The sequence below is a fragment of the Amphiprion ocellaris genome, chromosome 2, assembly GCF_022539595.1.
Source record: "Amphiprion ocellaris isolate individual 3 ecotype Okinawa chromosome 2, ASM2253959v1, whole genome shotgun sequence".
In the NCBI taxonomy this organism is placed as follows: Eukaryota; Metazoa; Chordata; class Actinopteri; family Pomacentridae; genus Amphiprion; species Amphiprion ocellaris.
The window spans coordinates 2,029,171-2,173,349 of record NC_072767.1 but is presented as its reverse complement, the minus strand read 5'-3'; the positions used below and the strand labels follow the sequence as shown (position 1 = coordinate 2,173,349).

The window sequence follows — 144,179 nt, the reverse complement described above, 5'->3', positions numbered from 1 at the left end:
CTGTTTTACATGATTTGAATGCTGCATATACAAGTAATACAATCTGTGTGTGTGTGTGTGTGTGTGTGTTTGTAGGTGGGTGGAAAGCATCTGGACATGAGTGCAGAGGTCGTGGCTTAGTGGAGAGCGATGAAGGCCCTCAGCTGGAGACGCAGAAGTCTGAACAGGTCTTAGAGGAGCTGGAGGAGAAGCGTCCTCGCTCCATGAAGATGGCAGCACAGTCCCACACTGTATGTGTCAAAGCTGTTCTCTGCCGTCCAGAAGCCACAGCAGCAAAATGTTTTCCTTTGACTTTTTATGGGAAGTTAGTAGTAGCAGATTTTACTGCACCACTGACATACTGATTATAATAGTAATGGAAGCCTCCTGTGGTCATGTTTGCTATTTGACCAACTTAATATCAGTGGGGCAACCACAACTAATTCTTACAGTACTGTGGCAGACTTAGGCTTTAATTGGAATGACTGATAACTAACCACTTTGTTAATGGAGTTCCCTCTTTGGACGTTTGTTTAACCCCTAAAAAGTCATCTAAGTGTGTCAGAGTTACATATTTAGAAGTTTCTTAAATGAAATGATCTGTTGCGTCTTTGAGAACATGCAGATCCATAAAGTACCCCCTCTACCCTCACTGCAGCTCGAGCACACCAGCTTCCCTTGTAGCTCTGCAAAAACACTGTACAACTACTCTATGCTGCACCATGACAAGCTGTAATATTAGAGTAATGTAGTCATACATGTTTGAACCCATTCTGAAGAAGAATAATGATGTAGAAAGATCCACACTGCAGCCTCTCAGGGTTGGTTCTTTAGGTTTGTTACATATGAAACACTGAAAGTCTGAATCCCTGATTTTAACACAGACATCAGTACACTGCAGTTTCAAAGTGGAAATGCTCAGCCTTTGCACTGACTGCCTATTTTCACCATGATGGGTCCTCTAGCATGTAAAAAAAACATCATATGGGCATGCTACCAATGTAAAAAATATAGTTTTTAGTGAAGGGGGCCTTCATAAACTTAGATACAAGTTGTATTTTAAAACTATTTCTTCAACTTGTTTGCTCACACAATAAACAACAGTTTTTAATAAGTCTCTTATCTCATGCAGCTGAATACAGAAATATTATTTACAGACACAAAAATAACAGACTTCAGACTTTCAGAAAATAGTCTGGCAGAAAACTCCCAAATTAAAGGTGCTCTACAGCAAATTGGCATCCCCAAACTTCCTTACAGTGTTTACAAACTAGTCTGTAGTTGGTGTATCAGAGTCCAGAAAGAAGACCTGTTACAGAAGCTGAACTCAGAAGCAGGTTCACATCAAAGCACCACTATCTTCCCTTCTGATGGTTTTTTTGTAATTTTGTGTAAAGCAACATGCAACTAAAAAAATAATCAGCAGCTTTAATTACTGTAATAATTAATATTTTGCTCATAAAAATGTCGATATATAATTTTTGTGTTCACATCCAATAGAATAAACTCTCTGAGCACCAAGTTAAGGAAATGACCTGGAACATACAGATGCTGGTTTTCACATCTGCTTCGATCTGGAAGGTTTCATAAACATAAATGAATAAAATCTAAAATGTGAAACATAGATTGATGTAAATTGAAATGTTTCTTGGTTTTACGTAGCAAAACTATCCAGACACCATTTATCCTTTCCTGAAATGCGTCATTTTTGTAGTTTTTTTTAATTCTTTTTTTTAGCATTTAACAGTGGCTCTACAAACTGATCGAGAGTTATTCAGACAGAAGAGGAGAAAATGTCGAGACTGTTCTTGAGCTCACTAAACCGACAGACGTCTGGAGGATGTTATGTTCAAAAAATGTGGTAGTAATTCCTACATTTCTGTCCCTTTTTCACCCAATCATCTCCCTCCACCTGTTGTCGTCTCCGTCTGTAACTCATTTGTAGGCCGGTGAGCTTCCCTTGGAGGAGCTGCTGGCTTTGTACGGTTATACAGTATCAGATCCAGAGAAGGAGACCTGTCACATGGCTGCCAGCCTGCCAGACATGACACTGGACAAGGTGTGATACAACTCAAAACATATCTGTGGCTTCATTCATATTTCACATTCCTGTCTGGCTCTTGTTGATCTGATTGCACAATTTCACATCGACTACATCGGATTTGTTGTGTTGAGAATCAGCCTTAAAGTGTAGAATCTAATTAAACACATCTAGTAAATATGATTGACTTAGGAAATGAGAATATTGTATCATGTTCTGCTGACTCCTCTGCTACAGTTTACTACTCTGTTTTGCTTTTCTGGTGTTCAGGATCAGATAACTGAAGATCTGTTCCCTGTGGAGGAGGAAGAGGAATCATCAGCTGATGACATCACCCCCTCAGTAACCTCAAACACCTCAGATCTGCTCCGTCGCCTCCAAGGTGAGACGAACATTAACGCCCGACTGTCTAACATTTAAAATGATGGCAGGTCTGACAGCAAAAGGAAACATAAGAAATGGATGGTCGGTTTAATAATGTACATTCAGATGTTTCTGATGAAAGAAAGGAACATTCCTGGAGCTTTTGTTTTTGTCGATGTTAAATTTGTGGTAGTTTCTTACTTATAGCTAGGAGGAAGTTTCTAATAAAATAGCAAACCAAGTTTTATATTATCAGGAAATGACATGTAAGCTTGGATTTATTTATTTTGAGCATATTGTGTTATGGGATGTTCCTGCATGATTGTGGGGCTGTAGCTGCTTGTCACTCTCCATATGACAGAATTATGTTATATCAAGACATCCGAACATTTCAAAGCTGAAGGAATTTAGATATATTGAAACAACCTTTCCTGGTAGTGATTATATTTGAACTGCTGAGTTCATAAAATATCCTGAAAACCAAACATATGGCTGCTTGTGTGTCCTTTATTTATACAGACTGAACACACGCTTTCTTGGAAGGTAAAAAGAGAAGAGGTGCCTCGTTGTTCTTTGATTTTTTTCTCTTTTCTGTTTGCTGTTTTATATTGAATTTTGTTTTATATTGAGTTAGCTATATTGCAGTGTTATTTTTATTATGTCTACACTAGGCTGAAGTTTCAGAAATCTGAAGAGCATCAGTAAAAAGCAAAGGAACCTCTCCTTCTGGTTCTTACAAATGTCTTTTGGAACGCAAAATAGACGTTAATTAGCTTTTTTACTGAAGCTCTAATGATTATAATGACTTGAGTGACTGAGAATCGATCCAGAAGTTGCAGAAATGTTTATTTCTTTAAAAATTTTATGATTTATTCCGCTTAAAGATGTGACTTCATGACAACATGAAGATTTTTCTTGGCAAAACCTTGACGTACAGTAAGTTTAAACCAACACCTCCCTGATGTTTTGTCTCTTTAAGGTGGAGACAAAGACACATTAGTCAGCTCGTCAGATGAGGACTCTGATGATGCCTCTATTCCCTCCACTGAAGAGCACAAGGTAGCGTAATGACCTGATGTTGAATTTAAACATGTATGTTGCAGTGTGTGTGTTTATGGGAGGAAAAAAAATCATACAAAAATGCAACAACAAAGGACTTATTTGTGAAGCTTTACATTTGATCCAATAAGGAGTAGAAGCCTCAAAATCTGCACACACACTTACTTCTTCTGGCATTGGCATTGAGCATAAATCAAATACTGCAGGATTATCCACCTGAACCCAAACTAACCCCTGTACATGAGACCTGATTTAGACGGAACCACTGTGGTTTTAATAGACTGGCCAAAAAACGCAGTACATAAAAATATTTTCATTTGTGCAAGCTAGAGAAAAGACCAGTAGGGCTAAAAATCGCACCAATTCCAAAACCAAAGTGGCTTTGTTGTTTAAACCTGACATCTGCTTCTGGTCAGCCCTTTGGGTTTTCAAGGTAGCAGGTCTGTCACACCATGCAGCACAGGTTTTTAATAAAGTTTCAGCTTTTATCAGCATTTATGATAAACTATGTCTCTTGATTTGGTTCTCAGGAGATCATGGTTGGCTCCATGTATCAGGCAAAAATCCCTCCAATCAGCCCATACACCCACCAGGAGAGAGGTAAGCAAATAAAAAAGTTAATGTCAGTGGTATAAAAAAAGTGTTTAAACTGTTCTTTTATGAAGATTACATCTAAGATGTTGTGTAAACCTCATATAAAATCCTTCAAGCACCACATGATTGCAGTGGAGTAAAACCCCTCTGCAGAATCTGAAAATTCCTTTGACCCTCACTGATAATATTAGCAAAATACAGCCTTTATTTACCATCACCATCTCCCGTTTTAGCTAATTCTAGTCTCTCTTCTCCTCTTTCTGCAGCCTACAGCAGTGAAGACCAGTTGCTGTGGACGCCGGGGGTTCTGCCAATGGAGGAAGTGGAGGAGTTCTTGCTGAATGTACAGACGACGCGAGGCCAAGAGGGGGCAGTATTCACACAAGGGGCCACTGTCCAAGACAACGAACAGGTAGCGTGACATCGCATCTCAGAAAACATTGTCAGCTACATTCAGTGTGTTCAAACTGTAGTCCCATGTATAAACTGCCCATCTTCAGTGCTGAAGTACTCTTGAGCGATGTGCTAAATGACCCAAGAAAATGAGTAATGTGTAGTTTTAACCATTGACTTGTGGTAAAATATGTTGAATGCGTTTGTGTATATTTTTAAAGAAACTGATAATTGAATGAATAGAGGTCTGTTTGTATGGAAAGCTTTGCACTTATCTTTTAAACCATGTCCAAGTCATCTGAAGACTCTTGACAGCGCATCTTCCACTGGTCTTATTCTCCAGATTCGGACCAAAACGGCTGCATATGCGAGCTTTTTTATGTTAAACTGTGCGAGTTAAAATGACGAAAAGTTTTGGTGCTTCAGCCTTAGCCATTGTGGTTGAAAGTAATACCTTTTCTTCTTAAGTAGCTGTTCCAAAGATAGAACGATCTGTAGTGGATTATTTTGAAAAAAAACAAAATGAGGAGAGAACGGAGGAGGCTGGTGGAGAGGGAGAGGTCCTGACTCAGACACACCTGAGGATAAGAAGGCAGGTGCAGGCAGAGAGATTATGACTAAATCAGTGAAGAAGACGACAAAGTAGCCCACTGCATTCAATCACGATGACTGACACACTGCTACAGCTGCAAAATTAAATGAATATTAACAACGATCGTAATTTTGGCTTCTGACAGTTAAATGAACGTGATTTACTGTGATAACGACATTTAACATGTACTCCACACGTAGAAAAGGCCACAAACCAAGTAGCTAACATCATTCAGTTGTAAATCTGACATTAGAACACCTTATTTTGCTTTTTTCCCAAATAATTTTTGGTCACACACCTGTCTGAGCGAACTACAGCTGCTTGGTAGCATCTACTCTAGCCCGGATGTGAGACGTTTAGGGAACATCGGTAAATCGTAGTGTCTATCACTAAGCAGATGCTGCAGATGTTTATCAAGTGGGGAGCTTAGCTTCTGCTCAGTTTATAGGAGCCATATCAGACAATCTCTGAGAAAAACAACTGTGGCTAAATAAACATATTTTCAGATTTGAATAATTTATAAATATCAGGTTTCAAATCTGTGACAATCTTTACATTAATGCAAAACTATGTTATGCAGAGGCACAATTCAGCAGCAGGGAAGGTTTTAGATTAACAGTTGTGGTGATGCTGTACCAAAATAAGGATGGGAGGGGCAACCAAATGTATTACTGGTAGCATCTGTGCAACCAGTCAGAAAGTTAGTTTGAATCCCGGAATTACATCAACTACGTTTGTCAGTAGTCAGGAGTTCCTCTTCTTTTAACTCGGTTTAAACAAAAAGACCACTCTGTGACAGTATTTTTTATTTTTACCTTTTTTCCTTGTCCTTTTGTCTTGACTTTTAGGCACTGTATGAACTAGTGAAATGCAACTTCAATGCAGAAGAGGCACTGAGGCGATTTCGTTTCAATGTCAAAGTGTTCAGTGGTAAGAACAGACCTTTTGTCTTGTTTTTCTCAACCTCACAGCACTTGAATTGTACTTCATTTGTGCTTAATTACACTTGTGATAGCGACTGACAACATGCAGTTTTTCAGTAAAAAGAAACTCATTGTAATCACGTTACTTGGAAATATTGCAGTTGGAGGGAAATTCACAAAATAGTTTTTTTAAGGTGCTGTCCAGGTGTTTGAACTGCAGGAAGTAGAAAAATGGAATGAACTGTCCCACTAGTTTAAAGATAACAACTTCCTCATGAAGTCACATGTTTGAGAAATTCTTTGTATTTGATTTGCATTTGCAGGACACCACGTCTTTAAAAATCAAACTATAGATATGGGTGTAATCTGAGTGCGTAAAGACAATCTAGCTGTGAGAACTGTGCAGCACAGCGATGCCACGTGTGAAAACTTATATTTCAGAACTGTGAAAACATTTTCCAGTTGATTATTCAACAAAGATGACTATTTTTTTTACCCTTTCCACCTAACACAAGCTGCTGAGTTCAGCACCGCAGAGGATGAACAGTTCATTGATGTGACCTTTTGACCTTTTATTCAGCTGTGAGCCTCCAGTTTAAGTCCAGCCCTGTGGCTAAAGTTACCGTTGTGCTGGAAATGACTATGAAATGAGCACAACATGGAAACAAGAGTGTTATTTCTCTGATTTACGTGTCGTTTTGCATTTTGCATGTAGTTGACATCTGTGTAGCCAATCGTGGCATGAATTAAAATCAACATTTAGCATTTCAATCCTGCTGTTGCTGTCTGCTGTCTTTAGAAGAGCTTTGTTCCTGGAGCGAAGAGGAGTGCAGGAACTTTGAACACGGCTATCGAGTTTACGGGAAAAACTTCCACCTCATTCAGGCTAATAAGGTGAGCGCTCCGGAGATGAGATATTGAAATGCTGTGAAGTTTTCGTAGCTCAACGCAAAACCAACTTTTCCCTTCTCCTCAGGTACGAACGCGGTCTGTGGGCGAGTGTGTGGAGTATTACTACGTGTGGAAGAAGTCCGACCGGCACGTGTACTTTACCCAACAGGCCACCAGGCTGAGCCGCAAGAAGTACAGCCTGCAGTCAGGGAGCATGTGAGTACTGCTGGGACTAGAGCGTAAAGACCAACAATTAGTCCGGCTAAATGTGAACATTTACAGTCTGAACTGAAACATACATGACTGCCTTGTGTTAAAAGCCCTGCAGTGAGTGCTGATGTGGTGTGTCAAGGGTAATTTTACTCGCTAGCTAAGGAATATTTCTGACCTTTTCATGTTATCGAACACCGTGTACTCGTCACATACTGCTGTAATTCTGCTATTCGTGCTTTAGTCGCTATGGGGGTTATTCCATCTAAGATCATCAGGGGCCCTTTTGCTCAACCATCTCTGATTTGCTTGAAACTCTTTTTTTATCCTAAACTTTGCATTTAAAATTGTCTGTTTTTGCTTGGTATATCAAATACTTTCAGAGAATTTTCTTTTTGTTATGCTTTTTCACACATTAAAAGTTGAGGCTGTTTCAACAGCGATATCTCAGGAACTACTTAAGATAAAAAAAAAAAAAACTGAAATTTTCATTGTTATTTCTCACTGCAGTATTGGACAAGTAGATCAAGCAGTCTCTGATTATGGGATATGAGAGTTGAAATATGCAAAAAAAAAAAGAAGCTGTTGTGAAAGTCTCATCTTTGAGCACATAATAGCAGAAAATGCAGAAATAAATCAGAACTCTGGTTTACTTTGATCAGGCTGCCTAGTGGTATTTTTGTGGTGCAGCTTGTCAGTCCTGCTCAATCAGTAAAGAATTTATATGAAAATTACTTTAAAAAAAATTTGTGATCAAATATTTCATATTGAAAAATAATCTATATGATTCATTCTGTCTTATTGTGACATGCAGCTACACATAGTTTAGAAAATATCACTAGTGCACATCTGCGTTTTTTTTTTTTGTTATTGTTCAAAGATGGGTCTGTTCATGGCAGCTTCACTGTTTTCATTTTTCAACTCTTCCATAGTCAGAGATTTTTTAATCTACTTCTACTACTCCAATATTGCAGACTCTAAATCAGTGACATGATGAGAAATAACAGTGACATTTTTGGGCTTTCATCTTTCAGAGTTCCTGAGATATTGTCTTTCAAACGTAGCTTTAAATTTCAGTGTGTGAAAAGACGTACAGAAAGTGAGTTGATGGGCAATTATAGAAAGTGTTACATATATGAACAAAAATTTTGCAAATATGTCCGTAGTTCATAGTTCCAAAATTTTAGGTAAATCAGACATGGTTGAGGAGAAACTGTTCTGAATATTTAATGATCTACAATGGAATGACCCTATGGAGAGTGAAACAGAAGACATTTTACATTTTGAGTCATCTACAACTAATTTAAAATGTCTTCTTATTTTATATACTGCCACAGGACTCTGCTTCTTTTCTTTTTCATGTATTTGCGCTGTGAATGTCTCATTAAATCTATTCTGAGAATCTCTTTTGGAAGCACCAGGCTTTTTTAATGTGTTTGCTTCTTCATTTCCATAAGTTGTAGGTTCACACAACAAAAGCTATCATAATATTAGTCTGCTGTGAATCAAACAAATCTTTCTTCAACTCCTTTTCTGCACTGCTTTCTGAATTGAACTGGTTTTGGAAACTTTTGTGAAGCGGTGCCTTGAAACTAGAATTCATGTTTATATTTGTGTGGTCGATGCTCCTCTGTTGGTGACCTTTAAAGTGTTGCTTCTAAAATAAAGTTGTGTTGCTGCTTTGGTTCAAGAAATGGTCCCTGTAAATCTTTGTGTTCTGTAAATTGCCATTTCACAGCTTCCAGTGGCCTCAGGGTTTATTGTGCTGACAGTGTTTGTGTTGTGTGTTGCAGGGAGGACGGTGACCAGGACGGGGAAGCTGGAGACCTGGAGGGAAGCAACAGCTCCTCAGGGCTGTTGTCTCACACCTCTATGGGCACTGGGCAGCTGGAGTCCACATTACCTCCACAGTCGAACCTGGATCTGGACAAACAAGGTTAGAATTTAGAGGGAGTGCCGGGTGGCTGGTGACTCAGAATCAGGAAATAAATCACTCTGCTCAGTTTAAACTGACTTTGTGCCACATGAAATTTACAAGCAAGAAAGAGTAAAGCAGAAGCACAGCTATATACTGCCCTAAAATATTATTCCGATGACCTCATGTTCAAAGCAACGACAGAAGAGCTTGGAAAAGAAGCACATGTACAGTAATGGCTTAGAAAATATCCACCCATTTCATTAGTGTTTCATTTAAACTGGAGGCTGGCCACAGAACACGTAACTCTACAATTTGGCAAATGCATCATATACTGAAAAACGCAAACACTCAGTATGACGGAAAATTGAGTTTGGTTTCCAAAAATGCTGAAGACTCTGTATTTTACCCATCTGTCTGTATGTACACCACTCACATACCACATCAGACATATTTCCAAACCACATACTGCTCTGTCAGCCATGTTATACATGCAGTTTCATGGATTTTAATTTTTGTTGAATTTCCTCTTTGACTACATAGTTTGGACTTTTTCTTTGGACATCACATATTCATTATCTTTTGTTGTAAAGCATTTTCATGTCTCCCCTCCTTTGTTTTCCCCCATGTTTTCTTGCTTTTTGTCTTTTTGTGTTGTTGTGTTTGTATGCATGGCTGTCCTCTGTGTGTGTGTGTTTGTGTGTGTGTGTTTGTGTGCATGCTGTGCATGTTGACGTGGTGCTCCAGAAGAGGAGGGTCGCCCCAGGCGCAGACGAACTCCCCGCTTTCTCTTAAAGCCATGACTTCGGTCCACACAGGCCACAGAAAGCAGGCTGGGCCTGCAGGTAAAGAAAATAGGATGAGTAGAAGGAAACAAAATATGCTCACTGGGAATAAATCTCATTAACGTATCTGTGGTAGATAATCAAACCCTAATTAGAGCTGAAAGGAGCAGACTAATGTAAAAAGCCTCCTCTGGCTGTGTAGTAATTGCTCCATTCATTTACAAACAATGTCAGATATCTTAAGTTATTTAAAAATGAATTAAAACCTTGCCCTCGTTGCTCTGTTTGAAAAGCATTTTTTAAATACAATGCATTTGATATTTACCATTATAATTGTTCAAAGTGTAGCTCTGCTGAATCCAAATGAAATTCAAAATCAATATAAAACATATTTACTCTTAAATATAAAGTCAGCGTATCTAATCTGAGACGTTTTGGTCATTTTAGTGAATATCTCTTTGTGGTCAAATAGCTGGCTGTTCTGTGCACAGAAAAAGTTAGGTGGTCCTATCATCAATCTTTCTCCAGAATCACAGACTTTACCTGTAACTGTAGTTTACAGTTAGAAGCACTTGTATTTTCTAAGAATGAGTTGATTTGTTTCAGTGTCCGTGGTACAGATCAACAGCCTGTCAATAGCTACGAGATGTGGTTAATTTACAACACAAATCGGCCAAATATATTATAATGATAAAAGTTAAGTATCTTCTTTGTAGTTGACAAGAATAGAGAACTACAGCACTGATGCAAGTACAAGAGTTCTAATATCCCTGTGCTGTGGATGTCAGAGGAACTTTAATACATCACTGGACTGTGTCAGTTCATGTCATCCATGGAAGAACATCTGCACTCTCTGGATCAGGCATTTGATTCACTGTCATTTCATTGTGATGACAGGGAATGGATGATTTCTGCCAGGAATATGTACACTCTCCAAATTTAATCATTAACAGTTGATACTTACAGAATAAGAGCATTATTAGAACTTGAAATGAAGCTGTAATATAACATGACGACAGTTACTCCTGTCACTCTGAATTCTTTTCCATCCCTGCAGATGGTGAGCTGGTGATGGGTCTGTCAGAGCTGTGCGGTGATGACTGTCCTCAGCAGCTGTTTGGATGTCCCTTCTCCCTCCCGCCCATCCATGACCTGAGGGATTCTGGCTCCGACAGTTGTTGTCCTTCAGCTCCGGTCCAGCTCCAGTCTCAGCCGTCTGCTCAGGCCTCCCAGTGGAGCTCTCCGTCCCACCATGATGACCACGGCCTCCCAAACCCCTGCTTCTACCAGCTGCACATGCGCGGTGGACCTTTTGTCTCCGAGGGCCCTGACTGCGGAACAGCAGGGGGCGAGGCTGGCGCCCCCCATCGGCTGCAAGTGGAATTCAGCCTTCCGTCCGCCTCGCCTCCTTCATCTGCTGTCCTTCCGTCACACTTCCAGGCATTTGGCAGCCTGCTGCATCCCTCCCCCGTCCAGCATCCCCGCTCGCTCACACAGTGAGGAGGACATGGAAATATGTCAACTGAGTGGTACTCTTTGTGATTCGCCCTGTGTAGGGATCTTCCATTGGTCTTTACACCAGGGTTAAAGAAACCAGAACAAAAAGTGCATTTACCAAACTTTTTTTTTTTTTTGGGAAATTGATGGACCTACTACCTGCGTTGAGGGAGTTTCACATCCGTCTGACTCCTGTTTTTAAACTGAGACACTTGAACCCTCTGTCCGTTGTGGAATGACGAGTGTGTTAATCACTATTTTCAGGCATTGATTTTGTGTATATTAACAGTTTATCACCACAGGGCGATTCTGTTCATTGGTTCCAATGAATACATACTTGTGAAAGCACAGAACAGGTGATGAGAGCTGCTGTCCATGTTTATCTACTTAAACACATGGAGGATTGACAACGTTAACCACTGCTGCTTTGTTTTCTTATTTATCAGGATGGAAAAGTTTGACCTGCTGCTCAGATTTTTCCCAAATTCTGACCACAAGAGCCAGTTTCTTTACGTTCTTCATATCGAATCAGCACTTTCACCGCTGCAGCCATTTCAGATCTGACAGTTCCTCACATGACGTTGATGCAGAAGCTCAAAATCTGTCCACTCAAACAACATAGAATAGTTTTTTGAAACGTCAACTTCAGATCTACTCTTCTGAGTCTTTAACTGGCTCTTCTGTTTTTATTATTTTTTTGATTCTGCCTCTTTCTCTTTGCGTGATTTTAGATTTTTGCCCCAAAAGTCTACCTTTCTCAAGAGTTTAGTGGAGACCTGAAACTAAAGAACATATTCTAATTTCAATGTGACGTGGTTTACATTATTGATTTGTTTTTGTGGAAATTTTTATCCTGGTTCTTCCCCGAAAATCTGTAGAGCGATTTCTAAAGGTGCAGTGCTTTTGTCATGATTTATGAACACCATTACTACTCTGATGAATCATTAGTACCATGAGAAGACTGGAACGGACTTAAAATACGATGCAGAAATGTAAAATGAACACGCTAAGTTTCTCAGGTTCTGCAAATTCAATGATATCCAAAACCCTGAATTAGCAGTGAGAGTCTGAACACGCGTTGTGGTTATAACATTAAAGCTTGATGGTCTGATGGTGATGACAGATGCTGTGGTCCAAAGATCTTTCTAACATGGAAGTTCAGGCATCTTATGTTTGCCTTTTATGATTTAGTGGAACACGCTGGCTTCTATAAAAAAAAAAAGCAGGTGCACGAAATAAGTTTGTTGAGAAACATCTGGATATTTTGTCAGACCAGATAATGTTCCAGATGTGAGAGGATTCTGTGTTTTATTCAGATAATGAAGTAGACCTCCTCTTGCAACAAGCCCTGCAGAGCTGGTTTGCTTTTCGAGAACCAAAACTGAATTTAAACAGCCTCAACAAAACATTAAAGTGACGTCCAGTAGAGTGAAGATCGAAGTGAACTCACACTGGTGTTCAAAGAAAGTGCATCACTTGTTAAAACTGTAACTATCATCCAGATAACCTCAGTATACAGCAATATTTCTTCCAGCTTGCATCAGTTAAGATTGACTCTGCAGCTGTGGAAGAGTTGCAGTCACTCCTTGCTTGTGTCCGAATGGCGCCTTTTCTTTTTGTTTTCCATTAAAAATGATGAACTGAAGCAACTTGAGGGCCATAAAGCAGTGTTTACCAAAACTGTTATATAAAGGTTGTAAATTTTGCAATATTTTGAGATCACCTGTCTAATGTTAGTTAGCTTCGCCTTAACTATGAATAAATATTTTTTGTGTATATTTCTATTTGTGCTGCTAGTCATTAATGTAACATACCATTATGAAAGAAGGGTTAGAAATGTGAAATTCCTCTGTGATTCACTTTCTTTTGACAACAGTGTAGATAGAATAGTCATTTTTCTAGACTCAGCCTGGGACAGATGGTGACTATCAGTGAATATCATTGGATTATTTATTATTATGTAACACCTGAAATAACACATCGGTCATTTCAGTAAATCCTGTATTGATTTGTGCATTTCTTCATATTTGATTGTCAGTGAATTTTAGCCCATCTCTAAAAGTTTCACAGAAGGAAACGATTTAGCCCGACTTGCTTCCTTCCATCTGTCCTTGTTTGCTTCTCGTCTGTCTGTAAATGTGCTGCTCCTACTGTGATCCCTATTTAAAGCCGAGTCGCTTTCAGATCAGCGTTTGTTTTGTCTTTGACTGTTTACATGCGGCGGGTTCAGGACGAGACAACGAAGGCAGAAAAAAGGAGAAGAATCACTGCCTTTTGGTTAATTCTTTATTTTTACTTTGATTTTTTAGCATTTTATATATATTGTACCGCTTCTGTTCTGTTGGTTTCTAATTATTATATTTTGTAAAAAAGACAAATTGAACAGTGGAAATGTTCAAATGTATCGCTGCTGTATTAGTTACTTCGGTGACTGATGCAGCTTGTTGAGCAGTGAGGACGATCACATGTTTTAATGTAATGAGTGAAATTGTGAAATGTTGATCTACAGTAAAGGTTAAACTGGGAGAAACTGAATTACAAAAGACGTGTGCCTCAGTTGCTCTTGTGTACACTGATCTAGAGGAGCTTCTCATCTTAACCTGCAGTGCCCAATGCTTAGAAAAACCTGTTTGACAATGTATTTAGTTAATACTTGTCACTGAAGTCAGAAGTTTTTCTATGATGGAATCCCCAAAATGAGTCTTTGTCCCAAGAAAACAATCATGCATCTTGGTTCCTTTGTGGATTTATTATAGGTCTTCTGGAAATATGACAAAATCTGCTGGGTCAAAATGTACATAAGCAATTCTAATATTTGGTTAAATTTCCTTTGTTCATTTTCACCTCCACTGGGGGCTTTTGGTAGCTGTTAACCCTTTAAAGGGCACTCATTGAAACACTTTGAAATTCAAAATTTCAACCCTGGAGTGTCATTGGAGGACATAAGACTTTTTTCTACTTTTGTGACATTCCTCAAAATTTGTAATTTTTATGTTGAAATTCAATGTCAGTGAAGTTATCATATCTGGTTCCTTGCACGTTAGTTGTAAAACAACATTCCAAGAAATGTATTTATCATCACTTAGCACAACTACTCAATCGTAAATGTGTGAATTTCATCAACTAACTGTGGTTAGTTTTGGCGTTTCGACCGCAAATATGGAAGAGGACCGAGCCGCAAAACTGTCTTTTTCCAACTTCGGAGAAAAAAGAAAGTTTGATACGTTCCAAGCCTCTGCTGATTGGTCAAATGCCACGATGTAGTGTGATGACTGGGTGAAAACCACGTTTCTCAACCTCACTGAGAGGCGGGAGCAACGCCATGTTTAATATGTGCGGAAGTTACCAAATATGATCACTTGGTAGACGAAGGGCTACCAAGCTTCTGGTCGTATCTTTGACCCTCGTCATGACAGAGTTGGTGCAGTTGAAGTCAATTTGTTGTGTTTCTGTCACTGACCTGTTTCTTCATCACAGTCTACAGGTTCCTGATGAGTCAGGACTTCGGGAAGACCTTAATTCTAGACTGATTTAACCATTTCTTTGTCACTATTGATGTGTGTTTGGGATCATTGTCTTGTTGGAACATTCAACTCCATCCAAGATCCAACCTTCTGGCTGATGATTTTAGGTTTTCCTGAAGAATGTGGAGGTTATCCTCCTCCTTCATTGTTCAATTTGCTTTGTATAAAGCTCCAGATTTATTGGCACCAAAACAACCCCAGAGCATAATACTGCCACCACCATGCCTGGCTGTATGTTTGGTGTTCTTGGGTTTAAAGGCCTCACTTTCTCTCCGCCAAACATATTTCCGCTCGTTGAGGCCAAAAAGCTCAATTTCTGTTTTATCTGACCACAGAACTTCCCTCCATAAGGGCTTTTCTTTGTCCATATGATCAGCAGCAAACTTCAGTTGAGCCTTAAGGTTCTGCTTCTAGAGGAAGAACTTCCTTCTTGCATTGCAGCTTCTCAGTTCATGTTGCTGTAAAACAGTGTGTGCAGCTTATCATTCATTAAGACCTGCTTTTTGCTGATTCTTGATTGACTCTTGACCATCCTGACTAACTTTCTCTCAGCAGCAGGTGATACTTTGTCTTTGTGTCCTCCTGATTCTTCCTAAAAACCTCTATATCTTTGTGATGACCAGTTTCAGTTTTAGATCTTGGCGGTGGCGACATTTATGGAAAATGATGACATTCTAGCTCATTCTGGCTGTAGGACAGGTATAAGGGCTAGGACTTGGACTTGGGTTCAGTTTAGAGTCAGTTTTGGTGTTGTGGTTGTAGCCCAGTATTGTGTATATATTCATATTATTCATATTTTGGGAGCCAAGCTTTCTTTTGAGGACAAAACAACGAATCGCTAGAGCTGAATTGTTTCATTTTAGGGAAAACGCCTTTGGTTTTAAGGCTACAAGGAGGGTGACAATCAGACAAGTAGCAGCTGCAGTTAACACAGTGTAATGTGATGTAAATTTAACTGTGTGTTCATGTGTGTCAGATTTTGCATGACCCTAAAGGACTAAAGGCTTTTATTTCACTATCAGAGCTCTGATGTCTCCCCTCAGGCAGACTGTCATTTCTTCTGATTCCTGCTTCCTCTTGACATGATGAACAGAAGCCCGAATCCTTGAATCCTTTCAACTGCAGGTAATTCACCTCAGCTTCAGAGTGAACAGGAACTTCTTGACCCAGGTGGCACTTTACATCCACTTTTCCTGCAACAGATAAAGGCAGTTTGTTAAATATGCTAGTCTTATGTTCAGTCATTTTTAAAAATTTTTTATTTTCCTTACCTACACAGTCAAAAAAATCCAGTAAAAAACACAGCAAGAGTGCCAGATAAAATATGTTAAAAAACAGTGGAAGACTGTAATGTTAAAAGAATGAAAAAAAATATGTGAAGATATATAATCAAATCAAATCAAGCTTTATTGTCATTTAGCTGTACATACAACAGTAGTGCAGCTAAGATTAGAGAGCGTTTCTCCACGATCCAATTTAAAGCAATTAAACAAACTTAACAGTAGGAAAAAAACTAGGAAAATAGAAAATAAAGAACACACACACACACACACACACACATCCCTAAGACGTTGTTCCACAAAACTGGCATTTTGAATTGTTTTTAAGTGTCCATATCAACAGCCTATGATGTAAAGTGGAATAACAAATAATTGAAATACTGAAACTAAAACTAAAAATGCTCAAATTAGATTAAGCTCCAGATGTGTGTGCATATCCAGATCAGCAGTTCAGTATTCTGACAGCTTGTGGAATGAAGCTGTTGATCAGTCTGGGGGTTTTGTCTTTAATACTCCGGAGACATTTGCCTGATGGCAGCAGTTCAAAGAGTTTATGGAGAGGGTGTGAGGAGTCCCTGACAATGTTCCATGCCCTGCTCCTGCAGCGGCTCTGGAAGAGTTCTTGGACAGAGGAGAGGGAAACTCCGTTGACCCTCTGAGCTCCCCTGACTATCCTCTGCAGGGCTTTTCTGTCTGACATACTGCAGCTGGAGAACCATGTTGAGATGCAGGATGTCGGGACGCTCTGACCACATCTCTGTAGAAAATCCTGAGGATGCTGGTGGGGAGAGAGGCTTGTTTCAGCTTCCTCAGGAAATGCAGTCTCTGCTGAAGATCATTGAGGTGTTCTTATTCCAGCTTAGGTCCTGTGAGATCTGCACTCTGAGGAACTTGATGTTCTCCACTCTCTTCACTGTACAGCTGCTGATGCTGAGGGGAGCATGCTCAGGTCATGACCTCTGAAAGTCGATGATCATCTTTGTTTTGTCCTCGTTGAGCAGCAGGTTGTTCTCTCTGCACCAGCCCTCTAGGTGTTTAACTTTGTCCCTGTGCATTGATTCCTCATTTCCACGAATGAGTCCCACCACTGTGGGGTCATCTGTGAACTGGATGATCTGTATATAATAATATACAACATCTGTGAAATAATTAAATTTCTAGCAGATTTACCTACAGTAAAGCAGTCACATCATAACGGAACAAATTACTATTTGTAAAAATGCTTTCTGATGTTGACATTATGTAAACTTTGGTCTATTTTTCCTTACAGTCAACATTTAAATCTGTACTTTTTTCTATGATTTTATTAGATACTACCTCTGAATTTAAGGGGGGATTAGCTCAAATGGTAGAGTGCTCGCTTAGCATATTAAGCTTATTAAGCAATTTCCCCTAGGGGATCAATAAATAGATTCTGATTTGCTAAAATAATATCTGTAACAGTCGTTAATATGCATGCATTTTATTTCAAATACTAGCATATACAGTATCTGTGAAATGATTATATTTTAATTATATTTTTACTGATTTAAAAGTAATTTTATGTTCAAACATTGTAGAAGACTAAATAACCATTTAAAAAATATATATATATATACACATTATGTACAATTTTGCCCTGTTTTTAGGGTTAAGAAGCAAAATAATGTTTTTTGTGTGTTTGATTTTACTTCTTATTTTCTGTAATTTAACAAAACAGGAACAAGCTATAAAATAACAGTAAATTGTTCAAAAGAATTACAGTTAAAAACTGTTTAAAACACTTTTTACAGTGTAGATGATTACAAAAGTGTCATAAATTACATAGCAACATAATTTGAATATGAATTTATGTGCTGAGAAAATACAAGCCTACTATCCTGTGTGAGGCACATTTGTGGATGTTACTGAAATAATTTGTCTCCTCTCGACCTCCTGCAGAGTTCCTCTCAGTCGTGAATCAGTCCAGCTGTGTCTTCATCGGATTTACTTCAGGTAAGAACTCCCTCCACTCTGATGTATCAGATCTATCACCCACAATAAGAGGAAGACGTTGTGCGACTGCAGGGTTGTGTTAATGCTGAAACGATGGGGAAGGTTTTTGCTTGTACCTCTACAAAAGCAACAAAATACCTGCAGAGATCTCATCTAAGGTTGTGTTTCAACAAAGCCAACGCTCCTTAGGCACGTATTGGCAACTTATCACAGTTCTGGAAGTTGCAGTTTGGTAACTGAGAAATGACACTTTCATTTTCAGTGTTTAATAAATGTGTCAGACAGCCCAGCGTGAGGTTTTAACAAGCTGCAGAGCGTTCACATTAACTGTGACTGTGCTCATTCATGTCATCAGCCTCAGTCAATATTAGGCTTAACAGGATTCATGCAGGAGTTTTGTAGTATTTTCTGATCTTAACTGTACACTGATGAGACAAACCACTATGAAGAAATGTAATTACAAGTCATTGGTCTGTCAGGTAATTTTCATAGTATATTGTTCGTTTAAAATGAAAGATTTGCAAGAAAAGGGTGAAAATCTGGCAGCTAGGGTCCCAGCTAAAAAAAAACATGATAAAAACAATGGAATACTGCAATGTTTTATGAATGTAAAAACAGTAATAACTGTAAAAAGAACAACAAATGTCATTAAAACAATATTTTCAGATGATTTAAACACAATAAAGCAGCGTACTTTTATGGTCACACAATTCATTTATTTATTTTGATCTGGACAATATTCACAGTTTTGGCCATTTTTATTTTATTATTCATTTTTTGGGTTTGTTTTTAACAGTAAACATGCAAATTAATAAAGAAAAATCTTTTTTTAATTAAAAGAAAAAACATGATTAGCATCTATATATTGTCACATAACAGTTTAACGAATTAGCTATATACAGTTTTCACTCCTTCATATGCATAATTCATTCACATAATTCAATATCTGTTAAATTCAAAAACATTTTTCTGACTTAAACACAGTACAAAAAGTTTAATTTTACATTCAATTGTAAAAATAAAATGAATCAACTTTTTTTTTTTTTTTTTTTAAGAAATAGCAATTTTTGATTTGGACGTTATTAACAGTTTTGGCCATTTTTGTCAAGATATAACATTTAACTTAATACCCTTTTCTTTGACTTTAATAGATTTTATCCACAATGTAATAGAACTCAGAAAATGAGTAAAGTAAAAGTAAATGGTAAACAAAAGTTAAGTTAAATTAATGAAATCAACATTTTCCAGATGTTTAGAGACTATATCTATATTATGCCTTTTAGAGACACATTACAGTACATCAGTGTGAGAGTCCTTTAGTGCAGTAAGAACATTAAACAATTTTCCTAAGTTCAAACCTTTTATCTGTTGATAGATTCAAGACAATACTTAATTTTTACCGTCAGTCAGTTTTTTACTCTTTATCGATGAAATACAGTTTGGTATTTAACTGCACTGTAGGATTCAAAGTTGTTGTTTTTTTAAATTTAATTTTCCTTTACTTATTTCTGAGACAATATTAGATAAATCCTCATCGGCATCACAGTTATCTTCACCATCAGCAGGTTCAGAGACTCAGACTGCTAATATGCAGTTTAATTAGAAAATCCTAGCTGTGTACATGTAGATGAGGATGTTCTCAGTTTAATCACACCCTGATACTAACTGCTATGTAATTCTAGACATTTAATTTGACACTGTGCACAAATGGGAGCTCTCCAGTATATTATTCTGTGTCTGTCCACTGACCAGCCACACTGAAGCGTTTGGGAGGAAATATTCTGCCTTCAGGCTCTATGCAAGCAAAGGAGAGGGACCTGAGTGCTCATTTACCCTCCTGTAGTTTCCTTCTGGCTTTCTCTACCTTGTGAACTTTGCTGTGTTGTAGATCACAGTCTGCAACACCTGCACAATGTTTGATTCAGAATTTGTTTATAATAATAATAAATAAAATATATTACATTAAATTCCAGGGTTGTGGAAATTAGCTTTATCATTATATTCAGAAAACACAAAATCCTTTGCTGGGTCGTTTATATTGTATACAGTATGGAGAAAGACAGAATTCATCCAGATTCTGGAAGGAGAGGCAGAAATGCAACAGCTTTTATAGTAAACAGACACTCAGAAATTGCATTTCATCGGTCGGTATACATAGATGTAAATGTAACCCTGATGTCAGTTTCATATAAGAACCAACAAGTCCTTCTTTCCTAAAACCAAAACCCCTTCAGGAGTGTAAACATCTCTTTTCTGGTTGGCCTCAAACTTTTTGTCCCTTAGGCAATTCTTCAACTATTATGCTGAGGTACCAGAAAGTTACTCTAGTAACAGAAATAGTTCCAGTTATACATGTACATGAAATGAACACGTAGATAACAAGTGATAAAATAAGAGCTCATGAGTCACTTTACTTTCACACCAGATTTCTCAGCTTTTGTTAAAGTTTCCCAAATGATTTTACAAGTTCCTCAGCACACGTGTTGTTTTTGCTGTATTGTGAGCTGCTAATTAGGCTAGTTGGAGTGAAAAGGTATTAAAAATGTTCCACCACACTTTTAATGACAAGAACAACTGAGGGGGTTAGAAGCAGAGTGGTCTAACCCACAAGAAATCCAAAATGACTTTTATATCATTTCTGTAATATTGTATGGTCTAGATTTTAGTGGCAAAGTGGTCTACACCTACAACCCAAATACAGCATTACAGTGGCGCTTTGGATGTTAGACCATTCTTGAAAACGCAAAACTTTGAACCTGTTTTTCTCAAAATCTACAGGCAATGGTTTAGACCACTCTGCTTCCAAACCCTTCAACTGTAAGGAAATGTCCAATACGACCAAATTCCTCTGGGTTGACTTCACTTCTCACTGAGTCTGTGGGTTAAATTTGCATTAAACTCACATATGCATGTAGACTGAAGCACGTTTATTTATGTATATTGGACAAAATGTGACTCTTTTAGCAAACTTGCCATTAAATGCACCAAGATAAATCCATCACACTGCTCCGTCCGTTAGAGTAATTTCACAGAGTACAGAAACAAGCAGCTCACCCTCCGTCTGCTTCCAAGCTTTTGATGCTGGTAACAACATTTATTTGTGCGTCTTATCCGTGATAATGGCTTCTCTCTCCCTCGCTGTGCTTGTTTCGACTTGTTTCATCTCACCATGGGATGAATCCCACTGTGCATTTAGAACTCCTGCAAGGCAGAAAACCAGGATTATGTAAGACACCTAAAGTTTCACTTCAGTGTTTACGGTGAGCTGAAAAGATTCCTAGTGAAGGAAAATAATAACAATAAATGACTGCACAGAAGATGCAGAAGATCAAGTTGCTTTTATTCCGACACTTAATTAATGTTATTCTGACCTGTATTCCCAGCTTAAATAGAGTTTCTTATATGCAGCAGCATTTATTACTGTTGCTGAACTTCCTACAAACAGCTTATTCTTAAAATCTCCTCCCTGACTCTTGTTTTAGTCCTGATTGATCTGAAAACAGTCAATAATGATTATGGACTGCCCACAGAATGTGATTAACAATGAAGAAATCTGTTTTAGCTGTGCAAACTGTTATGGCACAAGTGATCAAGTGTTGCAGTGAAATTAGTAAGTTTATATATTGGTTAATACATGGATGGATGAGTAGATTTTCTATGTAAATATTTTAATGTCTTGTTACTCCTCAGAGCCAGACGGTGGAGGGTTTTCCTGGCAAATAAATCAAGCAGCTGCAGTATAAAAACTCACTAAAGATGAACCAGACACTTTATCTACAAAGCTTCCTTCCCTCACACCATTTACTCAATAAACAAGCAGGTGTATGCGTGTGTGTGTGTATGCGTGTGTGTGTGTGTGTGTGTGTGTGTGTGTGTGTGTGTGTGTGTGTGTGTGTGTGTGTGTGTGCGTGTGTGTGTGTGTGTGTGTGTGTCTGTCTGTCTGTCTGTCTGTGTGTGTGTGTGTGTGTGTGTGTGTGTGTGTGTGTGTGTGTGTGTGTGTGTGTGTGTGTGTGTGTGTGTGTGTGTGTGTGTGTGTGTGTGTGTCTGATTTGTCAGAAATATAAACACTTTTAACAGGATTCCCTTCTTCTTTTCCCCCTCTGTCTTCTTCTTAACTGGTTCCTCTCGGGTCAACACATAACAAATATTTTACATCAGCATGAAAGTGTAACTTCCATATGTGAAGGACATCAAAGACTCTAAATTACCAGTCCCATGATGGTCATTTTAGACTACACAAGTCATAACTGAACATTAATTTCCATAAAACTGCACATAAACCTAGTTAATTTGAAGTTTCCTGTCAACAACCTAAAGTCAAAAGGGAGAAGTTGAAATTATGTCATCTGAAAAATGTTTATTTTTCAAATGAAAACTAGACTCAGTGCCTGCTTTTGTGGCTAGAATGTGCAGTTATATTGTATTTTTTATAGCACCAAGATCAAATTGTTGAAGTCGTTTCCTCTAGGAATCTATGATTTGTTCAGCAGTCTTTCTGCCTTTAACCTTGGCAGCTACAACGCCTTCCTTGTGCCATCTGGATTTAGCCAGTGCCTGCTAGTGCCTTGAACTGGTAACCTCCTCATTTAGGATAATTATCAGTCTGCTTCCTTGTAACCAGGTGGATCTGGTGCTGCACTTTCCTGGTAGATAAAACCTCAGTTTGTATAATCACTGACTGCTGGCTACCCTGCCAGACTAGCGGGACAGTTTGTTCTATTTTTTATCTACTGTGGTCACATTTTTTTAAAAAAAAGTTATGAGATTTTTGCTCCATTTGTCCATGAGGAGTCCTGATATGTTCATCTTCTGCTGATACCAACGACTGTCACACTGACCCACTTGTTGTTGATTATGAGGATAAATTCAAATAACTAATAATGCTGCATCAAAAAATACAGACAGCTCATTGATTTCTACTTCTGTGTTTCATAGCAGAGTCCTTCTGCAGAGCTGCAGCATGAGAATTCAGGTTAATGCAGCCAAAAAGTTGACATTTCCTCAACTTTCACTGCATCACAGTTCAAAATCATGTAGCAAAACACCATGAGATTAATGCAAGCACATGTACAAGATAAAATGCTTTGTGGCATGTTCTTCATAGGATTGAACTGAATTTCCTGTTTCCTTCAGAAGCAGTGAAGCAGAGGAGAAAATAGTTTCTGCTATGATTTATTTCCAGGGTTGTAAATTGCTGCCTCAGCAGAAAGTCGTCCAGTATCTTGTCTGATAAGATTTCAAACAGGACATCCTGGTTTATGTCTTTTCACAGGTATCCTGTAGCAACATGCCTACACCAACATATCCCCTTTTTGCTTATTTGTTGAGGGGCTTTCATGAAACTTTAGAATTTTTACAATATATTTACATGCCCAGTCTGGTGTTTGAGGTTATGGGTGCACATTGTGTCAACCACAGAACTATGAAGGTGTCAGAGATGGGAACAAACTTAGGTATAAAATGTTTCATTAGCAAGCAACACTGGCAGAGGGGAACAACGAACTCTACAGTTTTAGATTTTAACTTCTGCACTTTATATGTCAACAGCCTGAAAACATGCTAGAAAACTGCAACTCAATTAAACTTTAAGATTTGGAAGAAGTGACAGTTTTGTGGAAATTAGCCGCTGGTCCACTGGCATGTGACTTGACCAAATTCTTGTAAAAACATTTTCTATTATTATTTGTATTTTTTAAAAGAACTGCAAGGTTAAATAATCGGGCCTCTTTGATTTATTTACACAGAACCATGATGCTCATGGGAGAGTAAAGGAAGCGAGGTGGTCAGTAGGAGTTTTCCTTTTCTGTTTACAGAAGCTGACAAAACCTGAAACTTAGTGCTATTTTTTATAAGTTTACTTCTATTTTTTCTATTTTCAAGATGTATATCAGGTTGCAATTCAACAACAACATCAACAACAAAAAAAAAAGGCATACACTGTATGATATTATTCCCACGCTATGGAAAATTGTAATTTCTAGATTATTCATTTGGGTGAAGCAGTTTTTAACTCAGACTCACATTAAGAAAGGAGGTAATGGATTTGCAGCCCTATGATGAGTGGAACTTTTGTGTGGTTTTGCTAATTCTGGTGTCTCTTCGCTATTTGAAACTGAAGCAGTTAAGTGGAATGTATTTATTGACAAACAAATGGGATCATATACTTATCAGGTGAAAATGATCTGACTCTGGTTAGTTTATTTGTTGCATCATTTGCGTCTTTCTTCTCAATCAGCTTTTATGAATCCCCCTTTGTTCTCCCACCTTCTCTTTGGGTTTCTCTAGTTGCTGTGTGGCTCTCCGGTCCCCTCTAGTGGCTCCAGGGTTCAGGTGATGCAGCCGTGAAGGTTTCCTGTGTGGGAGTCAGAAAGGAAACAACTCTGTGAGCGTGTTTAATTGGAGGTTTTATTTGCCATTATATTGGACTGTCTGTTGTACCTCATGCAGAGACTCTAATCCTGTCATACTTTTTTGCTTCACAGGATTAATTGAAATGTGAAAGACTTATTAGATATCCTATGCATAAGGCAGTATGGTATGAAAAGTCTTTGAAGCATATTAGTTCAAAGTTCCTTTCAAACACACTGGAAGGTAAATGTTTTGCATTCAAGTCTCTGCTTATTCAGTATCTAACAAATTTCAGTGCGTGTTAGACTAGCCGATAACTGTATATACGATTTTTTTTTTTTTTTTTTTTAAGATGTGGTGCATTTTGGTGCCGGGGAAGCACACGCAAACGCAACATTTGACTGGTCTATGTGGAGTCTGTGAGATATCAGATCTACATGAACATCATAGCTCAGAGTGGAAGGACGGGAGTGAACTGAGGTGAGCTGATGCGCCGGTTCAGTACTTCCCCACCAGTAATGTAGTACTAAATGAACACCTGCTAACGAAAGTGTTAAGTCTCTTGAAGAAAGGCAGCATTCAGCAGCTTTGACAACATCCATCCATCCATTATCTGTACATTGCTTAATCCTCATTAGGGTTGCAGGGGGCTGGAGTCTATCCCAGCTGACTGAGGGTGAAGGCAGGGGACACCTGGACAGGTAACAGTCTATCACAGGGCTACACACAGAGACAAACAATCACAGTCACATTCACACCTACAAGCAATTTAAAGTCTCCAGTTAACCTCACCATATTTTTGGACTGTGGGAGGAAGCTGGAGAACCTGGAGAAAACCAACAAATAAACAGGGTGTCAACCGGGATCTTCTAACTGCAAGGCAAAAGTGCTAAGCACCACTGTGCAGCCGGCTTTTACAACATGTAGCAAGGAAAACTGTATGTGTACTTGCACAGGTAACAGGCACCTGCAAAAACTCAACTTTCAGCTTTTGTCTTCAGGAAAAAAATAAATGCATCTTGCATAATTTTCAAAGTCTCTCTTGCTTAAGTCAGTGGGTTTTTATTTTTAGTATTCTATCTTATACTATTACCTTACAATGCAATAAGGTCAACTTATATACCTTATGTACATTAATTAATAACCAAAACAATACAGAAATCCAAACACAAAATCATGTGAAAACAGTATTTTTTTAAATTTATTGATCACCAGACCTCTATAAGGATGACTTTACTGTAAATATACAGTAGTGAAATACATGAATTCATAAAACAAGTTTTATGTTATATTATGTTTATTATGTCCACCTCAGCTCTGAGAACTGTCCAGTGTATGTATTAATCACTGAACAAGAGTAATTGAGCATTTGGCTCTCACCTACGTGTCTTTATTAAATGACTAAATCTTGTAGTTCCTCACTGCCTTGAGATATTCCTAGAAAAATAAACAAATCAAGTTGATCCACTGAGTGAATGAAAGAGCCAGTAACATGACACTGTACATATCACACAAAATACATTCCTCACAGTTCAATTGGAGCCGTAATGGCTTTAATTCAGCATTGATTCTCGAAGGTCTTTAAAACGTATATGTGAACTACAGAAGATGAGAGGAGAGACTTGAATTTAGACTTAAGGCCACATTAGCGAATGTTTTTATTACATAAGGGTTACATGGCAAAACTAGGAGTGTAGGTGGAGTCCAGTGCAGCAGGAAAAGTCTTTATGTGACGTAAGTGTAACTGATCTTTTATCTCATCAGGCCTCCTGCTCTTCAGACCAGCTTTCACTGACTGATTAGGAACTGAGCTGCAATCTGGGAGAGCAGCTGAACAAGGTTTCAGATATTCTTACTATTCACTCTGTAACTCTTATTACAAGATCAACTGTAAAATAATTAGTAGACTTACTTGAACAAAAGCACAGTGCACAAGCAGATGTTTTCTTTGCACACAGAATATATGAGGCCAGATGAGCACAGTTGTCTCTATTGTGTTGTCTCTTGACAATAAAAAGGTTCTTCCTTTGACTTTCAGTTGACTAGAAAATAAACAGGTTGAGCAGTGTGACTAGCAGCTATCTTTTCATTGATTTAATTTTAGATGAAAGCATGTATGGACAATGGGCTCAGATTAAATGTTTTTATTAGGCACTTACTTAAGGAAGCAGGAAAATGTCAAAATTCCATTAGAAACCTGCAATCTGATGGCAAAGACCTCTTGTAGTAAAGGTTATATGAAAAATGTAGGAACTTTTTAGTCACAATTAATGTCCTGTTGAAGAAATCTTAAAATTTCAATATTATAGTGCATTTTTCTTGTTGTCAGGACAAAAATAAATATCTGTAATTCTGTTTTGGACTCTAGATTCAGGACTCTGGATCTTCAAGTCTGAGCACATAACAAAGACAATGTATTGTGAGGGAGTGTAATGCACTTTAATATCCAAACTGTGTAACCACTAACGAATGTTAAAGCTCTATTTTAATCTGGAAAAAGCATATTTGTGCAGGAATCAATGAACAGAAACGTACAGGTGCACATTAACACATGTACTGGTAACAGAGAGATCTATTGATGGAATGCAGTGAGCTGTACTTTGTCAGAGTTGCTAGCTGTCAGGTCACTGTGTATTTACTATATTTTGGTTCCTTTTGTGCATCTTTCTCCTATTTTGCTATGATTGCATTGCAACCATACAGAAAAGGAGTGACCACATTCAAAAAATGGAAACTTCTGGTGCCCTTTTTTCCCACTGTGGCCTAAAAGCAAAGCAAATTTGTCCACAATTTATCCACAAACATCAGTTGTAACTTCAGGGCACGTTTGCGTTTCTGAGCTATTTCCCAGGATGAAGGTTTGTCTGCAGTGTTCAAGAATGTGGCAGTTTTAAGAGTAATAACATCACTGCAGCAACCTTGGAGCTTTGTGACAAAAAAGTCTTTGTTTATCTCAGAATTTCAACTCTGAACAAACACTTACTGTCAAACTATGTACATTATAGTGCAGTGTTGCCATTTTTAAAGTGTTGCCTTCAGATGAATACCTTCACAGACAGTGAATGGAAATATTAGTTAGTGAAGGTGAGCCTGTTGATCATTTCTGAACCAATGTTTGCTGAAATTTTTGAAATGTTGAGAACTGAATGAGAGTATTAGCACTAGTTTATGGTTCCTGCAGAGGCAAGAACTGTACATTTTTCTTACATTTAGAGCGACAGTAAACACTTCCTGTTATAGTTTTTTCTACCACATCCTGTGATGTACATCGATGGCGTTTAGACAATAGTGGGTTCATTCCATCTTAAATCATCAAATGTTCTGCTCAGCTTTCTCTGATTTGTTTGAAATTCTGACGGCATGAAATATCGATATTTACAAAGATAGCTGTGTAATTTTAGCTTGATATGTCCAATACTTTTTGACATATATTAGCGTAAAAATGGACCATCAACCCACTTTCAGCAGGGTTTTTCACACTTCGAAATTTGAGACTGTTTGAACGACAATATCTCAGGAACTATCAAAGATAAAAGCCTGAAATTTTCACTGTTATTTAACATCACTCCATTGATTCAAACTATTGTGAAACTCCAGAATTGTTCTATTTGGATTAGGTTATGTAGCAATATTTTTGTTTTGTGGTACAACTTGTCAGACCTGCTCAATCAGTTCAATTATTTCAATTAAATGAAAATTGCTTTTTTCATTTTTTTGACCAATCAGAGACAATTTGATCTGTCTAATATTGCAGATTCAGAATCAATGAATAGTTGAGAAAAAACTGTCAAAGTTTCAGGCTTTTATCTTTAATAGTTCCTGAGATGTTGTTGTTCAAACAGCCTCAAATTTCAATGTTACCAGCATGTACAGAACAACTCTGAAGGTCGAAAGTTTAAAAGGAAGCACGGATGTTACAAAAAATGTGGCTCTATGGGCAGTTATCACAGAAAATATTTGATATATCAATCAAAAATTTCATAGATAGCATTTTAAATATCCATAGTTCATTATAAAAATGTTTCAAGACAGGGCTGCACAGTGGCGTAGTGGTTAGCACTTTCACCTTGCAGCTAGAAGATCCCTGGTTCACGTCCCGGCTTTCCCGGGATCTTTCTGCATGGAGTTTGCATGTTCTCCCTGTGCATGCGTGGGTTCTCTCCGGGTACTCCGGCTTCCTCCCACAGTCCAAAAATATGCTGAGGTTAATTGATCATTCTAAATTGCCCGTAGGTGTGAATGTGAGAGTGATTGTTTGTCTTTGTATGTAGCCCTGTGACAGACTGGTGACCTGTCTAGGGTGTCCCCTGCCTTCACCTGAGTCAGCTGGGATAGACTCCAGCCCCCCCATGACCCTAGTGAGGATTAAGCGGTGTATAGATGATGGATGGATGGATGGATAATGGATGTTTCAAGACATTAAGTTGTTTAGATTAAGTATCAACATTACGTTAGTTCGGTAAATAATGAAACAAATATGAAAATCAGGTTTTTCCTAATGGATGAAGGCCGTATTTGTGAAGCTCTTGCTTGCAGAATATCGGAATGAACCTCCCTCAGTATTATAAACTGAGATCATGTTATTTTTAAGAGGATCCAATTTCAGTTTTTTTGTTGAATAGTTTGGGGGAGTCTTGAGGAGCAACCAGAAGGGGGCAGAGAAGCCTTAGCTTTAAATTTATCCCTGGTACTGCTACATGGTCCCTTTTCCCCTGATATTCTCCTGGGTGTTGCTGATGTTGTTATTTGCATACTGTGGAGTTTTAATTGGCAGCTGCACGGTGCTCGACAGAATCTGATTTCAGTGCTTTTAACTCTGCTGTTTGCAAATGTTCAAAAAGTCAAATAACGCTGCTATTCAGAGCGTGTGCATGTAAGCTTATCTGCTTAACTCAAGGGTGCTGAACTAATATACTTGGGGGTAAACATGGTGTTTGTCATGCAAACAGAGTTAACTGCTAATACACACTCATGACTCTAAAGTAGTACACACATGACTGGATGCAGCCAGCGAGGGGCAGCATCGTGTTGCCTCCTGGAGGGGGGAAATCCTCACTGCCTGGGGCAAAAAGTGCTGGGCTCTGGAGTCATGCTGGTGTTAATCCATGCTAATTTAGCTTTACTGCCAACACGGCTTATAAAAGTCTGCCTGCTTTTGTTAGGATGGAAATTTTGTCTGCTGAGTTCTTTAAAACACCCACTGAGTGTGTTTAGTGTCCACCTCTGAATGGCATTAAGGAACTGACTAACATGTGTGGGCTTTACTTAGACATTGTTTACTTTTCAGTCAGCTTCAATGTAAATCTGGCTCATATGTGAGAGAATAATGTACTTCAGGAAGTGCTCACATCAGGAGAAGTGAGCAGTGGGTTTGTTGTCTGTCGAAGGAGTGCATGATGAGATTGTGTGGGGCTTCATTTGTGTGAAGATTTTAGAAATGGAAGCAGATTTGAATCTTTAGTTTAACATCCATCCTTATTGTTTTAACATTTCTAGAGTGAAGACCATGTTATTGATGAAAACCCCATAATTTAGTGATGATGTCAAGGGTAAGCTCAGTCTTTTATTTCAGGATGAAGCAGAAGTTGTCAGGATGTTGTTCTTCTCAACAGCGCCACCTACCGAATTAGATAACTCACTGAGTAGCATGAAAAGATGGATGAAAATTATAGTGTGAAAAATGATTGTGAATCAGTTTCATTATTAATAGTTCAAAGAGAGGTTGCATCTTGATTTACTCGAACATTTCAAATATCTGTTTCAGATATGATTCCACTGTGATTTTAACTTACAGTGATCAAATTATTCTAATTACACAATTTGCTCAACGTGGAACTCTCAGCAACCAAGTTGAATTACAGGACAGAAGGCACCATTTTTGGTGGAATAAACCTTTAAAACTATAAATACCTGGGCAAAAATTAGTATTTTGGGTGGGATTAACCTTTAAAACTTTAACTACATTGACAGAAAGAATTATATGAGTGGAATTTGGGCACCTGTTGCTCAACATGCAACACTTAGTAACGAAGTGAAACTGCAGGATAAATAGTTTATTTGGTTGGAATAAACTTTTAAAACTACAAATGTTTGTTTATCAAGTTGTATTTCTGATGGATTTAAGCTTTAAAACCAAAACTTGCTAGTTACAAGGTACAATTCGGGTTGAATAAACCTTTAAAACTATGAATATTAGCCCTTAAAGTAATATTTTTAATGGAAAAATACTACTTTAAACACTTTAAATCCATAACATGTTCTTAAGAAACTATTTTTGGGTGGAATAAACCTTTAATACCACAAATATTTGCATTTAAAGTAATATTTTTGATGGAATCAACGTTTAAAATCATGACTTTAGTTAAAAAGTACTACCTTGTTGGAAAAAAAACTTAAAAACCACAAATATCTGTGCTTAAAGTAATATTTTTAATGGAATTAACCTTTAAAACCATCGCTTGTCAGCTGGAAAGTACTGCTGGAGTGAAATAAACCTTTAAAACTACAAATATTTTTACATAAAGTAGCATTTTTGATTGAATTCACCCTTTAAACCATAACTGGTCCATTTGAAAGTACTATTTGTGTGGAGCAAACTCTTGAAACTACAAATATCTGTACATAAAGCTGTATTTTTAATGGAATTCCCCTTTCACCACCTTTAAAAAACAGAACTGTTGCCTACAAAGTACTATTTAGATGGAGCAAATATGTGTACGTAAAATAGTATTTTTGATGAAATTCACCTTTGAAACCATAACTTGTTTGTTGGGCAGTACCTTTTAGGTGGAATAAACCTTTAGAACTACAAATATTTGCACATAAAGTAGTATTTTTTTTGATGGAATTCACCTTTAAAATCGTAACTGGCCCATTAGAAAGTACTGTTTGTGCGGAATACACTCTTAAAACTACAAATATTTGTATTTTTGATGGAAGTACCCTTTAAAAACATACTAAAGACAACTTAAAGTATATTTGGGTGGAATAAACCTTTAAAACTGCAACAATTTGTACATAAAGTAGTACTAGAATTAACCTCCACAGTGTGTGAGGTTATTATTAAAAACAACGGTCCTGAAACTGCAGCCTCCTGTGTTGCAGAGACGCATCTTATTTTCAGGATGTGACTTCTTCTTCTCTCCCTTCTTTTTCTTTCCTTCTCTCCTCAGAGGTATTTCTGACCTGACTTAACTCCTCCTCCTGCTCTGATCCTCGCAGTCTTCGACACTTCTCAACTCAAATGACATAAAAAGTTAATTTGCAAAGTCCCGGAGAGAAAGGTCGAGCCAACCGCTGAGAGGTTTTCTGTGCGTAAAAGCTTCGAGCCTGCGATGATCAGATCCGCCGGAGAGGAGCCAGACGAGGAAGTCGGGAGGAGGGACCAGCGGCGGTGGCGTGGTGTCAGCACTGAAAAAGGAGTTTCTACTGGATTCTCCTCAATCCTGCAGCTGCTCTGGACCCGGAGGATCTCTGTCGTCTTGATTTTTCCTTTGGTACCAAACAGCAGTAATGTGCGCAACGGAGGCGCTCGACTTTAGAAGCGCTGCGTAACTTTTGATCCGCTGTCGGTTGAAAGAAAGTTTAAACACACCTCTGCTGTCAGCAGCACAGGTAGAGCAGAGGATCCCGGAAGAACTCGTTGTGCAGGTTACCAGCTTGTTTGCATAGACTGCGCGTTTATTCCAAAGCGAGCGAACGCCGATGGACTCCTTCAAAAAGTAGAAGTTCTTTCCCATAGTTTTTCCCCCCAGTCATTATTTTAAAGGAAGGAAGTGAACGGAGAGAAAAATGAAGGACCTGAGGAAGAGGAAGCTGTTCGTGCTGATGGATGTGCTGTGTGTCTTGGTTGGTAAGTTGTGGACACTCAGTTCCAAACCGTGCGTCAGCAGAAATCTTCCTCTTATCTAAGAATTCCACCTCAGTGTTGTCAGCAAGTGTCACTTATTTGTGTTGGAAGCAGATTATTCAAAGCTGCTCCATGTGTTTGTGTGTTTTGCACTCATGACACCAACTCAGAAACTCATTGCTTGTTTGTTTGCACCTTTAATCCTGTTTTTAATCTGGATACAAGCAGTTTTTACCTCAGTTTCTCTTCACATGGCACGTTGAGCAAAACTAGATTTCCACATTGCAGTTTATTTATGCGGGATTCGTGCTGGATTATTGTCCAACCCGACATGAAATCTGAAAACATTAAGAGGAAACCTCCCTCTCATCTTCCTCTCAGGGTGCTCTGCTCACTGAGAACTTTCTGCAGAACTTTACAGAGTCTCAGGAAGCTGAATGTTTGTTTATGGAAATCTGATATGCATGTGTGCGCCCAGCTTATTCCTCATTTTCTGCAATATTTTGTCTGCCAGGAATTCTCAGAAGAATGTTCCCACTTCCCACAGTGCACTTTTCTCGACATGTGACCTCCACTTGTGCTCCACAGATTGTTGTTTAGAGTTTAACTTGAGGCAGAAATCATTTTTCAGGGAACAGTATGTCTCTTCTTTTCTTCTCCATAGCTGCAGTGACTATATAACATCATCCCTGTATTAGATTTAGTCTCCTCCCATCTTTAACAATGAACAAGTAATGAGCTGTTGACAAGTGAATCATACAGTTTGTCATTTGCTTTTAGTCTTTAGTGAATGGAAGTGAACAGGATGTGATGTATGGAGGATCAGTGGTGTTGTAATTATTTATGACACAATCCATTAATTGATATTAACTTGGTCAGTATTACAGGACTGAAAGATATGTGTATTACAACTAAATTCACAAATCAATACATAAATAGATTAAATCACAAGTCATCTTTCATATTTGATAGATTTTTAAATACATAAAGTAGATTATTATAAGAGAAGATCATCTTTTTGGGTCTTTTATTGAGGAAACTCACTTATTACTGCAGTTAGATAAAAATAAAGCCTAGTAAGAATCAAGACAAAAGGTACAATAGTAGAATAAAGGTTTTAAAAATCATTCAGTCTTTATGTGAAAGACTGATTCATTTCTAGATTTTTTAAATCTTTTTTTATGGTGGCTATTTCTCCCCAAAGTGTAGAAGAAACACAGAGTTTAGTATTGTATATAAAAATTATGTAACTTGTTATTGCACTTCAAAAGTTATGGGGAGAAAAAAAAACTGTCTTACATAAGAACATTGCCACACGATAAAAGAATATAGAAACAAATACATGAATCCACTGCTATGTAAATCAAATTAAGACAGGATTGTTAAAAAACACCCACACTGAACAAGACGTGTCTACAGCTTTTAAATGTAGTTTCTCCCTAATAAATCATAATGCGGTGTAATTATTTATATGACACCTATGGTCTTCCATAGACACAGTGATAATCTTCTGACAAAAACATTTAGCAACACAAAAAGCAACAACAAATGTGCGATGTCCTCAGCAACACCCTCAGATGTGGCCGCAGTGATAATGTGAGTATGTGGAATGTACCACTGTGGTGGGACGTCGGTTTTTTCTGTCTTCTGCTGCGTCACGGTTCGGTTTTCCATCGCTGTGCTCGTCCCGTGTTGTGTCTGAACTCGTGGAGGAGGATGGAGATAGAGCATCAAGGCGTCCAGACCCCTCCCCACCTCCAGCTTTTCAGAGCTTAGGGCTGTTTTTTTTTCCATCTGTGGGAACATCCACAGACTGCTGAAGTTGATAAGCCTCGCCATTTCGCTGTCACAAGTCTGGGATTAGCGTCCGGGCTGGGTCGGTCGGTCAGGTCTGCATGGCTGCATCCCACCCTTTCAGCCTCACCCTTCCCTGCTGCCACCCACGTCACTCACCCAAATAATTGTCAAGTCAACCCCAAGCTTGTCTGAGGTTGAACCAACCATGTAATAACGGCATGATGGAGCTTGTAATTATGCTGACCATTAGCCCAGAGGGAAACACAGGTTTGAGTTGGGTTCTGTCTGCATTTCAGGATTATTTACATTTCCTGTAATGAACTAAAGAAATCCCACAAATATATCATCCTTCCTCTCAAATCAACATCTGTTGTTATGTTCTCCAGGTTTTCTGCTCACTCTGTTTTAACTGAAGGGATTTCTTTTGTAAAAACAAAATATCCAAACCGCATAAACACTCTATTTGGTGTAAAAAAAATACAGCCAGATTGTACATTTTAGCAAAATGCTGTAAATTTTAATGCTTTTTTGAGCCAAAAACAAGAAATAGCATCAACAGCAGGCTTCTGTAGCTGTAAACAACAGTGTGAACTGAACAAATTGTTAATTTTGTGCTACATTTTGGAAATGCTGCTTAGACTAGCAACTTGATTTCTACAGCTGGTGCCCTGAGATGAGCAATTTACTGCTTTGTAAAGTTAAATTCAGTTGTTCAGCTAAGTTTTTTTCCTGGTATGTAGTGTATATTTAACAGAATACAGTTTGTTATACTTCACCGCCATCACAAATGTTCACAATTCAAAAAAATAAAACTTGTATTCTTCCCTTACTGTTTTAGTTTTATGTGTTTTAAAGTATTTTTAGAGTTAGTAGATATGAAGACACATTGTTATTTATTGTATATGTCTGCAATTCCCAGCAGTGTTTGTACATATTCAAAGAGGACAATATCATAATTTACAGCTAACTACAGTTCATTTGGAGTATAACATTAACATTAAAGTCTTTACTGTAATTATTTACTTTAAGATACAGATAAATTCTACCAGCAATGTGCTGTTTTTCTAAAATAAAGTTAAAAACTGTAAAATCTGATGCATTTTTGGAGCTCCAACCAAAAATGAACATTAACAACAGGCCACTATAAACATTAATGTCTACTGAACATAACATTTTTAATTTTTTAACATTAGAACAGCTTGCAAAGCACCGTGTAGAGTACCAATTTGATTTAGGTTGCAGAGGATAATGTTGACAAATGTACATAAATGCCCTGAGATCAGACATTTTTACTAGTTTTCTCTTTTTTTATATGAAGTTATATTATTTTTCCTTGGTTTTTAACATATTAGGTCTCAATTCTGAATCATTAATGTCAAAGACACATTATTTGTGTTGTATGTCTGCAATTCACAGTGATGCTTATACATTTTCAGGGAAGAGTGGTGTGTTTTACCTACTGTAACTACTGTTACAGTTAATGTTGATTACAGTATAATTGCAGTATATTATTAGAAAGTCTAGTTACAGTATTAAACAGTAAACCCTTGTATTCTACAGGACAGTACTGTAATCAGTTTTACAATAATTAACTCTTTACATAATACTGTAAAAATACAGTAAAATGCTATTTTTATGTAATTTTACAAATTTATCACTGTAGTCACAGTATTAAACAATAAATCTTATATTCTACTGCAGAATACAGTAATGAAATATACAGTAAATAACATTTTAAGTAAATTACAGCTGTGACACTGTAGAAATACATTAAAATCCTATTTTACTGTAATTTGGCACATTTTTCATAGTGTAGTTACAGTAATAAAAAAGTAAATCTTATATTCTACTGCAAAATAATGTCATCCATACATAAATGAAGTTTTTATGTAAATTACTACTGTGACACTGTAGAAATACTGTAGAATGCTTCTAACCACATTTCACATTTACAGTATTTCACTGTAATTTTCCAGTAAGTGATTTACAGGGTGCAATAAAACAGGAGTTTGTTTGGTACATTATCAGCCACTCATGCCCTGCCGTGCCCAGGTCAAACTAGCATTCATATGAAAGGATGTTCTGTCCTCTATCTTCTTTACAATGAATAACAATCACTGAACACATTCATTTGTAAATCTTGTGCTAAACGGCTGCCTGTCGGGTTGTTTTCTGCTTTCTTCCTGCTCAAAATCTGCCTTGTTTGTACCTAAAAACCGTGTCGGATCTTTTGTGGGGACGTTTGAGCTGCTTGTGCTGTTCAAATATCTGCTTAGCTCTTGAATTTGTCATTCACTGGGAGCTCTCGGCCTCCCTTCTTCTTCTTCTTCTTCTTCTCTATTCTTTCTCTGCTTTTATGCCTCCCTCCCCCTCTGTCTGTAAGTCTACGCTCAGCACAAATAGAAGGTGGGTGTTGGCTCCGAGCTCAGAGAAGAAAGACCGGGTTTAACCTCTCCCTGCCCACAGTTTGCATTCAGCGGAGCGGCTCTGCAGGTGTAGTAGGTTGTGGAAGAGTCTGCTGTAGGCGAAATGATGGCAATTAGCTGTGAGTTATGAGTAATGTCCCACATGTTCCGAGTAGTGTGAGACTGAAATGGCCTTGAGGTGAGGCATCGGTGTAGCACGCTTGTTTTTCCATGGGTTCGCTCTTTGTTGTGCTGCTGGGACAAACCTGTTTGAACTTCTATTATATCTTCAATTACAGAATCGCACATAAAAGAAAAACTTTCTACTGTCGTCTCAAAGAGCTGTTCCCATTTTCTTGAAAGAGGACACCAGTTTAGTATCTGTACCCATTCGTGTAAATTAATGCTTGTTTTCTGTGATTTCAATAAATTATCAGTAATTTAACAAAACAGGGAAATTCTTTAAAACAACAGCCATTTTTTAAAATGGTTTCCACTTAATATGCACACGTTTTCTTTCAAATAATGGCCAATATCTGTAAAATAATGTCTTTTTTCATTCAATTTTATGGCCAAACACTGTAAAAAAAACAAACAAAAAAAATAAGATACCATTCATAAACATGCAGACTTTTGTCATGGACAATATACAGTTAATATTTAAATTGATATTTCTCTCGGTGCTTGTGCTATTTATTGTCTGTTATTTATCAAAACGGGGAAAATGGTGAAATAGTAAATAATTATAAAAACATAGCAGTTAAAAATATTTGTTTTTTGCAGTGTATGTAAAATGAGGCAGTCTCTGGATTTGCCAGCGTCTTCCTCCAGCTCACGTCTAAACAACAATAATTTGTCATTGCCCTGCTGCACATAAATGTCAGATTCTTTGTTATTTTCTTTAGTGATCGACTGACATCACCTGATACAATAGAATTTGCTCCCAGCGTTCCACAGCAGGAAAACTATCAGAGTTTCTGCGTATTTCCTTTCATTATTTTCATCTCATTGCTCTGTGATTACATGTAAGTGTCTCCATGTTGTGTTCCTCGCCGGTTGTTGCTCGGGGTTTGCCGCCGTGCTGCAGTGTCTCCTGGGAGCTCAGCCTCTCATGTGGTTTTGTTGGGAAGAGTGATTGTCCTGAGTTCTCAGAGGAAGGCAGTGAAGACGCTTGATGGGAATGGTTTTCCTCAGGAGAGCTGTGTCATGGAAACTGGAGCCCTTTTAACAAACGGGGACTTTTCTCTGAGAAATATGAAGCTGCTTTCTTTGTTGTTGTTTTTCCTGGTTTTCTAATTAGTTTTGATTGCTCTGTTGCAATTGTGGAACTGCAAGTATTTCATGTACAGTATGTAGTTGGCCACGCCCTGAAGTGAGTCTGTTGTTCGGGTGGAAACCACATTAAACTTGTAATTTTAATGAATACATCTCTATATATTAAAGTTCAATTAAAAGGGAGAATTGTGTGTTTTACAAAATAGGTAACAACTTACTGTGAAGACACCACTTGACTCCATACAGAAGCTGCTGAGCTGTGATTCCTTCTCTACTACATGTGCTGCAGATGATGCTGTCAGCATTAGAGCGCCCTCTGCTGGACAAACAATGTGTCGACACTTCTAAATTACCCCAAGCACCTTTTTCTTTCGTTATGTTCTTTAAATAAAACGTTCATTTAAGTACAAAAGTCATAGTATTTTTTTTACTGTGGTTTTACAGATTTTGTTAAATCACAGTAAAAAGTCATAATTTACATGTTGACTGCACAAAACAAAATTGAAAAGCAAATGCTAAAACTTTTACAGTGTTTGAACATAAAATGACACTATTTTTACTATATTTAAATCAGCAAAAATATCATTATTTTACAGATACCTGCTGTTATTTGAAAGAAAAATACATATGCTCAGGACAAAAAAAATTTAATAATTAATTTTTATTATTTTGCAGATTTTCCCTGTTTTGTTCAATCACAGATAAAAACTATTATAATCTCTGGGAAACGTAATTTAATTTAAATGTTTACTTTTAATTTAAAAGTTAAATAAATGCTGTATGTAATGTCCACATAAAAAAATCTGTATTTTTACAAATGGTTATTTCTTCTTTTTATCTTTTGACCATAAAATGACACTATTTTTACTGTATTTAAGTTAGCAAAAAAATGTGTATTTTACAGATATTTGCTGTTATTTGAAAGAAAAAAAATATGTATATTAGGTGCTGAAAAATTACTAAGTCAATTTTTTTTAGCCCTTTTTGTTTTTACAGATAATCCCCATTAAAATCACAGCATATCCATGTTAACTAAAAAAAAAAAAAGTCTAAATAATGTCTACATTAAAAACAATGTCTTTTTACAAGTACTAATTCATTCTTTTACAATGAATGGCTCAAAATTACACAGATATACTGCATTTAAAGCAGCTAAACATCTTATCATCTTACAAATATTTTCTGTCATTTTCACAGTTTATATATTATTCCTTTTATTATTATTAGTCTTATTTATTTATTAATTTTTATAGAATTTTTTTTACAGTGTAGCACACTTTTTTCCCTTCAAAAACACTTATATAATACACAAAATAGCACCGTAAAATATATATAGAGCATATATGATAGTTAAGTCCAGTGAAGCTGGCAGAATTGTAACACTCAGCGACACCTTTTAGTAAACTTTAGCAGAAGGTCAGAGCCATTCATTACAACTGAACACATCAGTCTGACTTCTGACTCCTCCTGCTGATCTTTGTGGTTGAAACCTGTGTGGCCTCCTTTCTTTGATCCCCTCCAAACCCCACACTCTTTGATTTCCAGCCCAGATTTAGCTTCTCTCCCACCACTCGCTCAGACCTGGCCTGCCACCCGTCTCCTTCTGCTCTGCTTGAAGCTAAGCATGCGTAAATGATGGACGAAGTGAAACAGTGGGATTACAAATAAAGAATGGGCCACAGCGGCAGCAGGATTTGGTGTGACTGGTGAAGTTGGGCGTTCCTCATGTGAATTAGAATTCCAGAGGCCAACGCCAGCAGAAGGTTGTAGGCTCAGCACATACCTTCCACATTAGTCAGTCCGGCTTGGGGTGAGACAGTCAGAAAGAGGGAGCGTTGGGATGTTTTCTTACTGCGAGGCCACTTTTAAAGATCTGGAACATCACCTGTGTTGATGCACTGTGCAAAACATGTTTAAAGTGGAAGAAAAAAGTGTCTGCAGCATAATGAAAAAATGGATTAAATGACTAAAGAGATAAAAAGTAAAGAAGTATAGCTGCAAGGTGACATGAAACAAGAGCCGAACGAGGAAAAAAATCGATGGAAAGCAGTGAAAAACTGGACTTGCTGAGTGACCTTCATGCTTTTAAAGACAAACCAAAGTGGAAGAAATTAGATTCAAAAGTAAATGTTCCAGCTGTGACCCTGAAGGAAACTTTTAGACGAATCAGGGCAGCCGAGGGGCACGAGAACGCACTATACACACCTTTAAAGTATGCAAAAGAAAACCCAGACTGTATGTTTTTCAAACTGGGGAAGGGGGTGAAATAATTGTTCGTCCACATGGTTTTGCAGGTGCAGCAGGTTCTGTCAGAGAAACCAGGGCGAGTAGGTGTGATGTTTCCCTCGACTTCCACACGAACACGACACTTTGACTCGAGGTGGCGACCTTTCGGTAGTGGAAAGAACAGGAGAAGGACAGAAGGGGAAAAGCAGACACCGAGGGAGGGAAAAAGAAAAAGCAAACGGGCAGAGAGAGGATGTGACAAGCCTCGAGTCTCGGGCCCCAGAGTGCGATTGTGGTCCTGCATAATTGCACATCTGCCAGCTAAATAAAGCAGCACCCATCCAGGCCTCTATATTTACAACAGAGGGAAGAAGTGTGTGGGAGGACGCTGTGATCGGCAGAGTGACAGAGGGAAGAATGAATGACTGAATAAGAGAGGAAAAACTAGAATGGAGGATGTGAATCAGCAGTGGAGGAAAGGAAAAATCTCCACACAGTGGATCTTTGTTTCTCTGCAGGGTGTCGATTAATGCTCTGACGCTCCTCTTGACACACTATTTTTGTCTTTATGTAGCTTTGTGTCACTCTAATACCCATTTCAGCAGGAGGTGACACTGTGGCAGGTAAATGAGGAGCTTTAACCTTCACAGAGTGGAACCAAAGCCTTTTAAAAGTTCCTGGAAGGCTGCATTCTCCAACTTCAGACGGGCTCCCGGTTGGAGATTTCTGACTTTGCAGCTGAAGATTAGCTTCCTGGCCACATTCCCAAACAGTTGTCAGTCCGTCCAAGCAGGTGTCCAGAAAGAAGCTTCTCCTGCATCCTAAACAGGAAGCTCCACATTCTATATAATCTTGTGTATGTTCTTTGGTTTTCTGAATAAACTGCGAGGCGCTGCTCAGCCTTGAAGTGGAGGCAGCTCCGGAGCAAATGTCAGTTTGGGTTGTGGGGTTGTCTGGTGGTTTGCTGGAGGCCTATTTTGTGTGCCGATGGGGTCTATTTTCATCTGTGTCTGCTTTTCAAGAGACTGACTGGTTTGTTTCTTGCATATATGAGACGCACCGTTCGTTTTTTCACCAGTCCAGATGCTTTACATCATTACTTTTTGGCCTTTTTTGCCCTCTTCCAAACTCGAAATTTACAACTCGCAACCTTGAAGTCAAGAGTCGGCTGAATTAGTGCACAGAAATGAAAAATTAATACTTCTTTACAAGCCAGCCGGGGGTTATTCAAGGCCAAGTGCCTCGACTGACTTCACTCAGTCAATAAACTTTGTGGCAAAATCCATGTTTGGTTAAGAGGATTTAGAAAGCATTAAAAAAAGCGTAAGAACTATTAGCATACGGCTAACCAGATACCTGCATGTGACAGTCTGCGCTGTGATATTCATGATGAATATGCAAAATCAATTTTGTGGGCTTGTTCCACAGAAGAGTATTTCATTAGCAGCTGGCACTTGTCCTTAATTTTTCTGTGGCTTTGCTGTGATTAATGGCTCTGCTCTGGCGAGTGTTAAAAGCTTCATAAAGCAGTTTGAAAGTAATAATACCATGTGACTCCAGCGTAGAAGTAATTATGCCATTCTGCTGCTTTAAAGTGACATTCACCATGCTGCATAAAGTCAACGAGCCCTCCTCAGACTGTGTCCAGGCCAGTTTCACACAAACCATTACAGCTTGGTGTTAGTATCTGCTCGAGCAATCTTTCTTTTTAGCTTTGTTTGCAGTTCCTGCTTGTTTTTAATGTGAAATGAAAGCATAAAAAGTTGGTGTTGGCTGGGGAAACGTGTCGAGTGGAAACAGATTTTGTGGATTCACCCCCTTCGGCTCGATGGGACGAAATTTGTTTTCATGTCTGGCAGTGCAAACACTCAGATATAATGTTTTTAAATAATGTCTTGAGGTATTTGACAAGCTGAGTTAATCTCTGTCAGGGTCTGGATGTGTTTAAAACAATATTTTGAGAAAACTTGGCATTGTGGTGGCTGAAGTTCCAAGTCGTGTTCTCTTTCGATGCTTTTTGAAAAATTTTTAAAGCAATAATTTGACCCGTTTCTGGAATACATAGGAACACTGGAGCAGTAATCGCAATAATAACTCTTGTAATGACACTCGGTCTTGTTTGATTTGAGTCCAACCATTTGTCACCGAGTCGCAGGAGAAGAAAAGCAGCAGTTGTTCCCTGACAGTTTGCTCCATCTCTTTGCCAGCTGGAAGCAGGATGCAGGATACAGATGCAGAAGCTGCCACCCAGAAGCCACATCAGTAAATCCATATCAGGCTGCTCCCCTGCAGCGCCTCAGACAGGATGTTAGTTAAATACAAGACACTACTTACTGTGCTGTGGTCGTCGCAAACAGGATTTTCGCGGTACAGAGGAAAAATGTGTCAGAATGAGACTTGGTAATCCCGGTTTACGACGTCCTGACGTGGCTGGTAGATGGGCAAACTGGTGTTTGGAGCTGATGTTGTGGTTGGTGGGAATCTGCCATGTGGGGACAGGTGTCATCCAGCTGCTGAGGGCAGGGAAATGGGAGAAAGAGGTAAACTAGATGCCCTTGATAAAATTGCCTCTAAAAATAGTGGTAAAAAAATGAACGGTTCCTGCATGTTTTGGTGGAAATAATGCTTCAACATTTTGGAACATGTGCTTTCATCAAAATAATACACATAAAAATAAAATACAACAAGGCTTGTTCATCTGGAATCCAGGGAATGCTTGGATTTGTTGGGTTTTCATTTATATTTTTGTGGGGTTAAAACAACAGGAACTGTAGGGCCTTAGCTTTTACATTTATTATATTCATGTAATATTGTATTTATATACTTTTTGTACGGTAAAAACCTAAGTTGTACATTAGTCAGGCTAAGAATACAGTAGGGCCTTAGCCTTTGTATTTATTATGGTCAGGTAAATCAGGTAAAGTTGTATTTTATGTAGTTTTTTAAATGTCAAAACCTAAATTCTACAATAGTCAGGCTAATATTACTATAGGGTTCTAGTCTTAATATCTATTACAGTCAGGTAAAGTTGTATTTTGTATTATTTTTGTTGGGTTTTAGTCCTTAAATTTGAAATTACTCTGGTAATTTCACACCGCAAATGACAGTGAAGAGTCTTAACCACAATATTTAAGCTTGTTGGGCTACATCAATCTTATTTTTCTACCAAAAAAGCACTTTGCTGATGGCTGAGAAATGGGAGAAAAAGGTAAACTAGATGTATCAAGTAGATGTTGGCTGATAAAGGTTTCTTGCATGTTTTGGTGAAAATGATGGTTATCTATTTTGGAATATGTGCTTTTATCAAAATAATACACATAAAAATAGAATGAAAATGAGGCTTGCTGGATTTGTTGAGTTTTCATGTGTATTTTTGTGGGGTTAAAACAGCAGGAACTGTTGGGCCTTATGCTTTACATTTATTATATTCACGTAATATTGTGTTTATACTTTTTGTAGGGTCGAAACTGAAGTTCTGCATTAGTCAGTCTAAGAATACAGTAGGGCCTTAGCCTTTCTATTTATTATTATCAGGTAAATCAGGTAAAGTTGTATTTTATTTAGTTAAATTCTACATTAGGCTGGCTAATATTCCTGTTGGGTCGTGGCCTTAATATCTATTATAGTCAGGTAAAGTTGAATTTTCTATTATTTTGTTGGGTTTTAATCCTTAATACTGAAATTACTTTGGTCATTTCACACCACAAATAACACTGTGGAGTCTTAGCCTCACTATTTAAACTTGTTGGGCTACTGGAAAGCAGTTTTGCACAAGTGCTGTTTCTTTAAATGTGCTGAATTAATAACGGACTATTTACTTTCTGGTGTGTAGCTGGATGAAGCTATTCATACATGGACTCTACGTATGAAGTAGGTTGTTTTAGCTTAACGTAGAAACAGAATTGGGGCCAATTAATCGCTCAATTTAATCACTTTGCTAAAGGCACAAAAGAGGCAGAAACTGGTTTCAAACAGGTGAAACATCCTTGTCTTCACTGAGTGTTTATTCATTGATGTTCCCAGGATCTTCTGCATTTCAGGTTTTCTGTTGTTTAGTGTAAAGCTGTTGACACCTGTCTGTGTGGTGAGACAGATGCCTTTTATCTCAGTCATCTCTTAAATATTATAATAAGCTGGGAGTTGTGATTCAGTGCATTTTTAAATGTCATAGATTTTAGCGCATGTTGGAGCTAGTAGTTGTTTTTTCCTTCCTTGTCTGCTGAGTCTAAACCCGACTCCTCCAAGGTCGGGTTACCAGGAGTCGATGTGCAATCGCATGTTTATCCGATTGAGCTCTATTGTTTATTCTGCTCTGAAACACAAAGCTTCTGTTTTGCTGCTGCCTTTTCCTCACTGAGCCAATAAGACTCTTTTGTCTTCATGGTGTCTGTGAGGAACATGTGTGCAGTTGGCATGTCGATAAACAATGTCTAGACTCGTGTCACGCTATCTTGGATGTATCGGACAGAAGCACTGTGTCGTGTTCTACATTGTTTGTGGCTCTTTTTTGAGAACTTGAATCTGTTTATTGGTGGTTTATTATACATTTTGCATTTTAATCAATGATTCTCTGCCTTCAGACTGAGATTTTAGTGTCATAAAAGCTTTGAATTTTGCTTTTTTTTGACATCATTCATACATTTACAGTAGACTGTTGTTCCATTTGCATCATACGAGGTGGAATTCAGTACGTTGTTACAGAAAGTTCACGTCAGCCGATTCCCGATCCACCTTCCAGTTGTGTATTTTCTTTTCAGTCTCAGTCTTCGTGGTCTCTCATCAGTCAGTCTCGCTGGACGTCCTCCTGGAATTATGTCAGCTGCAGACATTTTTCGTTAGAAGAATGGGAGGGGCACATTTACACAGAAATGTAATAGGATTGGTGAGTGCACTTTTGCGGGCCTGTTTTTCTTGCATTTACTGTGCAGCTGCTCGGCGTTTCCATAGTGGCCCTGAGAGCGTCTGTGCGCCTGCTGTGGATCGTGGATATCAGGGTGGAGGACATTCCTCACCAGGGCTGCAACTTCACCATTATTTTCTGCAGTTTGTCAGTTAATAATTTACCCTGACTGCTCTAATGAGCATCAGATATGACGATAAACAGTCTTTTCCTTTGACAGATACACCGAAACCTTCAGAAGTAGAACTTACAGTGACATGTGATGGACAAAAGCTACTAAGTCCTTACATTTGTGAAGCTAATATAATAAACCTTTTCGATTTTACTGCACTCCCAACAATATTAACGAGCCCACTGAATAGCTGGATAATTTCTAATGATTTTTTTGTAGTTCTAGTTCATGCACTCTCCACTTCAGCCTTGCAGCCGAAGAGCCCGAGGCTGGAGGAATCAACTGTGGCTTTTCAGTTGTGCAGATGAGACCTTTCTCCCACATAATGTATCTGCCTGGAGTCAGACTTCCCACTGTTGCTCTGAAATGGGAGTTAAGCACAGATTTGCAAGAGATTTTAATAGTGAGAAGCAGAAAAGAAGTTTTAAAGTAACTTCTCGAGTCACTCCAGCAACATTTTCACTTTTCTGCTGTCCATTTACGGACGCTTTGAACCCAAAGCAGTTTATGGACATTTTTTACTCCCATTTTTCTTCACTATGGGTTCATTTTTCACTGCAACATAAAATCCTGCACCTCTATGTAAAACAGCACAACCGTGGCTGGAAGTATCGAGAACTCAAATATCTCTTGTGTGCAGTATAGAAAAAAAGAAAAAACTAAGTTGAATTGCTTAGATTATTCATTTAAAAAATGTAAAAGAAAACAGCAATTAATATAAACAACTTGTGTTCCCACAGGTGTTTCCAGTACTGGAGGAAAAAAAAAGGTGTCCATACATATTACAGATATTTTACCACTTAAGCTTTCCGTTTTTTTCAGTCTTTGTCTCCAGTCTGTTCGGTGTGAACACAGCTTGCAGTTCTCTGAATTTTTGTTCCAGAACTGTTGGTGGCAACTGAGTCAGTCATAGCTTCACGGTTGCAAACAAAAGCAAAGAATTTTTTAGTTTTTGCAAAATTTTATTGGAGCAAATGATTTCTTTTTAGCAAATTTTTAAATGCAACATGTAGAATAAAGTGATTTTTACAGCAAAATCACAATTTTTAAGCATAGATTTGGTTTCCTATCACAGATGAGTACTTCAAAAATTCTTTGGTTTATTTTTTAACCATTGCTGACTAATAAATGTTTTGTTTGTTTAATCAATTCTTTATCCATTCAAACCCACCAGCAAGTTTGGGGATTTGGGAGGGTTAAAGAGAAATATCAAACTTTATCTGCAAAATGAACTGACCTCGATTTGTCGAAATAAGCTCCTAATAAAAATGTCTCCTAAAATTCAAGGATTTGTGTGTGTGTGTGTGTGTGTGTGTGTGTGTGTGTGTGTGTGTGTGTGTGTGTGTTGGAGAGAGGGAGGATGAAGGTGAGTTTGTGGTCTTCGGATGCATGTTTCCAAACATCTCAAGGACTCTCTGCAGCCTTCAGCGGCTATATTTGGTCTTATTTTTGCATGCAGCCACATCATTTAAAAGCCATGCAGCTGTGTGTGTTGTGTCTGCAGTAATCCGTGTACAGTCCTGGAAGTGTTTCTACACTCATGGATATGTGTGTGATGTGTGATTTTGGAACAATTTCCCACTGTTTGTTTTTGTAATTCCTCGCTGTGCGTCCCTAAACCGACAACCAAAATGTTTTACTCCTTGTGGGTTGTTTTCATCATTGTGATTTTAGAACTCAGGGTCCAGAGAGCAAAAACAATTTATCTGTCCTTAAAAAAACATTTTCACTTCCCAGCTTAGGAAGTGATGTAATGTCTGAACACCAGTAGACAAATAGACAAATTTGTTATTACACAGCATTTTTTTCTTCAGTATGGAAGTCTGTTACCATGAATCAGCCTCAAACTTGCTCCATTTAGTCATGAGTGTAGCAGCGACCAAACTCTGCTCTGTAAGAAATGAATGTTTTCTAACAGTTTTGAATTGCAGATAACTAGTAAAATCACAACACAAAAAATATTAATTAAATGCTAAATCTAAATAAAATCCTGTCCAAAGCTGTAAACAATGTCCACGTTAAAAATCTGTGTTTCTGTAAATGTTACAATACCCCATTTTTCATAAATGGGACAATATCCTATTTTTACTGTATTTATTTTGGTAAAAATACTATTATTTTACAAATATTTCCAGAACGAAAAAAAAATGTATGTGTTAAGGAATGAAAAAAGATTTTTGTGGGCATAAAACTCATTAAATCACAGGGGAAAAAAAACCTTCACTTTCATGTTGACTGTATAAACAAAAAAATGAAAGTAGAAAAAATGCTGAGCTAACTATAAAGAATGTTCACATTAAAATTCTGTATTTTCATGAATGGGACAATACCCTATTTTTACTGTATTTATTTTGGTAAAAATACTTTTTTTGTCCAGATATTTGTTATATAAAATTTATTTAAAAGAAAAAAAATTGCATATTAAGGAATGAAAGAAGATTTTTAAATCACAGATTTCTTGTAATCTTGATTTAAATGCTAAAATTCACATCAAAAATAGGAATTTTTAGGGATGGTAATTTCTTTTACAATGTGCAACCATAAAATTACACTGTTTTACTGTATTTAAATCAGCAAAAAAATTGTTATTTTACTGATATTTTCTGTTATTTGAAAGATGAATCGTGTATATTAAGGACTGAAAAATAATAAATAATTCGTAACTTTTATTTTACAGAATTTCCCTGTTTCGTTAAATTATATATTACATAATATCTTGTAAAATCATATGCAAATATGTACATTTACCGTTACATTTTTTTTAAAAAACAAAAAAGGCCAAAAGTGTGCATCATGTCCCTATCAAAAATCTGCATTTTTTAAAAATTTTTTTTACAAATAGTAATTTAAAACTACATTGTTTCACTGCATTTAAATGCACTAAAAACCTTTTTTTTTTTTTTTTTTTTAAGATATTTGCCATTATTTTCAACATTTTTTTTGTTGCAATTTTTGAACATTACAGTATTTCACTGTTCTTAAACATATTTTTTTTCTGTCAAGTTTTCAGTTTTTTTATGGGATTTTTATTTTTTGGCTTTAGTCAGTTTCACAAAATACAGTGAAAAGTGTGACTAAATCCAACTGTTCTCCCCTCCAGCGGCGCTGCCCTTCATCATTATGACCATCGTGTTCAAACCCTATCAGCGGGGGATTTACTGCGATGATGAGAGCATCAAGTATCCTGTAAAACCAGACACCATCACCCACGGCATGCTGGCCGCCGTCACCATCTCCTGCACTGTCATCATTGTAAGTTTCAACACAGAGCATCAGTCAAAGCGCCTTCCCCTGCAGAGTTTTATTTCTTCTCACCTCAGTTTGCTTTTTATGGTTTTTACACGACGTTACTCATTCACAGCTTCACGCTCTGTTTGCTGAGTTAATAACTGCCCTTTAGGAAATGAGTAATGTGTTGATGTGTGAGTAATTCTCTTGTAATGGTGCAAAAAAGTAAAATAAAATCTCCTTTTGCTTTTCCTCAGATCTCCTCTGGAGAAGCTTATCTGGTCTACAGCAAGAGGATTTACTCTAATTCCGACTTCAACCAGTACGTAGCTGCTCTCTACAAGGTAGTTGGCACCTTCCTGTTTGGAGCAGCGGTCAGCCAGTCGCTCACCGACCTCGCCAAGTTCACCATCGGACGCCCGAGACCCAACTTCATGTCCGTTTGCTCCCCGAAGGTCTGCACAGGATACATGCAGGTGATCAACTGCACCGGCAAGCCTCAGGACGTCACAGAATCCAGGTAGGAGGAGAAAATGTTCTGTTTAAAGCTGTAATTCTGTGAAGCATTTACTGATGTTAACATATTAATTTACGTTAACAGTAATAACGAGTGTCCAAAACTGTTAATAATATCTACATCAAAAGTCTGTAATTTTATAAATGGTAATTTGCTGTTTTGTTGTTTTTTTTGTTGTTTTTTTTTGCAATATTTGACTGTAAAGTTACCCCCCTTTTTTTTTTACTGCATTTACATCATAAAAATACCATTGTTTTACAGATATTTGCCAATATTTTAAAGATGAATCATGTATGTTTAGGATTAGATATTTTAACTGTTATTTTACTAATTTTCCCCTGTGTTTGTTATTTGGAATCATTAACTAGCAAAGGAAAAATGTGTGTGTGTGTGCGTGCGTGCGTGCCTGCGTGCGTGGGTGTGTGCGTGCGTGTGTGTGTGTGTATATATATATATATATATATATATATATATATATATATATATATATATATATATATATATAAATTATATACTATTTTACATGTTAACTAAAAAAAAAACTAAGTAATGTCCACCAAAAATATATTTTTCTGTATGTATTTTTACTTGTAAAATTAATTTGTTCTTTTACAGTGTGTGGCCTTAAAATTACATTGTTTTGCTGTATATAAATCAGCTAAAAATACTATTAATTTACAGATACTTGCCAATATTTTAAAGGTAGATTGTGTAAATTAAGGATTTGATTTTGTAAACTGTTATTTTACAGATTTCTCCAGTTTTTGTTATATTGCAATATTAACTAGCAAAAGAAAAATATTACTTTACATTTTAACTGTAGAGATAACAAGCCAAAAATGTCCACATAAAAAATATATTTCTGTATTTTTACACATAGCATTGTGATCTGTTCTTTTACAATGTGTGACCATAAAATTCCATTCTTTTTCTGTATTTAGTTAATTAATGATTATTTCAGCCAAAAATATCATTAATTTACAGATATTTGCTTTAAAAAACGAATGTTTTTAAACAGTTTATCAAATTTTATTTTCATTTCTTGCAATTCACTGTTATTTAACAGATTTTCCTTTTTCTGCTAAAATACAGATATTAATTAATAAAATTGTATAGAAACAATAGTATTTGCATGTTAACTGTTAAAAAAACCAAAACTGTAAATAATGTTCATGTGAAATATCTGTATTTTTATAAATGTTTTTTTTTAAAAATTTTAACAATTAATTGTAAAATTACCCAATTTTTTACTCTTTTAAATCAGCAAAAATACCATTATTGTACAGATATTTGACAATATTTGAAAGAAAAAAATGTATATGAAGGATTGAAAAAATCTAAATAATTTTTTTAACAGCTTCAGTAAAAAGGAACTAGACTTCTTTTGTTTAGTGTTTATAAGATGCTTCACCTCTCATCAAAGAGGTTAGATCTAATACTATCCTGATGGAAGATTGAGAAAGGATGTGCAGCTGGAAAATGTAATTCCTTACTTATTTTATACAATAGTGATGCAACATTGTTTGACCATCGTGTGCCTTTTTCTGCAGGTTGTCCTTCTACTCTGGACACTCCTCTTTTGGGATGTACTGTATGCTATTCCTGGCAGTAAGTACAGCACAAAACCCTCAAGAGACTCTAAAATGAACACAATGTGCACAATGTATGCATCTCAATGTACAGTAAAAATGCAAAAAAAAAAAAAGATATGTGAATCGGGCGTAACAGCCCCCAGATGAGCTCATCTGACGACATGCACTCAAGGGCTAATTGTTGAGAAGCAGAAAAGGCCCACAGAGTTGGTTTGTGCCTGCAGACATAGAAGAACAAGGCAGGAGTTCAGAGGGAGGATATGGATAGTGAGAGGATGATCTGGAGGCCTCCGCAGACTTTTTCCCAGCAGTGATGAAGGCAAAGCGAGTGCTGTGTTCTGTCTCCCAGGCCTCTCCAGTTCATTACGCTTGGCCTCATCTCTTTGTGCTAAAAGCCAGGCAGCGGGTGCTAGACAGTGTTTTCCAAGCAAAGCAGCAGGGTTTTTCTTCTGTGCAAAGAAAAAAGACAGAATATCTCCAGCTAGTGTCCATTCCTGTCGGTGGTTTTGGGTCTGTGCTCGGTGTTTTCACCAAGCAAGTAAGCTGTGACATCCAGTCTGTGCTGAAGGAGTGTGTTGAGTGTGGCAGGCAGCTGCAGTTTGATGCCAATTTTTGCACCTTCAACGGCAGCAGAAGCTTAGAGAAGTTTGTACTGTTGCCAGGTTCATATTTTTTTGGCATCTACAGCTTTCAAGTAAAAAAAAAGGGAGTTTCAGTTCATAGTGGGCATAAATTCGATTCGTACTCAACACCTTTTTACAGGTAAATCCAATTTGAGGCGAAGCAGCCGCTGGTTTCACACTGAGGCACAAAGTCACACTACAAACAGATTGGCTTTTTTGTGTTTGGTGTTTGGACTGAGGTAGAAAAACGTGACAGAACAGAAGGAAATTTATGTAAAAAATACAGAGATGACAGGAACTTGAGTGCTCCATTGCCTCTGTATGACGTAATGTCACACAGATTACATACAACTTCTAACAGCATCTTTTTCCTTTTTTAATTTTTTTTGGTGCTCCGCTTCCCACCACAGCTTTATGTGCAGGCGAGACTGGCGGCTAAGTGGGCCAGACTCCTCCGACCCACCATCCAGTTCTTCCTGGTGGCCTTCGCGGTGTACGTGGGTTACACCCGAGTCTCTGATTACAAGCACCACTGGAGCGACGTGCTGGTGGGGCTGCTGCAGGGAGCGCTTGTTGCCGTACTCAATGTGAGTCTCCAAGACGACACGTTTCAAAGAAAACACCGCAACGGTTAATGATTCCTGCATGAAACTCCCACCGGACAGTCTGTACTTCAACCAGATGAAGCCTCTTTAAGCCTGTATCAAGTCCTGGGTTACACACATCACAGTGAATAGAGGATAATCTGAAATTTACAACATTATTTGAGATAGTGTGGATCAAATAAGCCTGTATTAGCAGCAGCAAACAAGATAGCACAGAAAAATTTGTTGAAAAAAACAAATAAGCAAGAATTTTACATAAGTCCTGTTGATATTGTACAGATTCTGTATGTAGAAATTGTACAGATTCCTTTGAATATGTAAAATAACAACATTACATAAGGCTATTCTATGTATATATCAACACAAGCAGAAAATACTAATATAAAAAAACACAAGCAGAAAATACTAATGTAAAAAACACAAGCAGAAAATACTAATATAAAAAACTGATATAGCACAGATTCTATTATAAATAGGAAAAAACAGCCACTCCTTATGCCGCTTTCATTACGTTACCTCCATTTAAATTAAGTTTCACTTCAACTATAGCACAAATTTGAGTTTAAATTACACATAATATTGAGTTCACAAAATTATCAACATCATCATCTCAATGCAACCCATCAGAGTAGTGTTCGCAACATAAAACGTTTCCAAATCACCTGCCATGCATTTATTTAAATGAACGGAATGGGTCCTTTGAGTAGCTTGTTTCAAGTCAGTTGCAACTCAAAAGTGCCTGAAAACTGGAAATGCTCGGAAATTTATGTCAACTTTGACCATTTATACTGAGATAGTGTGGACACAAGCAGCTTTTAGCTAAAAGACTCACATTAAGATAAGAACATGAGCATTTATTAATCCCAGAGTGGGAAAATTTGCAGCAGCAATTCAGGAAAATCAGTAGAAAATTTGAAAAAAAAAAAAATCAACAAACATACAGTAGCACTGCTACAGTACACTGCATACAGTAGCACTCCTAAATATGTAAATCATTAGTATAGATATTGCACAGATTCCTTTGACTGTGTAAAATAGCAATATTGAACAAGGTTGTTCTGGATGTAGAAAAAACACTGATGTTGCACAGATTATTCTATTAATAGAATCAGAAATACTTCATTGATCCTTGAGGATCATTGCTTACGTTACAGTTTCTCCCATTCAAAGTCTACTTTATAAACATAAGCAGAAAAATATATCCTAAAAATATAAAGATAAGTAGAAAAAATATAGCATGAAAAGTAAAATGTGTATTCTCTAAAAAAAAATTAAATTTGAGTATACAGTGTAATTAATAGTAAAAGAATTATATTGTGTTAACTCCTGAAGTGAAGTGAAAATTGGTTATCTACTTGCAAAACTGATATTGCACAGATTCTATTCTATACAGGAAAACAATGGCCACTTTCTCATTCCTGTTTCATTAAGTTACCTCCACTTTAAATAAGGTTTAATTCAACTAATGCAGAGATTTGAGTTCAAACTACACACAGTATTGAGCTAACCACCATTATAATGTCAGTACAACCCATCAAAATAATGTCTGCAACTTAAAATGTGTATCTAAATCTGTAGCCATGCATTTAATAAGTGATAGGAATGGGATCCTTTATGTCCAAACTGGATCAACCAAAAAGAAAAACATCAAAACAAGTATTTTAAATGTACCAGGTATCCATAACACACAAGTTCAAATCCACTGATGTTGCACCAGAGTGAAAATTTGACACTTTCCTATTTTGAGAAATAAAGCTGACAAAGTTTTTTTTTTTTTTTTTTTTTTTGACATTTCATTTCTTGTGATTTACCTCCAGCTCATACATGATGACATCTTGACTCTGACTCTTACTTCTGTGGTTTCTAACTTTTGGAAAAGCAAATATAGGCGGGACTGTCCATACATAAAGACTGACATTTAATGGAAATCTCTACTTCCTTCAAAGCAGATGACACCATATTTCAGCTTTATTTAATTTTCAAGGTTCAGATCTTTAGAAACAGCCAGTATGAGGTAGAGAGAAGTGTGACGGCAGCTTACTGAGGCCTGATACAAACCTCCACATTCACAGCTGGCAGCTTCCCAGGCAGTAAGTCCACTCGACTCACCTCATCCAGCTGGGCTTCTTTATTGTTTGGCCACTTCCCTGTTTTGATTGAACCACTGTCAGCACTGCTTTATGGAAACTCTGGTGTGTGTTCATGTGTACGTGTGTGTGTGTGTGTGTGTGTGTGCGTGTATGATTAATTGGGATCTGAGCCCATGCCTTTGGCCTTGGCAGTGCTATGAGCAATTAGAGACCCTCCTGGGCATCGTGTTTTATGGCCTGCAGGGGTTGTGCTGCTCGCTGTGTGTTCCTCTCAGATGTGCCTGACTTTCTAAGTGTTACTGTGTCACATAGCAGCTGTGCATGGACCTCTCCAGACACATGTAATCACAGTTTCCAGCCCTGCCCTTACCTCCTCTATATCCTCTACGTGTTTACGCTCAGATCTCTGTGGGAAAAATATCAGTCTGCTCTCCATTTAAAAAAAAATGTTCCTCTCCTGTGCAGGTGCGCCTCGTGTCGGATTTCTTTAAGAAGCGTCCTCCACGTTGCACGAGGTCAGACGCAGCCGATAGCGAGGAGCCGGAGAGGAAGCCCAGCCTTCAGATTGCAGACTCGGAGCACAGCAACCATTACAACTACCACCACACTCCTGGCACTGTGTGATAGCAGGACTGACGCTTTGGGGCTCAAAGGCCTGCAGACCCTCAAACCTGTGTGATAATCCAGCGGCTTCACTTCCTGATTGTGCAGTCAGCAGTGTTTAGTTAACCTGGGTCGTCTGCGGTCCCGACTCTGCAGGCCGCCTCCTGGCCTCGGACTTTAGCGAGTTCAGCAATCAGTCAATCCTTTTTGTATTTCTGTTTGAAAGGAGTAAAAGCTGAGGGGTTTGGTCATTAGCTTTCATTCCCCGGCTCCCTCCCTCTGTTCAACCACTCACTTACCCCCTCCTGCTCCACTGGACTGACCGAGGAGGCTGCATCCAGTCGCCTCTCAAAGACGCCATGATGACCTCCTTCTCTCCTGTAAGAGAGGAAGGAGCATGTTGTTTTGAAGACATCATTGTTGATGTTAAAGTGTACGTGCTTAAAGCTGCATTAAGCGAAAGACTCCAAATCCACTGCAACGAAGCTACAACATGCTATTGGCTTGTTAAATACTTGTGGCTAGTGTGTTAGCTAGCAAGTTACACCTAGCAGACAAAGTTTTCTTCTACCTGACAAATGTACATTTGAAATTCAGTCACCATCTACTGAGAAAAATGTCTTTTTTTTCTGTGTTTGTTCTACTTTCTCATCACTTGGGCTCCACGTTTTGCAGTAAGCACATAATCTGTTTCTTGTTTTGTACAAATGGGTCATTAAAGTGGTTGAAGTTCAGCTAAATGAGGTGATAACAACTACACTCTAAAATAAATAACGTTTAATCACAACTGAAACAAATACTACAAGAATTTGCAGCAATGTTTTTGACTTAGGACACATACTGAAAAAATATGTTCAATCATCAAACTCCATTTAGTTCCTGGAATTAGCTTTTTCTCTAAAATCAAAAGGTTTTGATTTTTTAATTTGCACAGGTGTGTTCAGACAGGTGAGTAAACTTCAAAATCCTAAATTCAAACTTCTCAAGCCAATTTCATTAAGCTATCTCAACTTGAATTCTGTGCTAATTCAACTAATGCAGAAATTTGAATTGAAACTACACACAATATTGAGTTGACGCAGTTACCTACATTATTATGTCAGCGCAACCCTTCAAAATAATGTTTACAACTTAAAAGCTGTGTGTAAATCAACAAATTAGACCTTTTTCTTAAACTTGCAACCATATATTTAATTAAGTTGTACTTTTTTGAGTGTATAACAACCTAAAAATGCCTGAAAATACAAATATCTTGATTCACAGTGGGATTGGCAGAGCTAACAACTGTTCCATTTCCAATGTTATTTTTATTGTTAATATGTCGCTTAATGGAGCTTTAACATTTTTTTGGTATGTGTTGTTTTTCTTATTTCTTCATATAGTTTACCCAATTTGCCAGCAGTGATTACAGAAAAAGTAAGAATGTTGAGGCAAGAATGTTTTTGCAGGCTGGTGAAGACATGAATGATTAGCTTCATTTCAATGCACCTTAAACTGGCTTCACACCAGAGGACTTTCCGAGTTCATTTTGTATCTCGAGCTAAAACATCAGCAGCAGACCATTGAAAGGAGTTAAATATCAGCTGAACCAACACGACAAACAAGAACACTGAGTCACACTTCTGAACAGGTCTGGGTTTACACACCACAAACAACAGAATGTTTTTAAAGCGACTCTACAGGTTTGGAGTTTGTGGTGACTCACACATTTGAACAACCTTGGTTGGTTTTTAACTCCCAGTACTTATTCATTAAACTGATGATCACTGAATGAGGCCACCGTCTGAAACTGGCTGACTTTATGTCTGAACTGGGTCAGCAACAGTTCTGCTTCCCTAAAATGTAATTGTTTAGTTGATTTAGATTCCCCCTGTGTGAAAAGGCCTGCAGAGGTAGAAACCATTGATACAAATAGCTTTAATTTCTGCTGGACTTCCCATGTTATACCACTACTATAATGCCAATGAAATATTAAGAAATTTTGCCCTCTATCTTTTTATTTTTCTCTTTTTTTCACATTTATTGCAATGTTTTATTTCACAAAGTAATAATCAAAGAAGGAGGAGACAACCATTTTGAAAATGGTGTTTTTAATTTATTTTAAATGCAAAAACAACAATTATTATTGACTTTTATGAGGCTGGAAAGCTCTGTTAAGGTTTTTGTGCAATTACCCCTGCTTGCCACTATGAGCCACAATTACTGTATCCTCTAATGCTATGTTTCGTGAAGGATGTGTGTACATATATATGTATATATAAGAGCTTGTGTGTTTTTTATTTCACGTGTAGGTAAGTTTTAACTTCACCTGGACGGCGTGCCATGGCCCATACCACACAGATGGATCCAGTTCCAGGTTTCGAACATAAGCCAGATGCCTTGGCAGGGCTTTTTAAAGGGCTGTTGTAATGATAAAGAGTTACATGCACTGACTGTGTTTTTGAAGCTGGTAACACAACATCTCCGTTCCCACTTCAAAGATTGATCCACGTCCCTTTTGCCCTCCTTCCTGTGATGATAGATGGGGTTAATTTGGGCAGTGTGTTCTCCTGTACAGTTCATGTAGAGCATGCAGACCCCTGGAGGACTGACGATACATCAGACAGACCACAGACTTGATAAAGAAGGCCTTAGAAGTACAGGAGAGACAGGAAGGCTATGAGGGGATCTCACCTGGTAGTGATTGTGAGGCTCCAGAGCTGATCTGGGGCTAAAGGCAGCCTACTTAAAGGGGTGGAGTGTGGGGTATCCCATGGTGAACTCTACTCCTGAGGGACTTCCACACATTTAAAACACACTTTTACAACCAGAAACAGCTGGAACTAGTTGCAGCGAAGTTTCCCTCCCCTGCCTTCTACGTCTAAATCATCGGTGCAGTCGGGCTCATGGCACCAATGAGGATGTAGAAATATTTCGGTATTTTTGATTCCTCCCTTTTGGAATCCAAGGTTCTCAGCTATTGTTGTGGCTGTTGTTGCGCTTTTATCGGTTTAGTGTCTTAGAATGGCTGCTTTTTAAAAAAAATAGATGTTGACTTGTGGCTGTGGTTCATGTTGTGTGTGTGCTTTTTGTGTAGCCTATAGATTTCTATCTATAGTCTTCAAACCAGCGGATTTTAAATAAAGATATAATCCACATTCAAGTGTTCCGGTTTTGTTCAGATCCATTTAATATGATGATAGAATTACACTGGGGCTTTGTAAATCGTTTGGTAATAAGATTTGAGACATATTTTGTCAAAGAACTGCAAGACCTAAGATAAAATAAGCCTATATTAATCCCACAGCAGGGACATTTGCAACAGGAGAGATGATAGTGCAAAAATGTAGGGAAAGCAGTACAAAATAGTAAAATAAAACATGCATATTGTAAGAATTGTTGATATTGTACAGATTTTGTATGTATAAATTGCACAGATTCCTTTGAATGTGGAAAATAAGATTATTCTATATGTAGACCGACAGAAATGCTGATTAAAATACTCTTATTGTACAAATTCCAATGATGCTCCACAGATTCCTTCAAAAGCAGAAAGTAAGAAGAAGGGGCTTTGTAAAATGTTGATAAGATTTTAGACAACATATTTTGTCTGTAGTGCTGCAGGAAGCAACTTTTACCCTTTGGGGCAGCAAAGAGACCATTTAATTGAAACTACTGCAGCATCAAGATTTCAAAATGTTCTTGGCAGACACATTGTTATCTTCATTCCATTGCAATTTTTTATTGAAATGATGCAAAGTAAAAATTCTACAAGGTCAATACACTTGCATTCTGTAACAAGCTGTGGATGGTACCACTGGTTTCGCTCAGCGTTCTTGTGAAGTTAATCATCCAGAATGAAGTTTAACATTTGTTCTCCGAAACCAGACAACAGGTCAGTTTGTCCAAAATACAGAAGTGCAGTTTGTTGTCTTGAAAGCATTGAAAAATTACAATTGAACAAGTTCTAAAATCCCCCAAATCCAAAAAAAAAAAAAAAAAAAAAAAAAAAATAGTATCTGTGTTACTGTTTTTGGATGTGGGTGAAGTGAACCAAAGCAGCATGCATATTAGAATATATGGAAGACAAAATGCGTCAACATTTTCTTGGAAATCAGTGTTCAGTAGCACCATATTTAATGGTTAGATGGGGACCAAGCTGCTCCAAGATGGAGCATGTAAAGAGCATTTAAAAGCAGATTCATCTAATTTGGTTGAAGGAAGGTGGTAATTGTGCAACATAAATATAAATGTTATTGGCATATGTAGTGGCAGATTATGCATATAAAACGTCTTTTTTGTGTGTGATGAGTTTCACTTTTAGTTAAATAGGTCTGCAACAATCATCATTATTTTACACTATTACAATGGTTTTTGCTCCAAAAATTCCCCAAAAGTAGTGTCTGTGTTGCTGCTTTTGTATGTGGATGAAGTGAAACCAAAGTAGCATACATTTTAAAATCTGTTTATAAAGCAGAGGAGACAAAATACATCAACATTTTCCTGGAAACCAGTGTTAGAAAGCAACATAATGACTGGTTAGATGGGGACCAAGCTGCTCCAAGTTGTACTTTAAAGCAAATTTTACAGCATTTAAAAGCAGGTTTATCTAATTTGATTTAAGGAAGGTGGTCATTGTGGTGCAAAAATAGAAATATTGCAGTCTTTTAGCATATTTAGTGGAAGCCTATGCATACAAAACATGTTTTTGTTTAATGTGTGAGGAGTTTTATGATGAATTTAAAGGTGTCAGCCAACAATCATTATTATTTTTACTATTACAGGGGGTTTTGATGCAAAAATCCCAAAAAATAGTGTCTGTGTTATTGCTTTTGTATGTGGGTGAAGTAAAACCAAAGCAGCATGCATTTTAAAATGTACTTTTATTATAGGGAAGACAGAATGCGCCAACATTTTCTTGGAAACTAGTGTTAGAAAGCAACACAATGATTGGTTGGATGGGACCAAGTTGCTCCAAGTTGTACTTTAAACCTAACTTTACAACATTTAAAAGCAGATCTGATCTGATTTGATTTAAGGAAGATGGTAATTGTGAAACAGGAATATTCCAATGTTTCAGCATATTTAGTGGCAGCTTATGCACACAAAGCATGCATTATTGTTTCTTTGTTTTACAAGAAAATTTTATGGTGAGTATTTCTTACTGTTACTGCTTTTGTTTGTGGGTAAACTGAAGCTAAAGCAACATACATTTTAAAATACATTTATATATATGGAAGACAGAATGTGCCAAAATTTTCTTTAGAATCCAGTGTTAGAAAGCAACAAAATCATTGGTTAGATATAAACCAAGTTGCCCCAAGGCAGACTCTCAATACAATTTTACAGCATTTAAACGGAACAGAAATATGAATAATAGGATCTTTTGGTATTTGTATTAGCACTAAAAACATAATTAGTGGCAATTTGTGAAATAAGAAAAATATTTTTTTCATACTTTGTTGTATGTGAGGTGAGATTTCTGGTGAGTATTATTGTGTTAGTCAATGAACATCATTCATTTAAACTACTTTTAAAAAGATTTTTGCTTTGATATTCAAATGCTGTGAAGAATAGAGTGGCAAAAGCACCATGTCAAAAGGTCACATATTTATTTGCATAGATTCAGATTCACATTATGTTAAGTCTATATGGTTTGACTGCTGCTGCACTCTAAAGCTTAAAGATTTCTTGTTTTAACTCTGGAGACATACAGTCAAGTTCCTGATTTACGTCTTGATTTTTGTGTGTTTTTTCTATTTTTTTGCTAAAATAATAATTAAAACCAGGTCCTGCTCATTCAGGAAGGGTTAATCAAGGCTGCCCCTGCTGCCTCACTGCCATCCAGGCTGCAGAATGGAACATACGACAAAAATAAACACGCATATTTATAGCGAAATAAACACTGGACCCGTGGGGATGTTTGCGGGACTTTTGTTGGCAGCGGAACTGAAAACCACCGTCGTCCTTCATTTAAAACAATATTACTCACTTGCTTGTTGTGAAAGTTCTGAGCAAACAGGGCTATTTTTTACCGTGATGTCAAAACAACTGGGGATGGAAAACATTAAGGTATTTTATTTACATGAGTATTTAGTCGTTTAGCTTCTTCTGCTGCTTCAGGGTGATTTACTATATATGAATTCTATGCCATTAATTTCTCAGAGATGCATAATATACCTGTACTGAATATGTTATCCTCGAGGCCTAATGGAAAGCATTCCTGGCTACATCATGGGATGTGATCTCTATGGTAACCAGGCCATTTATGAGCTTGCTAAACTGGGTGTAAATAGTAAGTTACTGTCTGAAAAACACCATCAGACACATCGATCAGATCAGCCTGAAGGGTTAATGAGGCAGATTAAATAAGTACTCCTCCTGGATGAATTGGATTTCTGTGGTTTTTGATTATTATTATTAGAAACTGTTTCAAAATAATGACCATTTAACATCATAAAATATTGTTCAGTCCATTTAATTAATGTCCTGCACTAAAATGGACTCCAAAATGTACTTCAGATTTCAAAACTAGTCATTAGGTAGAAAAATTATCCCTTTAAGTGTTCTACACAAGACATACTATACTATTAGCCTTGTAAACAGTTATCATTTTTTATTCATATTGTTTATTATTGGATTATCATTGATGTATGAATATGCACTAAGCATTTACATTTGAATCTGGTTGAGGTCAAACTTGAAACTTTCACCATTAGTCAGGCAGTTTAAGCCTCTAAACTCCAAGCTGTTTCTTTGCTCATGTTTTTTCTCACTGTGGGCTCATTCTTCACCGCAATATGAAGTCGAGCACCAAACAGCACAACCACGACTAGAAGCAGAGAGAACTCAGAAATGACTTTTATGCAGTATGACACCGTTATATTGCCATAAATTTTAAAAAGAATAAAGTTAATTTATTTTAAAACAGTTGAAAAAATGCTCCAAATCATCGATGTATGAGCTCTAGAATGATATTTCACCATGCTGCATGGATCTTCCAACAACTTGCTGCTCTGCACACCATTTTTGAGCCACGCTCCATTTATTTTATTGTTTAACTATGGGGGTTTCTTGCTCTCAAAAGTTCAAATTAGTTTCTATGCTTGTCTCCACTATGCTCTGTGGAAACACTGCCTGCTACAGTTCAGCCGAATAGTCCCTGACTTTTTGTCACTTGACTTATGGTTGCAGTTAAGCTACTCACAGCCTCTTAGTTGTCCCGAGGAGTGCAGAGGTTTTTTTATTATTTGTGGAATCTGGTGCAACCGTTTTTTGTTTCTTTTTTAGTGTTTTTTTTTTTAACATGACTGTTATAGAATTATAATTATGTTATGATTAATTGCTCTTTATGATTTCAAACTACTGTATAACTGTGTGACTGTGAACTCTTATAACCCAATGCACCCAGTAAATTTCCATTATCTAACTTTGACCATGAAAATATAACAAGTTGACCCTGCATGCAGCTGGCTGAAACTGGCTGCTCAGAAATTGATAATACCGATGTAACTTGTTTATGTGTCTGCTTAAAAACTGAACTGTTTCTACCTATTGCCAGTCACTCGTTCAGACTCTGCTCTGTTCAAGTGATTCTTTGCGCAAGTAAAACTTTGCTTTGACTTGAGAGACGACTCTGATATTTATTTGGAGAAGTCAGGACTCCACTGAAGAATTTTCTTGACAATGACGTGTAAAATAATATGGTTCTAAAGAAATGTCACAATTTAAGCTTAGATTTGGTTGATTTTTGCTTAAGAAAGATCAACATCCTACACTTTCTGGCACTGATAATTGGTGTAATGTTGATTGTTTATATTGTTTAGTAGCATGCCTTTTGAACCTGCCAGCTTGTTTAGGGTTTAGAGAGGTTTATTCTAGCAATGCATCAAATTTGGCCAAAATGTGGCAAAAGAGCATACAATATTTTCTTTTGATCACTTAATTAGTTTCTATGTTTGTCTGTTTTTTCTCAGTGGAAACACTGCCTGCAGTTCAGCCAAATAGCCTCAGATTTTTTTGTCTCTCTACGAGTGGTCACAACTGAGTCAGTCAAGTGCTGAGGAGTGCAGAATTTTTACATTTTTACAGAATCTGGCACAAACGGTTTATTTTTAGTGAATTTTTTTAAACATGACACAAGAAGAATGAAGTGGTTCTAAAGAAATATCACAATTTAAGCTTACATTTTTGTTGATTTTTCCTTAAGAAAGTTCAAAATCTTACACTTTCTGGCTCTGATAATTGGTGTAATATTAATTGTTTTGAGAAGATAGCTTGCCTTTCAAAACTGCCAGTTTGTTTGGGGTTTAGAAAGGTTTATTCCATAACAATACATCATTTTTGGCTAAAATGTGGTGGAGGAAAGTGCAATCTTTTCTTCTGAATCACCTAGGATAAGAATGAAATAAAAATACTCAAGTAAAGCACCAGTAGCTTCCAACACTCGAGTAACTCTGCTTGCTTTGTACAGCTCCTTCCTTCAAACCACAATGCAAACAAGTTGATGTTAAAATGATCTAACTTACAGTGAAAACATAAACAGCAGAAATATCATTCATCGCGGATGGTTCGGTCCACACGGCTGGAATTCTGTGAATGACGGCGTCCTGGTGAGAAGAGGCTCTCAGATGAGCGGTTTCAGGAAAACCTCAGTACTGGAAGCAGCAAAGCGTGACAGGAAAGACTCGGCTGCCAGTGTTTTGATGCTGCGGTGGACAGAACTTCTATACTCGACTGTTCAGCCCACTCTGGTCAGTGTCTCTGTGGAGCAGAGCCATACGGGTTGAAAGTGGAATTTCAGGACCAGAACCAGAAGTAAAGGATGAATGTAGGACTGAGGTGCTGCTAGAAAACCTAAAATCAGTAACATGAAACTGTAAATATTTGTAATTTTCAGTGCATTTTTACCTTTTCTACTCAATTCAGAGTGTTTCATTGTCGTTTTATTCATTTTTTAAATACATTTTTATTTGGCCATAATACAATAAGTATGAACAGTTTAAGAATATTAACAAAATCAGCAGTAAAACAAAGAAGTCCTCCTTTTAACCCTTAATTAATAGCTTTGTAAGCCATACTTTTGAAAACAAAAAGCAATTTACACATTTTTAAATCTGCACTAGCCTTACCATATAATATATACAACATAATTTAGCCCCAACAACAGATACATGTCTCCTTATAATCCCATCTTTTCTAGCTTTTTGTGCTCTTCACTTTACTGTAACTTCATATCACAGTGAATCAGTGACTGCTGTGGTCAAATAAATCAGAAAATGGACGGAGAACAGAGAGAATATAGAGGCGACATGAGAATCAAAGGGAATTAAAAGAAAGAGGTAAAAAAGAGAAATAAACATGAGGGAGAGCTGCGCTGGTTTTACATGATTTGAAGTTAATAAACAGAAGACATGGAAGCTTCTTGTTCCTCCACCTGGGTTAGATTTAACAGTTTTGTTGGCGTCCATCGAGCTGGAACTGTTTACGTCACATTTTCAGCACCTGAAAGAGGAAACTACATCTGAGAAATTCACTCAGTGATCACAGTCTCACATCCACTTTGATGCAGGCGATGAAATCTGTAGCACAAGGAAATACTGAGAGAGAGTATTATATAGAGAGTCATACACTGTAAAAGAAATAAACAATGAAAATGTGTAAAAAAAATTTAAAATCAAAACATGGTGGAATATTGTAACATCAATAATGTTCAAAACCTGTAGAAATGATAAAAAAAAAGAGGCAATTATCAGTAAAATTAGGATATTTTTAGCTGATTTAAACACCAGAAAAGAAAAATAAATTAGCCTGTTTTGTTTTGTTGTTGTTGCTTTTTGTTGCCGTCAATAGTGTAATTTAATATTTGCTTTTGCAAATGTTTTAATAAAATACTGCCTGAACAAAACTGGCAAAAGCAGTAAAATAACAGTTAATTAAAAAAAAACATAATAACGATTGTTTATATTTTTTCAGTTCTTAATATACATAATTCATCTTTCAAATGACAGCAAATATCTGTAAAATAATGGTATTTTTAGCAAATTTTAATAAAGTAATTGTAATTTTACTGTGAAAAATTTTAAAGCAGCAAATTACTATTTGATAAAACACAGATTTCTGATGCTGACAATATTTAAAATTCTTTTTTTACAGTTTACAAGATAATATCTGAACAAAAACAGGAAAAAATCTGTAATCTGTCCCGCTTTTAATGATAAACTAATTTTTATTCATTCAAATTTGGAGTGATGTGCTCAGATAGTATCAGAGGCAGATTTCATTCAACTTTTTAATCAGGAAACTCACTTTTATCAAGTGTATATTTGTCGTATATGCCATGGTGTTTTGACAGTGATTGTTCTGTGTGCAGCTTTGATTGCGAGGTGTTGCAGAGCAGCTTCAGTTACTTTCTCATGCTGGAGGCCAGCGGAGACATTTTTAGCTTGGCTCTGTATTCTAGCAATTAAAATGCCTCCAGAAATGAGCAGCTAGTCTCTGTTGTTTTTCTCTTCCTATTATAGACAGCAGCTAGTCCTCCTGCTGCACGGCCAGAAATATTGCTTCTGCAGAGCTGCACATTAATTAGCCTCCTCTCACAAATGCACACACTCCCACAAAGCCACTTTACTGTTAATGCAGGTTCATCAGCCGGTGTCACGGCCTTGGATCATTTAAAATAACAATATGAATGTTATTTCATAATTAAACCCACAAGACTTAATCTGAGGGCCAGTCTTCTCTAAATCCTCATGTACTGAGGGAGTTACTGTAAGATCAGAATCTCACCACTGGTGCTTTGAAAAGACACCGAGGATTAATGGGAGTTACAGAGATGCATTTCTATAAGGAAGCTACTAGTTTAACAATCGATTTCTACATTATTCATGTGAATTTGTGCTTTAATTGATAGAAACAGGAGAGACATTTAGTTCTAAAGGTAACTAGTGTTAAGGAAAAAGTGGGGATGCTTTAAAAAACGTTGTGATTAATAGCTTTGATTAAATCAAATTACTATTTGTTGTGAACACTCTTTACTGAGCCACTGTGGCAGTATTTTTCTGTATTTTTGCAATGCTACATTTAAACAGTTGATTACTGTATACTAGATTTTATCGCTCTAAAGCAAAATATTGAGTTTACTATTTAATAAGGTCTGTACACTTTCCAGTCATATGCTATATTTATTATTGTTTTACCATTTTAATCAGCATTGTCTGTGGTTTTGTGTTCCCCCATTGTACTTTTGTGTGTCTTTTGTGACATTTCGGTCTTGTCTGTGATGTTTTTGTGTCTGTTTTTTGCCACTTTGTATTTGGCTTTTGTTTTGTTTATATGTGTTGTTTTGTGTCACATTTTTATTGTGTCTCTTTTGTGACATTTTTGTGTCAGTTTTTTGTTGTTTTGTGTCTCTTTTGTGTCATTTTGCATCTGTTTTGTTGTCATTTTCTGCTTTGTTTGTGTCATTTTGCGTCTGTTTTTTGTTATTTTGTATTTGTTTTTTGTGAAATCGAGTTTCCTTTTTTTAAGTGTTTCTTTTGTGTCATTTTGTGTCTGTTTATTTGCCATTTCATGTTTTGTTTTTTGTCTTTATATCATTTTATGTCTTGTTTTTGTCATTTTGTGTCACATTGTTATTGTATCTCTTTTGTGATGTTTTGTGTCAGCTTTTTGTTGTTTTGTTTCTTGTTTGTGTCATTTTGTGACCATTTTTGTCATTTTGTGTCAGTTTTTTGTTGTTTTGTATCTCGTTTGTGTCATTTTGTGTCAGTTTTTTATTGTTTTGTCTCATTTGTGTCAGCATTTTGTTGTTTTGTGTCTCGTTTGTGTCATTTTGTGTCTGTTTTTTCATTTTGTTTCTCATTTGTGTCATTTTGTGTCAATTTTTTAGTCATTTTGTGTCTCATTTGTGTCAGTGTCTTATTTTTGTTTTTTTTGTCGCATTAGTGTCGTTTTCTGCCTGTTTTTGTTTTCTCTTTATGTCTGATTTTTTGTTGTTTTGCATCAATTTTTTGCCATTTTATGTCTCATTTGTGTTAGTTTGTATACATTTTTGTCCATTTTTGGTGTAATTTTGTGTCAGTTTTTTATTGTTTTGTGTCTCATTTGTGTCAGCATTTTGTTGTTTTGTGTCTCGTTTGTGTCATTTTGTGTCTGTTTTTTCATTTTGTTTCTCATTTGTGTCATTTTGTGTCTCATTTCTGTCACTTTGTGTCTTATTTTAGTTTTTTGTGTCGCATTAGTGTCATTTTCTGCCTGTTTTTGTTTTCTCTTTATGTCTGATTTTTTGTTGTTTTGCATCAATTTTTTGCCATTTTGTGTCTCATTTGTGTTAGTTTGTATACATTTTTTCCATTTTTGGTGTAATTTTGTGTCTGTTTTTGTTGTTTTGTGTCTCATTTGCATCCCTTTTTGCCTTATTTGTGACATTTTGTGTCTTGTTTGTGAGGTTTTGTGTCCATTTGAATTTTTTTTTTATCAGATTTTTCATTTTTTAACCATATTTTAGAGAAACTATATACTACTGTTAGACTTGAGCTGCATTTTTACAGTAATTTATGACAGCATAGGTTTTATTTAGGATGTCTCTCTGTTTTAAGTCTCTTCATGTAATCTTAGACTGAAGTCATGATGATAAGATCTGGACTCTGAAGATCAAACCATCTGTTGTTGTTTTTGTTGCTCAACATACATGTAATTTCCTGGAACTCTGGCTGCATGTTTTGTGCCGTTTACATGCTGCAGGATGAATTTTGGACCAATCAGACGCCTCCCTGTTGGTTCTATATTATTGATAACACCAGACCTAAAACATTTTTCCGCTACAGTGCTGTTTATGGTGACGTATCATCATTACTTAAAATACCAAGATCATTTTTCACTCTTCTGCTGCTGTCATATGTTCACCTGGAGCAGAGAGTTTGTTCATACTGGACAACATCCTATTTTCCTTTTTGAATTTTAATTTCAAAGTTTCCAGTCCATTAACCTGCAGCTGTTTGCCATTGGAACATACCATCATAATTACTCAAGCTGAATGTATTTTTCTTTAATTACTTTCATGATTTGCATGCAGGTCTAATTCTGTTTGGTTAATTGTGCTCACATGTTGTTGTTGGGCTTCATGTGAGACTTTTTAACCAACGTCAGACCGACTCTGCAGCTGTGATCAATCAGCAGTGATTGTTTGGTGGCAGCTATGACTGGTTCAGATTAAAGAGAGACATGAGAAGATGAGGAGTGATGATGGTGATGACAAACACAACAGCAACAAAAAGGATTCTAACTTCAGAGTTGAGGGCAGGTAGGTTTTCCAGCTGTTTTATTAATAAAAGTCAACTAATAGAATGAAGGAAGCCATTGACTCTCTGAAGCACCGATGATGTTTTATGCACAAAAACTTTATTGTCATCTTAATTTTTAAGGCAGCGTTACCTATAATAATTAATTATTAATAATTGGGACTTTATCTTACATTCTATTTGCAAATGTTGATCTATTTTTTTGATCAAATCTCTGGTCAACTATGACAAGAGAACACACTAAATACTCAGTACAGACCAACCTCCACAGTTTTCTGCATATAACTGAGACCGGAAACAGCTTTTTGTGATATTCTAAGGATTATTCCATCTCAAATCATCAGGTTCCTTCTGGTCAACCATCTCCGATTTGCTTGAAACTTTTGTATTACAAACTCTGAATATTTAAAATAATTTCAGTGAAACTTTACATTGATATATCAAATATTTTTTGAAGTAACATTTCTATTAAAAATTGATAGTTGACCCAGTTTCAGCACATTTTCTTTACAAAAGTTGAGGTTGTTTGAACAACAGTATCTCTGGAACTATTGAAGAGAATAGCCTGAAGGTTCCTCTGTTATTTCTCATCATGGCATTGATGGAGAATCTGCAACACTGGACAAGCAGATCAAATAGTCTCTGATTAGAGATGAGTTGAAATATAAAAAAAAAATATTAAAGCTGTCATGAAAAGTCCCATCTTTGAGCTCACATTAACAAGAAAATTGATAATGGAGAAATCATCTAATTATGTTTTCTGAATCATTTGTAGCTGATTGTCACAATAATACAAACTAAAACATATAAAACACTTTTAATGTCAAATACTTGGTCACAAAGATGGAAAAAAGTAATTTTTGGCTGAACTTTCATAACTGATTGAGCAGGTAAGACAAGTTGCACCATGAGCCTCATCTGAGTAGAACAGGGCTCTAGAGTTTCAAAGTGTTTTTTATTTAAATATATTTCTTTATATATCCAAATATTTAATAAATCAACCTAAAATTGCACAAATATCTTCATAAACATGCATATTTTAAGTTCAAATCAGAGCTGGTTGAGCAGAAATTGTTCTAAAGATGTAAATATTAGAGATGCAGTGAACCATATTTGAGCTCCAGGAGCTTCTTGTTTGTTCAGCTACTAAGAGACCATAGATAAGACTTTAAAGCTTCAGTTTGTTTTGTACAAAAGCCTTAAATGACCTTTTGTCCTCCTGTCAAATATTTAATTAGTTTTACTTGTGTGAAATACATGAAGCTGAGATCCATTTGTGGGTCGTACCAGCTTCTTAGTTTGTCCAGAACGTGTCTACAGACATCATCTCCAGCACTGATTCCCTCAGAACAAATGCAGGACGTGATGGAGAGATTACATACTGATGCTCAAGTAGTCCGAAAGCATCAGCAAGGAGCACTTTTGAGATGGAATAAGATGTTTTCTGTCTTTCCCTCGACTTTTTTTTCCTATCAGAGGTCTTGAAAGAAGAGAAACTGAACTGTGATAATGTCAGGCTTTATATGATTTATTCTCTAAATCCATTATAAATGACTTTTTGCTATAATGCTCCAACCTGAAGCATCTAATAATGTAAGAAGATGTTACTCAATCACCTGAAGAACAGACAGTCAGGAGAAGTCTTATATTGTTCATGTTTTTCGCAGTCTTTTATTAATAGGGAGAGATTGAATTCAGCTGCTGTCTGAACTGCTGTAGAGACTTTTTGTCAGAAAGTTCTGCAAATGCACTCTCTGGACTAGTTAAAATTTTCTAGAGATGAGTCTCATTCTAGCTCAGGAAGTCCTGCACAGCTCAGTGTTTGTCGCTTCGCACTCACTGGCAGTGACCTCCTGGAAAGAAAGAAGCAGTGAGGAGAAAGTCTGTGAGGCCGGAGGAGCTTTTGGCTGCAGTAGAGGAGGCCATAAACAGCCTGAGGAGGTATCTGAAGCGCTCTCGCATCCAGCTTCCAGTCTCCAGTCTCTTGGCATTAGCATGTTGTCTTGGACAGTAGTTCTGTGCTCGGGGGCCCGGCTGCAGGGGCCTCGCTGGATAATGGTACATTTCTTTCAGGCAGAGAGTGAGAGTGTGAGCAGAAGCAGCTTATCTGGCTGCTCGCCATCCTCACCACCACCAACAACCCTGACGAGGGAGTTATATATTTATAAATCACACACACAGCAGCAGCTTCATGTCGTTCCCCCCCTCGACCCTGCAAGTCATGCGTGACTTTATGGATTTATGGCGGAGGGGAAACGAGTCCCGCTGTGGAATAGTAGCGACACCGAGGAGAGGTAAACAAACCTCGGCTGCGACGCTGGGAGGCCTGATGTGACAGGGCCTCTGTTGGGAAACAGCCCAAGGTCCTGTTTCAGGCTGGAATGATGTCATTGTGAAGGGAAGTCAAGGCCACATGGATGAATCCACGTTCTTTTTTTATTAAGAGTGATAATCAGGAAAGCTTTTGTTCCTGTCTCATGTGTTTACACGGGACTAACGCACCATGACAAACTGTAAAACCCTCATGCGTGGACTCCTGCAGAGACCACCCATCTCCTTAGCAGAGGATGATATGCGTCTGTTTCTTAAAGCTGCTGTGTTTGAGTTTCCACATTTAGATTGCAGAGAGTTATGCATTATCTTATGAGGCCTGGGAGCAGATATAGGCCGAGTGTGATGTCTGTGTGTGGATTTAACCCCTCGACAAGCTCAAAACATACACTTTAAACTCTCTAGCTCAGCATTTGCACAGTGCAGGGACGTGAAATCACAAACACCAACATATTTTTAAAATGGCACTTTAACAGCGTTTTTGTTGAAGCCAAACTAAAGAGTCTGACTAGTCAGTAAATGAGCTCCACTGAGTACACAGACAGTCGCCCTCAGTGGGTTAGAGGTGTTGTATATCAGTCAGGACTCGTCATTTAACACTCCTGTTTACATTTTAAGTCCAGTTGTGGTCTGTTTTGGTGATAAATCATTTTTCAGTAAATAATAAAATCCACAGCTTTGCAAGAAACTGTTTTAGGCTTCTAAAGTTTCTTCCTTATGTGCTGGACCTTCTCCAACATGACAAAATCTATTAAAACTGCATGACAGAAAGCATAAAAAAGACTTTCTGCATCCAATAGAGCAAATTTCTCTCATCACATGAGAAATCACCTCTTAAAACCCATTTTTATAGGCTTGCTTTAATGTGATGTTTATTTTTAGCATCTATTTTCATCATCTGAATTATTTTTAATTTATTATCATATGTATTTGTATTTATTTTATGATTCATTTTATTAAATGTTTCCATTTATTAATCTATTTGTTTTATTTATTATTATTGTTATAATAATACTTATTATTATTATTATTATTATTATTATTATTATTATTATTATTATTATTATTATTATTATTATTATTATTATCACTAGCCTTATTTTTATGGTTGTACCCTATGTTTTTTTTCTTTTATTTCACTTGCTCGGTTCCCTTACATGGATGTGACATTTTACTATTTTATCTGGTGTTGCTGTATTGATTCACTCTGAAAATCTTTTACTGTGTTTAACTCTACTTCTCCACTTTTGCCTCTCTGGTCTTTCCTCTTCTGTTCGGACTGATCAGCCATCTATTGTTCAGTGGTCTTCCTGACTATCCTTTTCATTTTTGCTCAGTCTCTATAAAACTCTATTTTTAAAATAAATAAAGTTATCACAGGAGATGATCTTTAATCTTTGGCACAGTAGGTTTTAAAACGGTCTCCTCTCTTCTCGTGTTTCTGTTGTCTGTGTAGCTGCAGCAGAGACAGTGAAGGACCACAAGGGGAAACAGGAGGCCTGGGTCTGCTCAACAGCCAGCCTTCAGTCTCCCCTGGAAAATACAAGCCGTCATCTGGTGCCAGAAATCTGCAGAGCGAGAAGGAACAGTGAGTGAAAGAAGGGAAAATGTTAGTGTAGATGCCGCTGGCCAAGAAGGAGCAGGAGAGGATGGGTCATGTTCCTAAAAATTCAACAAGAGAGAGGGAGAGTGTTGGCAGGATGCAGCTGGAATCAAAAGAAAGAAACTCACTTTTACCTCAATAATAAGAAGGTAAAGTTACAAAAGAGAGACTGAGGAGAAACCTACTGTCTGGGGCTGAGACTTTCGGGATTGTTTTATTTTAAATTACGTAGATAAAGCATATAATGTTGAAAACTTTGCTCTTCTTGGACATCCATGAGGCGGACATTATGGTTTTAAAGGCTCCAGAGTCATTCAGAAGTTCACAATTTGACTTTATGTTGCAGCACTGAGGAAATTAAAAAGAAGTTGAATCTTAAAGACCTACATATTTTTGCATTGTTGTAAAATGACAGTACAGAACATTAGCATCCTCCTAGATACTGCAAAAGAGATGCACCTCATATGGTTGCAGCAGTTACCCAGCAGCATTACAAATACATGGTAGGACAATTTGCAAGTACTTAGTATGTCATAATCTGGGTCATGGGCCAGTTTTGAGTTTCTTTTTCATTATAATCAGTAGTGTTCATTTGGATGTGTGGTTATGCTGTGATGGGGATATTGTGAAGCATAAACAGAACAAAAAGAAGTAGAAGTAGTAGTCCTGCTGGAAACTGGGCCCTTTTTCTGTTTGGATACTTCAATCAGCCATTATTATCACCTCCTCTGACACACAAGACACCAGAACACAACACACACCAGCAACAGGTACAATCACAGTGTTACACCCCGACAAAGCAAAAACCTGGTTTCATCAGAAAAGGTCAGTCTCCTCGGGATAAAATTCTAACTCCTCATGACTAAGATTGTCATTGTGGCACCATTAGATTAACATAAAGAGAATTGAAACCACAAAAGGTTCTCACTGGGATGTTTCTCCTTGCCCATTTAAAAGCACCTGTTCTGATCCATACTCCCAAACCTAAAGACAGGAGAGGAAAACTGCAGTCCTGCACAACATCCTGTCCAACTACTGTGGGAAACATTATGCTCCTTTACTGTTTACTATATGAGAATCATACAGTGGTAGGGTTGTAAATGAGATGGGACTACATGTGATCACTAATAGGCTGTACATTTTGTAGTTAGTTTTCTGGAACTTTTCCAGCAGACACTCATTAGGTTCTTTAAAGGTCAAAATACATGTAAATATAAAAGATTTAATTGGAAAATGTAAGTTTAATCTGTATAGTAAACAATATTTAAACATCTACAGTGTGTATATGAGTGGGAAGCATGTCCTAACTAGCGGATATATAAATATATTCACTAACGTTCATAGCAGGGTGAGCACTGCTTCTGCTTTCTGAAATGATCATGTAAGAACATAAATACAATAACAATGTACAACTTTGTGAAACCATACGCACAGGGGACAATGCTGTTCACAAAGTTTAGATCCTGAGCAGAAATTTCACTGAAACAGCTTAGGAAATGAAGTCTAGTTAAATTAAATAAAATAAACAATACTAATTTTTTAATCTAATCTGACTGATGTTAAAAGGTGCCATGTTCATGTTTTAAAGAGGTTACATCGCTAAACAAAAGATAGAAAAACAGAAGATTAAATCATGCCTACATGTGTATCCCTTTATAACATGGGATGTCAAGTTGATTGACAGGAGTTTCAATATTTATAAGTAATACAGAATGTGTTGTATTCCATTAGATTATGACGTGTCAACAGGTGCCTGAATTTTGATGTTTTCCTTTGCATAAATAGAGACATATTACCTGCAGCTTATTCTATTTCTGTACTTAACATGTTCACACCACTCTGTTAATACTGTATCATATAAATTCATATTCTTTACACTACATAAATATTTTTTATACATCTTGGATTTTATGTCTTGCATACTTGCATGCACTGTTTGCTGTTTGTACTGTTAAAATTGTTCCTACTGTATCTATCTTAGCACATTTATTGCTGTAAAAGCTGATCCACTTAGACTTTTCCTGTTGTGCTGAACTTTTTCTGCTTTTTTTCACTTTTAAATAGATGCTAAACTGCAGTCAATTGTCTTAGTACTCTGCAATAATAGTAATATTAAATCTAACATTTCTGTCACAAATGTTTGAGCAAAGTCTACTCCTACCTATGCAACTCACTAAACAGTTTACTAAAACCACTTTATAAACTTTACTAATTCAAAAAGGCTCTTTACAAAGGCTTTATTGACCCTTAATTGCCTAATATTTGTGGGAAAAAAGGAGGGGCAGTGAGAAAATCATAGTCATTGATTGGGTTACATGTATGTAAGAATACGTCTCTGCTGTAATGCAGCTTCACATACAGACATAATAGGCATCAGTTCCATGAATGTGCACTTCTTGTGGATGTTTTTCCTAATTTTTTATTTATTTATTTTTTTGGAATATTATTGATTTACGAACAGCTCGGGATTGACATTATAATGGCGACACCGTATGGTAGAAGCTTTTAATTGCAGCCTGGTGCAAAAATAAGGTGACTGTATTGTTTACAACAACCCTAAGTGAAGAGAATTTTCACCATCTTTCCAAAAAAATTGACCATGAGCCTTAGAATATATAGTGGAGAGTTTGTCAGTTTGATATTTATACACCTGGTGGTTTCCTGGATTTGCTAGAAAATGTGAAGATGTGTTTACTGCATGCATTAACCCATTAAGCGTTGGTTGCATTACTTCTATTGAACAGCAGGTGGCAGCATCATGCAGTGGTCCAGCTTGCTGCCTGTAGGTCCACAGGTTAAAAACCCACCAAACACTCAACAACATCAACAACAACATAGTGGCCTGTTTGAGCTTCCATGTGGTTGTATTTGGAAGTCAAAACTACCTAATTTGAACAATTTATTGCATGTATATATCCACCAACAGGGATTAAGTTAGTCTAATATTTAATCATTTAGTACTCGCTCTACTGAGTTTGTCATTAATAAATGTGTCAATTGCAGTTATTTAATAGGAGAAGTCTTGTTTTTCATGCAGATTGACTAATTTTGCAGCCAGACTTAACAGATCATGTGTTTCCCCTCCTACATCTCTTGTCCTGATTCATGTATAGAATTAAATTCCACGGTCTCCTTCCCACGTTAAATGCATCTACATACAAATTAACACCCGGCCTGCCCTCCAGCTTCGCCGGCACTCAGGTAAAGTGGAAACCTGTGGCAGCGACTGTACACTCCTGGCAGGGAGAGCATCACTCCTCTGTGTGAGATGAGTGACAGCATGCCAGAGTGCTGTCAGTAGCATTTGCAAGTCAATGCTCAGATTTAACCTCTTCGCTCTCCCTTCAGTGTGGATCGACTGCCTGCATTCAAAATCAGCCTCTGAAAAGATGCTCTTTTCTCACTCAGAAGAAGGAAGAAAAAAAAAGTAAGAATATGAACGTATGAGGTCAATACCATTGACCTTGTCGAGGAGTTTCACTGGCACATATGAATTTTTTTTTTCTTTCTTTGCAATCTGCCTCATCGTCACCTCTGTGAGCGTACAGTTCAATTTTTGGATTTCATTGCCAAACTGTGCAAGATGCTCCACTGACAGAAGTCCAGAAGAGATCTTATTCCACTGAACTGCAAAGTGACAAATCAGTCAGTTGTTCTGTTTTACAAAAGCAAAAAAAAATAAATAAATAAATGAAAAATGTGAGTGTAAAGGAGACATCTGTCCACAAGTCTTGTCTTATTTACCAAAATAGAAAGACATGGAGAAAGATTGGTCAGTATTGATCCCGTCAGCGTCGTGGTCCAGAGGCTGGAGGAGACTTTTGAGCGAGGAAACAATGTTACGGCACAGCAGTGGAATTCCTGAGTTCCCAGATACACATGCCTCTGGGCGTAAATGTGTCAGCGCCTGTTTTATGTGTGCATACGTGTGTGTATGCGTGTCACAGAGGGTATTTATTTGTATCCGCCTGCAAGGAGGTGTGTGTGTGTGTATGTGTGCGTGCATGTGAAGCATGGCTGCTGCTGATGTGGGTCATTACCCCTTGGTTTCCCCCAGGGGCAATGCAGCAGGAGAGGACAGGAGGGGAGGGGGTGGATGGAGGGGTGGGGTAGGGGGGGCGCAGAGGGAGGAGGTGGGGATGGGAAAAATGGAGGTGGAGGAGGGTTCAAGAGTGAGTGTGTGTGTGTGTGTGTGTGTGTGTGTGTGTGTGTGTGTGTGTGTGTGTGTGTGTGTGTGTGTGTGTGTGTGTGTGTGTGTGTGTGTGTGTGTGTGTGTGTGTGTGTGTGTGTGTGTGTGTGTGTGTGTGTGTGTCTGTGGGGGGGGTGGGCTGGGGGTGTCCCACAGGAGCAGAGACCAATAAATCACGGTGCCGTCTCTGCGCTGACACCCAGCTTGTCTGATGAGGGATGGGGGGAGGAGGAGGTTGGGGAGGGTTGAGGGTGAGGTGGCGGTGGGGGGGGAGGTACGAGGGAGGGTCGGGGGGTGAGGAGGGGTGGGGAGGGCCGCCATCATGACAACACTGTGGCCTTGTCTCCCTGTCACTCAAAGCCCACGCCTGCCAGGAGCCAACTACACTGTAAAAAATCAAAGGCGCTAAATGGGATTCTTGAAAATTATCTATTGTTGGGTTTTTTTTGACAGATTTTTCCTGCTTTAATCAATTACAGATAATAACTTATAAAACCACAGGAAAAAAAAGGATTAATTCACACGTTAACAGTATAAATACAGGCTAGAACTGTACATAATGTCCACATCGAAAATCTGGAAGTTGTTCTGTTTGCAATTTGTGCTTTCTTTAATAATATAAGATTGTTACTGTATCTAAATCAGCTAAAAATATCATATATCAATATTTTGTAGATTTTTTTCATTACTTGAAACAAAATTATATATATTGAGGTTTGAAAAACTATTTTTAATCTATTTTACGTTTTTCCTCTTTTGTTAAAATACAGATAATAACTAATAAAACCGCAGACAAAAAGCATTAATTTACACATTAGCCATTTAAATACAGGCCAGAACTGTACAAATCAAAGATAAATATATAAATAGTAAATTGTTCTGTCTGCAATGTGTGATTACATTCTTTAATTACAGAATATTTTTACTGTATTTAAATCAATATTTTGCTGTTATCTGATAGAAAATAACATACATTAAGGACTGGAGGATTGAAAATTCCTTTTTAAACTATGACTTTACATGGTATTTCCTCTTTTGTTAAATGACAGATAATATCCAGAAAAAAAATATTTGCATGTTTACAAATGTTTGCTGTAGTGTAAAAGATACATTATGCATAATAATAACTGAAAAATGGTAAATATTTTAACTGATATTAAACAGATTCTCTCTGTTTTGTTAAAATACAAATAATCTTTTCATCTATATATTACTGTTTACTGTTATGCACTACAATACCAAGTCAGTCTATTTGGCATTAAAACCTTTTTGATTGTGATTCTGATTCTAATATCCAGTATAATAAAAAGAAAAATTTTAATTCCAATGCTGACATTATTAATCATTTAAATAGAGGCCAAAACTGCAAATAATGTCAACATCAAAAATCTATATTTTTAGAAATGGAAATGTGTTCTTTTACAACATCTAACTGTAAAATTAGACTTCATTTAAATCAGTTAAATATAGAATTATTTAGAGATATTTGATGTTATCTAAAAGAAAAATATGTATATGGGGGATTGAGAAATAATTTTCAATCGTTGTTTACCAGATTTTCCCCACATTGTTAAATTATAGACAATAACTAGTAATATTGCAGAAAAAAACCTTAATTTACATGTTAGAAAAAAAAGAAAATAGGCCAGTTTTTAAATGTTGTAGTTAGAGTTTTGCATTGTTTAAATGTATTTTTCTGTCTTCTTGTTTTCCAGTTTTTTTTTCTGAAGTGTAAAGCCTCTGGGGGAAACTGGAGAGAGTTTGTGTGGCCCTGGAGGATGGGATACCACAAAACCATAAGTTTATGACCCAAACCAGAGCATCTTCCTCCAAGATGATCCCTTTACTCAGGGGAGGCCATTTTTTAAAGAGGCTCTGTCTGCTGTAGAGTTCAACCAAGCTGAACGAAGTAAAAAAAAACTCCACTCTTTTGTTTACAGTTTTAGAGGACATTGATTTATATTCCAGGATCTTCTCTGAACTTTCGACAGTTTTAATACAACGGGGTTTAATCTGTTGCATTGTGAGACACGCTGTACACACAGAGTGGTGGAGAATAAAAAAAGAAAAGTGCATCAGTGGGTTTTCCATGTTGAGATGAATGAAGAAGCAGCACTCAGAATGCAGCAGGTCTTTATGTTCTGCAGAGGCTTTACTGTTCACCCCCATGCTTTCCTACCAGTATGATTGTTGTGAAACTGCAGGTCTGAAGGACCGTCTCTGAAACCTGATGTTTACGACTGACATTTTATGTTGTTCTGAATACAGCAGCTCGGCTTCTTACTGCTCAGCATCACATCTTCGCTGTCATGGCTCTCTCCATTGGCCTCCTGCTCATTTTAGAATCAATTTTAAGATTTTACTGATCACTTTTAAAGCCGTTCTGCGTCTGGTCCTGGTCCTTCAGGCTGTTTCTAAGTTGTGACTTTTTGTCCTCAGGATTCCTCAGCTTTGGATGGACCCTGAGAAGATCATTTCTATTGCTTCCATTTTTTGTACTTATTATTGACGGTTGTAATTTTGCATCTTCTGTCTCCTTGTTTTAACTTCATCTTAAATTAATCTTCTTGTTATTTTGCCTTCTGGGTGTCCTGTTTTCTCTGTTGTCTGTTACTTTTTCAAAAGCTATAAAAATTCGTCTTCTTTTATTTTCTCTTCTTCATTGTCTCATTCCCCTTTTTCCTTTTGCTCATGTTTATGTTCTTAGTATTCTTTTTCTTCTTCTCATTCTTGTTCTTGCTCATGATCTTGCTCTTCTAGTTTGCACTCTTCTTCTTAGTGTTCTTGCTCATCTTGTTTATCTTCTTCTTGTTCTTTTTTTCTTGTTTTTGGTCTTCTTGTTCTCATTTTACCCTTGTTCTGCTTCTTGTTCTTCTCAGTGGTTTTTTCTTGGTCTTCTCATTTTGTTCTTCTTACTATGATTCTTCTTTTTTCTCTGCTTCCTCTTCTCATTCATGTTCCTTTAAATTTTTCTTGCTGTTTTTCTTCTTTATCTGCTTGGTGTTTTTGTTTTTTCTTTTTCTTCCTCATCTTCTTCTTTGTTCTTACTGCTGCCTTTGTTCTTGTTCTTATTATCTTTATTACACAGCTGGATATTTTTTTTTTTTTGCACTTTTACACTGTATAGTAGAAGTGCCTGTGGTGCTCTGAAGTGAAGTCAGGTCATGTAGATTTGGTCTTTTGGGACAAAAAAAGCTAGCCTCATCCAAGCAGCAACAATAGTCCCAGAAATACATTGTGCTTCAGCAGTACAGCCTGCTCTCAAGTTGTTCACGTTTTTGAAATCACCTTACATGTCCTCAAGAAGCATCTTGCATTGTATTCTATGGATGGGATGTTAGCATATTATCCCACAGCTGCCTGTGTGTGCAGAGAGACAACATCAGCAGACAGGTGAAGGCTATTGATCCGAGGAGAACATTACAATAACCACTTTCATCATGCTGCCTGCCAGTAAACAAAAGAACTGATGGTTCATCGTCTCGACAGGATGTCTGTCCAGCAGACCTTGTCCGCTGTTATTAGTGCATCATTTAGTATTAATATCAGTCACAGTTTGACACTGATATCGCTCTTGGCAACGATGCAGGAATGAAGTCGTCTCTGAAGTTTTGAAGGAAGCGAACTTGTTTTCATCACCTCTTTGAAAACCCTCCTGATGTTTGTGTGATAATTTGGCTGCTGTTTTCTTCACCTGTTGTAAGTTGTGCTCCTTTCACCTCAGGCTCTTTCCACTGTTTTGCTCCTTTGAGACAGGTGTGTGCATCATGATTCTTCAAAAAGTTCTTGGAATCACCTGGAAATAAGGGTCATGACTCTTCATTTGGGGCATCACTGTATACTATATCATGTCCACAAAAATTTTAATGTTTGTTGTAATTTCTTTGTTGGTGACGCCCTTTGAAAATCAGTAGGTGAGAGAGAAACCAAAAAAAATGGACAAGAAAGAAGCCAGAGCTGTGATTAAGCATCTGCATGAAAAGGGAATAACCCTAAGGACATGGTCAACACACTTGATAAGGACTCCCTTTGCTATTTAATCTTTAAGAAGTGGGTTGCTGATTTCAAATGGTGCAGAGAAAGCACTGAAGATGACCCAAAACCAGGGAGCACGGATGATCAAATGGAGGTCATTTACCACACAGTCATGAATGATGGCCATGTGAAAGTCCAACACAGAACACATAGCAAGAATGATGAACATCAGTGTTGGCCCAGTTCACGCTGTTTCAACTGACACCTTGGGGATGAGCAAACTGCCTGAAAGATGCCCCAAATGTTGACAGCACATCAGAAGTGGAAGAGAATCAGAATTTTGAGGACACACTGGCTCGATTTGTGACCCAAGATGAGACATGAGTTCACCACTTTGATCCAGAATCAAAGCAAACAATGCAAACACGCAGGCTTTCCGAATCCAGTAAAGTTCAGGCAAGTTGCATCTGTCAGCAAGGTGATGACTTCTGTGTTTTGGAACAGAAATGGTTCGCTCATGATTGACTTCTTGCAAAAATATGAAACCATTAATAGGGACTGCTGTGCATCAGATTTGCGACAACTGAAAAAAGCAATCAAAGAGTGAAGGAAAGGAAAGCTTTGAGCTGGAGTGTTGTTGCTCCAGGACAATGCATCTGTCCACACAGCACAGGTGGCAGAAGCAGCCAAATGTGGCTTTGAACTGCTCCCCCATGAATCTCACTCACCCAAACTGGCCCACTCTGACTTCTGACTGTTTCAAAAACTGATGGTGAAGTCATGCATGATGTTGAGTATCTGGAGACTCCAAAAGTGGCCTTCCACGAAGGGATAGCGAAGCTTGAACATTGCCGGACCAAGTGCATTGAAGTTAAAGGAGACTGTGTTGAAAAATAATTCAAGAACAATCTTTGTCCTGTGATGTTTTCTGGTGAGGCCGAGAACTTTTTGAAGTACCCTCATATGTTCTACAGCACAGTATATTGCATGTACAGTTAAACAATAGGAATCATTACAGTTGCTTCATGCTCCTTACTCACCCAACCTGCACCATCTGACTTCTGTTTCTAAAACTGAAATCCCAATTCATATTTTCAGAGTAATGTTGAGGTCATACATAGCTGTGGAGGAGTTTCTGGAGGCTCAAGATGTGACCCTTTTCCACAAGGTAGACCAAGTGCACTGAAGGTAAAACAGAGTATGTTGGGGGCGCCCAGCTCAACTGGGGCAATCCATGAATAGCGGCTATATTCCCCAACAACTGGGTTCGATTCCAGGTCACAGGCCTCTGCTGCAGGTTGTCCAAAAAATAACTTAAAAAAGAGATTATGTTGAAAAATGATGCAAGAGCAATCTTCCTCCTGTGAACTGTTATCCCATGCACCTTGCTAACCTGATCTTCACCATCTGACTTTTGTTTCATAAACTCATCATTTTCAGAGTGATGATGAGGTCATGCATGCTGTTCAGGAGTATATGGTGGTTCAAAATGTGACCTTCTTACACAAAGGGATGTCGACCAAGTGCATTGAAAAAAAGAAGACTGTGTTTAAAAAGAATGCAAGAACAATCTTTCTTCTGTGCCATTTTTTTGGTGATGCCAAGACCTTTTCAAAGTGCCTTGTATATTCTACACTACAGTACATTGCATGTACATTTGCTGTTGTTCCATGCGTCTTACGTATGTGACCTGCACTGTCTGACTTGTGTTTCCTAAACTGAAATCCTGCTTCCATGGTCTCCATTTTCAGAGTGATGATGAGGACATGCATGCTGTTGAGATGTATCTGGAGGCTCAACCTTCTTCCACTAAGAAAAGAGAACCAAGTGCACTGAAATGAAAGGAGACTGCACTTAAAAATAATGCAGGAACACTTTCTCCTGTGATGTTTTCTGGTGAGGCCAAGACCTTTTCAAAGTGCCCTTGTATATTCTACAGTATAGTATACTGCATGTACATTTACTGTTGTTCCATGCGTCTTACGTATGTGACCTGCACTGTCTGACTTCTGTTTCTTAAAGTGAAATCCTGCTTCGGTGATCTCCGTTTTCAGAGTGATGATGAGGTCATGCATGCTGTTGAGATGTATCTGGAGCCTCGACGTTCTTCCACTAAGAGAAGTGAACCAAGTGTATTGAAGTTAAAGGAGGCTATGTTGAAAACTAATGATAGAGCAATCTTTCTCCTGTGAACTGTTGCCCTATGCACCTTACTAACCCAACCTGCACTGTCTGACGTCTATCTGTTTCCCAAACTGAAATCGCCATTTTCAGAGTGACGATGAGGTCATGTATGCTGTTGAGGGGCATCTAGAGGTTTATGATGAGACCTTCTTTCATGAAGAGAAGTGAAACAAGTGCATTGAAGTTAAAAGACAATGTGCTTAAAAATAATGCAGGAATATTTATCTGTGTGATGTTTTCTGGTGAGGCCAGAAATGCACTCTATGATTTTTTCACAGATTGCATACAGTATGGGCTCAAGCTTCACCTTCTACAGTAAGGACAATTTATCCATCATACAACTAGGCTCTAAAAATAATGGATAAAAAAACCTACCCGGTGGCATCATTGCAATATACAAAAAAAATACAATCTTATGAGTTTTGACAGTTTTGTACAGTTGTGTTCTCTTAAATTAGTATTCAAATGTATCAATAACCTTGCACCTGAACCTCTTCATCAATATATCCAAAGACAGAACAATAATAGAGTAACAAGAAGCACAGTGGAAGGAAACTGCAGGATTCAATGCTGCAGAACCACTTTTGGACAGTCTGCTTTTTCAATCAAAGGTTGCAAACTTTGGAACATTTTACCAACTGAAATAAAATCAATAACTAATATTAAAACCTTCACAAAAAAAGTTAAGGTGTGGCTTAAAGCAAACCAGAGCTGTACTCATTTTTAAAGTGTTGTAGCTTAAGTAGTTAATTTGGATTGATTTGTAACATTTTACTTTTTCTTTTCCTTCTTGCTTTTGTTTTATAGATTTGTGAGGATTTTTAACTTAATTCTGTAAGTTATGGTTGTATTTGTTTAGGTTTTTTGTATATTGTACTTTTAAAGGATTGTGATCTTGTATGTTTTGGTTGTTTTAAAAGCCCAACTAGGGACAGGAGTTGAGAATTAGCTGTAGCTAAAACTCTACATGCAACACATGGGATTCATGAACTGTATTGAAGCTATGTTAATTGCATTGTCTCTATTAAATTAAAAACAAGACAAAGACAAGACAGAACTTTTTAAAGTACCCTTGTATACTCTACAGTATAGTAGTATAGTATACTGCGTGTACACTTACTGTTGTTCCATGTGTCGCACTTGTAACTGTTGAGGGGGATCTAGAGGTTTTGGATGTGACCTTCTTTCGTGAAGAGAAGTTAAACAAATGCATTGAAGTTAAAGCAGACTGTGCTTAAAAATAATGCACACTCTTTCTCCTTCGACGTTTTCTGGTGAGGCCAAGAACTTTTTGAAACACCTTCATAGGTTAGCATGTGCTTACTTAGACTTCCTTGCACCTCGCACGATTGAGGTGAAACCAAAAGGTCCTGCAGCACTGAATCTTCTCCCATTGTGGAGGCCACTTTGATGTCCCGTCGCTCTGAGGAGGAGAGAACTGCACTGTGGACTTAGTGTGTTTAATCACTGGAGCTCAGCCAGCACACAAACACACACTCCTTCATCTGACCTGCCAATAGCAATAATATGTGTCCTTCACTTATCGTTTTCTATCATCTATATTATAATGCCCCCCACCACCTCTGCACAACAACACAGTCTCATACATCCTCCGAACCCTCCCCAAAGAACCATGAAACATCTTCCCTGTGCAGCAGCAGCAGCAGCAGACTGCAAAAGCACTGCATTCCTCATGACTTCTTTTTTTTCTTCTAATAAATGTGATCCCAGAATCCGGGGAGGGAGACCAGTGCTGTGCATTAAAATTCATGGGAAAAAATGGCAATAAAATCTTTCTTTCTCTCTCTTCCCCTTCTTTCCTCTCCCCTACTTGCTCCCCTCACCCCTTTCTCTCCCCCGTTTCATTCCCTCACTTGTCTCCTCAACACACAAGCATTTTTTTTCATCATCATCACCCGCACGCATACACACACACACACACACACACACACACTCTTTCGTTCAATCTCCTAACCCTCCTACTGGCTCGTCTTTCTCAGCATCCCCCCTGCCGTCCTTCATCCTTTATTCTCTTCCTCCCTCCCTCCCCCTCTGTCTCTTTTCTCACACACACACACACACACACACACACACACACACACCCCATCTATATTTTCCAACTCCACCTCTGGCAGGTTGTGATTTCCACTGTCAGAAATTGCTTTTTCAATATCTCTCTCTCTAATTATGAGCCCAGCTAAAGGGGTCGTGCCACCAGAATACCAATTTTTCCACCATTTCTCCCCTTCTTCTGCAGAATAATTCTTTCAGGTAACAACAATGTGCACACTCAATACACAGCTATACAGCATTATCCATACTGCATGTCTCATTGGGGTCTTATTTGGATCTGATCTGCCCCCCCCCTCCCCTCCCCCTTTTTTAATGTTTAGTTAATTTTTGACATTTAGAAATGCAGATGTTTAGCACTAACTCGATTATTTCCACAGGATGCAATAGAAAGGGGGATGCAGGCCTTTCTGAATGCATTGCTTGGTTTTGTGGGGAGAAAAAAAGGAAAACCGCTGAATCTTGATACAGCAGCCACACAACTCCTCGCATTCTCAATCACTTCAAGCACCCAGGAAAGGGTTAACCTCATGGAGCGGTTGTAAGCGCCTGCTTGATTGACGTGCAGAGCATTGTGCTGCCCGCATTATCCAATCAAAAACGGGTCGCCACACCCCACGTGGGGCGATCTCGACGCTCATTGGCTGCTTTTTACCAGTATTTACTGTGCCGAGGCCGAGCCCCACGTGGAGATTTCATTCAATCACTGAACAATTCCTGTGAAGGGAGAAAAATTTTGCACTTTTTCCAAAAAATTAAACAAAATTATGGTTTTCCCCAACATGCATGTTCAATTGCATGCCTGGAATAAGACAAGAAACCCTGCAAATATGCAAATATCGTGAGGCTATTTGCACAGCAGCGTTGTGCAAAAAAAGGCTCAGATTTGCAAACTTAAATCTAATGAAATTGTGTTTTTTGGTTTCAAAAACGCACCATAAGGTGATAAATTTAGCAGATTGCGGAGGTAAAAATGAGCCCCGAGGTCCTCAGATGTGATGTCCCATTGAGGATCAGAGTAGGGGGGTGGGAGTGTTGTGTGAAAAGAGTGCAGGCCAACGAGCGAGACAAAAGAGGCTGCGGCTGCATTGAATGTGCTGGTGGTGTGTCCGTCTCCGAAGCCACAAGCAAACCACATTCAACCACCACCGCCTCCCTCCTCTCTCTCCTCCATCTAGCTCTGGCCTCTTTTTTTTTTTTTTGCTGAAAATACATCGAAGGGAAGAGAGAGGGGAGAAAACAATTTGACGATATTGCTGGAAGCGCGCAAGTTGGGGACTTGGAAAGAGAGAAAGAGAGAAGAGAGGAGCTCCCTGGGATCGGATCGGACCGGGTGTTTCTCTTCCCCCTTCGTCCTTTTACTACGCGTCGCTGCGGTGCGGGCTTGGAGGAGATATAAGCCAGAACAAAGGAGTCTTGAAGCGAGGAATGAGCGAGTCGAGACTAGCTCTGCGTTCGCCTCTGAATCCGGGCCAAATGCCTCAGTGAGAGACCGACGATAGTACATCGGCTGCTCGCATTTTCTCGACGAAGCTTTCCGCCCCGAAAAGGGAGAAAGAAGACACACAAAAAAGACGCACACGGGGACGCACAAGTCGGCGGCTACGATGTTTCCTCAAAACCGACCACCGGTAAGTAGGCGACTATGTAGCAGCCCTCCAATCCGGATCTAATCTTTGAATACATTGTGTTTTCAAACCACTCCGGCTTGTTTTTTTTTCAACCTTCTTCTAGGAAATTCTTCCCATCCTCGCTGTGTTTTTAACCTCCTTTGTGGCTTTTTTCTGCACCTCACATTGTTTGCCTGTGTATCGGTGTTTGTCTCCTGAAGGTCAGGCCACATTGTTGAGGGTTTTTATTTATGTTTTGTATTGAGGCAAAAATAAATAAACCCCCCCCCTTCAAACAACGTCCAACTTCTGTGCATAAAAGTCTCCTGTCCTCGGTGGCCACCATCACCAAAAGCACCACCAGGTTGGAAACATGGAGCCTCCCCTCCTTCTCCACACTATTGTGGAGTTGACCCAGATGATGAAGTGTGTGTTTGTCCCTTTTCCTCAAGAGCTTGTGTGTGTGTTCATGAGAGAGGGAAAAAGGGGGGAGGTGAGGTGAGTCAGCTTGGCTTGTTGTCACCTTCTCTCAAGTGCCACTCATTGTTTTCACAAATTCAGTTGTATCAAGTGTGATTATAGTCCCTGAAAACTCCATTTTTCGCCAATAACCTTCAGCGATTTGGCTCTAGAAACTAAAATATAAAAGATATTCTCATGCTTTTTGTGTGTTGAAATGACAGAGGTGGATCTGCGAGGGGAATTCACGCTGCATGGCTTTAATATGTGTTAGCCGAGTTTAGGTGGAGAGCTTTCGAGCAGCCTGAAATACATAAACACCGGTCCTCCAGCTGTGTGAAGTATCAATTAAGACCTGCTCATTTGCCTAACCCTCCTCTACATCCCTCAGTCATGCCACCCTGCACCCCACCCCTGACACTGTTTTGACATTCGTGTCCCACGTATTGAAATCAGATTAGGCTCATTGTGGAGCATAAGTTCATGTTTTTAATTAAATGTGCCCAAATCCGGTCAAGCAGGTGATTTATTTTCCAGCTGAGATTGCATTGTGACTTCAGTTTCATCCTGCACTTCCGTTTGTGCGATAAAGACCCTCCTCCTCCTCCTCCTGTTCCTGCCCAAACATACAGCACATACAGAAACATTACACAAACACCGGCAGCTGTGTGTGTAGTATTGCTGAGTGCAGGAGGCAGACTGTGGCTCTGTGGTCTGCACTGTAAACCCAATCCCTCTCATCCAGCCTCTCCTCGCTGTGTTCCTGTGAGAGCTCCAAACCACATCTTAATGTATGGGCAGGCGTCCCAGGGTGAGAGTAGCAGACTGCGGCGGGTCTTGGGTGGAATGTTTAGGTCCGCCGGCCCCCGTTTCATTTCAGCTGCGACCGTGTGAGGCCAGCCGTCATCAGAAAAGTCTCCGGCCATCAGCGGCTCTTGTTTGCACCTCGGAGTGAAGGGCCACTCAACCCGGCTAACTATTTAATCTCTGAACTGCTACGCTGGCAGTAACCTGTCAGCGCTGGATGTTGGTGTGCTGTGAAGGAAGTGACCCACATATTATACAAACATGCAGCTGTATCTTCCCACAGACGGCTATCTTTTCTCACACAAGTCCAATAGAAATGTGTCGTGTTTGCTAGAAATAGTGAAGAATGGTGTCATTTTCTTTAATCCCATGAGAATTTAAATGTACTAATATCACATCCAGGTGCATTTTAAAATACTAAACATGAAACTTTGTGGTTGTATTTAACTTGCATCTTTATCGCATATTTATGAGAAGAAAGGCAGCAAAATAAACCCCCCCCAAAAGGTGAGAAAGCTACACAGAGCTTCAAATTTCTCTGTTGAAGTCAGATTTTCAGACAAATCAGAACATATTTGTATGCATTTCTGAATGACAGATGTTAGAACCTGAACAAAATTGTCTTTGATTTACAGCAGAGGCATTCATTTACATCCCAAACGGATGAGATGTTGGTTTCGAAACGCAGCGATAACAAACCATCGGATGCTGAAATCATGTCAGAGAAATGCTGATGAGTTCGGTTTTAAGAAAAGATTTGAACTGAGCCATGTTCTTGAAAAAAGTGACTTTTCAGAGTTAGACAGATCAATCTTTGCTGATTCTTTGCGTAGAAACTTGTAATCAGCTGCTTGAAATCTTTTCCCTGACAGGATTGTTGTAACTTTAATAAATACACATATTCATATACTTTATAGTGAACACAACAGGCCAACAAATCAAAATTTCAGCTTTTAATCACACATTATGCACATCTTAATCTACAAATGAGACAGCTAAAGTTCTCCTCAGCAGAGATAATAAATCTAATTCCATGTACGGACGTTACATCAACACCACCTAGCAAACGCTTGAGGTTCTTGTATGTTCCCAGATGATTTTGTGGATCCAGGTTGATGCCAGAAATGATAGACCAGCTGAGAAGTGTACAGGACATGGCAGGCATGACTGGCTGTCTCAGATCCTTAGCCTTCCTTTAAATCTGCCACTGTGGCAGGAACACAGACTGAACGTGAATAAGAAAGCACAACATCAAAGCGGAATATAAAATAGTATTCAAATCAGGAAGAAATATTTGTTTTGTGGGCTTGTAATGACTTGAAATAATGCAAAACTAATACATTGGCCACATATTTCGAAAGAAAAAGTGGTGAAATCACGAGGTGGGTGGGCTGTGTGTCGCATGTATATGATGTCCGTCTGTTTGATTTTGAATGAACAAGTTGTTTTACTCTATCGCCAGAGTCTGTGGGAGGTAACAGAATTGTCACAAAGACATCCAAACCTCTCAAAGGTCACAGTAAGATTGTTCATAACAGGCCTCTGCTAACCATTCCATCCAGAACAATGCCCTGGGCTGGGGGAGGGGTGTGTCAGGAGAGCACTGCTGTGGGGGGAACCTTGGGTAAATTGTTGTAATTTAAGCCCTTCTGCCAGATTATAAATGTTTATTATCCTACAAACAGCAGCTTATACTTGCTGTTGTTGTGTCAGCGTGCACATGCTTTTAGCTGATACTAAAGTGCAAGCCTTCCCACAACAATATCACATGCTACACAATGAGCATATGCAGCTCACTTCATCCTTAGTCTCACATTGTCAGACCATTCTGCAGCATAGAATGGTCTGACTGCACCTTATCATTCTGCTGTAAGGGGGGAAAATGCTCTGTTTTTGTTGTGTTTCTTTAAAACAATCACATTCATGTTGGGTGAAGGATGCAACAATGGTTTACCTTCAAAATAGTGATTTTTTTTTGAATATTTGCACAAACAGAGGCAATAAGAGTCATTAAAATGGATAATTCACCAAATAACTAGCACGGCTAACGTACTGTACCGTCCACATCTTCTGCAAAACTTTCAACTTTTCGTGTGGTAGGTTGCCAGACTGAAGGTGTTAGTTGTTGCTTCCAGCAGGGAAGACAATTTTGAAAACAGTATCACGTAGATGGTAAAAGGTGAGGAGCAAGTTGCATGAAATGTGCAACCATTCGCACACTTACAGCTACAGGCAACACTGGGTGAGTCAGACTACTAGACCTCATTTGCACCAAGTGGCTTCATTAGGTAAATGTATGCGTGAAGAAACAGTGAGGAGTTGGAGATCACTAAATAGTCATGTGAAGTATTTAGAAAAACTCAATTTTCAACATATTTATTACACAGTGGATGCTAGAAGATCTGTATCTACTGTTCAGAATCAGAAAGGTACGATTGCCAAGTAGGTTTTTTCACATATAATGAATGTGACTTGGTGTTTTAATGCATAACATCAAACGGAAACATGTAGATCTAAAAGTTTTAACATACAATTCTTAATTTTTGATCAAATGCGAAAGTACGCTGCAAGAAACTTGAAATTTCGGGGTGCATTTTGCAAAATCAACGAGCAGGTCTTCTGCACAAGAGGCCAAAAAATCTATATATTTTCGGCACAAGCATTGTCTATCTCTCATCTCCTCTTATTACTCCAAATACTCAAAGGAGGGAGTCTCTCTAAAATCATATCTAGACCGTGAAATACAGATAAGGTCAGGCAGGGGACACAGAGCGAAGAGTGACTTTGAGACGAGGCCTTCTCCTCTCCACCCTCAGAGCTAGCATAAGCCGGCCTCCACTTCCTCGGTCCTAGCATGCTTTTAGCTCTTTATCACCACTGTTGTCCAGTGCTGAGAGTGTGGATATCGATCAGGAGCTCGCCTGCTCTGCTCGGCCAGCGATTAGAGAAGGGAAAGAGAGGGAGGGAGGGAGGCAGAAAAGGCAGAGGAAAATGAAGGAAAAGAGGCTGAAGGGATCTCAGGTTTACACAAGCTGTTGTGGAGGTGCGTCTCGGTGGAAGGAACAAACGAGCTGAGGGGGTTACCTAATAAAAGAAGGCACCTCCAGCAATTAAGCCAGCTGACAGGCAAACTGCGGTGCTTTGCTAATGTGGGCTGACAGCAGGGAAATTTGAATAACGAGGCTTGCGGGAGGAAGGAGACAGGAGTGAGGAGGTGGAGGCGGCTGAGGGGGGTAAGAAAGAAAGATGTGTGGCACTAATGAAACAGGTGCCTGGCAGCCCCTCCCCTCTAAGTGGAGGAATCATTGAGAGATTACCGGCACGTTTCTCCAAGCTGATAGCTACTTGATGTAAGGTGGAGGGTGGGGGCCAACTTTTCCTTCTGTGCTGCAAGCTGCTTTAACAATGCAGATGACTGAGACGTCGTGTTCAAATCTGACATGAAAGGCTCTAACTTTGGATGTTTTTCGAGAGAGGACGCTGCATTGACACGTTTCATTTCCTTCAGAGATGGATAAGGTGTGTTTTCGGCGTGGGTGGGTGGATTCACGCAGATGCAGATTCGGACACGCTAGTCTGAGTTAGACCTACTGTCAGTGCATCCTTGGTGGTAGTGAGATGAGGAAGAGGGAGGGAGGGAGAGCGCAGTGGGTGTTTACGCTGATGATCGACTCTGTGGGTAAGCAGTGTAATTAGTGGCCTGACTAATGGGCTGAGCTATATGAAGGGAAGCAGCGGCAAAGAAAGAGACGGACACAGAGATGGAGGTCTGATACAGCAAATCAACATACATGTGATGAGGCTTTTTTGGGGGGCTGTGCTCGTCGTACAGCTCTAGGATCAGTCAGTTTGATCCAGAAATATCTCAACTCCTTGTGGTTGGATTAAGATGAAGTTTTGCAGACATTTGTGCTTCTCCGGCAATGAATCCTTTTGGTATTTGACATCTTCTTGTGTCATGAGGTTCAGGTTCGCTTCTGAGTGACATGTTTTGAAGTCTCTCCATAAAATTCATGAGCATTTGGGAGCATATTAAGATTCTGGTGCTACTGTGTACAGTTATCGTCTCACAGGGCCATTGTAGCTGTAAATTCATAGTAAGGCTGCAGCTATCAATTATTTTAATGATTGAGTATTCTATCCATTATTCTGGCGATTAATCGTCAGCGCACTGTGCAACAGAAATATCCGTCCTGGACACCCACTCTACTTGCCATTGGCTAGTGATATTAGTTTGGTTGAGAGCAAAAGCTGTGTTCCCCTCATTCCATTGGTAGATTGGCAATGTAGTCCTATCTTCTTTTTTCTTTTTTTCGAGCCAACGCTGGGAGCAAACGCCAGAATTCCGGCACGGTGCCTGAATATTTACAGAAAACACACAGTGAAGCTACGTGTCCACTAGATGCGTTTTTCCAGCATGTAAACGCGTCGCATCTGAAAACTGCACGCATGATGGGTGGTCACTAGCGGACTACTAGAGGTCACATGACAGCGCTGGAGCTTCAGCGGCCACTAGTGGTCATGTGACCGAGCTTTCAGCTGGACAGTCCGGCAGATGAGTCGGATAAACTCGGGCGCAAACTTTCTCTTTTATTTCAAAAACACTTCAGGGAAAAGCATTTCTGAAAACATTTGAGGCGAGAAATAATCTGTGCAGCAGCTGAATCTGTCCTTGTTTTAGTTCACTGACGGCTAATTTAGACCGTTTAGACCGTGGACTGGTTGGTCACTCCTGCCGTAAACAATAGAAAAGCTGCGCTGGTTAAAATAGAAGCATCCCGTCAAATTTAAGGACCCGGTTTGTATGGAATGAAGTCTGTCCAGCATCGGCCCGGCATTTCATGACCTGGGGTCTAGCATGCAGTTGATTAAACGAAGCCTCGATTCAGAGAATTTTGCCTCGAGGAATTTTAGTAATCGAATTACTCGAATAACTCGAGGAATCGTTTCAGCCCTAATTCATAGCCTTATATTTGTGTGAGCAGGCAAAACTTTATGTTTTATTAAAACTTGTTTCAGGCTACATTCTTAAGAGAAAGTGATGCACAATCAGTGTTCAGGATTTGAGGACAAATTCAAAATAATTTTTTTCTTTGATGCTACATGTGAAAACACATTTTCAGGGGGGCAAATTTCAAGAAAAGGAAACATACTTCATCCAAGAGTAATGTATTTCTTTCCTCATTCCCTGCATCCATGTAAAGAAGACACTGCAAACTAGCGTTCTTTAAGTTTCAGAAGCTGCTGATGTGTTAGGAGGGCATGTTGTCTTTAAAAAACATGCCAAAAGTACACCATTTATCTAAGTTAGAAACTGTAGACAGAAAGAAATGTCTGATGTATGGATTTCTACTGGAGACATGATCCAATTGTAAGCTTAAAATCACTAAATTGCACATTTTATATTTAAAAATTCACCAAAACACTAATACACTAATACGATTCAGAAAAAAACGAAATATTCTGCACTCCTTGGTGCATATTTAAAAGCCATTGTGACTCAGCTGGGATAAACTAGCATGTACCAGAAATTCAGAGACTATTTGTGTGAACTAGGTTGAAGTGCAGGATGTGTTTTCACAGAACAAATAGGACAGCAAATGTAAGTAGTTAAATATTTGTAGCGTGTAGATGCACCTATTTTCCAGTGTTAGTTGTGTATGCTTGGGATGTTGTTGTACATGTTAACTCCATGTAAATATTCAAAGAAACATTGGACTTATGAAATATTTAACTTAATTTCAAAAAAAAAATATTTATGCTGTTTGACTTTGTTCTTCTGCATGAAAGACATTTCTGAGTTCTCTGTACTTCTAGTCATGGGTGTGTTGTTTCCATAGAGGTGCAGGACTTTATATTGCTGTGAAAAATGAGCCCACAGTGAGTAAAAAAAAAACAAAAAAACGTGACGGCAGCAAAAAACACCGGCCAGAAACTGCTTGGAGTTCCGAGGGTTAAAGTGAACCTAATATTTTTATGGTCACACAACCACATCGTAGCAGTGATGGCCCCATTTCAGCTCCATTAGCAGATTATGTGTTGCTGTATGTCAGTGCGGTCTGCGACGATTGAGACGCATCTTGTGGATTTCCATCGATATTGACGTCGCAGCAGCTGCAGTCATGGGTGCCTGTAAACTGCATATACATCCACTTAAGGCCTGTTGTGGGCTTGTGTGGGCGAGTTGTCTCATCTGTGACTGTATGTGTGCACATGTCTTTCTGAGGCTCGGGGGGTGGCGAGGGGTTAGAGCAAGGATGTGAGGTCATAGTGGTTTTGCTGCTTGTGGTGTAATTAGAGGTAACTCAAATGAAAACAGGAGTGATTTCATTCAGGAAATGCCACTCGGTTAATGATCCCTTCCCATCAGTTAATGTTTTTCTCTCTCTCTCCATAGATTTGTTTATGCTGTTGTGTGTGACCTTGGATTGTAATGTGTGTGTACACAGCATATAACCTGTTCTGTTGTGTGTTTCTCACCAGTTAGGGTGTTTAAAACAGCTTGATTGGATTGTTTCCACTATCCTATCTCCTCCTGAAGGGACGTTGGTTTTAAATCATTTCTATCTCCAGATGACTTGTGCTCTCTCTCTCTCTTCTCCCCTCATCATCAGCTCCTCGTTTAATCATTGCGATTGACTGAGGCCGTCCAGGATTGAGAAAGATTAGTGTTTTGATGTGACAGTGTCATATCTAGGTTCTCCACTTTACACTTGTGGAGTAGGAGGCCTTAAAACCCCAACTTTATCAGCTGTTTTTCTGAGATGGAACACATCACAAGGCATTTAAACACCTCCCCACTGATTTATCTAAACAGTTGAATAATCAGATGATCTCTAATCATATGAGCGAAAAATTCTCCTTCCTCATGTCATCCAACCTTGTGCAATGCTTCCCCCACATATTCCAGACTTTACAGTTGTAGGAGCCGGAGAAAGCTTCAGCCTGTAATTGTGCAACAGTGATTTTCAGTCTATGTAAGCTTTGTTCAAGGGCAGACGACACGTCTCTTGTTTGCTTTCGAGCCGGGGACACCGGCTGAGAAGGGAGGGGAATAACTGACCATGGGATTATCAGGCGAGGCTCCTTTGCTTAGATCCATTCTCAGAGGTCACCAGGTCAGTTCAGTGGCCTGACCCCTCACTTTAAAGCCTGCTCAGCTGTTTGCTCGATCAAGAGTTGGGACACACTAATGGCATCGGTTCACGGGAGGTGTGAGGACTTATAGAAGAGGTTATTGGTGTTTGCATCAGTCTCATGCATCCCATCTAGCAGGCAGGAGGTTAAACACATCAGCAGACAGGCAGACAGGCGGTGGTTTCCTCCATCTTAAAAAAAAAAAAAAGAGTCAGAATATAGACAACTCTCTGGCTTCATCCAGCCTTTTTGAGCGAGATGCCGCCTTTCCTCTCACCTGTCCTGTGGAGATGAGAGTAAACAGTTGAAAGGCAGAAGGGAGCGATAAAAGGAAGGATGGTCTCCTCTTTCTTCCTCTTTCCTCCCTCCCATAAAATGGCCTTGGTGCTCTTTTTCCTCTTCCTCCTGTGAAGAGTAGAAGAATAATTGCTGTGTGTGTGTGTGTGTGTGTGTGTGTGTGTGTGTGTGTGTGTGTGTGTGTGTGTGTGTGTGTGTGTGTGTGTGTGTGTGTGTGTGTGTGTGTGTGTGTGTGTGTGTGTGTGTGTGTGTGTGTGTGTGTGTGTGTGTGTGTGTGTGAGAGCAAGACTGACAAAATGTGGATGTGTATTTTGTGGTGGTGAGTGTGTATAATGGTGGGTTTGAGTGTGTAAAGGAAAAAAATGGAGTGTGTGTGTGTGTGTGTGTGTGTGTGTGTGTGTGTGTGTGTGTGTGTGTGTGTGTGTGTGTGTGTGTGTGTGTGTGTGTGTGTGTGTGTGTGTGTGTGTGTGTGTGTGTGTGCTCTAGGAGGGGGATCTGGCCGACAGATTGAGAGCAGCTTGTTAGAAAGAAAGAGGAACAATGAGGCCACAGCCCCTCTTCTATCTTCTATTTTTCCTTTCTTTCCTTCCCTTTTCTCTTTCCTCCCTCTTCCCTTCCTTTCTTTCCCATTTCTCTCCTATTTACATCCTCCCCTTCATTCTCCACCTCCTCTTTGTAGATTTCCAAAAATAGTCTCATCCATCTTTTCTGTCCATTTTTGCTTTCCATCCATCTTATCTATTTTCCCCTCCTGTCCACCTCTTTCCTCAGTATTTGATTTCCTCCCCTCGGATTATGTTTCACCTGCTGGCCCACCTTTCTCTCTCTTCTTCTGCAGACACTACGACATGCATGTTTTTGCTCAGTATCTTTTATAGACACCTGAATTTCTTTTGGGAGTCGAGCAGTGCTTTAATTAAGCCATTAGCTGAACATCATTAATGCATGACAGGCTTCGATGATGTGTAGGACATCAAGATTGGAGAGGTAAAATTTGGCAGAATCCCACTGTTGATAAAGACAGCTTATAGCCTATTTTATTGATCTAGAAAGGTGGGCAGCTTGTTTTTGGGACACACTGTGTTGTACTAACAGGTGGCGTGATAAACCAGATGTTATAAGTAGAGGTGAGTCAGGTCATTTTAAACTCTATCCAATTAAACATGGTGCCATTATGTCGTAGCATTTCCTCGATATAGATCTGAAACCTTCAGTAGGAATTTCAATATGCATTTAATGGGAAATCTAAGTCAGTTTACAAGACAGGCTTGGAGGATAGGAAGGTGCACACAGTGACTGAAGTCTCCGGACAAGTTTGGAAATAGAAGATATATTGTAAAGAAGAACTAAACAAGATGCTTAGCCAAATGTGCATGAGGAAATGGTGAGTACAGCCCTGTGCAATATCACTTAAAAGTCAACTTATTTCAGATTATATTATGTCTCTGTACCTGCATTATTTCCAAGTCGGCGTGTATTTCTTCTATAAACGAAATCAAAACCAAATACAAATAAGCATACGAAAAATACAGGCCCCAAAGTAGAAATTCAGTGCAACACAAGGGAGGTAAATTGAGTACACCTTGGATTTCTAATTAGCCTAAATTCATAAACATGTTTGTAAAATGAGCTGCAAGCACGTGAGTTATGGACTTATGGATCTGCATGCCTGCATCATGGCTCCATCTGGAAAAGTATAACAGCGGAATTCAAAATCGGGTTGTGAAACTTCACAAAGATGCGAAAAGATGTAGGCCAGTCAGTATTAATTTAAACCAGTGGAAACACAGTTGCAGTAGCGATAATCAGGAGGTAAAGGACGAGTCATAATACCACTAATCAGGGCTGCAGTGGTCTTAAAATGACTCCACAGATGGTGCACTGATGGCACAATCTAGCTCTGGAAAACAGGCCAGCAGTTGCTTCACACGTGGCACAGGGGTTATCAGGGAAATCAGGAGATTCTGTAGCAGCTCAGACAGTGTGAAGGATGGTTCATAACATCGACCTTGATGGATGGCAAAGAAAAAAATAAACGTGCTTGCTCTAGAAAACAAACTGTAGGATGCTCCGCTTAAAGACACAGGAAAAGAAGCCTGGTGAATGTTAGGAGCACATTCTCTGGTCAGATGAGACCAAGATAAATTTGTTTAGCTCAGAGTGGGTCCAGCATGTTTGGCTTGAACCTGGTCAGGACTACCACTGTGAATGGATAGTCCTTACAGTGAATCACAGAGGTGGAAGTGTGATGATATGAAGCTGCATGAGAGCAAAAGGTGTTGCAGAGATGACATTTATAGATGACACATGAACATTTGTAGATATACTAAAATACTGGCTGACAAGATGACTCCCAGTCTGCAGAAGTTTGGCAGAAGAGGAGTATTCCAGCACAATAACGATCCAAAGCACACTGCCAAAATCACACAAGAGTTTCTAAAGAAGAAAAAAACTGGAAACTTTGACCTGAGCAGGTATGTTGCCTGACTTGAATCCAATAGAACACCTTCAAGGTGTTTGAAAATGAAAGGTAGAGCAGTGCAACCCCTCCAGCAAAAAACAGTTGAAAAGGATTGTCTCTGAAGACTGACAGAATGTCTCTGCAGAAATGTATGCAGCACGAGGAGGACTGAGTCTGCCATATAAAATAAAGGTGGGCATATGAAGTATAGAGAAAGTTAAAGATTTGAATCTCGGTAATTGAAGTTGTGCTGGTTTTTGTTGCATTGAGTTCCTACCATGGGGACTTTATAATAGAGTAAATCTAAACATTCTGTATTTACAAATATCCTGCTCAACTTGGAAGTAATACAATCAATGTAATGTGATGCAATTTAGAATAATTTTGCATTTAGGCAATATTGCACTAGCAGAAACAAAAAGCAGAGCTTTTTCTTGTATTTATTCCACATTGCACAAGGAAGTTGAGCACATTATAACAAATCCCCAGGCAGCCCGACTAAGAGCAGCAAAGCTACATGACTAGCAGTTAAGAATGCATATAAGAGAAAAATGAGTTGCACTCTTCCACTACCCTGCTAGGAGAAAGTATTGCTGCAGGGCAAACTCAATGTGTGTGGCACTGGTTGGCAAGTTGTATCTGCATCTGCTGGATTTTAAGAAAAGAGCAGATGGATTGTAACGGGGTCCACTCCACACAAAGCTCTTACTCATCTTACAGATCTGCAAAGAAATCTCCTTTGTCTGTATTTTTGTAAAAATAGGAATTCATCATTTCAAGTAGTAAATACCCTCAGCTATTTACTTCTTTTAATCAGTTGTAACATTTTGACATCAAGGAACCCTGCTTGGAATAGAACCTAACTATGCTCTCACAGTGTATTTTTTTTTCTCTTTCTTTGCAGCCATCACTGGCTCAAAAGAGCAGAAATGCTTGAATCATTGACAAGGCTTTGGAATCCAACCTCAGAGACCCTTATTAAAACTAGTCTGCGCTTTCCTTCGAGAATATTGTATAACTTCAGCTTCGCTTCGCTTCCTAACTTCATGCACTGGACCATCGTGAAGCTTGTGAACCGGCGGTCCCAGAGCCTGTCTGTTGTTTTGACAGAGAGCCAAGCAGACAGACAGACGGACAGCCCCGACCGCCCTCCTAGCCTGCTCTCAGCCCCCTTTTGTCTGCCTGTCCTGCAGCATTACCCCTATGGTTGTACTCTCCTAATTGCTCTGGAACCTGCAGAGAAGAGAGACTATGCACAGGGCTTGGGAGGGGTCTTCAGCCACTACGGGGTCCCTTTTTTCTCCCCCATTTCTGCCTCCCACTGCTCTATTTCTCTCCTTTTATTTCATTCTTCTACTCAGACTTGCAATTAAACAAAGTGTGCTCATTTGGCTAAGAAGCTCTTGTAGCTCTCCACCCTCCCCGTCCAAGTTCTGCTGACCCATTCACATCTGGCTCTGCTGGCAGTCACAGTATCTCTGTAATAGACAGGCGAACGTGCACGGATATGGTGCTAATGTGCATTTTTTGGTGTTCCTTCTATTGAAAATGCACTACAACCTTTAGTCTCAAGTTATTGGAACTATTTTGAAATGTGATGCATCTTTTTCGCAGCTGTCCTGCATTTGTAAAGATCTGTTGTCATTAAACTCCCTAAATATGATATTTCCTCTTTTCTCAGGCACCTCTGCAGCCGCCCCCGGGGTCCTCGGCCTCAGTGGTGGCAGCGGCAGCAGCAGCAGCGGCGGCAGCTTCGGGGACGCCCCAGTCGCTGAAGCTAACCTACCCAGAAACCCTGGACCGCATCAAGGAGGAGTTTCAGTTCCTGCAGACCCAGTACCACAGGTGGGTTTTTGTTACTGTTTTTTGCAGTGTTTGTACTGGTGCTGCCCTTCCAGTGTGTCTCTTTAACTGGATTTACAGAGCACAAAAGGCTGTTTGTGTTGTTGCTTCAGGTACAGGCAGGTGAAGTGATGCAGGAAGGACTGTTTAGGTATAGGTTTCCATGGTTATCAGTTTCCAGAAAAACTGTGCAGTAGTTAATACTGCTAGAAACAGGAATTACAGCTGTGAAAACTTATCAGATTTTTGTCATCTGTCTGCACTTGCATGTATTTTATTCAACACAATACGTTGCGTTACTTGCTTTAATATGTCGAGGCAGGTTGGACTTTTTTCCACAGCCAGCACAATGTTTTTCTCGCCCTCCTTCGCCCTCTTGTCACAGGCATGCACTCGATCCCTGACTGAGATAATGCAAGATAATGCAATGTGATGTTTTGATATCTACTCTCTTTGCATGGCTGTATGGTGTGCTTGATGTGCAGGAATGTGCCCAGAATGCCGCTGAATGTGGGATTTGGGCAGGCAGTGCAGTCCCAGCCTTCTCCCTCTCTCTCTGTTCTCTTGGCACACCTTCACAGGGTCCCCACCCCCCCACTCCTCTCCTCTCCTCTCCTCTCCTCTCATCCTGCTTTGATTTAGTTGGCCAGAGTCTCCCTCCTCCCTCCCTTTCTGTCCCACTTCAAACTTCTTTTGTACACCCGCCCCCCGTCCACAGCCCCTCTAACCCCTGCGGCTACTGTTGCCCTGTTCACACAAATGCCTGCGAGTGTGTCCTTATTTCTCTGTCCGTTATGCTCGCTGCAAGCTCAAAAGTCACGATCCAACAAACCAAGAAGCTTGGATTGTTGCATCACACATGCAGTGTTGGGTAGGACTGGAAAAAATCATTCATTTATTCATTGCATGAAGCTCTATCATTACATTCACCTTGATATTGACATCTGTGAGTAGTTGGGACACTAAGAATGTGTCTGGTGTAACTGGTTAGATGTCAGTGGTTGTTGCCATTTTCAGTTCAGATGCATTTATTGAAAATTCTGAAAGAAGAAATTTCGTAGTGAGAGGTTCAGAGTTTGATAATTCTGTGGGCATGGTGTTTCAGCCACAACTTGATCTGAAAATTTGTGCTCAAATTGTTGCCATTTTGCAGTGAAACATGAACCCCGAACAAGACAGCATTCTGCAAGTTTTTTATTAAGGGATAGACTGATTATTGTGGCCGGTACTTGGCATTTTACACGTTCAGTTATAGTCATCCCTATTAATGAAGAAGCCTAGTTATGAATGACAGGTTCCCTGCTATCACATGCTGTTAAAACATTACATCTAATGTATATCGATTCCAAACATGTTATCAGCCTTTCTTGAGTACCAGTAATTGGCATAAACCCTGGAAAACCCATATCAGTAGATCCCTACTTTTTGTGCAAGAATGTTCAAAAAATATATATAAATGTTTTCTGTCTCCAGACTGTTGTTTGGTCCAGAAACCAGTGCCAGCTCAGGTCTAGTGCTGCAGAGTATACCCATGTCAGGAAGGTATTGCTTTACCCTGCCGTTAAAAATGGTACAACACCGCATTTCATTAGTATAATAGAGGTTGTCGTTCCCACGAGTTGCATCAATTTACAACGGCATGACGGTACATGTGCAGCTCTCTGCTTCCAGTTTCTACAGGCACTGTGAGCGTCACAGTGGCCTTTTGCTTCTCTCCTAGTCCTACTGCAGCTTTAATGGTGACGTGGCTGTAAATACAAGCGTTCTTGCTGACTGTCCAAGGATTGTCCACAAAGTAGACACACAAAGCGAAATATGTGATTATTTCGCTTCCAGCAGGGTCAGAAAGTCCATGAACACTGCACAACCTTACCGACTTGTTCAAAATATTCAAACAAAGGTTAGCTATTATGATAGATAACATGTCCATGCCCTCAAGTAGAAGTCTTATTTTGTGACTAGCAATCAGATGAGGCGTTTAAAGATGGTGATAACTGTATTATTTGGCTTAGTTTTGCATTGCCAGACCAGTCTGCACCGCTTATATTTATTTAAATCAAACATGATTCTATCAAGTAGAGTTAAATGAAGGATACAGAAATGGTGTTTTCTCAAAATACTGACGGGCAGAATTATTTTTGGAGAATATTTGCATGCATGGGGGTGAAAAAGTAGCAGGGTTGCTTTCTTGCACCTTGGCAAAACCTGAAATTTTCAGCTGTAAGTCGCTGCCTGGATGATGTTGTTGTTAGTAAAGGGGATGTTGAGAACTGTAATGTGAGTGTGGAGAAGAAGATCAATGGCAGACATAAACCCGAGGTCATTGTTTGGCAAGTCAGACTAAATCTGGCTTAATTTTTTTAGCCAACTTACTTAAGTGACAAACATCTCTATATGCAAATGCAACGTTCATATTAACTAATTTTCATCAAGCTGCTAAAAGTCACACGTACGCAGACGACTTGGTACAATGATCAACAGAATTCCTGCAGAAAGAAGGTGGTTAAAATGGGCGTTAAAGTACAGCTTGCTTTTATCTCTTCAAGGATTTAACCTTTTACAGCATCGGTTTGACACGTAAAGGTGGAGAGACGTGAACGTGTGAAGAGCTGATTTTAATGAAGAGCTCCTCCAGTTCTGGTTGGATATGAAAATGTATGAGCAGCACTCTATGGTACTGCAATTACCTCCTGCCTTGTGTTGATATAGTCAAAGTATTTTCATTCTTTCTTTTACAGTTTTCTCATCTGTTATTTCATTATGTATTAGGTTTTGTAGTGGTATTGTTTCTGTATCAGTATATTTAAGCAGGTATCTTATCAGCGTTATCATTTTTAGTATTGTGACAACACTAGTCAGGTCTCCCACTCACACTTACCCAGCTCAGTACTCCAAGCTGTGATCCTGTCCACCTCTTTGCCTTGGCATCTTTTTTCATATCTGTTTGTTCACCTGGATGAGCACTGAATTTTGCCTCAGTGTGAGAGAGAACCTTAAAAAAACATTTGCTCTCAGCAAACCAGAGGGCAACCCAAGGTTATCACCTTGTGAACATTTTTATTAAAAAAAAAACTCCCCTCAGAAATCTATTTGCAGTGTCCGTGTGACGCTGGGCTTTTCAGGCAGACAAATCCAGCCATTCAGTGAACATGAGTCACCCCTGGATCTGTTGGTTGAGACGGTGTGATCAGCTCCTCTGGCAGCAGTTCAACATAACACCTCGTGTTACAAAACACCTGGAGCATCGCCCTCTTGCCAAGCGCTGGTACTGAGAACTAGGGCGCAGGATCAACAATAAATGAATGATGAGATTAAGAACATGATTGGGATCAAGAGCAAGCTTGTGATTCCATCTGCATCTTCCAGTTTCGGTACCGCAGCGTGCTGCTTTAGCAGGTCTGGTTCAGGTTTCCAGGAAAGATTGTTTAACCATCCCACAGGCTTCTCCAACAGCCCACAGGCTGTTCTGAGCACAAAAACACAGCAGATTAACACGCTGCGTATGACTAGGACAGACAACTAATGCTGTAACCAAAGCTCGTAACAATAGCAGCAGTTACTGGAACAGCCTGTGCTATCTCACATCTTTTCACTTATCTGTGAGGTGCGTGTTTAATCTGGCAGGTGGAAATGAACCCTTTTAATTGGAAGAACTTGGTTTGGCTGCTGATAATTGGTGAATAAACAGCAGTAAACTTGGGCTGCTGTTCAAGTTGTGTTGGAGACACGGCAACCACTATTCTGGTGCCTTTGATTTTGAAAAAGTAATTTGAAGCCTATTACTGAATGCTATTGTTGAACTGGGATAGGGTGATATTACAATATAATTTCAAAATGTTACAAAGTTTTGCAGTGTAAATTAGTTATTCCATGGCAAATCAAGGAAATTTTATTTATTATGCCCCAAAATTACAAATGAAAAATTGCCTCATATACAGAAGTATGTTTAAATATTTATATAAATGTACTTCCTTATATGGTTTTCTTGAAATGTTTTGTGACAAACAAATTTTATTATTTTACAGACTACCTTGGATAAACTTGCGTCACATTCAGGTGACAGTTTCGTTGTCTTATACAACAGTCCTGCAATAAAACTGTTGAGCTTTTTAATGCGTAGTTTGTGATGCTGTTGAATTGTATTGTGTTATATTGACTAAACTGGCCGATATTGGACCTGTTATCTTAATTTATTGTCCAGTCTTGTGCTAATGTCATTGTAAGTGTATCTCAAATGGTTGCCATGATTTTTAATGACAGCTTGCAGCAGAAAGACTCGGGAAATCTTGTATCACCTCACTTAGCATTGACTGAAGGCTTTTTATGTTTATGTGTGTGACAATCACTAAGTAGCCCAGTCATGCATGTCAACGTCTCTTGAGCCATATGCTACTTTGAGGTCATAAACCAGCCATTATGTAGTAAAAATAGGAGTTATCCTTTAACATGGCAAGCAGCTCGATGGTGTAACTCTTAAGAAGCTTCCAGTTTGCTTACCAAACCATGAAAATGACCTTTTGGGTTGCAGGTTTTTTTAAGAAACGGGACGGACAGTGATGGTTCGTAGGATTAGCGGTGTCCTCATTTAGTCCACAGGTTGCACAGCAGAGCCACGTGTGATTGCAGGCTACACCTTCACGTAATCAGACCCACTTGGAGACTATTCACCCTGCAGGGAAAACATGACCTGAATGCCCACAGAGATGGACACAAACGCACGCTGACCCATTCAGACAGACCAATCTGATGCATGTGCTTAACACACTTCCAGGGCCTCCCCCAATTATCTCTGCACACAAATAGATGTCTGGAAATAGCAGGGCTTAGTTGTGTATTTTGGCTGCAGGGAAGGTGGCCAGATTCTGTTAGATTAGATGACAGGAAAGAGACGGAGGGAAGGGATTAGACCTGATGAGCTGCAACTGTGCGCGCCGGTGGATGCTTGGGTTTCTAAATTTGTGCGTTGGGTTTCTGTGGCGTGTGCGGTTGAGTTGAGAAAGATTTCTAAAAACCGAGCTAAAGAAAGGGAAGAGTTAATTAATTAGAGGGTCATTACTGGGTCAGCTGCTCTGATTTGTGTGTGTGCGTTAACTATCTAAACAGGCTGTAATCAGCAGACTGAAGGGAGACGGGAGGAGCTGCTGACACAAAGCTCTCATTACTGTAATTTTCTCTCTCTCTCTGCAAACACACACGCACGCACGCACACACACACACACACACACACACACACACACACACACACACACACACACACACACACACACACACACACACACACACAGGTTGTTCTTGGTGAATGCAGACATGCTGCATTATAGCCGGTGTGTGTGTGGTCTGTAGAGTAAGATACTCTCCACTCACCACTAATATGCTGCCACTCATCCCTAAAGAGCCCCTCCACTCATCTCTGCCCAAATATGACATACTAGTATTAAGTGCTGACGCAGACTGTGTGTGTGTGTTAATGTGTGTGTGCTGTTAAAATATTCAGCTTTCACCAGATCATTTTATAATCAATTATTAAAGTTATTTTCTTTTCGCCGTCTAATCAAAAATGCAAAAAATAGACCGGCGCCCACATGATCGAGGTGAATATTGAATGTATTTGCCTTCTGTTATTCGCTGCTGGTTAGACAGAACCAGACATGCAGACAGACTTCATCTTGCACCTGAACTTTTCACAGTTTTTTCATTTGTAGCCCAAACGATTAAACCAAAATATAATGAGAGGATTAATTGATCATGAAAATCATTAATTTAGGTATAATTCAGAGCAGGGATGTTAATCAATATTGGTGAATTGATTAATCACTGTTAATAATTTAATCGATTAAAAACATTAACTGAAAAGGCAGAACCCAAAGGACGTACATGTCAGGAAATGCACTGTGCATTTGCAGGAGTGTTTGATTGCACCTCCAGGCTTGTTTGCTGTGTTTGTTACTGTACAGGCCATTCCATGTTTGCATGCAGAGAGCATTGTGAGGGTTGAACGGGCACCATGACAAAGACTTCTGGGGCAGTTAATCACCGCCGGCTAGACAAGATTTGCAGAGTTGTGGGCAAATAATGGGACAACATTCCTTATATCTGAGGGCTCATAAGCAAAGGATTTTAGATGAAGCAAAGAGTGGATTTCTTTAAAAAGCAGAGCGTCACTTTATCTTACACAGATTTTGCACCGGTAGCGCTCACATTACGAGCTCAAAGCATAAAGACGAATCTGTCGAGCTCCGGTTTTATTCGCGCTTTTTGAAGTTAGAGCTATAATGAAAATACAGTGCATGGTCAACTTTTTTCATTTATTGGAGTGAACAGTGAGCGATTTGTGTGGCATGGAGTGAAATTTAAGTCATACTGAACGGAGCACTGTGGGTGTCCAAAGAGTGAGAAGCGTTGGTCACATGTCCAGGCTAATGCAACCAAACCATTATAGCCACTACAATTGCATATTAGTGTCTAAAATAAAGTTCATCAGCATACGTCATGGGTGCTTCAGTCACACTAATGATTAATTAATTATCGACTGCCGACTAAAATAGTTTAAAAGCTTCATCCCTAATTCAGAAACTCCATTCTACAGTTACAGTTCTATACATATACATCATATACTGCGCAGTACTACATAAGCTCCATATCAAGGTAATTTCTCTCCTTGTTCTCTATTTCTGTTTGTCTTTTGAGACACGTAGGCAACCAGTTAATTGTTTCACCATCAAGAACATTAAATTAAATTTTCATTTCAAAAACAGCCCCCCATTGGCTCTTTACCAAAGAGTCGAATTACGCTCACCGACACATTTATTTTGACCACCGTCGGTGTGAGCTTCAATTGAATATGTCTTTACAGCGCATGTAACTGGATAGGTTGTGTGTGTAATAGTGTGTATGTGTGTGTCAGGTATCATCTGTGTTTAACTGCCACTTACCAAATGACAAAATTATATTTGCTGTAGGGCAGGCTGAGGGTTTGTGGTTTTTTTTAAAGTAACGTTTGCATTTTGTTTGTGGCTTGGTGTGTTTTTGTGATACACCCTCTCCTTGTTTCACTTCTCCTGTGTGTGTGTGTGTGTGTGTGTGTGTGTGTGTGTGTGTGTGTGTGTGTGTGTGTGTGTGTGTGTGTGTGTGTGTGTGTGTGTGTGTGTGTGTGTGTGTGTGTGTGTGAAACCCTTATAAAAGGCCTGCCTGTGCAGTAAGTCTAGCAGCAGAGAGGGTTACGGTTTGCCTGCTATTGTGCGACAAGATCCCAGCTTTATTTTGTGGATGCGTGTGCATGTGTGTGTGCGTGTGTGTGTAGGTGTGTGTTTGCTCTTGTACTCGCCCTTGAGAGATGATGAAAGAGTACACGGGCGAGTTGGGTGGGTCCCTGGTGTGTGTGTTTGTGTTTGTGTGTGTGTGTGTGTGTGTGTGTGTGTGTGTGTGTGTGTGTGTGTGTGTGTGTGTGTGTGTGTGTGTGTGTGTGTGTGTGTGTGTGTGTGTGTGTGTGTGTGTGTGTGTTCGAAGACGGTGAGACTGAGAGCGAGGCTGGAGGTTTCTGCTGCCGAGCAGAGAGGAAAGGTTGATCAATAGTTAATGAGATGTAAAGTGAACAGTCACATACCTGGAGGCTGGCAGGCTAAATGGTCCTGACACTGTAAAGGCACGGCACTGGTGCAGCAGTTACATGGCTCCCATCATGTGCATATATAGATATAAATATAGGCGGCTTTGTTCTCTGCAGGCTGGGAACTCTGTGTAGAACTTTGTCAGGTATGATGCCTGTTTGGGTGAAAGCTGCAGAGCCAGTTCGAGACTCAGAGGGAAGGATGCATTAAGCAAACAATACTTCATAAACCAGTTCAGTGAATTGGTTAATCAACATTATAATTAGCAGATTAAATAGTAATGAAAAAAGCTGTTAATTGCAGTACTGTGTGTCGTTTCCAAATTGCAGCACGTGGTTGGATGCAGCATTGTACCCGAGTTTTATTATCTCCAACCAGTGCTTAGTAGAAACAGGCTTCTTTGTGCATTTTCTAGCAAAAATACAGCAGAATCAGATACTTCTTGAGGGACTGGAGTGCATTGATTAATTCCCAGGTTTTAATTGTGTGAACAGATTAATGTCTTCATCAGAGTTAAAGTGGACAAAGACACAAGACAAACCGATATAGTGAACCTATTCTGACTCACCAGATGTAGACTGAGGATATAAACCTGCCATAGGAAGCTTCGTGCTGCCCTTCTGCAATCAACATCAAACCACTTTCTAAAGCCACTACAGGACTGAACAACTACAACCTCAGTGCAGCGACCTACCAAACTGAAAATGTAAAGTTTTACAGAGGATCCAGATTGTGCAGTTTCATTGGATTTTCTATTTCAGTGACAGTCGTTGCCTCCCCGCATGCAAATGCTTCGTCAAAACAATTCCACTTGTCACTGTTCTGAGTGGACAATGAAGCTGCATGCTTCGATTAGCTCCACCCAAGATGATTGTGATTAGTTTAAAGAAATACAAACAAACCAGATTTTCTTGACTCCTATGGCAGAATCCTAATGGGGGATTAACTACAGAATGTGCTGGCTAAGCAGAGCTATCATCAACCTAAACCAGATGTGCAGTTGGATAAATGTTGAAAAAGGTTAGGAAAGAATTAGATGATAAATCCAAGAGTTTTCTGTAATCTGACGGCATCTGAACGTGTCTATGAATGAACAGCCTGATCACATTTGCGACCGTTGCGACATTTCTGTAAATGTCGCAACGGCAGTCTCACTATGTGGGACTTTTCTTTTCACTTTCAACACAGCATAAAGTGCTTAACTGAAGTACTTGTCGTTGCATTAATGGAAAGACGCACAAGCAATTTGGAGAAGTCTTTTCTCACAGTTTAACACTAGTGTTGGTTCAAAAACATCACCAAGCGCCATGCAAAATCACTAAACCCCTCTCTTGTTCACCTGGCTCTTGAGTTTCTCATCAGCTATAAACTGAGATGTTGATAAAGACGGAGACTCACCAAAAATTACCATCATCCGGGTTTGGACAAAACGTTAACTGGAGCTGAAGTTTAATTTGGTGCTTCCGGCTGGTTGGAGGAGTCTTTCCTCTGAGTGCCATAAATACGTGTAAAAGCAGCAGCAGGATGCATTTGGGCGTCTCGGAAATAAGAGTTGCATACATTTACGTATAGCAGCAGTAGCTTTATTAATTACTTACAATCAGAAATGATCCCCAGCATGGATCGGGATCTGATGACACGTCACACTGCGTACTTTCCTTCACCTCAGACAGGTGAGATGTCACACAGAGTCACGGTTCATCAGCTGCAGTTAAATCATTTGTTACATGTTGAGCTCCTTCACAGCTGGTGGGATATTTCTATCTTACTGTTGGTGAAGTAGTAGCTCAGTTGTCACCACTCATGGGCAGAAGTTTTAGTGTTTAGAAATTTGTAAATATGCTTGGCTATTAGTTATTTGGACAGTTTGATGAGCTTGATATTGTTTATATTTAGAGTTTTGTTTAATTGTGTATATTACTGCGTGTAATGTCCAGTTTGGCGTGCAAGTAAATATCATGAACATATTATAGCTCTCTGTTATGAGTATATTTGAATGAAGCAAGGAGGAGCGTTAGCATAAAAGTATTGTAGTATAAAAGTTACCAGAACATTTGTCAGATGTGACAGTCCAGAGAAAACGCAACAAATCAAGCATGTGGATTCATGTTCTTGTACAAACGTCTTTGTTTTTGATAACGGTACACCGATCACAGGATTATTTGAATGCTTTCTGTTTATTCTGTAGCAATATTTGTTTATTCAACTATACAAACTGCATATTAAGTATTTAAATTAAAAGATGAAGAAGTGTCCTGAATTGAGAATTGTTTATTTATTGGCAGGCAACATGTGCAGCTTATTCCACTCCCTCTTTTTAAAACACACCTTAGAACGAAACTAATATAGCTTTACTGTAGAATAAAATAGATCAAATTTTAGAAAAAAATTTGAACAAAAGTTAAATGAAAACAGTACATGGAATTAGAATAATAAAATATACTGAGGCAACAAAAGTCAATTCCATTCCAGTGGAATAAAACTTTAGATACTTTAGACTACAAAAACTGCAACAAATAAAAGCATTTAGGCAACATATTGTTACAGGTTCATTTCGGTTTAATTTGAATTCATGGTATTTGTCATCTCAGGGCACTTATAGAGACATGTACCACATCCAAAGTTTCTTTTGGATTCCTTTTGAGCAGCTTTTGGCAACAGTGCTGAAAAATTAACGTGAGTCAGCCCTCAAGTTTTCTCTGCATTTAGGAGATAACGAACCATCGGCAATAAAGTGTTCAGCAGGAAACCCTCTGCCTCAGTGTAAGCCACCTTCCAAAACTCGACAGATTCCTTCATGCGACCAGCCTTCGAAATTTGTGGTGTTGAACTGGTTTGATTGCTTATCCTCCACAAGGGATCTGATGCCATTTAAGCTGCATGTAGAGGAAAAATATTGACAGTTTTGCATCATGTGAGTGATTTTATAAAGATCTGGTTCCAATGGATGGGAGCATCCTTAGTTTTTAGCATCATAATTAAAACTTTTCACTTTCATACATGCATCAGTTTGTCTTTACACAAGTATCCCCATGAAAGTAAAAAGTTTTTAAATCAAAATCATGGGGAAATATTTGATAAAATAATTGTTAAAAAGCAAACATTTTTGATAGCTTTTGGTACTGGATCTTGAATGTGTTTGTTATTTGAGATAGAAGACAAACTACTTCTCTCCACTTAAGCTGTTTATTTTGTAAATATCAGTGTCTCCAAAGAATCTTGTACAAGGACCTGTTCTGTTTGGAACAGCTTCCCAGAAAAGGATACAATCAAAAGTGAACACAACATTTTATTCAGTCTAGTACTGTGGTGCTAGGTCATAGATATAAACGTCTAATTCAAATATTGAAATGTGATTGGCTAAAGGTGGGGATAAACCGTGGTTTAGACTTAGTTCTCCCATTAGCTGGTGCACAGATACGTCCATATCTCTTGGCACATGATTTATCCAATCCCCTGGAGCTGCACCCTGTAAGAAGAACCCTCCTGCAAACTTTTCCCGCTTTCTAACCAGTTTGTATTATTCCATTGTTAGTTGGGATGTGATGCAGCCATTAGTGGTATCTCATAGGGGGGATGCAGGTGTTCCTCAGGGAGGATTGTTATGGTTTCTCCCTCAAACAACCTTGGGCTAGCAGTTTCAGTACAATTAACTGTTACATTATAAGAAAGCAGGAATGTGCTGTGTGTCAGGGCCAAAGCACTATCTTTGTTAGTGTGTGCATGTGGAGAAGAAGACGCATTTTTTAAATGTAAGCGGCTGCAACTTTCCAGCCTGACCTGTCTGTGTCCATCAAAACTTGGAGTTGGTGCTTAGCTCCATCTCTTTCCTTTTAAAAGTCAAGCATAACTCATGGATTCATTGAACATTAAATGGTTATTATTTTCAATATTATAAAACTCATATGTAATATCAATTTCAGTGTTCAGTTATTGGTACCTTTGTGAGATAAAAAATCCTAACAAATTTCAGTGTTCAGTTAGTAGTGCCTTTGTGAGATAAAAAATCCTAACATGGACTGTGTGCAAAAAATATTGAGGTTCAACGCTGCAATTAACAAACATTTTAATGGTTATTCTGCAGATTAGTTTATTAGTTGATCTTTGAAATGTCTGTAATTATCCAAAATCTAAGCTGACTGATATTTGAATTGCTTGTTTTGTCCAACCATCAGCTCAGAAGCCCAGAAATACCCAGTTAGCTATCACTGAAGTCCAAATTCACATTTGAGAACCAGGCAAAGCTAATGTTTTGCATTTTTTTTAATTAAGAAAAAATGAAACGATTAATGCACAGTAAAACTCCATAACACAACATGTAATATCCTAAAACCTTCACATAGTAGAACAGGTCTCACTCCACTGCAGTGTGTAGATGTTTCTTGGGAAGGAAGAAAATTAACTGGATTTGTCTTTAGGATAACACTTGCCTGATGTGTGCAGGAAAAAACTCTGCTTTATCAATATAAAATATGCAGCTGATTGTATTTCATCATCAAAAAAAGAAAACCTGACTTAATTATTGTCTTAACATCAGGCACCGACTTGTTCTGAGATGTTCTGTGTCTGCAGTCCTGCCCACATTGCTGTATTTTTGTAGAAAGAAAATCAATGTTCTCTTGAACGCAGTGCAAAAAAATAAAAAAAATCCCAAAAGCGATGGACAAGTGCGTTGCAGAGAAGAAAGATATGAAAACGTCTTTGTTGCTTTAGTAAAATAATCAATGAGGGAATAGGGAAAAGTAAAAGTATTGTTCGGGAAAAACAAACGCTAGAAAGTAAAGCGTTGACATTTTTACAATACCCAGTGGCCTGATTCAAACACGGTGACTAAAAAGGCAGTCGGCACATTTCTACAAAGTGCAAAATTAGATGCTTCACTGTCTGTAGGCTCTCATTAGAGCGTGTGTTCTTCACTGTGTTTATTTAGCAGCTCTGTGTGGGTGTGTGCTCTGTTTATGTGCTCACGTGTGCGTTTTCTTGCTTGCTTTATGCTTGCATATATGCAGTGCGTGCCACGAGTATGCAGTTTAGCGTGTTCATGCACACGCCTGAATGCTCCCCGATGCTCCGAGTGTTTATGTGTTCCTGTGTGTGCGCGTGAAGAGCATTTGTGTGTGCGTTCGGTAGCAGTGCAGCATTGACAGAGCTGTCTGAAGGCTGGCAGGCTGCAGATTTGTAGCGCATTCGGCTGATCATCTTATCTCCTGTCACCGCCAGTGAAAGATTGGAGGAACCGAGCCCACCGAGCACACACACGCACACACACGCGTACACACGCACACACACACACACACACACACACACACACACACACACACACACACACACACACACACACACACACACACACACACACACACACACACACACACACGCACTCATATCTCCTTTTTCTTCTTGTTGCTTCTTTCTCTCTCGCTCACTCACTCAATCTTGTTTCCTCCCTGTGTTGCCGTCTCTCCTCTCTCTCCATCCTCCCTCTCAGTAAATGGTGCTGAGCCAAAGACTAATTATTACAGGCAATCATTTCAACATGAAATACCTACTTCCTCCTCCTCCTCCTCCTCCTCCCCCCTTCCTCCTCTCTCCCTCATTTTCTCCCCCCCACACCCACCCACCCACCCTCCAACTTCTTTTATGCTCCTACAGTCACATAATGACAACACACACACACACTCGCTCAGTAATTTCATTCCTTGAAGTCCATTTTGTGGGGAATGGTTATTGCTTTCTGAGTGCGACCTTGGGGTCTTTCTTGTAAGCACAAGAAGTGTCCATCTGCACACCCTCTCCCTCTGTGTGTGTGTTTGTGTATACACATTTGTTGTGCAACCTTGTAATGCCATTGTGCAATTTCTGGAGTGCAATGCCAAAAAAACAAAGGACTGATTTTACAGGTATAGAGACATTGATTTTTTTTCCTGTCCTGACTCTCTTTAGTGGGATTTAATAGATGGCTGACTGCTGCTCATTTGCTAAAACAAAATCTGATGAGCCAACGTGGTTTTGTGAATGTGACATTTGTGGCTGTGAGTGGCCATTTTTAAGCACCTTAAAGAAAAATGCCCTTTTTTGCAGTGAATTCTCTGAAAATGTGAGTATAAGGAAACATCCATTCACCTGCTGCAAGTCTACTTATTAACTGATCTCCAGAAAACTGACACTTTTTTGCCATTTTATAGCTTCAATAAGTGATGAAAAATACATACTGGAAACAAAACGCAGCAATTTAATCAATTGATTTGATCAGTTTATTCATTATTAATGATAATTCCAACAAAAATGCTAAACCTTGTCTGGTTTGAAGTTGTCAGAATGTGAGAATTCGTTGCTTTTTATACTTCACAAACTTAAATCTTTGTGTTTCGTGGCTTTGAAATGTTGATGGTCACTAAGGATCAGTCAGTCATCTGCTTGGTTGATAATCAGATCCGATGCCCAGCTTTTTAACGATTCTTTGTAGCATTGACTTCTTTAAAAACAAAGATCTGATAAAATATGTTCAGTTAAAATAGCTCTACTGTGACTCTGCTGCAGCCACCTCTGTTTATTTGTAGCCCCGACTCTGTTCTGATTGGTTTTGCATTACAAATAATAGCCAATCATCACTTAATTGGAATAATTGAAAATGAGAAATTCTGTTAATAAAACATGTAAAACATAAATACGTAAAGGTGTTGGAGCTTGTGTTGTTAAACTGATAATACATATTGGTCACAGGGCCGATTACTTGCAGAACAAACACATTGCTTTTGACCTTTCAAGGACATTTTGCTGATAATACTTCAAAATAGGGCCATTACTTGTAATAAACTATGGACTTACTTTTTGTGAATAGATCTGAATACTTCATTATTATTCTGGTGTAATTTTGACACCAAGACTTTCATTTTTACTGTAGAAGTGTACAGTATACATCAGTTCCAAATATTCCTCATCGGTCTCCTTGATTATTAGTAATCAGCATTGATATCAGCCCTGAAAAGCACATATCAGTTGACCTCTATTTCATGCATTAAAGAATTAATTGATTAGATGTTGTCTAATGATTGACTATAACTGAAATCTTTAGAGACGGGCGTGATCATGGCTGCACATTTTAAACACAGAAAGAACAGTCGCTCATCTCGCTGCCGTTTGGTAACCGTGTCTGTTGTGTGTCTTCTTGAACCTAAGTTTATGTTGTGATGAACACACTGGCGAATGCACACACACACAGACACACACACACACACACACACACACACACGGTTGCATTAGTCCTCGGCCCAGCTGTGAGTGACTTCTGCCAAGAGGCAATTCCACTGTAATAAAATCTATAGGGTGGAGGGGTGGGAGGTGGGGTTTAATCCTCCTCACCACCCACCTCCTCCTCCTCCTCCCTCACTCTTCGTCCTCCCTCCCTCCCTCTCCTCCTCCTCAGCTGGCTGGCAATGATAAATGAGTCAATTACGTGTGTGTGTGCACGCGGTGCTGGAGAAAGGCAGCGGATGGGGCTGTTATTACCTGTTGCGGCTGGGGGTAATGTTGCAGTATTAATCATATTCTAATTTTCCCTCCACCAAGCGACCCCCCCCCCCACTCCACCCAACCGCCAACGTCCCACCACCTCGACACAACCCCCACAATCAATCTATCCACTGCCTGCAAACAAGTTAAAACTGCCGAAGGCCTCCACATATAAAAAGCAAACCAAAAAAAGGGATGGAGGGAAGGAAGGAAGGAAGGGGGGAGTCGGAGGTAGGGCAGCGGGTATTTCTGACTGTGAGGGAGGTAACGAGGGAGGTGTCGGTGCACTTGGACGTGAACACTTTTAGAAAGGGAGTGTGCATGTTTGCAAATCCACCTACTGACATTATCCAATTTTAGAAGACACCGGGGGACTGGTGTGTGTTCGGGCGGACACAGAGGACAGACAGAAATGTAGGACACTTGGAGAGCTGTTTGGTAGCTGGAGACGCTTGTATGAGAGAGACTGAACACCAGAGCGGCACGGTGGAGCAGCGGTTAGCACTGCAGCCTCATAGCTGCGAGGTTTGAATCTTGGCCTGAGACCTGTCATATAGACAGATAGTCGGCTAATATTTGGTCTTTTACAGATTATTGACAGCTAATTGATGAATTCAATGCTACTTCAGGTCTAATACGGCCTCCTGTCTCTGTCTTCGGTCTCAGAAGTGTCTCTCAAGCAGCAAAAACTGAACAAGAAACACAAGCCGTTGCCCAAACCAGGAAATGAGCTTCTCCCACAGTGGCTAAGGCTATGCTAATGGCTAGCAGCTAAGTTAGAAGGCAGACAGAGATTAACCCGAAACAGAGTCTGGAAAACAATGAAGATTAATGCTTTAAGATATGAACTTTAGAGGAAAATAAAAGTGACAGAGCAGTAAAATATTAGGAAAACAGAAGAACAGCAAACATAAATGCAGGAGACGGTTAATCCCACATAAAAAGAGGAGAGAATTTAATCACTCCTATTTCTATTTTAAATTTTCAGTTATTGTCACCCTTATAAATGCAGAAGTCTAGTTATGAACGACAGGTTCTCTGCTGTCACATGCTGTTAAAACATTACACTCAATGCATATCAGTCCCAAATATCGGCCATCGTACTTCCTTACATGTCAGGAATCGACATCGACCCTAAAAACCCATATCAGTCGATCCCTCTGGCTTAAGGGATTCTTGTTCCTTGTAGGTGTGAATGCAAGTGTGTCCCTGGCTGTTGGTTGCTTGGGTGAACCCGCTTTCACCTTAAGTCTGCTGGGATAGACTCCAGCCCCTCCACGATGCTACTGAGGATAAATCAGTGCATAGAAAATTGATGGAAAATAGATCAACGACCAGGTTCGGCTGAACTGTTTCAACCTGAGATGCTTCCAAACTGAGCAACAGGTTGTGTCCTGAACGTGAGAAGAGAAGATTTATTACATTTCCAACCAGTATTGGCATATTTGACCCACTTAAAGCTTCAACTTTAGCAAAACTTTACTTTGCTGAAAGGTGGCAGTAGAGGGAGCGGACAAACCGATTCGTAATATGGGAAAAGCAGCAAAATGAGGAGGAATAGAAGGCAAGCACACGGATATATGTATTGAAAAATGTCCAGAGAGAGAAAGAGAAAAAGGGGAAAAGACACCTTGGATGTGCCCGCCTGCAGTCTTGGCTGGATTTCAGGCCCCAAGCGTGACTTGGTCTATTTCTGCTCTGCTCTGAGGTGATAATGGGCTGTCAGCACCCCAGTCACCCCGCTCCCCTCGCCCTCCCCAGTGAGTGATGGGGGAGGAAGGGTGGGTGAGGACGAGAGCTGGGAGGGATTCGATGTCATGTCGCTAATTGCATTGTGTGTTTTATGAGTATGATGCAAATCAAACATGTCCGTAACGTCTGCATTCCTTTCTTCTGTGTTGCAGTTTGAAGCTGGAGTGTGAGAAACTGGCCACAGAGAAAACAGAGATCCAGAGACACTACGTTATGGTGAGACGCACAAAATCACACACACACACACAATCACACACACACAATCTCACACACACAGCGTACCACAATGTCTCCCCACATTCACTCACAACAAATGCAGTGTGCCAAGTCCCCTGAATCCCTTTCATCTGCTAACAGCTGCCAAACAACACCCACCAAAAACCGCACACAAGACCACACACAAGCGCACACATATTCAAGGACTGCAAAATGAAGCAAAATTTGAACAGTTTCAGCCAGAAAAAAAGTTCATGGTGGCCAAGCAACAATTAAAATGAAAGTTTTTTTTATCCTTGTTAAGCGATTTTATTCGAAATAGAGTTTATATTCCTCAAGGTAAGCGACATATTGGCGTTAAAGACACCAAACTAAATATGTCTACACTTTAGTGTCTGGTGCAACACGTTAGCTTTATGCTTAGTGTTTATATTCTGTTTTTTTAACTTTTATATTTATCTTATTGTTTGATTACTGAACGTGCTGTAGATTTGTGTTAATATTTGCATGTTCTATGCACCAAGAAGAGTAGTGCTACTAATTTTGCTGTATGCAGAACTTACAGGGATGAAAACAGACTTTCTACATGTTTCAGTAAAGCATCTTGAATGTAAGTTTATGCTGGTTTATTCAGTCTCTTATGGTGGTAACTCTGTCTTGTTTTGTGTAAACAATCTACAGCACAGTTTGTCGTCTTAGGCTCTGGGAAATTAAGTTTTTTATTATTTCAAGACATTTTAGATATCAAGAAACTGATTAATGAAGAAAATCATCAAAATAATGCATTATTAAGACTCATTTGTTTATATCATTCATATTTGTTTTATTGTAGTCATTCGTTTGAGATGCACTTTTTAACATTATTAAAGAACTGTTATTATTATTTAAACTGGCATTAGTTAGAATTTAGTTTGTCTGATCATTTTGTGTGTTCGCTGTTAATCGCTGCTTAATTTGCCAAATCATACATATTCCAATGTCCTAAAAAATGAAAATTGTTGTTCCAACTTAAATGAATTGCTTCATTTGGTAACAAATAACTGAATCTGGTTTATCCAAATGAAGATAACTAATAATATTAATGCACTTCATTTGATTCCTCTCACATTAACAGTTTACATTGCTGTGACTCAGTTTTTAAGACAAATGGCCTTGAAATTTCCCATTTTCCAACATAATAATTTGCTTTTACAGAAAAGTAAAATGTAAAACATGATTTTTTCATCAGAATTGCTGTACCTGACTTATTTGTTACTCTGTAAATGTACTGGAGGAAACTGGTGGTTGAATTGCAGCAGAGGAATTTGAAGTGTGGATGTCAGATGCACAATGTCAAAGAAGTAAACCTAATTTTTGCACTTTTCCCAAAACTAGAATGTTGTTTTAAAGGGACAAAGTTTAAATTAAGAATCTACTAAGGTTAACAGCCTTCACCGACGCAAAAAGATTAATTTAGACGCGCTTTACTTCAATGGCAACCAAAATACACTTTTTACAGTGTAAGTTTGAAGCATTTGCATCTTACCACCGCGGCTGAACCAAGTTATTGAAAGAAACGTGCAGCCACGGTTTGAATCCAACAATAATTTCTGTAAATCTGAACAGGAAAAAACAACAGCACAAAAGCATAAATGTGGTTCCACTGCTGTTGATCCATTCTGAGGCAGACCTGATACCTGAATGACACCTGATCCGCAGATCTTTTTTCAGTTTTCGGACAAAGGAAAAGGCCAAAACTCTACCTTTTGTTTTTTTTTTGTTTTTTTTTTTAAACTTACCTGTGATCAGAACCATAAACAACCACAGCTGACAGAGTGTTGGCTGCCCAGAACCTGCTGTGCCAAAAAAGAGCTATGCGGCAATCTTGGCATTGAGCAGGGACTTGTGGGGGGATTGAAGTTTTAGTGATGGGGAGGAAGGGGTAGCTGGCATCAAGCACAGACCAGGTCTCCTTTGCTGGCTGATGATTTTGGGGAGTTTGGATGTTGCTAAGCAACAGGCGAAACTTGGCAAACCGACTGCCAAGCAGAGCTGCCAGCTGCCAGGAAAGGCGTCTTTTATGGAGGCTTACAGGCAAACACACATAGAAAAAGGGGAGCGTGCACACACATGCCTGGAAAACGCACACTCGCAGGGAAGCATGCACACAGAGCGCACGGATACGCACACGCCTACACAGTTGCAGACTTGTGCTATAAACACACACACACACCTGCACGCACACACATATGTGTGCTAACTGCCAGGAAAGATGTCTGGAGAGAGAGGACCCCTGCCATCTCCTCTCCCATCCTGCCAGCCTGTTCTGGCTGCCCAACTGCCAATCTCCTCTCCCCACAACCAGCCACGCTGAAAAGCAAATGTCAGCCTGTCACTTTTCCAGGCATCTGACTTTAAAATGTTCTCCTTTTTGTCCATCTCCGAGGCAGGAGAGAGGATCCTCACCTGTCCCTCTCTGCGGCATCCTCGCTGTACTTTGGGATAAAAGCCAGGGTCAAATAGCTCACATTAGACATGATTAATGCAAGAGTACGTCACCTTCTTCTGCCCGGCGACAATTTCTCTGCCTCGCTTGGGGTTTCTGGCTTCCGAAACACGCCTCAGGGTCATTTTTAGTGCCGTTGACTTTCAGTGGAGTCAAGGTGAAATTAGCGGCGATGTGCTTTTAGGGACGTATGGAGCTTCAAACTGCTCAGTGGATGGGCTGCATCTGTAACTGAAGGCAAAGAAAAAGGCTTTCTGAGTGTAACTGGATTTCCCATTTTATGTAAATATAACACATAAGTTCTTGTCTTGAACTGTGTTTTCTCCCTATAGGAAGGTGATGCTTTCTGTTTGTGTCTTAAAGGATTAAGCTGCCATCATTCCAAACTTTTGTTGTCAGTGAATCCCATGAAAATGCAAAAACTCACAATACATCTGACTTTTCTCTCCTGTCTGCAGTAAACCAAACTGTATAAATAATATATTTTAGTTAGTGAGTATATTGTAGCTGCATATTAATACAGCTTCATTTGCTTATGATTTTTTTTCTTCATGTATGTGTGTGTTGGTTTCATTATTGGTTTTGGGCTTTTCATGAGGGCAGTTGGCAGTAAGAAAAACATACTTGCACTGTAAAAATAATTAACATATTTTTCACTTAACTGTTTTCAACAATTTACTGTTTTTTTCAGGTTTTTCTTGTTTTGTCAAATTGCAGAATTTAAGCAATTGCACCACAGACAAAAAAGTTTTATAATAGAGAATTCTGAAGTCTAAAAACAAAAAAAATTGCAATTTTACTGCATTTAAATTTATTTTTAACAGATATTTCCTGTTATTTTAAAAGAATGAAAAAAGTTGATTAAAGTTTGAAAATAATTTTTTTTAAATTAATACATCACTATTATTATCATTATTAATTGTCTTGTTTTGTTAAATTACAGTAAATAACTAGTAAAATCACAGAAAAATATTAAGTTACATGTAGCCCATCAAAAACTGGTCAAAAGTGAAAATGTTCAAAACTGTCCATATCAAAAATCAGTAGTTTTGAAAATAGAAATTCATTCTTTTACAGTGTTTGACTGTAAAATAACTTTTTTTTCTGTATTTAAATCGTCCAAAAACTATTCTTTTACAGATATTAGCTGTTATTTGAAATCAAAATGAAGTATATAAAAGGCTGATATTTTACAGATTTCCCTCATTTGTTAAATTACGGATAACATTCAGTAAAATCACAAAGTTTTGATTCACGTGTTGACTGACTTAAAGTGTACATAAAGTCCACAACAAAAACCTGTATTTTTACAAATATTTATTTGTTCCTCTGCGACGTGAGACTGTAAAAATTCACAGTTTTGCTATACTTCAATCAGTAAAAATATATAATTGATTATTTTGCAGATATTTGTAATTATTTTCACAGTTTTTGCAGTTTATTTTAATGATACTGTATTTTTTTCCAGAACTCTTGCAGCCAGATTTTCATTGTCTTTTAATGGATTTTTATTTATTTTTTTACGCTGTACATTATAACCAGACCTGGACTGAAGCTTTTTGCTCGTGTCTGCATTTTAAATGAAACTAGATAACTTCATTCCTGCAGTATATCCATAGGAAATGTTCCTGCATTATATATAAGGAGCCTCCAGCTTCAACGGCTCCACACATGAAAGCTCGTGTTTTACAGTCTCACATTCCTCTTTATGTATATTAACTGATCTTCTCCTTTGTTTCAGTATTATGAAATGTCCTACGGCCTTAACATTGAAATGCACAAACAGGTGAGTCAGCTTTCTCTCTCTCTCTCTCCTAAAGCTTTGCATTATTCTCATGCATTATTGTTATTATCATCACTTCCAGCTTTCCTTTTGCCCCCCAAGTCAGCTCTACTCAGAGTAACTAATATTTTCAGGAAAGTCTTTTTCCCCTCCTCTGCATCTCTATACTTCTGTTACGTCAGTCCTCTCCTTCTGATGGACTGTTATGCTGTGGAGGCGTTAATAGGATCCACAAACAGAATTCATTTCTTCGCCACAGACAGATGAGAATACTCTGCCCTTCCCTCTCGCCCATAATAAATCCCTGTCTGTTACTCCCTTCTTTCCATCCCTCTCACTCTTCCTGCCCATCTTCTCCTTCATCCCCTTTTCTTTCCTCCTCCTCATCTTTTCCCTTCAGTTGATGCCTCACTCTCTTTTTTAATGCTCTGCTCTCTTAATCTCCATTTCTTCACCATCCCTGTCTGTCTTTCTTCTTTTCCATTGATTTCTCTTTCTCCCTCTTTATCTCCTATTTTTCTCTCTTTGTGCTCACCCTCCCTCCACCTCTGCCTCCTTGCAGACATACAGTCCATGCTGAATTTCACTTTAAATCAGGTCACTGCCTTCCTGCCATTTACTCTCTATCTTCCTCCCTCCCTCCCTCCCTCTCTCTCTCTCGTTCATTTCACCATCTCAATCGCTTCGCTTTTGACGTGCTGCTGCCGCCGCCGCCACTCCACCCTCCCTCCCCTCACCACCACCACCACCACCTCCTCCCAATCTCGATTTTTTTCCCCTCCTCCTCCCCCGCCTTCCTTCTGTTTCTTCTTTCTCCGTCTATTTCTCTCCTCCCTCCCACATCCTCTCGTCCATCGGCTTGTCATTTCCTCAACCCAATCTGCCCCCTTCTTCCTCCTCTACCTCCTCTCCTTCCTCCTCCGCCTCCTCTTTTCATTTCCCCCCACCCCCCACCTTCTTTATCCTCTTTCTCTCCATTGCTCATGTTCCCTCTCTCTCTCTCTCTCTCTCTCTCTCTCTCCTGAAGATGTCATTTAGTAGTTGGAGTTCTCTAACAAGAAATCATTGTGTCTCCCTTGGGGTTGGGAGGGAGGAGTGTGGGGTGGGGTGGGGTGGGGTGGGGTGATGGATTCAGAGGGATGGAGGGGAGTCGGGGGTGGGGGGTGGGGGGGCACGCTGGCTGGCTGAAAAATGGGAGAGTGGAGGGGGAGGAATGAAGAGAAAGAGCAAGAAAAAAGGAGGGGTGGAAGTTCAGTCCAGCATCAATAAATCACTTAAGAGAGGGAGTGGGGGGGTGAGGAGGAGGAGGGGAGTAGAGAGGGAGTGTGGGTATATACACAAACACACATGCACGTGCACATGCGTTCTCACACACACACACACACAGAGAGTCGAGCTGTCAACAAGATAAACAGCCCGCGGCCATAATGATGTTGTCATGATCTCTGCATGCATATCATTACTGGCCTTCACGGCCTTGCTGGGCTAAACATGCTCGTGTGTGTGTGTGTGTGTGTGTGTGTTGTGTTACATTACATGGCAGCGCTTGTAACGCTGATTACTGCACTAATACTAAGGAGGGACTGAAGGAGCGATAAATGGATGGAGAGAGAGAGAAAAAGATGGAAAATGCAGACGATGATGGAGGGAGAGTTGACTGTTGGCTGCAAGCAGATCGAGACAAACACACACACACACACACACACACACACACACACACACACACACACACACACACACCCAGGATGGTGACTCTTGTGTCTGCTCTCCTTCACACACATCCACTCTGTGTGGGCTGGCTGTGGCCGCAGCAGATGCTGTCCATGAATATTTTAGCCAAACTCTCTGGCAGAGTTTCCATTTGCATGGACCAGATGTAAGCAGCTGAAATATTTACCACACTGGCCCTGGGAGAAGCAGGCCACGCTGTGTGTGTGTGTGTATGTATGTGTGTGTGTGTGTGTGTGTGTGTGTGTATATGTGTGTGTGTGTGTGTGTGTGTGTGTGTGTGTGTGTGTGTGTGTGTGTGTGTGTGTGTGTGTGTGTGTGTGTGTGTGTGTTTATTCATCAAAGTGACAGTATCTCCTTTTTTTTCCTCTTTCAGACGGAGATTGCCAAGCGGTTGAACGTGATCTGTGCTCAGCTCATCCCCTTCCTGTCACAGGAGGTGGGACACACACATACACACTCTGTCCTGCATTCAGTCCTCAGTCTCTGCTGTGTGTGAGAGCAAACCTATACAGAAGGCGTGCACATGCATACACATTTATCAATATATCCAACACACACAGAGCTGCAGATGGTCAGAACTTCAAAGCACATTCGTTTTCTTCAGTCACCAAATGGTTGCAATCGTTCACATGATAGAGAATGATAAAAAAAAAAGTCAGTATTTCAAAATATGAATGCTTTTCCACGCTGATTAGTAGGGATGTTTTTGCCCCCATCCCATCAGTCATTTAATATTTCCTATATGACGATACCATTTCCCTAGAAAATACACACTTTGGCCACATTAGCATTATCAGCATCATTTCCATGTATATGTTTGACAAATAAAAAGGAAAAACATATGTATTTCTGCATCCAAGTTGTCAGTTAATGCCATGTAGGTGGTCACAAACATTATAAAGCTCCGCAAGGGAACTGTTAAGTGCAGTGTGTGGATAGAGTTGAGCGTCCTGTAATTCCACAAGCTCCAAAAGACGGAGAAAACCTGCATTCTCAACATACATGTCAGAAAATGTGCTGTAAAATGGTTGTAGTACCTGGTTGTTCCACCAAGTGGAGCTTCTTACTATGTAATAAATATTTCATGTTTGCAAGCAGAGAGCATTGTGGAGGTTCAGCTAGCAACAGGCACCATGACAGAGGCTTCTGTGGTGCTTTATGACCTCTTAGCAGAGATCATGCGTTTAAGGCAAACTAGCCTCAACTAGGACAGTTTTCCTATATCCTAGCATCACAGAAAGCTACATTTGACATTTGTGGTTGATAATGCTCATGGTTATTGATTTTGAAAACCATTCAAAATTTGCAACTAAAGGGTCAGGCTTTGGTTCATGCTAATAATGATTAAACAAAAGCCCTGATTGGTCCAAATTCTTTGCGATTGGTGTGGGGCATCCCTACTAATTATGAAGTATTATGCATGTTGAGTTTAAAACATGACCTGAATTCTGAAACCACCCGCCCTTACTGACATCTTGGTTTATTCCACAGCATCAACAACAGGTGGTCCAGGCTATGGAACGCGCCAAACAGGTGACCATGGGGGAGCTAAATGCTTCGATAGGGGTACGTGGGCTCCCCCCTCTGCCTCATAGCGTGTGTACCTTATACTCCCATATTTTTATTTTCCCTCCTTTTCTTTTCTTTTTTTTTTTAGTGAGGCAAATATCCATTGGCCAAGTCTAAAACATACAAAATTATTGGGTAGTATTTCTAAAAGGTGGTTTAAGGTGCCTTTTTAAAATAGAAGGAATTGGTTTCCTATCTTTTTTTTTTTTTTTTTTTTTTTTTTTTTTTTGTCTCCGCCAGGCACCTGAACAGACCCAAAAATGTCAAATTTTTGGTGTGATTTTTGGGATGGAACATTTAGCCACATGTTTATTGTCACTTTGGTTCTCATCCTTTTGAGTTGACACGCAGAGCTTCCCCTCCTAAAGAGCCACTGCCTTGACCTTAGCATTTCTCCTCTCGTGCACATCGCAGCAATTAGTTCCCTTTCTTTCTTTACTTCCTCCTGTCTTCTTCTTATTCGCTTCCTCTGAAGCCGCTTCCTCCAGTGCTTGTAAGTCACCCAGATCTCTCTTTCTACTGTCTCCTCTGTCTTCTCTGTTTCCTCTTTTTCCCCTCTCTACAGCAACAGCTCCAGGCCCAGCACCTCTCCCAGCATGCCCAGGGTCTTCCGGTGGGCCCACACCCGTCAGGACTACCCCACCCGGGTCTGGCGCTCGGTGGAGGGTCCGGTCTGCTGGCCCTGTCCGGGGCTTTAGGGGCCCAGCTGGCTGCCAAAGATGAGAGAGCGCACCTGGAGGCAGCAGCAGCAGCCGCCGCCGCTGCAGAGCACCACAGAGGTACAGCAGCTCTTTAAATGCTGCATGTTTTACCTTATTTTCTGATTCAGTTTGTGTCCCTCAAAGCAAAAAAAAAAAGAAAAAAAGAAGTGTAAAACCTAAGATGAGTTTAGGGCCGGGACGAGAGTTGGATTGCATTTTCGGAGATGAAAACATCTCGCTGAAGTAGGAGTAGAGTAAACACCAAAGTTTGGCTCGATGGATTCTGATGATTGGTTTTGCTTTGGAATTTTGGCGGGGCACAGGAGTGTTGCTGATAATAACACTCCTCAGGGATATTTTTCCACTGAGTCATCAGCTGCAGAGTGATGTAAAGTGATGGCAGATAATCTTGCGTTTGTGTGTTTTCTTGTGTGTGTGTGTGTGTGTGTGTGTGTGTGTGTGTGTGTGTGTGTGTGTGTGTGTGTGTGTGTGTGTGTGTGTGTGTGTGTGTGTGTGTGTGTGTGTGTGTGTGTGTGTGTGTGTGTGTGTGTGTGTGTGTGTGTGTGTGTGTGTGTGTCCTCATCTGCGTTTGCTGTCCCGTTGCCTGGTACCTGGATGTGCTGCTGCCTGGAATAAACAGACCGTGAAGCAGGACCAGTGAGTACAAATTACTACACAATCAGCTGTGTCAAGTACAGTCATACTTGTCCAACCTTTGTTCAGTTGTAGGCAAATTTAGTGTCACATGTGGGCATTCACTCCACAGAGGCTGTACATATAAGGAGTTATGTTTTATGTTATTTTTAAACAAAGACATGTCAAAATAATAACTTAAAAATACGGGTATCAACCATTTTTAATAGTGCTTTATTTTATAAGTATTTGGCATGCAATCAAATAGGATAACACATCATTTTATTTATTTCTAAGATTCTTCCTGCAACTTGCAGGAAAAATAGGGATATCTTTAAGACAAGTAAACTTCCACCTGTATAAATAAGTTTTTATGATCAGTTTTTTATTCAAAACTTTATTATCCATTGTTGTTACATGTTGATTTTCAGTTATTTACTAGTTAATGGCTATGCTTTCTTGAGGAGGGCACTACGAAGCAAGATGATGTGTTAGTGAGGTATGTTGAGCCTAAAGTCAGAGTTTTTGTTGTCACAGAGGTTTTTTAACCTGTTACATCACCATGGTAACTGATGCTGCACAGCTAACCTGTTCCAGAGAAGATTCTGTTGAAACATTTTAATTTAAATCAGCGGCAAGATACAATAACGATACAGATTTTCAGCTTTGGGAATATGTAATATCTGCAAACCTCTTTGGTTACACATTAGTAATTTTACTGAACAAAGCCATACAGTTACAGAAGCACAAACGGTACGTGTCGCATTGTCGTATGAACCAACATGCATTCAGTTGGTGATGCAAAAAAATGCATGAAACTGTTTCGACGCTTGGTCCTGATTTGCTGCCAAGTCCGTTTTACACTGCCAGTACTGCAGCTAATACAACACAAATTAGAGAATTGATCAGGCTATTAGTCTTCCACAGAGAATATTTAATTAACAATATTAAGGTATTCTATTTATTAAATGTATGAAGTTTCAGAGTTCTAGCTGTCATGTTAGAAATAATCAGATGCATTGAGAGTGAACTGAGTAGCAACTTGTGCGACTGACAGTTTCCTACTTGCATTTCTCTCTTGCATCATTTGCAGTCGCAGCTCACTTTTTTGCTCTATTACAACAACATGTTTCTTTAGACTGAAGTAGGCGGAACGGCATCAGTTGGTTTGTGCTACTAAAGTGTCAAATAATATGCCAACTTTAATAAGAGCCTGATGAGGAAACCTGGTTTCAAAGAAAGCTGCTGTCCATCGTTGTATCTCGTCGTTTTGTTAAGCCGGCTAACACAAAAAAGCCTGGATATGCTGACCTTGCTTCGTGGTACGCCCCTCTGCATGACACTAAAAGTAAACATAACCTTATTGCATGTGTGCTTCAGTAAACAAAATAGACATGTTTGTGTTGTTTTCCACCTTTAATACCACATTTATGTTTTGTTTGCTGTGGGCGGTTTAAAGTACACAGGTTTTGTCAGCTTTGATTTTTTTCCTCCCCCCTCTGGTTTTGAAATTCTGTTCTATGAAAAATAACATCTCACTTTATATTTGGCATTTTTAAACTTGCTGATACTTAAACCTGCATGGAAACAATTTAGATCTCAGCACTATATAACCATGACAGCATTTGTTAAAAAAAAATTCTCCATCAATGCCAAAGCATTCTGGGCAGTCTTTTCTGCTGCCTTAAAGAAAACTTGAAGGATTCTCTTTCTTCCTCTCGCTCCTGCCCCGAGCAGCCAGTCGATGAGGGCTGCTATTCTTTCACATTCATCTCCGCAGCTTATGAGCCTGACATGATTTATGCAGTCCCTCTCACCTCATTATCACCCTCTTCCTTCCTCTCGGCCCTCACGCCCTTTTTCCCTCCACTCGTCCGTCCTTCCCACCTTCATCTCCTCCTCCTCTTCTTTTTTTTGTGCCCTCATGCTCACCGCCTCCCCTTTGCTCCCTGCCTCACTGCTTTGCTCTCTTTCCTCCATTCAACCCCCTCTCTGCAGAGCTCTCTGTCCAATGGGGATAAGGGTCGGCCGGCAGACTACCTCAGCAACGGCAAGAAGAGGAAAGCTGATGAGAAGGAGTTCATGACAGACTATGTGAGGACGCTTTCATAACACTCTTAAATGTTTGAGTAACTGTCGGAAAGTTTCACCCAACTCTGCCAGGCCTCCGATAAGCCCTGTGGCAGACCAGCAGACCTTCTTTCTAGACACTTTCTGCTGTCATTTTGGTACTGTGGAGGATCAGATATGTCAAATCTTGCAAAGATTTCAATTTAAATTAATGTTGAGTAGTTGTTTTAATGTGAAGTTCAGAATTATTAATGTTTTTTTAGACCTGAAATAGAAAAAGACAAGACAATTGCACTGTATAGTTTGCATATTTCACTGCACTTTCAACCATGTTGAGTAATAAAATATCAAGATAGAAGCGTTTTTCATGTGTGTTAAGTTGCACGCAGTTGCTTCTTCTTGCATGACTTTTTCTGCAGGTAATCTGCATACATCAGGTCGCAGAGCAGGAATATCTCACCTCACCTTCTCCCTCTTTGTCTTGCAGGGCAGCGATGCAGATAAGAGTGATGATAATTTGGTGGTGGATGAGGTTAGTAGGCGGCCGCCGGCCTCCGTTCGCCTCACTTGGCCGCTTTTATCTGCATACATCATGTAAACATACCCAGCAGGACCATATGAATAGTAATAATAACAGTAATCCCCATCCGTCCTACCTCCTGAGTCTACCCACACTCATTTGGTAACGCACAACCGTAAAATTCAAAGGTACACAAAGTTGACTGGGATTCAAACTGCCTACACATCTTTAAAAAGACCTCAGTGAACAATGCTGTTGATGTGGTTTATTTGAATGAGTGCATACACAATGGATAGCAAGGTCAGAACAAAACAACTAAAACAGATTCTTTTTTATTAGAAATCTTGTCTTTGACATCTAAATAAATGCATGTGTCTGTTGTGCACAAGGTGATTCGACCCCTCATGAGAGCTTTCACATGTTTGGTTGTGAAAACTTCACTGACTTCTTTTATCCATTTAGTTCAGAGTAAATTAAAGTAAGCAGCAGTTCAGGCAATAGACTGTTTTTCAAGTGTGTCAGGTTCCCAAGAGAACACTGAAAAAGACTTTGAAACTGCAATAAACTTCTTGTCTTGATACTCAACATTAATCTGTTTATAATGGAAGTAATGAGGGATGAAATCTACAACCTTTAATGCCAGCAACAGACAAGGCCAGAGTCTCATCACATTCTCGTGACCACGATATCTCTCGAAAGCGTGAAGGGAATTCCTTTAAATTTGGCACAAATGTTCTCTTGAAGTCGAGGATGAACTCGAATACAGACTTGTGACTTCGGTAATTCAAGGGCAAGGTCACTCTGGCCTCACAAAATGTGTTTTTGGCAGTAACTCAAGACATAATGCCCTAATTATCATCACATTTCACACAGACGTCTAATAGTGTAAAATTGATGAAGTGATGACATTGTATATCCAAAAGGTCAAAAGTTTAAGTCTGGGCAGGCTTGGATGTCAGCTGTAGCTTGACTGTGAAGCAGTAACTTGAGTTCTGTTCTAAAATTGAGGCTTATGAGGCTTTGGAAGACGGAGTTGGAGTAAACACTGGTTATCTTTTATGGTTTGTGTGTAAAATGTCTTCCTTGTGTTTCACAAAATAATGTTTCATTGTTAAGCTGCAGTGGAAGAAGTGTAACGTAAAGCCTGAATTTCTTAGGAAAGAAAACTGTCACTTAGCCTTCTAGGTTTGTCACCTTTAGACTTTAGACAGACTCTGGCATGAATGCATCAAAGACTGTGGATATTGGCTCCTATATTTCAATCTGGGAAACACTTAAGTTTCTTGTATGAGCCGAATGATTACAGCATCCATCCATTATCTATACACTGCTTAATCCTTATTAGGGTTGCAGGGGAGCTGGAGTCTATCCCAGCTGACTGAGGGTGAAGGCAGGGGACACCTGGACAGGTTGACGGTCTGTCGCAGGGCAACATATAGAGACAAACAAGCTCACTTAGATTCACCTACGGACAATTTAGAATCATTAATTATAACCTTAGCTTATTTTTGGACTGTGGGAGGAAACCAGAGAACCCAGAGAAAACCCACGCATGCACAGGGAAAGATCCCACGCCCAGGCCAGGATGCGAACTGGGGGATCTTCTAGCTGCAAGGCGACAGCGCCAACCACTAGGCCACTGTGCAGCCCATAGTTACAGCAGCAAAACTGATTTCGGTGTTAGGTTGTCAGCGTGAAACAGACACCTTTAAAATCACCATTGTGGAACATGATAGGAAGAGAAATTTCGTCTTCTTCCTCTCCAATAAGCTTGCCTGTTTTCCCATTCAGGACCCGTCGTCTCCCCGCAGCGTTCAGTCCTACTCGTCCAGGGAAAATGGTTTGGACAAGATCCCTCCGTCCCGTAAGGAGGGTCCTCCACAGGCCAGTCCCACCTCGCTGGCCTCCTCCAGCAGCGCCACCTCCCCGTCTCGTGGCAAAGATCCTCCACAGGTAGTTGGACACAACTGTTTGACTGCAAATGTTTTCAGCACTTTCTTTAATGTGTCCTTTACATGTGCAGCCAGACATCCAACAGACGTGATATATGTCAGTGTAGGACATCCAGGCTGTCAGCACACCCTGCTTAGTTCAGGGTCAGTGGTTTGTCTTTGAGTTATTATGTTGGATATTCAACATCCCACACACAGGCAGTGTGTTGACATCCCACAGGGCTGCTTCAGGTCCCATCTGCCTTCAGTCTTTCTTATTGTCTTTTTCCTTTTTTTTTTGTTTTACTTTGCCATTTTCCTCCTTTCTCTTTGACTTGCTCTGGCCTTCACTACTGAGCTATTTTTACTCCACATATCTAATACTAAACACTGTTTCTTAGCTGGATTTTTGTTATTTTCTAACACTTTTTTTTCTGCAATCTTCCAGAGAGAGAAGTCCAGCACTCCAGGTATGAAGCCGGGGACACCGATGTCTCAGGAGTCCAACACACCGGGACCCAGCGGACCTCCACAGTTCAGACCGGTGCCCGGCAAACCGGGCGTCGACCCCCTTGGTAAGAACATCCACGAGCTCGCCTTCACTCCCTAAAACAAATCATCTGGAAGTGTGATCACATAGCACCGGTTTTGGCCTTTTTTCTTTGGTTTCCTGTTGATTTAAGATTTTATTTGTTTTTAAGGTCTTAAATGAGCTGGCACCTTCACATTTAGCAGAACTCTTAGAGGTCAACCAACCAAATGCTTTTAGATGTTCCACTATCTTGACACAAAATAACCTTCACAGAAGCTGCTCGTAATCTCTGGAGCAGTTTGGCTTTTCATGTAAGAACTGCTGAGACTTCAGAAACTTTTAAGTCGCTGCTGACTACAGAGCCACCTCTTCTGTTTGGCTTTCCATCCAAGTAGAGCTCAACACCCCGGCTTCATCTTTTATTGTGCTGCACATCTCATTTCTTTTCATTTTATTGTGCTTTTTCATCTCATGTGGGTTAGAATTCAGCTCAGCTCCTGTTGTTTTACAGGTGCTTAATAACTAAATTTGACTTGACTTTTTGCCACAACAGATCATCGGACCTCAGAAAGCCTCTTCTTGATGTGAATTGAAACTGTAAATCTTGTCCAGATAACAAAATGTTGCTCAGGAGACCAACATTTTGAAGCCCTTCTCTCACCAAGCACACACAGGATCAGCTGAAAAAAATCTGTATTTGTAGAGATGGATTTTTTTCCCAGCCTATACTGGCTTTGTTACATGAAGTGATTCTATCAACGCTGGGCTGCAGTAGTTGGTATGAGTGTCAGCCAGCTCCCCACCACCGACCACCATCTGGACTTAATAAGCAGCTGTGGGCAAAAATATTCAGCGTGCCTCACTTTTTAAATGGAAAGATTAGGAGAGGTGATGGACTGTGACTGTGAGCTGCTTCATAATGAGCCTCCATCTATTCCACTGTATCTCTTTCTCTTTTTTTCCCTTCCTCACATCACCTGTTAGGCTCTGCTTCGCTTCCACACAACCATTATGCATACATACACAATCACAGACGCACCGACGTGCAGGAGACGGAATATATAGATTTATGTGCACGGTGCAGGAAGCTATGGTGGCCAGCAGGGGTCAGTAGTGGTCTAGTAGCTGCAGTCACTTCTTGCCTTTTGTTGCAGCTTGTTCACAGCCTGTCAGTCACAGCTGTCTGTGGCTCTGCAGAGGGAGCCACCGTAATAAAATGTATCTTACTCAAGCCTACGCTAGAATTATACATAAAGCTCTCGAGTGACTGGCATTGTTTGCCTCGATCGGTAATTTGTTCACTTCAATAATTCAAAACAAATGAACTCTCTTGTCACTCCTACCTGCCTCCAGCTCTGGGTCTGAGGAACCCCTTGGCGGTGCAGGGAGCCTACCCCCCGGGGGCGTTCGGCCTGCCCCCTCCAGGGGTGAACGGGGACCTGCCCGGGGCGGCGGGGTACGGCGCCGGCCTCCACTTGGTTTCCCCGCAGATGAACGGAGCTGCAGCGGCGGCGGCAGCAGCTGCTGCAGGCTATGGCCGGTCCCCTGTGGTGAGCTCTGCAGATAATTTGTCTTCCCAGTGTCACTGTCACATGTAATACCTCAGCATATAAACCCGTCAGAGAGGGCAGAAAGAGAGCATATATATATGGAAAAGAGAGAGTAGTCGAGGGAGAGCAGCTGCATTGTCATTTTCCAGCAACAATCTATGACCTTGGCTCTTGAAAAGCCTCCTTTGCTTTTATATGATCTCATTTTATTCTGATCTTTCATCTGTATTGCCTATTTTAATGATTCAACTGCCCTCAAAGCCTGTATTTTATGTCAGTGTTTTTTATTCTTATGTGTAAGTATCTTTTTCTTGCTTCCAGGTGGGCTATGAGTCTCCACACCCACATATGAGGGTCCCTGGGCTGCCTGCCAGCCTCCAGTCAGCCGCCTCCGGGAAACCGTGAGTTTCCTCTTCCTCGCCTGCTATCACTCAAATCTTCACCTGTTCACTATTAACTGCACTCACAAGCTCAGCTTCTCCTCAGGTTTCACTTCCAACACCAGCAGAGAAGAGAAAAGAGGAAGATTTATATAGAGGGAATGCTTTCATTGCAAGCTTCCTGAACTTTTTTTTTTTTTGGTCAAACATGTACAGCACCGTGGTTTCTTTTGTGTAAATCAGGCAGTCTGTGTTAATACAACAAAAAATTAAAGTCAGTTCATCCTTCAGGCACTTGAAAATGATTTTTTCAATAACTGTGAGCCATGTGCCAGCTCTACTTTACTTTATTGCCCGTGTTTGTCTTGTTCCTGCAGATGAATGGCCGACGTAGATGATCAGACATCAGTGATATTTGCAGAGCAGCCTCAATTGACTCAAGTAGTTAAATACAGTGTTTTTCAGGACATCATTAGTAAGTGTTAGGTTTTAGTCATTTGCTCTCTTAAAAAAAAAAGTATTTCTGGCAAATCTGGAGTTGAAGCAGATGAGTCAGGAAGAAAGGAACATGCCTACACGGAAATGTTCTGTAACTTATTAGATTTATTTTTGTTTCTGTCTTGCGAAACAGCTGGAACATCACACATGCAAAAAATCAATAGAGAATCACTCTTTTATATAAGATATTTTTTATCTTAAATGGTGCTCATTATTTTTCTTGTTTGCTAGAAAAAAACAATAAAATGTTAGCCCTCGCTCCTCTCCGGCTGCCTGTTCTATATCTAATTAGATGGTGTTGCCACAGCCTTTAATTTCCTTCCTTCTATCGTGTCTTTAGCGCCTACTCGTTCCACGTGAGCGCCGACGGGCAGATGCAGCCGGTGCCCTTTCCCCCCGACGCCCTGCTGGGTCCTGGAATCCCCCGTCACGCCCGGCAGATCCACACCCTGAACCACGGGGAGGTGGTGTGCGCCGTCACCATCAGCACCTCCACGCGCCACGTCTACACCGGAGGCAAAGGCTGCGTCAAGGTGTGGGACATCAGCCAGCCTGGAAGCAAGAGCCCCATGGCCCAGCTGGACTGTCTGGTGAGACGGACGTTTGTAGACTCGTATTTAACATCTGCTGTGCATGTTTGTGTCTAGTAAGGCTGCTTTACTGCAAAAACTGGTGCTCTAAAAATACATTGCGGATGATGAATCACCTTTTGCATTCTTGCTCTGCAGCCAGCATCTTTATTTATTGCTATGATAATGCCGTAGCTTAGCTGTGCCATTGTTGTCGGTGACGCTGCGCTACAATAAGTGTGTGTAAATGTGTTTTACTGTGTCCAATCAGAACAGGGATAACTACATCCGCTCCTGCAAGCTGCTCTCCGACGGGCGAACCTTGATTGTCGGTGGAGAGGCCAGCACACTGTCGATCTGGGATCTGGCCACGCCCACTCCCCGCATCAAGGCGGAGCTGACGTCGTCGGCTCCAGCCTGCTACGCTCTGGCCATCTCCCCCGACAACAAGGTCTGCTTCTCCTGCTGCAGTGACGGCAACATCGTTGTCTGGGACCTCCACAACCAGACGCTGGTCAGGTAAGGAGGAGAGAAAAGCGTCATCCTAAAACATTTCGCTCCAGATGAGCAGAGCAGATGGAAACAGCCAGATTATTTTTCGAGTAAGTTGGGCCGAGCAGAGACTGATGGAAGAAGTTATGGAGTGGGAAATGAGCAGAGAGGGAAGAGCGCATGCAGAGGGAAGGAGGAAATGGGTGCAATTTCAGAAAATTTTTTACAATCTGCACTGTCAAGTCATAAAATATACAGAGAGAAGGAAAAACCAAAGTAGGGCCACGAAAGCAAAGAGGTCTTTAGTTTATAAGTCATGCTGTGTTTTTATGCTAGTCACAAAAAAGGTCCTGTCGACACGGTGCAGAATTACAGTCTTTATCCTCGTCCTTCTTTAAAGAGCCATACAGCAGGTTCACATTTAGCACCGTGTTCTCACTTTGTTTGTCACAGCCAGAGCTGCCAAATCATGGAACTAGTATTGATTGACAGTATTTTTAACTAATTTCCTTATTTTTTTAAATGAAATGATACACCCACCACTAACCTCTGTGATTTTTCCAGTAAGTGCTGTATATATGGCACCTGTACTTTCTTATATGCTTAACATTTTAAATTCCCCTATTTAACCTTTCTTGTTTGTTTTTTTTACTCTATTATCAGTAATTATTTGTTTAGCTGCTTGTCTCCACCTACAGATGCCCACAGGTGATAAATATCTCCATACAACTGCATTAAACTGTTTTATACTATTTATATACTGCTTTTGAATACTAAATAGGGGAACTTAATTTTTATTTTTTTTCAAATAGCAGATTTATTTTTATTCAGAAGCATCTGTAGTTTATTTTCTCTCTAATCCTGGGAATGTTTTTGTGATGAAGACTTTTGTGTTTTGTGCAAAAATTAAGTAACTTCAACAAAAAATTGCAAAGCTCAAGCATTATTTTTTCCTGTAATAAATTTTTCCACCTAAATGTACCGGAGTCACTGGGAAAAGAAGGGAAAAATAATGCAAAAATCACAGTACCACTTGCACATTTCTAGAAATGTTTGTTCGTAATGTAGGTTGTCATCAGGTTGCAGTTAATCAACTGTAGGGTGCATTTAAATCCCATCTACTCAGAATTGTGCTGCAGTCAGTGTTACTTATTTTAGATGCTCAGTAATGGAGAATGTTGATAGTTTGACACTAGAAGAATCTTCTGCTGACAAGTTTTTGTGAGTTTTAAGTTGAGCAGAATTAGTGGCATCACAGCTATTTTGTAAGCCAGTTCTGTTTGGGTTTTTTTTTACTGTTAAGAGGAGGCGTAAGAAGGCAATTGAACTTTTCTTTATGGCAGAAGAACATTTCAAATTATTCCAAGCAGAGTATTTTTCTATATCTAAAACATGCCTGGAGGGGATCTCTATAGAAAGCGAGAAACTGGGAATGAGAAGCAAATGACAGAAGACGGTGCAGTCAGAAAGAAAAATGTGCATCTCTGAGACTCTGTTATGTTGTGTCTCATCCTGCAGGCAGTTCCAGGGCCACACAGACGGAGCGAGCTGCATCGACATCTCCAACGACGGCACCAAGCTGTGGACGGGAGGGCTGGACAACACGGTCCGCTGCTGGGACCTCCGAGAGGGACGCCAGCTGCAGCAACACGACTTCACCTCGCAGGTACGTGTACAGGTCGCATGCAGGAAGCTGGTTTGTGCAGGGAGGGGCATGGTGAAGGCGAGCAGGATCATGGAAGATCTCCACTGCACCACACTCAGAAAGAGCCTGATGTGGTGCGAAATTTCTTTATTCTGCAAGTCTCCTCGAAAAATAATCAAAAACAAACATTTTGCACCAGATTCTATAAAACCAATAAATTCTTGGTGTAGATAAGAAGCCATTAGCAACTCCTCACGTGACAGAAATTCTTCTCGGCTGAACTGCAGGCTGTGTGAGAAAGGAGACAAGCATGGAAGCACATTTGAAGTGTAAGCAGGAAAATATCTAGTATTTTTTCTGTAGTGTCAGGACTGTGGACTCTGACCTCAGATGTGAATCCACTTCATAGCATCTCCAGCAGCACACTGGATCAGTGGAAATATGCACTTAACATGTAAATGTATGCACAGACACACAACTGCGACTCTTGCACAATCTGCACTGCATTTTCTCTTTATTCCTCATTATTTCTCATTTTTTCTGTATTTAAGGAATGTTTTGCATTTCACCTATTGCCTTGTGCACCTTATATGTATTTTTTTTTACATTACTTTAAGCCATTCTTCTTTGTATTTGTTCAGCAATGTGCAATATCCAGAAGTACAACTACTATTTTTATAGTTCTTAATATACCAAATAAGCAATCTTTAAAAGAATAAGTTATCCCATTTTTTTCATAGATACACCTGATATTTTTTCTACTAGATGTTTATATTTTATATTTGGACATTTCTTACTTCACTTTTCCAAAAGTCTGATTGTGTGAATGCACCGTGCAATGACAATAAAGGAATTGTGTTCTGTTCTATCTTGTTGTTGTTGCACAGCCCTATGGATACTCTACAAGCGCGTGACAGATATAAAACCCTCGATCTTGCAGTCCAGAGTCATATGCATTAATCTTACCATCTATAACATTTTCCACATTTCTTCCCCCTCCTCCTCCAGATCTTCTCTCTGGGCTACTGTCCGACAGGCGAGTGGCTGGCTGTGGGAATGGAGAGCAGTAACGTTGAAGTCCTGCACGTCTCCAAACCTGACAAGTACCAGCTGCACCTCCACGAGAGCTGCGTTCTCTCCCTAAAGTTCGCCTACTGCGGTACGCTTCACACACATCACACAGCGACCAGATTGATGGTTTGGTTGCATCACCAAAACCTCAGGCTATTTAGTCACAGAGAAGCAGAACAAATCTTCTGCTTTCTCTCATTATTCAGAAACCGTCTCCTTCCCCCTTTTTTCCTCCTCCTCCTCCAACACTTCTTTACAAAAGCATTGCGTCCTCTCAGGCTTCTCCATATCTCACCTCCCCTGAGGCTTTATCTGCTGATGGCTGTGTGTGTTTTGTCCTGTAGGTAAATGGTTCGTGAGCACGGGCAAAGATAACCTCCTGAATGCGTGGCGGACACCTTACGGATCCAGCATATTCCAGGTAGACCTTTTGGAGAGTTTTCTGCACAACAATCTCAACTGAGGGTTTTTAAAAAAAATAAATAAATAAAAATAACAGTGACAGATGTTGACAAAGCTGAAATATGTCCAAGCGTTTTCACTTTCCAGCTTTTTTACCTTCTTGTTTAGATATCAGAGGGTTATTCTGGGACACAAATACATTCTGCTCTGAATTTCTGTGTCACTATTTGCACAAAAGCTGTGATTCATCTGTTGCTAATGTGACTTTTTCTCTCTCTTTGTGTTCAGTCTAAGGAGTCTTCGTCAGTTCTCAGCTGTGATATCTCCCCTGACGACCAGTTCATCGTCACCGGCTCCGGGGACAAGAAAGCTACAGTCTATGAAGTCATCTACTGAACTCTGATTGGCTGAAAAAAAAAAAAACCTAATAATCTGGGGGCGGAGCAAAGACTCCCTCCTGCACCAATGACTGTACAGAGCGTCGGCGGCATGGAAAAGCAAGAGACACTCAACTTGTACTTTGTTGTTTCGTTTACGTTTGTGAAAGCAAAGAGAGAAAGAGAAGCGAGGAGGTGCAAAAAGTCACATCTCTGGAAAACTTTGATTTTAATGCTCTGAGAACGCTGGTTAGTCTATAGCTGCGCAAATGTGGGATTCCTCCAAAGAACTTTTGTTTTTGTTCCTATTTTTTGTTCCTTTTTTAACAAAATGAAACCTCTGTAGTGAACAAGAAATTAGCAAAAAAAACCAACAAAAAAACGAAAAAAAACTTATTTTTTTAGCCTTTGAATTTTTCGCAAACAGTTGGACCGCATTGAGTGGGGGAAAAAGACGGAGGCATCGGGGAGGGCTGGAAAACTCTTAATGGAAAAATACGGTCCATATTCTGTCCAAGCCTGAGTCAGCTTGGCCCGCTTTGGCCCGGTCTGGTCCAGCTCAGTCTGTGGCACGAGGAGGCTGCTCCTCGGGGCAGCAGATGCGTGGCAGATGGTGGTGATGGTGTGCTGTGAGGTTCCAGCTATGGTGTTTTTCTTTTATTCATTGGCCTCCTGGTTATGTTTCTGCAGCAACATGATTGTATCATCTCTGTGCATACGGGACAGAACAGGGCTCGGCTTCCTCTGAAGTGTCCTGGGACTCAGATTGTCTTTGTTCTTTTTACTTCTTCCTTTTTCTTTCTTTCTTTACATAAAGTACAAAGATGAACTTATCTGGAAGATGTTTTAGGGAAAACCAACCTCAAACAGAAGACAGACAACTGAAGTCATTTCAAACAGGTAGTCTCCAGATCCAGGACTCGGCCTCTGCTGCGTCATCTTTAACACTCAACGTTACATGTGTTTTTCTATTGTATTTGTTAGGGCACATACAGACAGACAGACAGACAGACAGACAGACAGACAGACAGACAGACAGACAGACAGACAGACAGACAGACAGACAGACAGACAGACAGACAGACAGACAGACAGACAGACAGACAGACAGACAGACAGACAGACAGACAGACAGACAGACAGACAGACAGACAGACAGACAGACCAGTATTTTCACAGCCGCATCATGAACCTTGAACCTTGCTGTATATGGACATGTAAATAAAGTTCTCTAAAGGCAAACAAGGATCTGTGGCTTCGATTTGCTTTGAGGCAACAGACCGGAGTGTGTTTCTCTTGAGAAATCTGCACAGTTTTTGTCCGAAACCTGCCGTTCTTTCCTTAAATGCTGGTGTGAATGCTGGAAATGAGGTAGATCTGTGTGTGTGTGTGTGTGTGTGTGTGTGTGTGTGTGTGTGTGTGTGTGTGTGTGTGTGTGTGTCTGTGCGTGTCTGTGCGTGTCTGTGCGTGTCTGTGCGTGTGTGTGTGTGTGTGTGTGTGAGTGTGGTTGTTTTTCAACTGCAAACTCAAGTCAGACTCTTGGCAGGTTTGACTTGGATGTTTAAAAGTGGAAGAAGGAAAAAAACGAAGCATTTGTTGAATATTTGTTTAAACTGTAACAGACAGAAAAGCATGTTCTCGCTCTGTGGTGCCAAAAAAGCATCTTAGAAAATATTTAGATGAAAAATGAAGCGATGTGAATGGTGAGCGCACACTCTGCTTTCATGTGATCGAAACATGTCTCTCTCTGGGAGCCAAACACAAAAGCCTCTCTAGTCGATGTCTGCCTGCATCGTGTGAGAAAGTGTCCTGGGATTCAAACCCACAGCATGAGCGAGCTATGATTCACGGCTCCTTTGTGACTGGAGCTCTTCGTAAATAATGCAGCCGTATAGTTGTGTTCTTGTGCAGAGCTGGCTTGTAGTGTGGTGAGACAAAGGTGATCTGCAGTACAATAGGCTGTGGGATGGATTATTATAGCAATAATGCCCAAGAGGGAGTCCTTCAGTGATTATGGCTGTCGTGGTGACTGTTCTGCCAAGATGAAGCTTTAACTGTGTGAGAGGAGAACCTGAGGAAGTGAAGCATTTATCCTCTTGCCTGCTGTAGAGGATTGTGTCGGCATACTTCTGGATAATAATGCATTTAGCTCCTTTAATTTCTTTTGGTGCAAGGCTCTGACCTTAGTTTGCTTTTTTTAAACATGAAACGCTTCAGCTAATACCTATAATCACAGCACTGATCTGCCTCAAGGCTATTACAGCCATTGTTGGTGTTTCTACCAGTGGACTAAAGGAAAAGACTGAATGAAGAAAACAGATCGCTCACCTGCTCTGTGCTTTATCGCTCAGGTGAATCTTTCTGCCCGGATTAAGGAACTCTGATTAAAGCAGACTCTGTCTAATCTGTCAGAGTTGCAGCTGCATCATCTTATTGGCATTTACCGCACAGAAAACTCCAAAATTTCAAAATGAAAGAACCTTGACTGTCAATTTACCAAAACCACAGCCTTTGAAGATATGTCTGTTTCATGTACTTTAAATTCAGGCCCCCAAGTATCATCTTTCAGATTTCTGCACATATGTAAATGTGTTTAAATGAGCCCCAGTATCTGCTTTGTTTGTGTCCAACTTATTCAACGAGATGAGAGCAAACCTTGGGCACTGGTCAGTGGGTGCCCAGCGCTGAATGATTTTTACAGTGTGTTGCCAGTATCCTTTGGGAAAAAAAAGATTGCGTCACCAGTTTGCCTTGTTGTTACTGTGATGAGGTGGACATCATCCATGGTGTGTCGACTGAAAATGTTTCTCAGATTGTGCAGAAATTGAATGAATGAAGAGGTTTTCAGGAAGAACTGTTGATGAAAGTGATTTGAAGCTGTTTGTCTGTGATGTTGGGAGAATAAAGTGTTCCCTTTGGGTTATTTGGCTTTTTTCTTTCAGCATTCGAATATCACCAAATGAGACTCGAGGTCTACAGGCAGCAGCTACATGTGACGCCTGTTGGACCTGAAGCTTTACTACTCTCAGTGCATCATGGCAGATGAATGAAGTGGAGTAGAACAGCTGAAGAGCTTTTTCCCCTCAGGAGTTGGTGGAGACCAAAAACAGAGTTAAAAGGACAGAGAATTCTGGACTTACGTTTATAAGGTGGATGCAAACAGGACAATGGCTATAAAAGTATTTACCCCCCCCCCCCTCCTTGGAAGATTTCCCCTTTTACTGCTTTTGAGTGTTAAATCATACTCAATTTGACTTTCTTTGACTAGAATTTACAAAAAAGTCTCCTTCTTGTCAAAGTGAAAACATATTCCAAATAGAAAAGCACTCAGAGTGCAGCATTCTGCCAAGGCTTCTCAGTTCACTAAAACGTCATACTTTAGACATTCTAAACTATGACGTTTTAGTGTTATTTTGGATGACATACTAAACTATGACGTTTTAGTGTTATTTTGGATGACATACTAAACTATGACGTTTTAGTGTTATTTTGGATGATATACTAAACTATGACGTTTTTGGTGACATTTTGGACAAGAGACTAAACTACGACGTTTTTGGTGACATTTTGGATGACATACAAAACTATGATGTTTTTTCCATATTGAGGCTGACATACTAAACTATGGTGTTTTTTTCCATATTTAGGACGACATACAAAACTATGACGTTTTTTACACATTTTGGATGACATACTAAACTATGACGTTTTAGTGTTATTGTGGACAACATACAAACCTATGACGTTTTTTCCACATTTTGGACGACATACTAAACTATGACATTTTTACCATATTTAGTACGACATACTAAACAATGGCGTTTTTACCATATTTAGGATGACATACTAAACTATGACGTTTTTGTCAAATTTTGGACGACATCCTAAACTACGATGTTTTTCCACATTTTCGACGACATACTAAACTATGACGTTTTAGTGTTATTTTGGACGACATACTAAACTATGACATTTTTTCCACATTTTGGACGACATACGGAACTATGACGTTTTTTCCACATTTTGGATGACATACGGAACTATGACATTTTTTCCACATTTTGGACGACATACTAAACTATGACGTTTTTTCCACATTTTGGACGACATACTAAACTATTACGTTTTAGTGTTAATTTGGACGACATACTAAACTATGACGTTTTTGGTGACTTTTTGGACGACATACTAAAGTATGACTTTTTTGGTGACATTTTGGACAACATACTAAACTATGACATTTTTTCCACATTTTGTACGACATACTAAACTATGACGTGTTTTCCACATTTTGGACAACATACTAAACTATGACGTTTTTGGTGACATTTTGGACAACATACTAAACTATGACGTTTTTTCCACATTTTGGACGACATACTAAACTATGACGTTTTTTCCACGTTTTCGACGACATACTAAACTATGACATTTTTTCCACATTTTGGATGACATACTTAAAACTACCGGCCTGTTTGGGGATGAATCACCAGCCAACATACTAAATCAGCTCTCAGCCATCATGGAAACTTGGCATGTGACAGAAAAGGTTCATACTGTTGTCACAGCTGGCATGCCACAGCTAAAAGGAAGTAAAACGAGATGGACTCACATTCCTTGCTTTTCTGACATTCTGAATGCAATATTTAAGGATGTGATGAACAACAATGAGCTGTCCAGCGTTCTCAACAAGTGCTGCAACATCATCCGGTTCTTGAAGTATGACTCTGAAGCTGAGAAGGAGCTCAGAGAATTGCAAGGCAAACTGCACAAGAAACAAACTGAGCTGATCATGTGTTCCAGGGACAGATGTCTCACTTGGCTGGACATGCTTCAACCACTGGATGAGCAGTACTCAGTCATGATGATAGTGATCAATGAGAGGGGGAAGACAGATTTAATTCTAAACGAAAGCGATAAAAAGAACATCAAGAACGTCATATCAGCTCTGGAACCTCTGAAGGAAGCCACTTCCATGTTTAAAGGCAAAGGATTTGAGACCATTTCAGTCGTGGTGCCTGTGATATCGAAGCTCATGGATGCACTTGGAGAAGAAGCAAAGCGCAAGAATCATGTTGCCAAAATACTACTGTCAAAATGCCAACTCGAATTCGGCAATGTCAACGAGCACAAACTAGCTACCGTCACATTCCTCGACCCAAGATACAAAAACCACCTAAGAGACAATGCCAAGAACCTAGCAATTAAGAAGATAATGATGGAGCTCAGTGCAAGCAAAGAGAATTCTGCTGACAAGCTGAAAGTCCAACTGGACAAATACAAGGCTTATAAACCCAATGCACAGGAGTCAAATCCTTTGGCCTGGTGGAGGTACACAGGAAAGGAGGAATTCTCTCTATTAAGCAAGCACGCTGTGAAGAGACTTGGGGTCGTCTCCACTGCTGTGCCCTTAGAGAAAGCGTTCTCCAGGGCAGGTGATCAGTTCTGCAACCTCAGGAGCTCCATCGAGCCAGAAAACCTTAACATGGTTCTGTTCCTCAACAGCAACTGGTCTACACAGTCCTAGGTACAAATCTATTCCTCTGTCTAAGCCAAAGCACACACTAGCCATGTTTCCATCAGCATTTTAAAGCATCAAATCAGAAAAAGTTAAAAGTAACTGAAAATTTTGAAAAAAATTTCCTCATTTTTGCAAATCATCAGCACCCCTGAAGTCCTTCTGCAACTACTTCGATAACAGCTCTTTTAAATATGAATGATGAAGATGTGGATGAGAATCTCCTCATAAAGTTTCTCCTCATGGCAGGCCATGTTCCTGACACATGCACAGTTGACATGCTTGCAGTGCAAGACAGTCCATGCAGTCACAGTTTATGAGCTTCACATGGACCCTCACAGACTTTGTCTGATGACGCAATTTACAGCAAGCAGCCCCGTGCAGACAATCACACTTGGGATACATGATTTTCACTTAATCCGTGATTATACTCCCTTCTAGATGAGCACACAGACAGCTGTGGACACCACAAAATGGCAATTGTTGTTGTAGTACTTTTTGTTCACTTGGAGAATGCTTTCCATAAATGCACAGTAGTTTGGCGTCTCTGTGCTCTTGCACCACTAGCTGCCACGCAGACACCAACTTTAGCCTTCATGCGAACATCCCCAGAGGGCTCCGTGCAGACTCTCCCCGCCTTAGGCAAATGAGGACATTTGCATTACACAGACTTCTACATGCTCACGGATGCAAATATTATAACATCGGTTAAAGACAACACTGTACTCACTTCATTCCTCAGTACAGTGAGGGGTGTTTGTTATTGACTGAATAGCAGGAGGTGCCGCTTCAAGACAACAGCTGCCTGCAGATTGAAAGAAAAATAATCTGCACAATGCTCTCCTCATTTATTTTTATCATTGTCAACAGTTTTCTCACATGTGATTTTAGTGATTTTATCATCACTGAGCTATTTTAACTACTGATTCTGATTCCACTATTAAAGATTAAAGATGCTATTATTATCAATGTACATGAAAATACAATGGAATTTTGTTGGCAATTTCTAACAGTAGCAGGTCTGACAGCTAGGTGTTGTAAAAAGCTTTACAGGTCAAGACAGTTGGAGATTTCTGTACTCGACTCATTAATAGTGACAATACAACAGTGACATGACTTCTACATCATGTAAAGACAAACTTCTGAGCATAATTATGTTCCGCTTGAAACTAAATTTGAATCATTTACATGTATGATTTGCTTGAACTTAACAGCTGCCATGAATAGTAGAATGTGAATTACAGTTACACAGTGCATTGGTTCAGCACTGACACTGTGATATGCATGTGTGAATATAATGACATTGCAGGACATACGATGTGAAATAAGGCAAACAAGTTGCCACACAGATACAAACTTTGGGCTTCATGCAAACGTCCATGGAGAGGTTTGTGCAGACTCTTATGGACTTCTGCAATAGATGAAATGTACGTCATGCTGACCCTCATGTGCTTATGGACAAAGTATAACACCAGTGCTGCATTAAGTTGACAGGCCAGCATCTCTTTGTTCATGGCTATTTGTTTCATGGAGTTGTCTTAAGTTATAATCGCAATGTTGTCCGATGCCATTCAGGAATTATATATTATTGTCTAATTCATCAAACATCATTATCATTGATTGATGGAAATTAGTTCTTCATTCTCCGTTTTACTGTAAAACTGTTTTTTTTCTTTTGTGTTTCTTCTTTGTTACTGAAAGACTTCTGATTGTGTCCATTTTGTACAATACATTTTTTGAAAAATTTGCAACTGTGCTGTGTGTTCTTTAGGAGTTACAGACAGTAACACAACACTAAATACGTACATTACACCAGAAGACTGACAGATATTAAGATTCGGACAGAAGTAACACTACAAAATGTGCATTAAGGATGTGTTTCATATCTCTTTAAGCAGAAAATGCCCCCTGTGAGCGTTGTAAAATATGATTGGGTTATTGTTGCTGATAAATTTAAGTGGAGGCAGCATTGTTCATGACTTTTTCAGCCTGAGGGACCTATATGGGAGGGTGAGAAGCCTTTGAAAGGTGGAGGGTCTTTGTCAGGGGTCTCACGTCTCAATCCACAACTTTAACGACAAGGATTATTTACTTGAACTAAAAACACATCATGCAATAATCAATATTTTCACAAACTGTG

General features: G+C 39.4%; 3 protein-coding genes across 6 annotated transcripts in view; all 3 read left to right on the top strand.

Moving 5' to 3' along the window:
• mier2 (mesoderm induction early response 1, family member 2) overlaps positions 1-13,777 on the top strand; it is an 18,783-nt gene extending 5,006 nt beyond the window's left edge. For both annotated transcript variants that reach the window (XM_023277781.3, XM_035951744.2), the window contains exons 2-12: positions 76-230; positions 1,925-2,038; positions 2,291-2,402; positions 3,363-3,442; positions 3,973-4,042; positions 4,303-4,448; positions 5,870-5,951; positions 6,744-6,838; positions 6,921-7,051; positions 8,839-8,981; positions 10,803-13,777. In XM_023277781.3, the coding sequence (XP_023133549.1) occupies positions 204-230; positions 1,925-2,038; positions 2,291-2,402; positions 3,363-3,442; positions 3,973-4,042; positions 4,303-4,448; positions 5,870-5,951; positions 6,744-6,838; positions 6,921-7,051; positions 8,839-8,981; positions 10,803-11,245 (1,443 nt within the window). In that variant the 5' untranslated portion in view covers positions 76-203 and the 3' untranslated portion in view covers positions 11,246-13,777. The remainder of the gene's footprint in view (positions 1-75; positions 231-1,924; positions 2,039-2,290; positions 2,403-3,362; positions 3,443-3,972; positions 4,043-4,302; positions 4,449-5,869; positions 5,952-6,743; positions 6,839-6,920; positions 7,052-8,838; positions 8,982-10,802) is intronic.
• Positions 13,778-31,728: 17,951 nt separating this feature from the next.
• On the top strand, positions 31,729-57,387 carry plpp2b (phospholipid phosphatase 2b). Its single transcript, XM_023277793.3, has 6 exons — positions 31,729-32,220; positions 48,093-48,244; positions 48,478-48,740; positions 50,288-50,345; positions 51,363-51,539; positions 54,113-57,387. The coding sequence occupies exons 1-6, from the start codon at positions 32,160-32,162 to the stop codon at positions 54,269-54,271; spliced, it is 870 nt and encodes a 289-aa protein (XP_023133561.1). The 5' UTR covers positions 31,729-32,159; the 3' UTR covers positions 54,272-57,387.
• Positions 57,388-84,946: 27,559 nt separating this feature from the next.
• tle2a (TLE family member 2, transcriptional corepressor a) lies at positions 84,947-137,705 on the top strand. 3 transcript variants are annotated; one of them, XM_055017816.1, is made up of 20 exons: positions 84,947-85,513; positions 98,335-98,498; positions 115,519-115,582; positions 119,809-119,853; positions 121,955-122,017; positions 123,073-123,114; positions 123,716-123,929; positions 124,492-124,508; positions 126,483-126,578; positions 127,042-127,086; positions 128,866-129,027; positions 129,454-129,580; positions 130,891-131,087; positions 131,409-131,488; positions 132,306-132,555; positions 132,806-133,053; positions 134,545-134,692; positions 135,680-135,830; positions 136,087-136,163; positions 136,433-137,705. In XM_055017816.1, exons 1-20 carry the CDS (start codon positions 85,490-85,492, stop codon positions 136,538-136,540), a joined length of 2,322 nt encoding a protein of 773 aa, XP_054873791.1. In that variant the 5' UTR covers positions 84,947-85,489; the 3' UTR covers positions 136,541-137,705. The 3 variants fall into 3 exon arrangements, with proteins under 3 accessions (XP_054873791.1, XP_054873790.1, XP_054873788.1); XM_055017815.1 differs by having other exon boundaries at positions 123,073-123,147; XM_055017813.1 differs by having other exon boundaries at positions 123,073-123,177.
• The last annotated feature ends 6,474 nt before the right edge of the window (positions 137,706-144,179 follow it).

Coding starts and splice junctions, on each gene's coding strand:
- tle2a (XM_055017813.1), top strand. CDS start 85,490: ATGTTTCCTCAAAACCGACCACCG. Junction 85,514..98,334: donor TTCCTCAAAACCGACCACCG/GTAAGTAGGCGA, acceptor CTCTTTTCTCAG/GCACCTCTGCAGCCGCCCCC. Junction 129,028..129,453: donor GTGGCAAAGATCCTCCACAG/GTAGTTGGACAC, acceptor GCAATCTTCCAG/AGAGAGAAGTCCAGCACTCC.
- plpp2b (XM_023277793.3), top strand. CDS start 32,160: ATGAAGGACCTGAGGAAGAGGAAGCTGTTCGTGCTGATGGATGTGCTG. Junction 32,221..48,092: donor TGTGCTGTGTGTCTTGGTTG/GTAAGTTGTGGA, acceptor TCTCCCCTCCAG/CGGCGCTGCCCTTCATCATT. Junction 48,245..48,477: donor TCTCCTGCACTGTCATCATT/GTAAGTTTCAAC, acceptor GCTTTTCCTCAG/ATCTCCTCTGGAGAAGCTTA.